General features: G+C 48.8%; 6 protein-coding genes across 6 annotated transcripts; 3 read left to right on the forward strand and 3 right to left on the reverse strand.

Annotated features, from left to right (window-relative positions):
- The first annotated feature begins 406 nt into the window (after positions 1-406).
- KIF18B (kinesin family member 18B) lies at positions 407-28181 on the forward strand. The gene is made up of 16 exons (XM_090044319.1): positions 407-500; positions 3369-3718; positions 7036-7193; positions 8220-8324; positions 9950-10060; positions 15442-15639; positions 15937-16113; positions 16678-16752; positions 17410-17522; positions 18035-18167; positions 18794-18900; positions 20528-20745; positions 22828-23401; positions 25068-25181; positions 26479-26576; positions 27344-28181. Exons 2-16 carry the CDS (start codon positions 3397-3399, stop codon positions 27460-27462), a joined length of 2622 nt encoding a protein of 873 aa, XP_089900445.1. The 5' UTR covers positions 407-500; positions 3369-3396; the 3' UTR covers positions 27463-28181.
- A 25513-nt stretch (positions 28182-53694) lies between these two features.
- GFAP (glial fibrillary acidic protein) lies at positions 53695-65807 on the forward strand. The gene is made up of 9 exons (XM_090044320.1): positions 53695-54268; positions 57862-57922; positions 58899-58994; positions 60340-60501; positions 61123-61248; positions 61820-62040; positions 62762-62805; positions 63226-63311; positions 65731-65807. The coding sequence occupies exons 1-9, from the start codon at positions 53757-53759 to the stop codon at positions 65764-65766; spliced, it is 1344 nt and encodes a 447-aa protein (XP_089900446.1). The 5' UTR covers positions 53695-53756; the 3' UTR covers positions 65767-65807.
- A 6169-nt stretch (positions 65808-71976) lies between these two features.
- FAM187A (family with sequence similarity 187 member A) lies at positions 71977-73863 on the reverse strand. The gene has a single exon (XM_090044321.1). It carries the CDS (start codon positions 73753-73755, stop codon positions 72517-72519), a length of 1239 nt encoding a protein of 412 aa, XP_089900447.1. The 5' UTR covers positions 73756-73863; the 3' UTR covers positions 71977-72516.
- A 2005-nt stretch (positions 73864-75868) lies between these two features.
- On the reverse strand, positions 75869-83008 carry DNAAF19 (dynein axonemal assembly factor 19). Its single transcript, XM_090041180.1, has 4 exons — positions 82892-83008; positions 80794-80945; positions 79557-79689; positions 75869-78582 (listed from the first exon to the last, which is right to left on the reverse strand). The coding sequence occupies exons 2-4, from the start codon at positions 80934-80936 to the stop codon at positions 78082-78084; spliced, it is 777 nt and encodes a 258-aa protein (XP_089897306.1). The 5' UTR covers positions 80937-80945; positions 82892-83008; the 3' UTR covers positions 75869-78081.
- Positions 83009-83125: 117 nt separating this feature from the next.
- Positions 83126-114761, forward strand: EFTUD2 (elongation factor Tu GTP binding domain containing 2). Its single transcript, XM_090044322.1, has 27 exons — positions 83126-83373; positions 84520-84685; positions 85320-85398; positions 90372-90447; positions 91438-91503; positions 91772-91807; positions 92779-92869; positions 95574-95656; positions 96397-96563; positions 97869-97993; positions 99891-99954; positions 100482-100572; positions 101079-101214; positions 101523-101650; positions 102754-102947; positions 103494-103605; positions 104998-105138; positions 105744-105845; positions 106981-107063; positions 108247-108333; positions 109825-109951; positions 110418-110505; positions 111269-111387; positions 112006-112100; positions 112764-112917; positions 113149-113256; positions 113919-114761. The coding sequence occupies exons 1-27, from the start codon at positions 83269-83271 to the stop codon at positions 114012-114014; spliced, it is 2919 nt and encodes a 972-aa protein (XP_089900448.1). The 5' UTR covers positions 83126-83268; the 3' UTR covers positions 114015-114761.
- A 5469-nt stretch (positions 114762-120230) lies between these two features.
- HIGD1B (HIG1 hypoxia inducible domain family member 1B) lies at positions 120231-123988 on the reverse strand. The gene is made up of 4 exons (XM_090041181.1): positions 123864-123988; positions 122049-122152; positions 121368-121502; positions 120231-120419 (listed from the first exon to the last, which is right to left on the reverse strand). The coding sequence occupies exons 2-4, from the start codon at positions 122143-122145 to the stop codon at positions 120355-120357; spliced, it is 297 nt and encodes a 98-aa protein (XP_089897307.1). The 5' UTR covers positions 122146-122152; positions 123864-123988; the 3' UTR covers positions 120231-120354.
- Positions 123989-140540: the final 16552 nt, after the last annotated feature.

The following is a 140540-nucleotide window of genomic DNA, read 5'->3' on the forward strand; positions in this document are numbered from 1 at the left end:
GAAAAACTAGGGGCAAAGCATCCCCCTGCCAGACTTGTGTCCTGGGAAAGCCTGGAGGGGCCCCCTACGCTAAGTGCACCCCAATCCTCATGCCCACCCTTTGGGCACATGTGTAGCACTTTCTCGGACTGTCTCCAAAAACTTTGCACCTCGTGCCCTGATAGTGCCCTGTGAACCTAAGGGCTTTGTTCCCATTTGACAGATGGTAAAACTGAGGCCGAAAGCGAGAGCAGGGGGTGTGGGGAAGCTGCAAAAAGAACCCCGCGCCCGCCCTCGCGCGACATCACGCGCCAGCCCCGGAAAACGGCCACCTTGCCGTTCAAAGAACTACAGCTCCCAGCATGCCCCACGGCGCATGCGCACCCTGCCTCCCTATGGATTGGGAGACAGAGCCAGCCCGGCTTAGAGCTGGGCCAATCAGGGAAGGGGGCAGGCGAACCAATGGGAAGAGCCGCCGGTGGATTTGAACGAGGCTCGGAAAGAGGGAGACCTGCGCTCAGGTAGGAGGCGATCGTGCGGCCGTTAGTGGCTCCCGCGGCTGAGGGGGGGCCGTGGAGCCCCGTGGGGGCGGGGGAAGTGCAGCCCGCTTTACTGTGCCGGGGCCCCGCGCTCCGTGGGGGCTGAGAGCGGCTGGCCGGACTGGCCTGTTTCCGGCGAGACCGTGCCTGGCTCGGCTCGGCTCGGCCCGCCCCAGACGTGGAGTCGTGAGACGCTCCGCCCGCCGGCAGGGCACGGCCTCGCGGGAAGCACAGGCCACCGGAGCGGGGGTGGAGGGTATATGCATGTCCCCACACACATCTTTTCTATCCAGGTGGTCTGTTCAGTGCGTCTGTGCCAAGCCTGTGGGCTGAGCAACTCACAACTCCGTGTTATACACACACTTACATGTGTGCGCATATTTGTATACATGCACATATGTAGAGAGAAACACCCCCTCATGTAATTAGTCAATAAAGGTGACTATCTACCCTATATACACATGTGCATGCACAACACACACATCCACACACCCTGCCTTAGTCTATATAGGGTATGTCTGCACCTTTTATAGACTAAATAAGAGGGTGCATGTATGTGTATGTATATGTACAAGCAAGGTTCTTTGGGTAGCTGTGATATCTTTTATTAGACCAACTAAATAGTTGGGGGGGAAAGTTTGTTGCAAGCTTTTGGGCACAAACACCCTTCTTCAGGCGTAAGGAGAATCTGCTGATGATATGAGTCCTCCAAGGCAGAAAAAAAAGCTAAAGTAAACAAGTCTGGAAATGAGCGGAAGTTTAGAAAACGGGGCACAGTGTGCCTGTGTGTGTGGGTGTGGGTGTATGTGTATATATATATACATACACACACCCACACACAAATACATGTGCACTTTTTTGCATATATGTATGTGTATGTATATGTATGTGTGTGCATGCATGCATGTGTGGGTGTGTATGCATCTATATGTATGTGCATAGAGTAAATATGCATCATAGACTAAGCTGTGTAATTTTATGTATATGCACACGTGTGTGTATAAAAATTTAAGAATATCAGATGTGTGTGAAATTTTATTTATATACATATACATGTATATACATTTTATATATAGAGAGAGACTAAATAAGGTGTGTGTATATTAATAATTATAATACATTTTATATATATATTTCACACACATCTCTTTAGTTGGGGGGGTGTATATATATATAGAGAGAGAGAGAGTTAATATATAAAGAGGGAGCCCACAAGCTTTCATGAATGCAAGTTCACTTTATTAGATGCTGTGAAAGGACTTGCTGAGAACAGTTTACAACACTGGTTCCCAATCTTTTTTTTCCGCGCCCCACTGCTGGGAGCAGTGTGGCAGCAGCCTGGGGGCAGGGGAGCTCCCAGCACACAGTGTGGCTCATCTTTTCTGTGCAGTGGTGCTGCTGGCATTACCTTCGCAACCCTCCTTTGGGTCGCGACCTGGGGTTGAGAACCGCAGTTTATAAGATGGAGAGAGAAATCAATATGCAAGATAAAGTGGGAGGAAAGAAGGGGAGGGCAGGGGTGCTAGGAGAGAAAAGCAAAGGAGCAGTAAATTCATAGGAACAAAGTGAGGGGTCACAAAAGCAAATCCAAGTAATGAGATGGGTTTTCACAGTCCCTGTTTAAACCATACTTAACCTGATCTAGTTCATGAATGATTTCTTGTTTCACCATTTCCTGTGCAAACTGGTTGTTAGTTTGTTTCTTGCCTGAGAATAGCAATCCTGAAGTCAGTGATGCAGTGTCCAGGAGAGTTCTGCCACAGACTTTTTTGTTTTTCTGCACCTGATGTCCCAGTCAGGTATGGGAAAGTGTTGTGAAAGATCCCTTCCGATATACTGTTACATGCAAGAGGCTGTGTAGCCTTAACTCTCAGCTCATGTTGGCAGTGACCAGCAAGTGTTTTTCATGTTTTGTGCCCTGAGCTGATGAGATCTCAGTTTAATTTCTGATGGATGAGTGGCCCAATAAATCAGTGCTTCTCAGATTTGTAGACTCCTGGCATCCCTCTATAATGCTTATGAACTGAGCAGCACCCCAATTCAGGAAATAATTTTTTTGCAACACTTGACTCCTGAGGGGGAGAGGAGTGAGCATTTAGTTCCTTGCAGAGCAAGAGGAGGCAGGGATCATCATGAACTTACTGTCTTGCACTGGAGTCAAGCACAGGAGACTGTTTAGCTCCTTGAACAGGGGGAAGAAATAGGGTAGAGGAGTGAGCACATATCTCCTCTCACAGAGGCAGGCATGGACAAGTGAAAACTTACTTCCTTGCACTGGAGCCAGGCAGAGATGAGTCTGTGCTTACCTCCTTGCTTAGGGACCAGTCAAGGAAGAGTGAGTGCTTATCTCCTTGCACCCCACAGCACCTTCAGAAGGCAATCATGGCAACCCTGTTGAGAACCGCTGCAATAAAAAATACCACTGCTGTGAGTGGCACTGACTTTCTTATATTAATAGGCACAGCAGAAAGGCTGTGATCTGAATGCCTTTCCTCCAGGGGTGCCTGAGCCTGCCTTACTAACAGGGGATGCAGGCTCTGCTTCCATAGATTAACAGAGGACTTCAGATTCCAGTGCTTGGTATTTAGAGCACGTGTTAAGACGCAAGTGGGCTTTAATTAAGACCATGTAGAGACAAACAGCAGTCCAGTAATTTTAAGTAGGAGTATGCCCCAAGAAAATAAAGGCCTTTCACTGCATGATCGCTTAATCCATCCTTTATCTTGCTAGTCCCTCTTGAAGGAAAATGTAGTAAATTTGGGTTGTTAAGTCTGTGAAACTGGTGATTACTTAGTCATGGGAGTTAAGTGCCTTGTTCTTGACTGGCTTTCATTCTTTCTTTGGACACAGTGCTAACTGTACCTGAGGGGCTGTAATCATGGCATCAGTCCCGCCCCCTGAAGAGGGCAGCGTGACAGTGGTGGTGCGGGTACGGCCACAGAACCAACGGGAGCAGGAAGGGAACCAGCACAGCACAGTGCGGGTGGTTGATGACAGAATACTAGTGTTTGACCCCGAGGAGCCCTGCCTCCCGGGGGTCTTCATGGGATTCCGGGGACACGATGCCCCCAAACGGAAAGGCAAGGACCTCAAGTTCATGTTTGATCGAGTGTTTAGCGAGCATGCTACGCAGGAGGAGGTGTTCCAGCACACAACGAAGGAGATCCTTGATGGAGTGCTGAACGGGTACAACTGCTCTGGTAAGGAGCCTTGAAGTAGTGTTCCATGGTACAGACTTACCAGAATGTATTGCAGAGTTAAATATTCAGTTTGTCATTGTTCAGAGCACGAGCTGACTGCTTACAGAGGTAAAAGGAATTTTTCTGTTACATCCAACACTTACCTGCAGGGAACTGCTGCCTTTTGAAGATGGGTCTTTTCAGCATGTTTTTTTTTTAATTCATCTGACTCCACCCAGCAGAAACCCATCCCCCACCATTTAGTCTGCATGATTAAGCTTAAATGATCTATTTGATGCTTTAGGCAGGATCCTGGATGAGATTGGCTCAAAAGAGGATCAGGCCTAGCTAGTTTTATGTTCCTGTAGAACACAGTATGCTGTTTTGCCAATAAGCAGAGTGTAAGACTTGCAAAAATTACTAACGTAGCCTGTCAGGTGCTTCTCTCCTCCCTGCCTCTCCCAACCATTCTGCTCCTGGAATTTCTGTGGTCCAGTACAAAAACGTAGCTCTAGCAGTTTAGAAATTAGGAGGATCCTGATGATGTAGAGCAGGGCTGTCCATCTTCTAAGTGACTGGGGGCCAAAGGCCCCAGAGGTGGTACCAACAAGGGCCACACCCCAGGGCAAGCTGTGGGTCTCCGAGACACATGCTGCATGGAGGCTGCATGCCTGCATTTCTCCCCGCCAACATACACACCCATGGCCCCCCCACGCCCAACTGCTGCACTAAGCACATGCACCTCTTCCCCACCCCCAACACACTACCGCATCATGGAGCCCCAGGCACACCCTCAGTTCCCCACAGCTGCTGCATTGCCCTGCCCACCGCCAACCAGTGTCAGACAGCAAAAGCAGAGCAGCAAGGAAAGCAGCCTGGCAGCAGTCCGGGGTCTGCGATTCAACCCTTGGTGTGGCCACCAGTTGGACAGCTCTGGAATACAGTGTATCCTGATAATTAGAGGTGCATTGATACATCGGTTCATATCCCTTCAGCACTGATATACAGAAAATTGGCTGTATTGGAAATCAGCCTAATGTGGCTGATAAACGGCCCATGCATGTGCACAGCTGCAGCACAGCATGTAGGTGGTGAGCTGGCAGCTTGGAGAGCTGCCTGCAGCTAGTAAGTCTGTGGTGGACAGGGAGTGGGGACGGAAGGGGCATGGTGGGACAGATCAAGGCCCCCACGGGAGGGAGGGAGTGGGGCTGGGGCTGGGGCTGGGGCAGGCGCTGCCCAGCCAGGGCAGGTCAGGACATGAGACAGAGCTGCAAGTGGCTGGGAGGAGGGGTGGGCACGGCTCCCGCAGCTGTGTCCCAGCTGTGCACCCCTGGAGGGCACAGAGGGTCGTGTGTCTCTGGATCTGCGTGGGGCAGGGCAGGGCAGGCTGTGGGCCAGGACTGCTGCTGTGCCAGGCTCTTTCTGGCAGGGCGGGCATTGGTCTAGGCTGTGTTTAGGGCGGGTGGTAGAAGGAGGGATTGGGGCTACAGTGAATTTTGGGGTGGCTGCAGCCCCGCCATGTAGCTCCCCTCCCAGCGCTGCTGCCACCCACCCTGAGCGCAGCCTGGCCCAGCCCAGCCCAGCACAGCCCAGCACAGCAGCTACCCCACCCCATGCAGATCCAGGACCCTCCCCATTATGAGGGCCCCCACTTGCCCCCCCATGCCTTCCTGGGGTTTGTGCAGCAGTAGGAGCTGCTCCTGCACCCCCCCAGACAAGCTGTGGCTCTGTCCCATGCCCTGCTCTGCCCCAGCTGGGCAGAACCTGCCCCAGCCCCACTCCCTCCCTTACTGCAGGGGCCTTAATCTGCCCCCAAATGCCCCATGACTCCCCCCTCCCTTTGCACCACAAAACACTTACCAGCTGCATGCAGCTCTCCATGCTGTATCAGAAATTGGATGGTTATCGGCCGATATGCCCCCTTAAAAATCAGCTATTGGTATTGGCCAAAAAAACTCTATCATTGCACCCCTACTTATAATACTTGCAGATGACATCAGATGAGAAGGGTTGCAAGCACTTTGGACCCAAATTCATGATTTGACAAATTAGAGTAAATGACCTGAAATCAGTAATATGAAATTTACTAAAGAGAAGTGCAAAGTACTATGCTTAGGAAGGAGAAATCAAATACACAAATACAAGCTGGGGAACATCTGGTTAGACAGCAGTATGATGGCAAAGGATTTGGGGACCACAAACCAAACGATTCAAGAGTTAGATGCTGCTGCAGAAAGGCAAGCATCTTTCTAGGAGTTCTTAGCAGGAGTGTCAAAATTAGACACAGAAAGTTATTGTTCTGCTCTACTCAAGGCTGTCAAGGACTTAGTAAACACTGGGCGCGTCTACACAAGATTCTAGAAGTGCGCTAGACTAATTCTACTGTGTGTTAGCACATCACAGCGAAAGCCATGCTAATGCACGAATGTGCAGTAGAATTAGTCTAGTGCACGTTAGCGTCACGTAAAAAAAGTGCACCAGCACTACTGTGCAGTAGCACCGATTACAGTGCATTAAGTTTAGCACCTGTTATTACAGGTGATAAACTTAAAGCGCTGTAATTACGGTTCATTAATGAACGTGTTAACATGTCCACCAAGTCCTTTTTTGAGCTCTGAGGAAGTCTAAAAGGACTATGAAACTATGACTGAGTTTTTCCTCTGGCACATACTGGGCTTTGTCAGTTTATCCATCTTGCAAAGGATAGTGTGAGGCTTTGTGTGTAAAGTTTTGAGATGGTATCAAAGTACAAAGTGTTGCTAATGGGGAGAAATAGCAAATTCAGTCTAATACCATGCCCTTTCTGGTGTCAGTGCTTCAAAGAAGATATTGAAAAATTGGAAAGGGTTCAAAGAATGGCTTGAGATCTGGAAAGTTGCAGCCTAGTGACAGACTTGGGGAAACTCTGTCTACTTCACTTTTTAAAGAGAAGGTTAACACAACAGCTTGAGCATGATCACAAGTGTCCACATGGGAAGACCTGAGAGCAGAAGGCTTTTTGATCTAGCAGACAAAGCCTGAATGATACCAAATGATTGAAAGCTAATACTAGATAAAATTGGAGAACAGGTGCACATTTTTAGCTGTGAGGGCAACTAATCACTGATATACTTTCTCTAAGGCTTCAACTGGCTCTCTGTCACTTCCAGTTTAAATCAAGATTGGATTTTTTTACATATAAAAATAAAAGGCCCTGGCTCAAGTACTATCTTGGTGCAGGCATTAATGGGTGAAATTCTCTGGCCTGCATGCACAATGTCAGACTAAATTGTAATGGTTCTTAACGGCCTTAAAAGCAAAGGCTGAATTTCAGGTATATCCTATGTTTCCCTTTCCAGTGTTTGCCTATGGTGCAACAGGGGCAGGGAAAACCTACACTATGTTGGGATCTGAGAAGAGCCCCGGTATTATGTACCTCACCATGGTGGAGCTGTATAAGAGGATTGAAGCCAGGAAGGATGAAAAATACTGTGAGGTGCTCATTTCCTATCAGGAGGTACAGTATTCTGACATTGCCATCTGCTACCATCTTACAGGCTGAGGGATTGCAATACTTGGGGACATGGGGCTCTGTCCCCACAAAAGGTATACAATGCAGGCATGACATTGGGATTTCTTAATGCTGTATTATTGATCAACTCATTTGGTATTGAAATACTGCTTTTCCCTTGGAGGGGAAGAAGTGTGTCTCCTTCTCCACTTGCTTTTTGACTTCTATACACTGCTCCTCAGACCCCAGAAGCCCTCCTATACCTGTCCTTGTGCATTAGGGAGGGAAATGTTTGCTCTTGCCACCTCAGTGCCTTTGTACTCCTGTATAGCAACAGCAGCAATTTTCTCTAAATCAGCGGTTCTCAAACTCTGACAGATTACACACCACCAATTTAAAACAATACAACCTTTAAGTACCACCAGCAAATTTTTGTCATATAAAGTAATTATAGTAAATCTGTCAACATGTACCACTGACAGGTTGTCTGCATACCACTGGTGGTACACGTACCACAGTTTGGGAACTGCTGCTATAAACCTTTGGGACAAATTCTCCCAAGATCTACAGAACCAGCAGGCAACTGGTAACAAAATCAGTGTGGTGTTCCTCATTCTGCAACTGACTGGAGGTGTGAACTTGTATGAATTGCTTAATTTCTTATAAGTCTCTTCTTCCTCATAGGGATGATAAGTTGCACACATTTTAAGGCTTAGTGTTTGCACAACTTTCTAAGATTCCTGGGTAATGGGCTCTTCAAGGGAATGATAGTAGTGAATTGAAGATAAAATTTTTGTAATGATGGAATGCCCTCCTTAGGACCAAGTACATGAGGATAGGGTGCTGTATCATGATTTTCTCCATGGCAGAATTTAGGTAAAAATATCGTTTCAGGAAATCAGTACATGGGGGTACATACCTCACTGGTCTAAGCCCAACTCTTTCACTCCACTCAAAGACCTGCCCCTGGTTCCCTGAACCCAGCTATCAAAGATGCTCTTTAAAATTCTTACCTTTGGTCCCTTGTTCTAGGTGTACAATGAGCAGATTCATGACCTACTGGAACCAAAGGGACCTCTGGCAATCCGGGAGGACCCAGAGAAAGGGGTAGTGGTGCAGGGTCTCTCCTTCCACCAGGTAGGTGTAAAGTCTCCCTACAGCAAACTGCATGGACTAGTCATCTCTGCAAGTCTAACTGGTCTTCAATGAAAGGGAACAGAAGGGAATTCATTCTGCTTTGAGCCTTCTCATTTCTTCTGAAGAGCTGAGGTGTGGGTTTCATAGATTTCATAGACATCAGGGCTGGAAGGGACCTCAGGAGATCATCTAGTCCAGCCCCCTGCCCAAAGGGCAGGAAGTCAGCTGGGGTCATAGGATCCCAGCAAGATAAGCAAGGGTTATGATTGGGTGAGGAACAGCCAAGGAGCTAGGCTTATGAAATCCAAAATGGGTTATGGAAATTCCTCCACAAGGGCTTTGTGTTCAGATCCAGACCAGTTCAGTAGGCCTGTCTGAAGCGGCTAGTATTTGCTTCGGATTTGGCTGATTCGGGGGACAGTGATTCAAATTATGGTCCTGATTTGATTTGGCTGAATCTGATTTGGAGATTTGGCTGCTGCCAAATCTCCGAGTCAGCCAGGCCTATCCCCTGCCTGCTCTCCCAGCCCAGCAATGGCTGCCCTGCCCACCCCAGCTCCTGGCATTAAAAAAAAAAAAATTAAAAAGAAAAGACCCAACTTAGCAGGTGTGGAGGGGGGCGATCCTCACTGCCCCACACTGCATGGGGGGCTCTGCACAGGCCCCTTCACACCCCATGGCTGCCATGCCTGCCGCAGCTCCAGCCCTTTAAGAAAAAAAAAAAAAAGAAAACCCCCTGGACTCACCATTCCTGCCAGTGGGTGGGTGATCCCCACTGCCCCACGCCATGTGGGGAGCTGGGAGGGGCTGGGAGAACAGGGAGGGGATGGGGCCTGGCAGGGGTCCCCCCATGGTCCCCTCCCCCAGCCCCCCCCTCCACCACCCCCTACTTACCAGCTCCAAATCCAGCTGCAGCTCCCTGCTGCAGCCACCAGGGACTGTCCAAATTATCAAAGCTCTCTGAATCTTTTAGGAAGATTCAGAGAGCTTTGAATCGATTCGGACCTTTTAATTGGTTTGAAGCTCTCCGAATCTTCCGGAGAGCTTTCATTTGGATTCAGAGATTCGGCCACTGAATCGGGCCAAATCTCTTCTGAATCAAATCATCACCCAAAGCTTTGCTTAGCCCTACAGTTCTGTAGTAGCTGACATCTGTTGCAGTAGCTGACATTACCATCTGTTGATGTCTGTGTATAAAATCAACTAGTTCTTGTTGGACAGATGTCTTTATTGTGGTTGATTTGCATGTTGTCCAGTGAATAAATTAACTTTGAAACGTTTATGTTTCATAACAAAGACAGTCCTTCATGTTTAGGGCTAAGGTGCTGCATCAGATCTGCACAGAGGAATCCTGTCCTGCTGTATCCCATGTTTGTACCTGTCTTGTGTGTAGATGACTTCAGCTCCGCCTGCCTGGCATGTTTACCTGGCACCTTTCCCCAGCTCAAAATTCACCCTCCTCATAAAGTTTCCTTGTACTGAGAAGGACAGTAGTTTATGTGGGTACCTTTGGCTGTTACCCTTGGGAGAAAGCTGTGCAGCTTCCCTATTTAGATTTGAGCTACAAAAACCTTCCTTTTGAAGCAATGTTTTGGTACTAACTTTTTTCTCTGTGTTCCTTTCAGCCAAAGTCAGCTAGGCAGCTTCTGGAAATGTTGGCTAATGGAAACAAAAACCGCACACAGCACCCCACAGATGTCAATGCCACTTCTTCACGCTCACATGCTGTCTTCCAGGTGAGGGGCAGCACCAACTTCTGTTAGGATGTCATGGGGCTTTTCACTTCAGGTATGGGTGCCCAAATTGACCCAGGTGAAGATGGGAATCAAAATCTTGTGAGGCCTGGCATTTAAGGGTTCCTTATGATTTTTTATTAAGTGTATTGTGAAGAAAGGTTATGATTTCTTCTGAAGCATCTGACAGAAGCTACTGTCAGACAGGACTTGGGCTGGGTCTGGCTGCCAGTATGTTCTTATAGCTAGGAAACACCTATTGCTGTAAATTCTGACCAAAGTGCAGGATTCTTTCTGCAGTGCATTCAGAATAGTTTTAAGTGTCCCAAATGCTTGAGCTGCCCTTCCAGCTGTCAGGAAGCTTTTTTTAACTTGGCTTATGTTTTCCCTTGTTCATTCCTGTGCTCCTGTGTATTTATTACATTCAACCTACAGGGGTCGGCAACCTACAGCTTGCAGCAGCCTGCAAAGAGATGTGAATTCAGCCCACTGCAGGGGAGAGTACCTCCACTGCCCTGTGCTATGTATTGCTCTGTCATGTGCCACTTCCCTCCGCAGTATCCAGCAGATGTCTGTTCTGTTCTGTTTTGAGGGCTGTTTTGTAGCCTTCACTTACCCTCACTGTCAGTCCCTTTTCCCAGTTGCTGCTGAGGATAGAAATCTGAAGCACTTGGGTAAATGGAGGCTTCACTGGGGTGGAAGGGGCAAGGGAGTGGCCAGTGGCACACAGCAGGAAAGGCTGGGGTGCTGCAGAGAAGGAATCTGCAGCCTTGTTGCAAGTGACAGCCTTCAGTTCTTAAAGACTGCCAACCCCTACATTAAATATTTAGACTCCTTCCATGGTAACTTATAAATAGGTGTTTTTTTCCATACCATCCTATTCAGCATTTCCCTAGCTTTACTGATTTGGCTGTCAATACCCTGTCCAGCCTACTGATTATTTGTTCTCTTCTCGGAAATCTTCCAATGTATCTTTATAATGTAACATTCAGTTGAAAAAAGCGGTCACACCCGGCCTGTGCAGAGAGACCCTGAGACCTCTGATTGCAAGCTCGTTTCTAGTGTGCTGCCTTTCATCCCAAATCCTCTCTTGCATTCTGCACACACTAAGCTTGTATGACTGGAATGATTTTCCCCTGAGTCAGGAACCTCAGACTTCTTGAAGTCCCAACTGAAGCACCAGTCAGCAAGTGCCTCCCTCCTCCCCCAGCTTTGCTGGGGACATTGTTGACTGCTTCAGAGGAAGGTGGAAACCACCCCATAAGCCAGTAGCATTCATGAAGGTGCCTGTATTGAGGGGGTGGGGGAGGGCTTCCTTCCTGGTCCCTGCAGATAACCGACAAAAGTGCGTGGTATTGTCAGGCATTTACCACACTGCAATAGAGCTACTGTATTTACTCCCACACCACGTGCAACCTTTTTTCCAAAATTTGGAGGGGATGTGTCTTAAGTGAGAGCTGATTTTTCTTCACTGGAATAAAGTATGGCAAAATAGAAGCACGGAGATGTTGTGCTATAATGGCTGCCAACATCCAACATTGCTATCACTTCCTTCTGGCCCAGCAGGCAGAAGGGAGTGGAGTTCAGTTATAACCTTCTCACACCTGCCCAGGAATTTGCAGTAGCTATTGGCTGAACACTGTAGATTGTGCCTGAAGGAGCCACTAGGCTGGCTCAGGGCAAGTAAACTGCTGTATGCAGTCTGTAGTAACTTGAGGTTTGTTGTTTGGAAACATTACATGAGTCCCTGTAAATTAATACTATAATAAGAAGAAGAACCTTCTAGAAGACCTTACTGGGCACATTTACACATACAATTAATGTGACTGAATAAACTCTGTTGCGATTTGAGCTGGAGTAAACTAATCCCACTGTCACCATCTGCACATGCATTTAAGCCAGTTGTTTTCAAACTGTGGGGAGCAATTCCCCCCAACGGGGGGGCATGAAGGAATGCTGGAGGGGCACAGGCAAGAAGGTTGCAAGGAGCTGGCACCGCTGCAGCCTTATGGGGGGAATGCAGGGGTGGGGAGCCCTGTGCAGGCTCCGCCAGTGGGTTGCACTGCTTCTCTGAGGGGCGGGGGTGGGGCGTGAACAAAATTGTAACTCAGAAGGGCTCAGCTCAAAGAGTTTGAAAACCACTAGTTTAATAAGTGCAGTGATTTACTCCACATTGGATACTACCTGTGTCTGACAGGACTATCCTGTTCCAAAAGTTAATTAACCTAATGTGCCATAATTGCAGTGTACATAATCAGTGATGCTTTCCTGCACAGTAAATTAGTCTACTGCGCAGTGAAGCGCACTTGTAGACTCATCCACTGTGTTGCACAGTCCGCTATGATTCTGAAACAGTGTTTTTTCCCTATATTTTGCCTTCCAAAAAGGATGTGCATATATTATTTAGGGGTGTATGATATGTGAAAAAATACAGTGACTCCATGTCCCAATTTGGGGATGCAAATACTTGATTACACGTATGACACATGATTGAACCAAGAGCTCCGACTCCTATTATACTCTCCCTTTTCAGAAACTTACTGAGTTTGATCATAAACTCATTCTTGCCTCCATTAGTTTGCTCAGAAGACCTTTCAAACCTTCAACACTTCTGATAGTTAATCTAGTTTCCAATCCAAATTTATTCATAACTAGTTGTGACCACTTGATCTTATGCTCTTGAGTTTTGCCTTAACCAAAAAAACCCCATCTTCTTCTCCCCTAAAATTCATCCCATGAAATATATATATATTAAAAAGGTAATCATGTTCTCTCTCAATCTTTATTTTATAAAGTTTAAACCAGCAGTCAGCACTGTTTTCCAGCAGCGGGCTATAATGGCTCAGTGTGGGCTCAAGGACTGTGACCAGCACTAGGATCCTGGCTCCACCGCTGCTTCTTCCTGCTGTGTGGCTGCAATGCAGCACAGGCAAAGCTCCCCAGTACCCAGAAATGGCATGGGCAATGCTCTCACAGCTAAACACTGAAGCTCCCACTCTGGGCCAGATCTGGTCCAAAAGCTGTAGGTTGCTAGTATTTTAACCAAGTCAAGTATTTGCATCCCCAAATTGGGACATGGAGTCACTGTATTTTTTCACATATCATACACCCCTAAATAATATATGTACATCCTTTTTGGAAGGCAAAATGTAGGGAAAAAACACTTTTTCAGAATCATGGCGGATTGTGCAACACAGTAGGTGCGTGTAGTATTTTAAAGGAGTCTTGTATTGTGGCGCTAGTACTTGGATGTCCCTACTGCAGTGATTCACAACCAGGATACTGTGAGATCCTTTCAAGGATGCCCTGGGGTGCCATACAATATTAGTACTGTTAGGTGTGCCTGCAAAATTCACAAGATAAACCCACAGATTTCCAATAGGAATCCACAGTTTTAAAAGCGTTATGACTTGTTGTGGTCTTTCTGAGTTCTTTGCAACAGCATTGCTTTACTTTTTACTGTAGTCAGAAAACAATTGAGAACTAATCTGGCATGTTCTAAGGGGTGCCTTGATTCCAAGCAGATTAAGAACCACTGTTCTAGATTTTCTAAATGTCTTCCCAAACTTAGCATAAGTCATCCTTTATCCTGGTCAAAGGGTATTTGACCATATCTTTTCTTCCTATAGAGGAACAAGGATTCTTGCCTGCTTCCATGAGAATCCTCTTCATCCTCAAATCTGTGTTTTGGATCTTTATTCCTGGTAGACAGCATTCTCTCCTAATGTTTCCAGTAATCCTTTGTGACCCATCCATCTGTTGTTAAAAGTAAATAGTGATTACTGTTTAATTCTTCAGATATTGACAGTTCAAACAAAGGACACAGATTCTGCAAAGGAATTTCTTAAACAATCACATTTTACTCATCGGTAATACATGTGAAAGAGGGAGCTACAAAAAACAATGAACTACTACACACAAAATTTTTCTTTCAGTGTCCTCAGTATGCCAGATCAGTTCTGGGCTTTTGGTCAACCCTTCCAGGGTCCTGTATTTCTCCGCTTCTGGCCAGCCTTGCCCCTTTTTCTGATCAGTGAGATAGAGCCCCTGGTAAGAGCAGAACTGGTTCTTCTGTAAAGGTCCAACTCCTTCCCCCACTCAGCAACTTAAAGTTCTTCATCAGGTAATTGGTTCTAACTAGTAACCTAGCAACTAAACTACAAACTAGTTCTCCTCAGCTGCTACCAGCTTTTTTTTCCTACGGTGCTTATAGTTGAATATAAAACCATCGATTACTCTACATTGTTATGAGTATAAGGCAAAAGTGAAGGTATAGTGCAGTGATTCTCAATGAGGATACCTTGAAGACCTTAGAGAGGTGTTATGGAGTGCAACATAATGTTAGCACTGTTAGGTGTGCAAACATGATTCACAGGAGAAACCTGTGTTTTCAAATAAGAATCCATAGTCATAAACACATTCTGACCTGTTGTGATCTTTAAGTTCTGTGCAGCAAAAGAATTGCTCTAGAATTTTATAAAGAGTGAAAACTAAGATCTGGCATTTTTCCAAGAGGTGTCTCAACTAATGTATTTACTGTCTCTCACAAGACAAGAACTAGGGGTCACAAAATGAAACTAGTAGCTAGTAAGTTTAAAACTAACAAAAGGAAGTTTTTCACATGGTGTGTAATTAAAGTGTAGAAATCATTGCTAGCAGATGTTGTGGAAGCTGACAGTTTAGCCAGATTCAAAAAGGGACTGGACAAATTCTTGAAGGAAAGGGGCATCAGTACCTATTGAGCATGGAAGTTAAGGATACAGCCTCTGAATCAGAACCTCCTAGACCTTAAATACTGGAGGCTGCAAGTGGGAAGAAACAGTGGAGGGAAAAATACCCTGGTCATACCCAGTTCACTCTCCCTTTGAACATTCACTTTATGACATTATGTGACACAGGATACTGGACAAGATGGACCTATGGTCTGACCCAGTAGATGGCGGTTATTATGTTAGGTGGCAGGTATTACCTCTACCAAGGAGTGTCTTGAATCTTTGGAGGGATGCCTCCAGTCTAAAAAGACTGAGAACCACTGTTATCATGTGAGTTACAATCAAAATGGAATTTGCAGGCTGTAGGCCCAGACATGCACTTATCTGTTGCATCTTGTAGCTGTTATCAGTTCTCTCCATGCAAACCCAGACAGGTAAGATCCAGCCTTAGAGTTTTTAAGCCACTAGCATTAGCCTGTGCTTTGTCCCTTCTGATCTCCCAGCAGTGGGTAGGCTTGGCAAAGTGGCACAGTAAAAGAGGAAAATACTGTCCATAGAGGTCTACCTTCTAAACTATCAAAGAGTCTCTGTGGGGTTCTGTGCTATCTCTCAAGCCTGTTGACTTTGTCAAGCAGCTTGTATCTTCCCCTCACTACTCTTCCCCTTTCACAGATCTATGTGAAGCAGCAGGACCGTGTTGTTGGCATCGCTCAGGACCTGCAGGTAGCAAAAATGAGCCTGATTGACCTGGCTGGCTCAGAGCGAGCTTCAGCTGCCAACACCAAGGGTGAGCGGCTCCGGGAGGGCGCCAACATCAATCGCTCACTGCTGGCCCTGATCAACGTCATCAATGCCCTGGCAGATACAAAGGTAACACTCCTCCATGGATCACTCCCTCGTGTTCCTACTGCCCAAAGGGCAACAAAGCAAAGACAGTATGGCTAATACAAGGCTCTCCCTGCAAATGTCATCAGCTCCATACTCTTAGTAGGAAATAGCTCTGGTAAAACAAGGACTAGTAGTGGGTAGGCTAACTTTCGTTTTCTAACTTTCCCTGGCTTCTTAACCTAAGGCAATGAGAATAAGTGAGCACTTGTACTTGCCAGTGCTAGGCTCCTTAGAGATATCAGAGAGCTGAGGTGAGTCCCCTGATCTCTCTCACTACAGAGCAAAAAGCCCCACATCCCATATAGAGACAGTAAGCTCACCCGCCTGCTGAAGGATTCTATTGGGGGCAACTGTCGGACTGTCATGATTGCTGCCATCACCCCATGTACACTGGCCTATGAGGACACCTACAACACACTGAAATATGCCAGTCGAGCCAAGGAGATCAAAATGTCGGTGGGTACCAAACATCTCTAAGCAAAACTGTAATTGTATAGTACCATTGTATTAAGGGAGACCAGGGGTGAATAGGCTGTGAAGGAGCTGGTTTAGTGGGTTTCATAACGTCCTATCTAACTAAAGGGATCAAGGTGTACTTACTGGTAGACACTTAGTTACAGTCTCCCACGTGTCTTGTCCTTGTATTTGTGCCCTGTAGACTGTACTCCAGGACCAGCCGCTATCAGTGGTGCTGATGGTGCTGAGTGCTAGATTAAGCTATACTAGCAATTCTATTAATGCTGCTTGGAGCTTAGAATTTCTCTATAGGCTACTATCCATGACCCTTACAGAATTGTCCCTGAAAAGTGCTCTCCAAATGATGCGGGTATCCAAGCATGTTGGCTTAAACTACAGCACAGAATCTATCCATGAACTCCTGAGATTGTTGTTGAATTCTGTTGCAGTGTTAGTTCTCTCCCAACAATCCACGGTAAAAGGGCTGTCCTGCATCTGATGGTCTGTTTGTTTAACCCAGTCTCTTCCTTTTCTATGCTTCCTCTTCCCATTTCTATCCTGTAGTTGAAGAGTAACATGCTCAGCCTGGACTGCCACTTCAGTAATTACGCAGTTATCTGTGAGCAGCTGAAAGCAGAGGTAACGTGCCTTACATACAGGAGGTCTGGTGGGTGGTTTTGTTTTAGTCATTGCCAGACGCCAGCACCTCTCTGGGACTGTGAGTACTCTCATGAGATCTTTGTGATACTACTTAACTCACTCTGCAGGCAGCGTTTTGTGATGTTAAGGAGTAGTAGACTTGAATAGGTACTTCTGGAGCAGCAGTCAGTTCTACTGCTGGATGTCTCCTGGGTCCTGTGTTATTCTGTCACCCTTTGGCACTTGTTCTAGAACTTAAGATCTTACCTTCCAAAAAACAAATTTCTGCCCCTTACTTGTAAAGTGAGCATCCCTCATGAGAACTGAGTAAAACTGATGGAGTACTGCCTGCTTACATCTATAGAAAGAAAGCCAGAAATGATAGCAGCATGATACCAATCCCTGAAATTGAGAGCAATGACTCATGAGCAGGTGGGTTTCTTGCTTGGTGACCCATATGTGGTGTCTCTTGCTACTTAGGGTCCCATGAAAGGTCAACAGAAAGTAGGGACAGAGCAGCCCACCCAAGTGTCCAGTTCTCTCCTGCACAGTGTAGGCTGCTGTTCTCAAAAGAAATGCATTGCTCTAGAGTTTTTTGGCAAACATTGTGAGTGGTAGGGAGAAATCTGATCTAAATGGGCAGAATTTCCCTTACAGGTGGCAGTTCTGCGAGCAAAGCTCCAAACTTACGAGAGAGATGCACAAGTTGCAGACCAACAGGTGCCAGCTTCTCTGGCACACGGTAGCCCTCACCAAGCCGAACTGCTCAGGTAACATTTTACCTACCTTCAGTCTCCTTCCAAGTGGGACAAAGAGCGAACAGTGCTGCATGCTGCACCCCTTCTCCCAGGAAACCTCAGATCAAGATGCTTTAGGCCCATTTATACTCTTGATTAGAGCCCAAATTATATGTCTGAGAGCAGAGCTGACTCAAAGGCAGACAAACATGTTAGCTACCCAAGTGCATCTTTCCTTCATTCAGGCACTTCTGGTGCTAATAAAACCAGGCTGTTAATCACCAGTGCTTGCCAGAGCCTGGACCTAGTGTGGAATGAAGTGGTAAGGAGTGTGGAGAAAGGTGGTTTGCAAAGACCTGTCAAAATGAGTACAGGATAAACCTTGCACAATCTGACTATAAAACTAAGTTCTCCACAAGGACCTATTTCTGTTCAAGCTCAAGCAAACACCTCAGCTTTGTATCTGGATCTTCTTTGGCTTGGGAGCTGTTTCTTCTCAAGAGCTTTTTCAGGCTTTGATTGCTGCTTCCTCTGGCTTGCTGTAGGTCAGATGAGGCGGCCCAGGAGGTATGCTCAAATGATGAAGCCTTTTGTAAGGGGGCTCAGGAAATGGTGACACAGCAACAGGAACTGAACATAAAACCATCTTTTCAGCAGCAGGAGCTGGGAACAGAAGAGGTAAGAGAAGGGCTGGTAACTAGAAGAACAGTTGTACAGGTATGGCATCCTGGAGTAACCATAACAGGTGTGCAATAGGGGCACTGCTGAATGGATAAAGGTGTCTCAGAGGTAGTGGGACACTGCTAAGGAGTAGCACAGCTTATACTATAACTGATGGAAGGGTGAGCAGCAGGGTTAGTAGAGAATCTGGGAACTGTCTTTGGGGATAAAATAAACATTAGCATGGGAAAAGGGTAAGGCTGTTCTGAGGCTATACTCAGCTCTTGGATCTCTAGGGAATGCTTTTGATGGTGCACAGAAAGATGCCTTCTTGGATTTGCTTTAAGGCAAGACTCCAGCTGAAGAGCTGTCCCCTTCATAATGCAGTATAAGCTTCCCTACTTAATGAGCAGGACATCTGTGTGCTGCAGCCTCTGTTTACTCAGGCTACTGAGATGCTAGTAAATGGTAAGAAAACCCCCACATACACTGCAAATATGACTTGAGGATGAAGGAGTCAGTTATGGTTTGGTATGTGAGTGCACCCCTCTACTGTTTGTGTGCCAGATAAGATTACTGTATAGTTTTGCTACCTCCTGGCAAAGTAATCAGAAGTTAAGATGCTCTCCTTACAACCAATTCAGGCTTCAGAGAAGAAACTTCACAGCTGCGTAGAGTTCCAAAGCACAGATGCCCAGCAGAAAACCCAAGGAGCAAGCCCTCTCTTACAGGGGCTCACCCAGACAGAAAGGTGAGTGCTCCCTGTTGTATGTGTACACATGAAGGAACCCGTGCCTTAGCCTGCTGGGAAAAATTGGTGTATAGTTTCAGCACTATGACTGTGTTCAGGCTCAAAGAGCCATATTGGGGACAGTCTACCTCAGGGGCAGGCAATTATTTTGGGCAGAGGGCCGCTTACTGAGTTTTGGCAAGCCATTGAGAGCCGCATGACAGGCAGCCCAGGGCAGATTAATATTAATTTTCTAAAATTTTTAGGGGCCCCACAGGCCAGATAGAATGGCCTGCTAGGCCACATCCAGCCCCCGGGCCGCATTTTGCCCACCCCGGTCTACCTGGTGCTTGTGTGCCTTATGGTAATTCTGAAGCAGAGAATATTTAAGGATATGGAGCTTGTGCTTTTAAACAATTACTAAACCTATACAATGGCCCACATAAAATTGATCAAATGGGTTTCTGCTACATGATTGGGGGATACTGTGCTCTGTATGATGCCATCAAAATTGGGACTAGCTCTCAGAGTCCTAAGAACAATAATGGCCTAGTCTAAGGAACTGATATATTAAGGTACTCTTGGCGCCAAAACAAGGGCATGGGAAAACAGACCAATTAAGTTAAAAAGGGGGAAAGAAGATTGGCCCTGCATCAGCTGTTCTGTGGTAATTCCTGTGTGTCTGCTCCTATTATACAGTAAACTGGGGCAGTTTAACCCTGTTTTTATTCGGGGATGAGTTGCTATGGTTTTAGCTTTCACTTAATACAGGAAAGAAAACACTTTTTTTTTTTTTTAACTGTCAGCTGTTCCATGATAGAATGCTGTGTCCTTTGCCTTTTCTACTCAGTGTATTTTCTGTCCATACTTTAAAATACTTTGTGTCAGTGATACAGATTCCACTAGCAGAGTAGAGGTAGAATTCTAAACACAGCAAATGTGCGAGTCTGAATTTCAGACTTCAAGGATTCACCACTCAGTTACCTCTCAAGTGCTCATTATATACTAGGCTTCTACAGGTTTTGCACTGGCACGGTACTCAGGGCCAAGGCTGCTGGTGTCTTTGCCCCACGTGTCCCACCAGAATGGCTCCCTTTAAAATGTAACTTGTAAGCAGGATGCTGGCTTGGCTTTGTGTGTGTATAACTTGAATTTAAAATACACAAAGGCTGACTAGAGCCTGTTTGGCCAGAAGTGTGTGAAGCCTTGCCTTGAGCCCCCTGCTGTCTGCTCTGTAGTCATACCGTGTGCCCACAGTTGATAACTTACTTTCTGTTGTTCATGAACTCTTCAAGCAGCAAGTCTTTCCCTGCTACTGATGTGTTAGAGAAGTCTGAGCAGATCTTATCACCTTGCCTTTGACTTAACTGACAGATCTATTTAACAGTTTAGCTGCAGCCTTTGAACTCCCAGCAAGCTGCATTCTACACTTGTGCTAAGCTTGCCCACCCCTTACAATACAGCACACTTAGCAGAAACCTAAGGTGAAGCCAGAAGTGAACAGGCACATGTACAGAGGTGGTGATTTGAGGTGATGCGCTGCTTGCTGTGATCCTGGACCTCCACCCAGCGCAGGAGGCATGCTACACTGAAAAACTGTTGGGGCTGGCGTTTTTCCTATCTACTGCCATATTCTTTTCTGTTTCAGGCTGGTAACCACTATATTGCATGTTGCCCAAAAGCAGTTCTCTCTGCTGAAGGCTGCCAACCTCCTAACCCCTGACATGATCTCTGAGTTTGAAGAACTGGAACACCTGGTACATGGGAAGACCAGTAGACATCAAGAGCAAGTTAGAAACCTAGACAGGTCCAAGGTGACCAATGAGACCAGCTCAGCCCAAGAAGCAGGACAGCACTCAGACAATGGTGAGCTCATGGTGTGTGATATTTGGAGCTGCTCTACCTGATCACCACCTTCCTGGCTTCATCTCAGGGTTAAAGTGTACATTATGACAGCTCTGAAGAGACTGAATGGCTTAGAGCAGGGGTGTCAAACTTGCCTGCCCCCCAGAGCTTCTCATCTGTATTCAGATGTGGCAGTGGCCATGGGGGTTAATGAAGTTGTTAATTTCCGCGCCCCCCCCATGTTGTAAATGGGGCTCCATGTCTCAGATTTCAGTAGCAGACCCCACCCCTGAATTGCTGCCCTCTCTATAGTAGGCTGCAAGTTTGACACCCCTGGCTTAGAGCAGTGGTTCATAGCTACAGACACAGTGCTGGAACTTGAGGTTCTCTTAGCCTCTTGACTGTGTAGTGGTCCCTGCTGTGCTACACTGCTTTCCTTCCTCTCAGAGGCAGTGGCTGCTGGCTTCAGAGCCAGTAGTGCTCCAGGCTAGCTCTCCATACACTGGAAACTCTATTTACCTAAAGCACCTCTGATTGAGAAGCATACAGCTGCTGGGTTCATGGAGTAATAATTTGGCATGTGTGACCTTCTTAAATGCATGCTGAGGTCCCCAGTAAAGCAAATATGAATGAGTGAATGTTGTGCCTGAGGCACTGGGCTGGGTGCCATAGCAGTGCTTGGAAAGAGAACAGACATCTTCCTGGGGGCAGAATTATTATCACGGTCCTGGGATTGCTTTGATTGTGGCTTCTCTGCACTCTGCCAGCTGCCAAAATGCCAAAGAGTTTACCTGCTTCTTGCAGTCTGCTGCCAAAGAGAACTTCTAGACAGAGAATAATCTATTCTTCTTTCCTCCTGGCTCACCCCAGCACTTAACAGGCACATTCTCATCCCATCACAGTGTTTTGCCTCTACAAACAGCTATGATGTAGGATCACACTGTTGATTGGTCTAAAATGATCAAGTTAACATTGGCAATAGGTGTTAGAACTAACACCTCACTTGATACAATGGAGTTTGTCACTGTTGGTCTGATTGCGAGTTTGTCTCCACAGCCTTCTGCATGGATGCGACTGCACCTGTTTAAAATAACACATCTAGTTCAATCTCTGACTGTAGCTGAGTGCGAGTTTGCAGAGAGTTTCTATAGTGTCCATGTTTGAAAGTCGCTGGAACCACTAAGAGCCAGAGGGGATTTTTGGTTTTAAAAAATCCCAGATTTCTCTTAAGATTACCACAGTGGAATTACAAATAGATTTTCACAACTAAGGGGCCATGCATAGCAATCTAACCACATCTCCAGAAACTTGGGAAGCATGACCCTATACACTGTCTCCTAGCACCTTAAAGCTGAGGCTCTAAAGGGCTTCGCTGTGAGGTGGGCACTTTCTGATCTTTCAGCTTAACTAACTGAAGCACAAAGTTTCAAGGGCTTATTTTATTTTATGTATTTGGCCTTAGGTGGTCTGGGTGCAAGTGTGGAACTCAACCAAATGACAGCAAAGAGTTCTCTGGGCTGTTAGCTGTAGAAGCTTATCCTTCACTGAAACTTAAGGAAACAATGCAGAGGAGACCTCAAGCTTACCTATCTAAGATTTTATACAGTTTGCAAAACCAATCACAAAATTCTTAGGATGCTTTGCAGACTCTTTAAGACCTCCCCCTTCTTGAGGAGTAAATTCTGTAAGCTTTATGATTTGATACCGTTTTAGACTCTTAACTCAGTGTTCTAAGGTTGACTTTGTTCCAAGGTAACTTTTCTGAGGTGGCTAGGTTAGAAAGGGGTGTCGGACAGAGCTAGTGCCAATGCCAAATATCCCTCCCTAAGCACAGCCTGCTTGCAAGCTGAAGCACTCTGCTTGTTGATATGTGTCTTATACTCACAGGTACATGGGCCAGAGTCTTGCAGACCTGCTTCTTAGATCCTGGCAAGGCCTTTGTTACCTGTCCTAGGGCAAGTACGGCTAAAAGAGAGCTCCTACTATAGTACTGCTTAGTGAAAACCCCAGCGTTTGCAATGGATGGGATGGTGCTTAGAGGCCAGTGTAGGAAGTAATGTAGTGATGCCCTTTTAATATTCTATTTACCTGCACTTCTACTAGTGCCCTCAGGACAATATGCATCTGTCACAGAACATTCTGCCCCAGTGACAAGGTCTGCTGCACGGCAGTTGCAGGAGCTGATGCTGCTTCCCAACCCCTCACTCAAGACTTTCAGTGTGCCAACGAAGAAGAGGAGGAGGTCAGAAATGAGCAGCCCCTCCAAGCCAGGAACACCTCCCACCCTGAAAAGGCAGGCGAAACGCCAACGGAAATCATCCCTTTCTGGCCTGAACAGCAGCTCCATAGAGCAAGTGGCTCTTCCTACAGAAATTCGCAGCCATAGCACCCCTCTTCCAAAGGAAGCCAAGCCATCTCTGTTCCCTGATGATCACATCCCCAAATGCTGCCCATCAACAGTCATCAAAAGACGGGTGCCCTTGGCAGTATCTGCTGCCCAGAACTGCTGCAGTCCATCGGCAGTGACCATCAGAGACCTGAACATGACCTTTGACCTTTCTGAGGATAGCTGTTCATCAGGCTTGACTAAACCAACAAAGTTCAGTGCACCAGAGTTCCCTGGCTGGGAGAATGTCCAGTGCCTCATAAACAAGCCAGATGACCCTTTAATGTCCAGGTTAGTGCTGCTGATCTCTTGTACATAGGAAATTCTTCCCCAGGTGGCCAAGAGAAGCAGCTGGCTGTCAGTCTGCTTACTTGGCAGCTCAGGGTTTGCACAGGGAAGCCAGGCTGGTGATTTTCAGTTTGGCTTCTAGTCAGCCTCACTGTGTAGTTCATCCATGCTTTTGTGACTTGGTCCCAATGCTGTGAGAGAATTCTTTTTGAGACTCGCAGGCATCCAAAGAGCCCGTTCAACCTAATGGGTTGGCAAACACCAGTCCAAAAATTCATGTGAATTACTTACAAAGAAATTGGAGGTTTGAGAGCTGTCTACGTCTCTCCTTTTGAAGCCTGAGATGATCAGCTATCACACATGTTAGAGCCTGTGTGTCCAGTGGCTCCTCCCTGCCACCTCCACCAGCACCCAGCAGCAGCTGAGCACACAGCCCCAACCTCAGCCCACCCTGTACCCGCTCTGGACTCGCCCTGGCTGGAGCTGACTAGCTGGAACCTATGCACATACCCCCAACCCTGGGCCACCCCACACCTGCTCCAGACACACCCACCCATGCTGAGCAGTGGTGCCGCTGGGCTCAGGAAAAACGGCCCCTATACCCTTGCCACTGCTGGGCCCTGCTTGCTATAGCTACCCAGAGCCTGTGCCCAGGCTGTGCCGCAGCTCCTCTCCACTTCTGGGTGGCCAGGAGGTGGTGCTGCTGGCAGTGGTGACAGTGACGGAGAGAAGCCACAGGTCAGCCTGGGCAGCAGTTAGGGGGTGGCAGCCATTTTTCCCCAGGGCATCCTGGGGTCGGGGCTATGCGTGTAGGTCCTGGCTGGTCTGGAGCTGTTCTGTTCCTGCTGGGGCAAGTCTGGGCTGGGCCAAGACTAGGGCCATAGCTATTCTATGTGCGTGGGTCCCTATCAGTCTCCATAGGGGTGGGGCCAGAGGCAGCAGCAGCCAGAAAGTACTACCGCCTGGGCTGCCTAGTACTGGAGTCCAGCTGCGGAGCTGCCCCAGGTCCACTGTATACACAGGGGCAGCAGGACCAGCCATGGGCCCAACAGCACCTAGGCCCAGCAAGACTGAGGGACCCACTGCAGGCTGGACAAAGTCTTTCCATGGGCTGGATCTAGCCTGCAGGCCGTATTTTGCTTGCCTCTGAGGTGTAGACTCTATTGTGTCCAAAGCACTCCTCAAATGAGGATTAAGAGTATACATTGCAACTATCTGTGACTTCTGCCTGCACTTCAGAAATATAACCTGTCTTTGTGCTGAGTTGTGTAAATGCGAAGTGTGGTAATCTAAGTGGTGCCTATGAATATCCATGGTAACAACAGGCCACCCTTCCTAAAACATAATGGGGAAGTGAACAGAGGGGCAGTGTTTTGCTCACAGTCACTATGCAAGTTAGTACTAGAGCCATCAATAGAACCAAGGAGGCCTGAACTCAAATGTCTGCCCAAATCTGACTACTACAACTCTTAGAATTATATCATAAAGCTTTGCACATCACTTAGCTTGTATGTAGAGCAGCAATTCCCTGAATATTTGTGGAGTTGCCTCCTAAATAGTCTTGGTGTAATGTGGCCTGGGACATTAAAGGACAGACAAAAGTAAAAGGGCCTGAGATTCTATCTATAGGAGAGGGTCTCTAGTGTAGTCTCAACTTTGTTTTATTCAGGCCTTCTGTACCAGTGTTCATCATGAAGGGTTCTTCTATCCCCCGTGGGAGCATCACAAAGCCATCCTCATCAGTCTCTAAGGTGTCTGGACAAAAGAGAAGGCGTTCTGTGAGGTAAGAGCTTGTCTGGAGTAGCCAACCACAGACAAGACTATTTGCTGGTCAACTGTAAACTCCCTCTCTTATCTGGAGAAGCCCTGCAGAAAGTCTCCTGTCTGAGGGACCAAGAGAGTATGAAGTGTTCTACTGGTTACTCTTATGCTTCTCTTATGACTTGACTGACAAAGCCCCCAGCTTGCTGTCTCCCACTGAGTGAAATGATGTGGCTGAAAGATAGGCCTGTGCAAAGCGGTTAGTATTTGATTCGGATTCGGCTGACTGGGGGGGCAGTGATTCGATTCGGTGATTTGAATCACTGTCCTGATTCAATTTGGCCAAATCTGATTTGGAGATTTGGCAGCAGCCGAATCTCCAAATCAGCCAGTCCAGGCCCATCCCCTGCCCCTCTCCCAGCCCAGCAATGGCTGCCCTGCTTGCTCCAGCTTCCAGCACTTAGGCGGGAAAAGCCTCAGCTCAGCAGGTGCTGCCAAGTGAGGGGTGATCCCCACTGCCCCATGCTGTGTGGGGGGCACCGCACGAGCCCCCATCCCCCAGCACCCTCATGCCCCGCACAGGCCAGCTCCAGCCCTTTAAGGAAAAAGGAACCTAAAGAAACCCCGGGACTCACCACTGCTGCCGACAGGAGGTGATCCCCGCTGCCCCGTGTCAGGCTGGGGGCTCTGCAGGAGCCCCCGAAGCCCCAAGGCTGCAACAGGAGCGGTGAGTCCCGGGGCTTTTCTCGGCTTTTTTTTCTTAAAGACAGGGCAGGCATGGGGGATCATGGGTGGGGGGCGTCGAAGGGGCTTGTGCAGAGCTCACTATGCAATGTGGGGCAGTGGGGGGCAACAGGGATCACCCCCCACACCTGGCAGCACCCAGTGAGCACCAGGGCTTTTCTTTAAAGTACCAGGAGCTGGGGCAGGTGGGGGCAGCAATGGGGGGACTGACAGTGGTCCCCCCCATGGTCCCCTCCCCCAGCCCCTCTTCCCTGCCTCTAGTACTTACCAGCTCGGAGTGGCTACAGCTCCCTGCTGCATCTACTGGAGACTGCCCAAATCATCAAAGCTCTTGGAATCTTTGCCAAAGATTCGGAGAGCTTTGAATTGATTCAGACCTTTAAATTGGTCCCCTGATTTGATTCGGATTCGGAGATTCAGTCACCAAATTGGGCCGAATTTCCTCCAAATCGAATCACCACACGAAGCTTTGCACAGCCCTACTGAAAGGTGGAATCACATCCCAGCCAGACATGATCCTGTTCAGAATGGCCTTTCTGTGTCATAAGTAATTCTCATTCCTGACTCTGTTTCAGCACTGCCTCTCGCTCCCTGGGTGGTCTGCAAAGCCAAAGCCGAATTGCCCGACTCCAGAGCAACACCAGGAAGTCCTTGCAGACCCCAAGTGTCCCAGGTAATCATGTTTCTCCTCAGTGCTTAGTCAGACTGGCAGGGAAGGAAGCCCCTTGGCCTGCTATCTTCCTAAATGGTAGTGGGCTGTAGGAGCAATCCCTGTTGTCAGATGAGCACAGAGCCTGGCATTGCTGGGTACAGGTTCCAATCAAACTCATCCACACAGTTCAAGTAGCACTTCTATCCACACAAAGGAAAGGTTTAGAGAACAACTGTACCCCAATGCTAACTTGGCATTGTTAAAGTAGCATCAGCAAATTTGAGTTTTATGAACCAAGAAAACATAAGCAGATCTTTAGGTTCCTGTTGTATCCAGATTCCCATTTTGGGTGTGCATGTACTCATCCCCAGTGGACCAGCCATTGCTCCCAAGGGCATGCTCAATAACTGAGTGCCAGCACGCCTTGCAGTACTTTTGTTAGAGCAGCACTGCTAGAATCCTGATAGAACATTTTCCCTAGATCTTTCCTGCCTGCACAGCATATGGGGAGGGGAAGAAGGAACTTTCTCTTGTCATTTTAACGAGACTAAAGACTGGCGTGAAATTAACTGACTACAGCCAATAGAATCTGCAGGGACTAGCAGACAGTGGCAGTGCCTTGGATCCATCCGGAGGGAGTAACTTCATGAATTGCTGATTGCCCAGGGGCTTCCTCTCTCTTGCTGAAACACTTGGAGGTGCTGAGTTCTCAGTAGTTCCATCGAGGAGCCTCAGGCCCTGGCTCAACTTCTACATTTGTCTTTCTGACTTGCATCTTTTCCCCCCAGAACATCCCTCCTGCAGCTTTGCCTGGAGAGGCAGCAAGACGAGCAAAAAAGAGCTGATACCAGTGAGTGGAAATGTGCTGGCAGGGCCCAGGTCCCAGGCCATGAAGCTCCTCTACTAAAGCATCCTCAGACCAGTGCTGTCAAGTGAAGAGCCAAATAAGGCCATGGACCGAACACTGAGGAAGTTGTACCCAGCAGAATTGAAGCATGGATTTCCACTCATGTACAGCTTTGAATTAGTGCCTCACCGCCCAGTAACAGAGTTCTCTGAGCAAGCGGCCTATCCCTCCCCTTATCCTCTGTCCTGCATATGGTCTGCACCTGGATTGGTTACCAAACTTTGCTTTCCTGTTGCTTATGTTTGTTGATTATCAGTGGTGCAGTCCCATATGGCTAAACGCAGTGTTGTTCCAGCCTCACCTGGAGATGTAAGGTGAAACTGGAGCCTTTTCTGCAGGAGGTTCTTCCACAACTCAGATCCTACCAGCTAGCCAGAAGGAGCAATGCGCACTTCTGTTCCCTACACATGTTTGCAGGACAGGCTCTCTGAAAGGTAAGTATCAAGTGTCCTGCCCTGGCTGCTTTCTATGGCTTGGGCAGCACATCCAGGGCCATAGAGTTTAGTCCCCTGTTATTGCAGGCAACCACATCATATAATCCCTTTCATAGAATTCTTCCCTAATCGAACATTACACACACACACACACATATATATATATATATTTTTTTTTTAATACCAGATGGATTATTGCTATTCTGTCTTAGTCCCTGTGTAATCTCCTCTGTGGTGTCGAGTGATAACAGATGGGCAATGCCTATTTTTATTAAAACTCTTAGTTTAACAAAGTGGGTGTGGATATTTCCTCTTTGCCTTTCCACATACAATCTAGCATGGATCTGTTGGTGTGTTCCCTGCTGCCCCTGAACCATTCCCTGTGGTTTGCAGCCAAGACTCGGGTAATGGGTTGAATCCCCAACCTGAACCCTATAAAAGGCCTTTGGGACAGGCTGAAGATGTCCCACACTGGTGCAGAAGATCACGGGCTGTGAAAACCTGAGGTGATCTCTGCCACCTGGCTTATCAAATGCTTCGGCCTCGACAGCTGAAGCCTACCCAGTTGTGTGGTGCAAGTTACACTTAAAAGTGGGCTTGAGCCTGAGGGTGGATATTCCATGTGGGCTCCTGTACTGAAAAGGGGAAGAGACAGAAAAGAATTGCATCTGCCTGACGTGTCTATGTGATGGTGGTTCAACAAGGACTAGGAACTGCTGGTCCATGTCTTCCCTGTAAACTCTGCTTCAGGTCAGCTTGGCTGGGGATTGCGTTTCTCTCAAGGCACCTCCTGCTTTCTTGTCCATCTGTCCAGTTCAAAAAAGGAAGTGGGAGCATGGAATAGCCATCCCTCAACTGCCATGAAAGCAATATTTTGAGATGCCTGCTCTTTTACTTCCTGTTGGCACCAGGCCAACTCCAGCAGCAGACCTGGTTTCCTATCACTACATTCTGTGTTGCCCCAGGAGGAAAAAGTTATTGTCCCCTAAAGCAGTCTCTGTTCCCCAACCTATAGAGCTTGAAGTCAGGACCCTGCCCAAAGCACCAACTCAGATTAAATGCCACAGCCTAGCAGAGCCATTGGCTTTCCTTGTGCTCCTAGTGGCTTGTATATAACACATGCACACAAAATGTATAAGCCTTTTGTACTGCAAAGTGTTCTAGTGTTATGTTGTTGTAAAATATTGTTTTAGTTTGAATATGACCAGATTTAATATGTGTTTGCTCTGCTATATCTCTTCTGTTTCTTAATCTGAAAAGAAAGGTGCCAGCACTTAGGCAGAAAAACTTTTGTTAGAGACCTTTTGTCTAGAACCCACCCTTCTGTTTACTATACACCAGAAAACCTGGCTTCTTCTCACATAAGCAGGGGGAAAGCAGACCCCTGGCCTAAGTAGCTAACTGGGCAGTGCTCTTTCTTTTCAAATTAATTGGTTAAGAGAAAAAAAAAAACCTAGAAGCTTGGTGACCTATTATTACATAATTGGGGTGATGTCACCCCTGGTACATAGGACAAAGAGGCTGGGGAGAACCCCATGGAGGGCCCCAGTCAAAGAAACCGCTGTGGAAGGGAACTCCCAAAGTTTGCCTGCACTTAAATTAGGTGCACTTGGAGCTCTGCTCGGAATCTGATTTATCATTTTCCATTATTACAAGTCAATCCAGTTTGGTACTCAGCTGTTCCCTTCACCAGCTGGGGCTCTCCCTGGGGTTCCCCCCAGCTCTTTCTTCTCTTCCTATGTACCTGGGGTGACATCACTCCAAGTATCAATCAGGGGTGGCCAGGCTTCTAATTTTTTTCTCAACCAATTGATTTGAAAAAAAAGAACACTGCCCAGTTAGCCACTTAGGCTAAGGGTCTGATCCCCAAAAGCCAGGTTGTTTGTTTAAAGTAAACACCAGAAAGTTTCTGAGACATAAGACCTGAACAAAAGAGCTTTCTCTGTCTTGCATATCTGCCTAGTGCAGTTTCTCCTCAGATTAACCAAGCAGGGGAGAAGAGACAAGATACTTAAATACAGAAAACATGATTAGGGTACATGGTGTACAAATCAGACACATGCAAACAAAAGAAAAAACCATAATCATATTTAAAGTAAAACAAAGCACTTGGCAACATGAAAACTAGAACACACTTTGTAGTAAAAAGTGGCTGGTACATTTTGTGTGGGTTTTTGGGTTGGTTTTTTTCTTTGGGGAGGGGGGAGGTGTATCCAAGGCCACATTAGCCAAAACTAATTCCAAATCCAAAAGTCTAGAACCATAAGTGGTCCTACTACCAGCAAACATCCTCCACGCGCACCCGGGGCTTCAGATGTTTCCAAATCCTTTGGTGGGCATCCTACCTGCAGACCCAATTATGGAGGCTTGGGGTTCAGATGCCCCTGAGTTTTGCTTGTCCCTAGCCATAAGGCACTCAGAGCAAGCAGCGTAGGTTACACTTGGATATCCCTAGTATCTGCTCTGCTTCCATTTGCCTCGGTCCTCATATGGCCTGATATTTAACACTCTTGTAGACCCTACCTGCTCAGCTCAGCCTGTCAGAAGTGCCACACACCCCATGCCTTTTCAGTTTGTAGTGCCCTTCACAAAACTTCCAAGCTGCTTTACTTCTCCCCAGTAAATAGATTATTATTTCCTGGTGCTGCCAATCCTAGCCAAGCTCCACTGCTTAGTGGCTGCTTGATGTGACGGACATGGAGGAAACCTTGGCACCTGACAGTGTTCTTGGTGCTTGTGTGCAAAAGCCTGTCACAAAGCTGAGCCACATGGCAGTACTTTTCTCCTGAATGGTCTAGAGGCAGGAGTTAGGGTCTCCACTTGAAAGCCCACAGCCACGGTCTGAGGAGAGGGCTCCAATCTGCCCTTTCTGCACCTGCATCCCAGGCAGCTAGTGGGAGTCTTGAGTGAAGCAGACCATAATCATCTGCCCTTGTGAGGCCTGGCTGGCTGGTAAAGAAAAACTGGAATCCTTGAGGAAGCTGCTGTTTTTAGTCTGGGGGCTGTTTTCCTGGGCTAAGTCTGTTAATGTAGGGAGGGGCTTGGGTCATGTCCCTTGCAGAGCCTGCCATTACACTTCTAGTCTGGGCTGCAACCTCCTTGCTCTCCCAGCCTGCACATCAGCCCTGAGCTGCCCATGCTTTGGGCCCTCTGCATAGTTGCCAGTCTAGCTGTCACCTCAGCTATGCCTGTTCACCTTCATCCTGGCGTTGGGTCCCCATTGCTATGCTATCCAAGGGTGTAACCAGAGCTCTGCCAGTGCATCTCAGAACCAGCCTTGAGTAGTTTTTCTGCCTCTCCTGTGAGGGTGCTGATACCTACATAAACCTCTCCAGGGCCCTGTCTTTTGCTACTACTTAAGTGCTAGCACAAGGGGCTCTTAGGCACTCAACCATGTGCAGGTTTACCATAGGTCTGGGCGTTCCCAGACATGTCCTCTTTTTGTATCCCCCACCTTTGTCTGGGTGGGTTTTTGAAATCTGAACAAATGTCAGGGATTTTGCTCCGCTCCACTGGTGGGAGTGTGGAGAAGATGATGGGTGATTAGAGGCAGGGAGCACTCGTGCATCTACATCCCTTCAGAGGCAATGGGAAGCTGTGGGGCCAGGCTAGTGACACTGTGGGCTGGTGTCCGTGCTTGCGACACCTGGGAGATGCTGCCTGGGGAGTGAGCATGGCCAGGCTGCCTGGCACAGTGCAGGAGCCCCAGCACTGGGTGGGGGATGCTACAAGCGTCCCCTCCTCCCTCCAGCCTGAGCCGGAGCCACCAAAGCTGCCACATTCCAGCCCAGTCAGGATGACAGCAGCTGGGAGCCCTCCAGCAGGGCTGGGGAGAGCAAGGGGCTGCAGGTTGGGAGCAAGGGGTACTGGCAGAGCTGGAGGGGGTTGTGGGTGGAATGAGGGATAGTGGGGGGCTGGGGGCCAGAAGTGTGGGACACTGAGCAGCAGGGGGCTGTGGTTTGGGAGTGAGGGGCATTGGCAGGGTCAGGGGGCTGTGGGTTGGGAGTGAAGTGTCCACCCGATAGGTGCCCTCTTTTCTGGAACTGGAAATATGGTAACCCTACCCATATGGGTTCTCAGAAGCCTCTGGTACTGGTACATGTCGAGGTGACGCAGCTCCTTGTTCAGTGGAGATGACTTTCTTACAGAAAAGTTTGAAGCTAGGCAAACTCCCCAGTGGAAGATGTGCAAAAAGGTCACAACCCAGTGAAGGGGGTACAGGAGAAACACAAGGATATTAAACATGGCGATCTACTTAGTAAGGCTACCCCAGGCTGATTCCTCAATTAGCTATCCCCTTGGCTCCTGGCACAACCCCTTCTGACAGCCTGGTGCCTGCCTCTCAGCCCTGGGTTTGCTTGCAGATCCACTGCTTCTGAGCTCTTCACTCTGGGGAGTGGGGTTACAGACTTCTGACCTAGTTATCTTAGCCCCTTTCTACCATGAAGCCAGAGAGCTGAATCGCAGAGGCAGATGCTCACGTGCACGCAACTTTGTATTGGAGTCTGGCAGATCATAATTAAAACTTCCAGCTTCTTCTAAAGTTAGTTTCTCTCATTAAAAGGAAGATTGGAGAAGGGGGAGAGCCCAGCTTTGCCTCCCTGCAGCTGGAGTGACTGGCATTTCTCACAAGAGATGTTAACACTTTGATCCTGTCTGCGTGGGAGCTGGGGAAAAAAACAAATATCTGGGGAGATTAGCTGAGACTTTCAGTTCACCCCAAAGACCTTCCCTTCCCACCCCCCATCCACTCCTGCTACTGCTCTCTCTCCCACTGTTCTTCCCACTTGCACAAAAAGCCACTGACTTGAAGATAACAAGCTTGTGGAGCAAAGCAGACAAACGTGGCTCCTGGCTGGCATGCTGCCTTCCCTCCTCAGCAAGGTGAGATAGACAAGCAATTAAGAAGCCTTATAGTGGGTCAGAACAGCCTGTTTATAAGGAGTGGGATGCTGCTTAGGACTGCCAGCCTGGGAATGGGGCTGTAGGTGTGGCCAGATGCTGCAGCCCCTTCTCACCTGTACTTTGCATTAAGGGAGGAGCTGTGTGGTCTGGGATCTGGTTTGTAACACTCAAGCGACTGGAGGAGCAAAGCTAGAGCAACTCACCTAGTGTGGTGCTGTGGAAGGCAGGGGGTGAACTAAGCAGAGCAAAGAGATGTGTTCTCCGCCCAGCGTGACTCAGGGCTGGTCACACCATTATTTTGCAGCTATGGTTTGCAAATGGCCTTTGGCTGATGTCTCTGTTCTGTGAAATAGGATAGCTCATGACCCTGCCCCCAGACCATTTCCTGTCATATGATTGCAGACTGGAGCCCCAGGTAGGGATCCAGCAATGTGCAAAGAGAGTTGACCATCTTTCCAATTGTTATGCCCTCCTAGCAGAAGCTTTTTTGCCCCTGAGACTGTTAACACACAGTGATGCCATAATAGGGACATAGGCAAAGGATTAAGTCAATCTCCCTGGGCAGAAAGGGAGACTAGCCATGTCGTGTCCAGTAAGGTAACCCCATTCATCTCACTTGGATGTTCAGGATGATCAGCCAAAAAGAAGCCATTGCTGAATGCACCAAGCAACTAGAAGGCTTAGTACTGAGACTCTAAGTTGTGAGGAAGAAGACATTGCCCAGAAAAGTGTATGCAAAAAGGATTTGGCTTTAAGAGGATCAGCATTGGTCCTACAGATTTTTAAGAGCTGATATAAAATGGCATGGGCACATATGTCACAGATGTAGAGGCCAGGCTCAAATGAGTCAAGGAGTGTATCTACTAGCTACGTATGGATACTAATAGCATACAGGGGCCATGCAAGTCATGCAAAGTGTAGAGATAAATGATATGAGACACTACAGTTTCAGGCACTACAGGTTGACCCTGGGACAAGATCAGGACTTATCCATTCCCTTCCAGTGGTAGGAGCTCTATGGGCACACCAGGTTACTGCTCCAGCTGAGGTGGGCGATCTGGGGGATGCTCAAGCAAGAGCCGTGATGCAGAAATTGAAGGTGCATTTCTCAAAGTGTGGCAGAGATGTGGCTCAGACAACTGACCACTGCCACCATGCTCTCTCTTACCCTGGTGTGACTGGGAGCTAAGCCACAGTAGCTTAGTTCTCAGTGACAAAGGAGTAAATTAATGCAGATTGTGGGACTTATCTTCCAAAGGACCCAGCTGATATCAAGAGCCCTTGTGCCAGGTGATCTACAGAAACACAGGGAGAGCCCCTGCTTCAGAGATCTCACAAACTAAGGTAAGGCATGTAACAAGAGGGGGTAACAAACAACTGATTAGCCTGGGGCAGGGAGGGGAGGGCCAGCCCTGGGCAGACAGGGCAGAAGTGCAGTGGATGTTCTCATCCTCACACCCAGGCTTGAGGACAGAGCTCAGTGTTCACTGACTCCCATTGTCTCTGTTACATCTTCCTTTATTTTTCAGAAAACTGCTTGCCTGTATCACGTAGCAACCCCATGTGGGCACCCTCATAGCTCAAGCCAGATGGACGCCCACAACAGAGGCAATGGAGGGAGACATCCTGCACTTCTCCACATCACCTCTCATGGGCACCTTTCAGTGATGGCTGTCTCAGGGGTTTTCTGATCCTGTGGGTGCCACTGCCATGCTCTGCTAAGCAACCCTATTCTCTGCCTTGCAGCCTGTCTCTGCCTGGGCATGCATTTTTCAGTAGATGCAGTTCAGGTCTTTCTGTTGATTATTAATATTTCCATTTGGGAAGCAGAGTTTTCATTGGCCCTACAAACAGCCCTGCTCCTTTGCCATGTCAGGCCCATTTCTCACAATAACCTTGTTTCAACCTGCTTAGCTGCTGTGCTACAAGTAATTGGGTCTCTAAGTAGTGCTTCTGTCACCTGTTCATATTCACATGTGTTGGCTTTATTACAGAGCTCTGTGGCTTAATGGTCAGTGGTCTCACCTGGCACTTGATTTCTTGTAAAGAAAATGTGCAGTTCCCAAATGAGCAGTATTGCTGGGGGAATAATTTGATTTCTTTTCTTTTTAAGCTGGCTGGCTAAAAGGAACAACCAGAAAGGCAATTCTTTGCAAGTGAACCCAAAACAAACCAACCCAAGAATTTTAGCTAATCAAAAAGTATTCCTCTGGGCAGGTTGCAGTGTGGTGTTCCACCCGAAATAAAACTTCAATTTCAGGCATTTTTAGTAAATGCAAAGGCAATCTTGGAAATAAAGAGCCAGTCTCACAAGGGGGCTTAGAGCCACCCTCCATGCTCCAACGGTTAAGGCCTTTCCCACTGCAATGCAGGAATCTGGGGTCCAGTCTCTCTGCCTGAGTCAGATAGTTAAAATAGTTATTTTATTTTAAATTCTGTGTCTCGAGCCAAATCAGTTCTGAATACTAACAGCTAAGCATAGCTCAATCATTTGAGTCTGCATAGCACTACCACCGACAAATATCCTACCTCCCAGACTCTTTAGTCTGGGGCTTCAGATATTCCCAAATCCATGGCAGGGATCCTACATACAAGCCCCAAGCCCAGAGGCCTTGAAGTTCAGATGCCCCCTTGTCTCACTTGCCTCTAGCCAAAAGGCCGAAGAAGCAAGCTAGAGGAAAATGTCAAGAGCGATCGTATGAACAGTTACTTATGCAGAGCAAGAGTGCAGCTGAATCTCTAGTCCATTTGGGGGAGAGGGGAACACCACCAGGCATTCCAGTCCCTGCTCCAGTGAATCCTCAATTATTTATACCAAGTGGAACAGTTTCAATAGGAGAGATTAAGATGAGCCCACCCTGGAAAAGCCGGCAGGTAAGGTCCTCTCCTGGGGACTGGAAGAGTCTTATTCAACTGTTGGTCTGAACTGGGCAGGAGGAGGCATAATCTCAGGTCTCTCACCCCATAGAGTGCTGCCTTAACCCCTGGGCTGGGGGTACAAGGGCTTCTTCCCTCTGAGTCTGTGAACCGCCTGGTGAATCCATCTTGAAAATCAGAATGATTCAAACAGATCTACTTGGATGTTTCTGATGGTTTCAGGTGTGTGCCGGGGAGAGGGGGGAGGGACTATGCCAAATTCAACCCAGATTTGTGAATCGTCTTGGCTGCCCCCACCCCAGAATGATTTTTCAAAAGAAAAATCTCTGCCAGGCCTTGGAAAAGGAACCTTCCCCCGTCCCCCACGCTCTCTGTCAGTTCTAGCTGGACTGAATTAAGCACAGTGCCTTGACATTTACTTTTAATAATAACATCTGAAGATTCTCGTGTTGTCTGAAACAAATACTGCTCTGCTGAGATCAGGAGAGGCCAAGCAGAGCTCTCCCAGCCAAGAGCTCTCAGCTCCATCACTGCCTCTCTCCCGGTGCTCTCCGTGCCTCAGTTTCCCCATCCATAAAACAGGTTGTGCTACTCTAAGGAGATAGGAAGATTGACTGTTCAAGATTCAGGCCCAAGTGACACAGCTCTGCCATCTGTGCAGAGCGGGAGTTTCTCAGGCAGTTGTCATTATGCAGGAGAGATCACAGGAATGTTTATCAGGTGATGAATTCAGTACTGAAGAACACAAAGCCAGACATGCCCCAGGGAAAGGTATCAGCTACTCATCCACCATACAGGGCTCTGAATTGGCTGTGGCACCTCAGGAAAGGGACCTGCATGTCAGTGTAAGCAAAGGAATTGGAGAGCTCTGCTCACTGTGCAACTGCTCTCATAAGAGCTAACCAGGGCTGAGGGCACCTGAGGGACTGGAGAACACCAGGGAAAATATTCTAATGCCTCTATATAAACCAGTGGTGTTGCTGCTTTTGGATCCAGGTGCAGACTGCTCTCCTGCTTCACACAGGATGCTACAGAACTACAGGGGGTGAAAAGAAACTGATGCCAGTGATCACAAGCCCAGGAACTTGCAAAGGGAAAAAAAAGGAAAAGGCTGGGTGGTTCCCTTAGCAAGGAGTTGGAAAGGGGTGTAACCAAGGGCTGGAGATGGAGGTGTGAGCCAGAGCTTCTGACCTGGCTGTGGCACTGCAGGCCTGCAACAAAGAAAGGAAATCATCTTCCACACAATGTCATCCAGCTGGTAGAGCTCACTGCCACTGGTCGTGGTTGAAGCCAGAAGCATGGCCAAATCCAAACAAGGATTGGATGTCGCTGTGATTAACCTGAACAAAGTTCTGGTGGGATCCTAACCTCTGTGCTTCTGACCCATGACAGCCTCTTGAAGACCAGGATGGGACCTGCCAGGGCAGCAAGCATGACTGTGAAGCTTTTACACTGTCCTCTGAAGCAGCTGGTGCAGGTCAGCACTGGAGATCTCCAGGTTGAGCCAGTCTGGCAATGCCTGTGTTCGTAATAAAGCCTCTAGTTGAGCTGGGGGTGTTCCCAAGGGCTGTGTGTGTTCCCAGCTGTCCTGTGACAGTGGCAAAGCATCACAGACAACACTGCTTCCGATACTGAAAGTGGAGCTTAACAGGAATAAGAAAGCCAGTGTTATCCTAGAACCACACTGTCTCTGTTCACTGACCACTCTACCAGGAGCTTTCCCCAGGCCTCCTTGTGCCTGGATTAAAAAAAAAAAAATTAGCACATCCCTTCTCCAACCCTGTCCTCGACCTGTGGCCTCATGGGCTGCGTGGGAAACAGACATGGAGCCAGGCTCTTGGTGGGACCATCTCAAGCCACTGCTGGCAGAAGCAGCTCCTAGTGCAGCTGCCCTGAGCTGCAGCTCGCTGGAGAAGATCGCGCACTTGCTGTTTTCAGGGTTAATCATCGAGCTGTCATCCGAACAACGGGCCTCTCGCTGGAGTGGAAGTAATTCCTAAGCGATGTACAGTACACTGATAGAGGCAATTAAGTGCTCTAACGATGTCAAGGCTCAGCAAACAAATCAATGGAGTTTTTTTCTTACCCAGAATGAGCGAACAAGCTATCTGCGGACCATGCAGGTAAAGTCTGAGCAGAGCAGCCATTATGAAAGCCACACTGACTCCTGTTCTAGATGGCAATTACCCTGTAAGTTATTCCATAGCGTGCCTCACTGTGACCTCCTCTACAAATGGAGCAGCAGGGGCAGGAAGAGCATCTCTGTCATTACACAGTCCTGGGCCCTGGTCTCACCAAAGAATTTCCAACAGCTTTACAAGGCCAAGCATTTCTGCTTTGTTGGCCTCTGTTAGCAGGAGGGTTTGCAGGCAGATCAGAGGAAGAGATTGGGGGTGAGGACTCATGGGCTCTGCCTACCAGCTGACACATCAAGTGATTCTAAGCAGGTCTCCATCCCTTGCTGTGCCTCAGTTTCCCCATCTGTTCACTTGGAGAATGACAGGCCTGCCACGATCACATTAACACACTTCTCACTGCTTCACCTGTCATGATTGCCATCTCAGTGCACAGAGGGATTTGACCTCCGCTGGATCTGGCAGTGGTCACCTTGATCAAAACACAGCCATGACCTTAGAAGTTGGGCAGGCATGCCACTCCCTCCCTGGCTCTCAGAGTCCGGGGACCTCTTCAGGGTTTTTGTAGTTAGAATTGTAAGAGCCCTTTGTCTTTTCCTGGGGGATTGCAAAGCTACTGTTGCAGATATGATGAATGAACCCTCTCAATGTGTCCACACTCTTTATACAAAGCCAGGGGAGAGTTAGGGACAGAACCCAGGAGTCCTGGCTCTTTTCCTTGTCTATAACCTAGAGACCCCTTTCCCACTCTGCCAGACTGCTGGGGAGACCCATCACTGCTTCCTGCTCAACCCCAGCATCCCCTGGTCATCATTGACACCCACTCCTGAGAGCTCCTAGTGTCTGAGCTCTGAGCCACAGGGGCCATACCAGGACCCTGGGCAGCAGGGGCCCTCTGTGCTCTACTGCAGCCCAGATAATTAATAATACAGTAAATGGAGGCAGCCAGTTCAGGGAAGCTTCACTGGCAGGATAGCCATGGCCAACATATAGAGAGAGGTCACAGGCCCCTAGGGCAGGGTCACAGCTTTGTGCCAGTGTCTATCTGTTCTTCCCTGATCAGTGGTAGTTCGCTGCAAAGCAGAGCTGTCCGCTTCCCTGGCCAGGCCTTGCTCATCTGTGTTGGTGAGTGCCCTGCAGGAGACATCTGCGGGCTGTCTTGGCTTCCTGCTGCACTCCGTCCTCTGATCAGTTCAGGAGCAGTCCAGCTAGGCCAGAGGTTTTGCCTCCCTATGCTCAGCCTAGCTAAGGGCACTCTAGGACAGAAGAGCCTGGTGTGCCACTTCTCTAGCTAGCCACTGCCATCTAGCTGTCAACTCTGTCTCTGCTGAGCATGGCACACACCCGCCAGCCTTGCTCACAGCAGAGTACAGCACAGCACCAGCCCTAGGCCCCGTGGAGTCTGTTTCTGCCACTGACTCACTTGCTGACTATGAGTGAGCCCCTTCCCTGCAGTGCCTCATTCTCCCCTCTGTACTGCAAGGCTAATGTTTGCCTCCACCTCCCCTGTGCTGAGAGGCTGTTAGTCCATGGATGGCTATAAAATGCTCTAGATGACTGTAAAGACCCTCAGCTGATGGGTGCTAGAGCCAAGGGAGAGAGGGACAGGGAGACTGAATTAGATGGGCTTTTGCTTTGGGATTTGTGTTGGGCTCTCTCTGTAGAGTCCTGGCACAGAGATCAGCCAACAGTGCCTCTTGGATTTGAGTCTGCTTCTGCCAAAGGGAGTGCTGGGATGACTGTAGACGAGGTCTGTCCAGCTGGCCATCTGTAGGCCACATGCAGCCTCCAAGGGATTGCTTTTTGGCCCCCAGGCTCCCAACAGCTGTTCTTCCCTCCATTGTTCTAGCTGCAGCAGCAGCAGCATCTGAGGGCTCCAGGCTCCCTCGCCCTCTCTGGCTTGTGTTTCCTGCCATGCAACTCCAAGAGAGTCCATGGTCTAGGGTGCCAACAGCTGGGGAGGTGAGGATACAGGCCAGGAAGCTGCCTGCATGCATGGTTCAGTGTCCGTGGGTGGGGGCACCTACACACTGTGCACCTTGGGGGGCTTGTGGCTCACATGGCATGTGGCCCCTGGCTGCTTAGAGGTTGGACAGGCCTACTGTAGTGTAGACTAACTTCTCACCTGCACCCTCCATGCGTTTGGGCCTGCCTTGCTGTGCAAAGTCCAACAGACTGGGCATCTTGTCCAATAAATAGTGAAACAAGCTCCTAGGGAAACATGGCCATTTCCTGGCCCCAGCAGCAACAAATGGGACCAGGGCAAGGAGCTAGCTGTTCGCTTCCTGGGCCAGGTGAAGTAGCCTTACCGTCCCTGTGTCTGGTAGCAATGCCCAGGCTTTGGGGGTTCATTACCAACTTGTAAGAGGGATCCAAAGGTTCCTGTTAATTTAAGAAAGAAACCACAGCAGATATGTCTACAGGCAGGTGCAGGCAGTTGAACATGAGCTAGCTGCTGGAGAGTAGGCAGCCAGGGATGTATAAGGTTGCAAGTGCCTACTGCACGGCTACCTGCCTAGCAATAGGACATTATGGCAGAGAAACATCTGACCAGAAGAGGAGGCACTCAGGCAATATAAGCCTGGGTTCCTAAGGCAGAGGGACCAGTGTGGCCTTGAACCCTGCAAGGAGGAGAGCTCCTGCCATCTCCAGCTGGAAAGGGGCGGAAGTTGCAGGACAAGTTGGGTATTCCCAGGGCTAAGAGAGCCAGCAAGTGGGAAGGTGGCTTTGGCATCAGGATAGTGACCCAGAGGGGCCTATGGGTGTTTTGTTGGAAGCAGGTTGCTTACGTTTTTGTTTCATTTAAAACCGGAGGACTGGCTTGTGGCTGTAGGGGTAGTTAGGAGGCCATACAAGAGTGCCTGAAAGGCCCTGCCAGGGGCAAGGGTATGATGAAAAGCAAGAAGCAATCAAAAGGGCCAGAGGCTGATCCTGAGAGTGAAACAGAGACAGGCTGAGGCTTAAAGAGCCAGAACCTGGGCCAAAAGGAGGTGATGTAGGCAGACTGAGACTGAGAAGCCAGGAGGGAGCATGTATGCCTAGGCTAGACATCTACTGACAGAGCAACAGGTGAGCTAAAGCCAAGAGAGCAGAGGCCTGTACAGGAAGGTATGTGATAACAGTGACACCCGCAAGGCATAGGCATGGCTATGGGGAAGGCCATGATCAAGTCTCTAAGGCTTAATCAGGGTCAGTAGGGTCATAGGTGGTGACCACAGGCTCAAAGTGGTGCCAGCCAGACATAAGTACTGAATTCTTTCAAAAAACAGCTGGATTTATTTCTTGCTGGGATCACCTATAGTGGGGGGGCTGGACCCAAGGATCTCTAATGTCTAATGTCTATGTCTAATGTCTGAATAGGTCCACCTTGGCATGACAGATGCCCACAGAGGACAGAGAAGATTTGGTTTGTGGGAGGAGGGCCCAGAGACCAAGAGAGTTCAGTTAAGTTGGTTAGACACGCCAGGACTCAGGGACAACCTCCCAACTGATACTGAAAAAATGTCAAAGCTTGGCAGTAGGAAAGAAAGGGGGTAGGAAAAATATGGCCCACCAAGCCATTCTCTCTGGCCTGCGGAGCCCCTCCAAAAAAACAATTATTCCCAGCCTGTGGCTGTCCCTCTGTGGCTCTTGGGAGGTGCAGGCTTTCAGAGGTCACGTGCCATTGGATCAGGCAGGCTATGTACCTCCACCTCCATGGGACTCCCAGCTCTCCAGCTGGGAACTCCATGAGGAGGCACTGAGCGTAATGGCGTTTGACTGGACAGCTGGTGAGTGGGGTGGAGAGCTCCCGCCTGTAGTGCCAGGAGCTGCGCGTGGCAGCATGGAGCTCGGCTGGTCTGATGGCTTGCGTGTGTGTGGATGGGTCTGGGGAATGTGTGTGGGTGCGTGTGGGGCTTGAACGTAGGTGTGCCCCCCCCCTCCTTATGGCACAAAGCTCCCACCGTCAGTGAGCAGCAGCAGCAGGCCCCACAGTGGTATATGGATCTGTCTGAGTCTTGGGGACTGCACGTGGCAGCACAGATTTTTAGTGTATGATTTGTCTTTTTTTCTGGTTCCAAGATGACAAACTCCCCCTCCCAAAAAGAGTACTTCTGGGGACAATGGCAGGGACTTTCAGTGGCAAAGCACAGGGGTTAGGGGTGGGACTTCCAGTCCCCAGATGGAGACTAGGGGGTAAGGCACCTGTCAAGGAGCAGGGCTACCCTTGTGGCCCTCGACAGCTCACCAAAAGTTGTTAAGTGGTCCTCCAGCTGAAATATTTGCCCATCCCCAGTGTATAGAGTTATACAGAGGACCCGGATTATAGGCAGAGTTAGGGTGGCACCTAGGGGGAAGCCCTTGGGACTTGTTTTGTCATGTCCTAGCCCTGGTCCTAGCTGCAGAGCTGCAATGTGCCATCCCTGGGCTGAATTATTGATCTGGAAATGGGCACTGCTTCCCAGGATTTCCAGGCAGCTTGAATCCTGAGCCTTATAGAAAACCCAGGAATGCAGGATCCCATGCACAGAGCCCATAGAGGTCTGCACTGTCCCCTGCCTTTTGCTGCTCCAGGGCCAGCCTGCTATAATGAACCATCACTGCATCCTGAGGCTGCCTGGAGCAAGGTCATCCCAGGAAACTCATCATGCCTTGCCTAAAGGTACCAGAAGTCCATTTCTAAATCCAGGGTGACTGTCAGGTCAGGTCAGGTCAGGACAGAGGGCAGGCTCATCTTCTGTAGACAGCTTTGCTCAGTGCCGCTCTGTTGGCACGTTCTGAGAGACAGCTCTAATCCTGTTAAAGGGGTGTAGGTTGTAGCCGTGTTGGTCTAAGGACATAGACTAAGGACATTTGCACTGAGGAGAATACCTGGGATTGCCACCTCCCCAAATTAAAAAGGCTTTCACCCAACAAGGACACTGCTCCAGAGAGAGAGATTGCACGTTTGAAAGAGCCACCCAGATACCACGGGAAGAACTGCTGCAGCACAGAAGAAAAACCCTCACAAATCGCGCACTGCTGGTTATGACATATCACCCCTCCCTCGAACCCATGTGGAAAATCCTCAAACAACTGCAACCCATACTAGAAAGAGACACTATTCTTAAAGAGATCTTCCCAGAGCCACCCATTCTAGCCTTCAAACAAGCACCAAACCTCGCTAACCTCATTACCAGAAGCAAACTTCCTCAAGCCAGAACACACCAAATGGATCTAGACCATGCCATGACAAGAAATGCAAAACCTGCCAACACACTTCCACCACCCCCACGATTACTACACCCCACAACAGAGCCATCAGCATTCCCGGATCTTGCAGCTACTCCTCCAGAAATGTAATACATCTCATCCAATGCACCAAATGCCCTGATGGAAAATACATAGGAGAGACCAAACAACAACTGCGCACCAGAATGAATGCACACCAGAAACCTATCAAAGACAGAAATACCCAGTTACCTGTGGGGGCACATTTCTCACAAGACAAGAAACCCACTCTCTCTCTCCGTCCTGATCCTCAAAGGGAACTTACAAAACACTTCCCAGAGATGAGCCTATGAACTCCACTTAATCAACCTCCTGGACACTAAAAAATCATGGACTAAATATAGACATTGGATTTATGACACATTATAACCTGCCTGACAGCTGACTCCCCAGGTACCTCTTCACTATCCATCCCCCTTCTCTCTCTCTCTCTCTCTCTCTCTCTCTCTCTCTCCCTGCACCCCTCCCCAGCCTGTCTCTCACCCATTGACTCCTCAACTTACATCTTCCCTGACTGCCTGTCTTGTATGCAGCCCAGCCCAGCCTCTGGCTTCTTTACTTTTCATTTCATCCAGCAAGAAGTTGGTGCACACACCAACTGCAGAAGCTTCCTCAGGCTGACGAAGGGTTTTTGAACCTGAAAGCTTGCTTAATAATTGTTATCCAACTATTTAAGTCGGTCTAAAAAAGATATCAGATTCACCCAGAGAACCTTGTCTGCCTGATCCTGTTAAGACATTGTTCAAGTGGACCCCCGTGCGGTGCATATCTGAAGAATTTCAGTGAAAGGCTGGTGGCATGGGGGGCAGCCAGCTTACTCCTATGGTTGAAATCATGATGTGTCTACTACCAGGCTCTGTCTGAGGTGAGAGCACCTGGTCTCCACCCAGAATCAGCTATGGCGTAGGCCCCTGCTCAACAAGACCAAAGCTGGTGGAGGACTTTCTTGGGTAGCTGATGCACTTGCTGCTGTCTGTGGCACAAAACACAAACATGAGAGCATCTTCTGCAGGGAATGATCAGGGTTGAAGGACTCTTCTCCAGAGTTCCTGTCTTTAATGAGCCCATCACCCTGTTTTTCACAGCCTCTAATAAGTCTTGAACTGTGCCACTTGCCCTATATTTGCCAGGACAGGGATGCTTCCTGCTGCTCCTCAGCACTTGCAGCCACCACCACGCTTCTTCCTTTGCCTTGGCCACTGTCCTTTGCAGCTTTGAGTGGCAGCTGGAGGCTGGTAAGCCAGGGGATGCCCAAAGTAGGCTGCAGGCTCAGGGGCCCAGGCACCTCAGGGAGTCAGTAGCTATGGAGCAGCGATCTGCCCACGAGGGCAGGCTGCTGCGGGAAGAGGCAAGTGTGTGGAGGGGAGCTGCCAATGGGGAACTCACATCTGGCTGTACCCAGCCCCATACAGCCTCCTCTGTCACCCCTGACCCTCCTCCCTGTCTCTGGCACCATTCCTTGGTTTTGCTAAGTGTCGGAGACCACAGCTGAGTGATGGGTTGCCCCACTGCAGGCAGCCTCCATGGCTGAGGTGCACTCCCCAGACCCAGCAGTGAGGTGCAGCCCTGCCCAGCCCTCAGTGAGCCAGTCCTGCAAGACTGGGTGCTTGGATACCAATCAGCTGCACAACAATGGCCCCTTTTCCTTCATGCCCTGGCTAAAGGGTCTTGCCTCGAGCCAAATGGCTGTGACTCAGGAGACTCTTGACAAGGCCATGGTGCGGTGCGTTCCCATGTCCATTCAGGAACCATGAATGGCTGCTCTGTTCAGCCAGGGTCAGAAAGACAGGGCCCTGCACAGGGGAGGAAGGCGGTGGGAACAACCTGCTGGGGCCAGAGGGGCAGGGAGGCCTTTCTCCAGCATCTGTTCCCTTAATGAGCCCTGTAGCTCAGAATATAAATCCTATCGGCTCAGGAGAATAGAAAACCCATCATCTCCCTTGGTTACTAATGGGCCATGGGCTGGGCAGGGCTCAACAGCTGTCCCCAGAGGAACAGCTTCACAGCTTGTCCTGGTAGTCCAGAGGTCCCCCACCTCATCATAGTGTGGTGGCTGTGTGGGCTGAGCTGTTCATAAGAGAGGAGAGTGTGTACTGGAAGAGCCTGGGGGGTGTGAGGGTTGTGGAAAGGTAGTGTATATATGAAATGTGTAGGAAGGAGGTCAGTGAACACAGAGGATGTGTGTGTGTGTTGTGGGGTGGGGGTGAATAGGAGGGGGAAAGCAGGAGCTTGACCCCAAATCTCTCCTCCCCTCCCAGTCCCAGGGTTCATCAGCCAGACCAAGTTTCTTTTTCCGCTAGTATCACTGTCCCACACAGCCAGCCAGGGGTGCTCCCACTGTGCCATCACCATCACTAGGCTGCACAGTTTTGGGGGGAGCTCATCTGCCATGTGTTTGTTTCATTGCTTCTCCCCCAGGCCCTGGTTGCTCACCCAGCACAGAGCTTGCAGGGGCAAGGCACCATGTGTGTCACTGTCCTGCAGAGCCTGTGTACATCCATGTGCTGTTTCACCCAAATGGCCTCATGCAGATGATCCCAGTGAGGGGCCTGGCCTGGATGTGGCTCATTCATCTCAGTCAGACCCTTATGCTTTGAGGGATGTCACCCCCCACCCCTCATTCCCTTCCAGAAGGGAGCGCTTGCTATAGCCTCCCTTGCTTTGTGATGGGTGTCAAAGAGCAGCAGCAGGGACTGGAAATCCCTGTGATCCACCTTGTTTGTCACTCTTTTCAGCTGCACTATTCCCAGAACCAAGTGGCGCTGAATCAAGGAGCCGGATAACACACACTTCTTTTCCTGACATGCCAACTCAATGAAAGCTCAGGGATAAAGGCAGCCTCATTGCTATGCATAGACAGCCAGTTTCTTTCCCGCACCCCCCATTCATGGGGAGCAGATCATCACCCGGCAGCCGCACCACGACAACAATGTTCCTTTCATAGTGCTCCAATAGACGACATGCTTTAAGACTCCAGAACTGGCAGGGAGCCAGGCGCTCCGGATGGGAGCTTAGCCATGGACCTAGGGGTCTGCCAGGCCCCTCCTTGTGTTTTTGTGGCTGTAAAAGGCACCTCTGGGGGTCAGGGAGGTGCATGCATCTGTGTCTGCATTGGCCCACGTGTGGGCATTTGTGAGCATATGTTTAGTTGGGAGTGTGTCCATGTGAATGTGTGTGTCCATGCCAGTTTATGCCTGCATTGCGGTGTCCACCTGGAACAAAATGAGTCTCTGGTAAAGTGTGTGTTTGGGAACCACATGCCCTCCTATGAAAGCAAGTGCCTAGATGGGGGAGTGTGTCCCCCTGTAGGAGAGTAGGCATCTTGGCTGAGGTGTGACCTTGGACGTGCCCATCTCCACAGGAGGAAGGGAATCCCAGTGGCAGAGTACATGTCCCCATGAACCAGTGCCTGTCTGTGCTGGGGCGTATCCTTATTCCCAGCACTGTTAGCAGGTTCCCTTCACTTCCCTCCACATGCCCTACACAGGCATTCAGGAGCACGGGAGTAACTCAGGGAAAGAGGGTGCTTCCCTGCAGGGTAAGGCTCAGAGGGGTGTGCTCTGCATTGGCTCTAGGGATCCAGGTCATACAGGAAAGCACAGCGCACACTCTACTGTGGGCTACTCCAGCTTCTGAGAACCTGTTACTCAAATCGCCAATTGTTCAAATCACAAGCAAGACTTTATAAAGGTGGATAAGGCAAGGTGCCACATTTATTGATTACATAAATTAGACATAGAGGTTTGGACACACCATTCATACAAACACACACAAATCATCATACACATCATTACACACAGGCATGCACGTACTCAAAACAACTATTCCATCCACACATACACCAGATATAGTTACCAGCAATAGTTGCTCAATATCAGCCTAGGGTGTCCAGCCCAGGCTTATTGAGTAGATAATAATGATCTGAAGACAGCAGATTTGAAGATACCAGCTAGAGTGGGGTGAACAGATGCATCTGTGCTCTGATGAAACAGCAGTAGAGAAAGAGACTCACCCAACCTGGCATTTTCAAAGTGTTCTTTTATAGGGATTGGCATCCTTTGTTTCAGTGTTTGGGGTTTTTTTATACCCAGCTTTTGTTTTTGTGGTTGTTCTTCTTTTATCTTCAGCTTACCTCAGCCTTGAAGTGTTCTTGCTGCCCGTCTGGCAGGATGGGTGCATTCCTTCTCCTCATTATCTTCCTTGTGCCCTAGGTCTAAAAGCGATTCTTCAGCCATTCATTAATAGTTTACTGACTGGTAATTTACATTTGGTGCCTTTTTGCTTACATAAACAGTTAAATCTTCTCCTGTCTCTATGCCATTCTCTCGCTATTTACTCTTTTACACACACTCATACATAAAGGCTACACAGAATTCATTCACTTATGTTAAGCAGAAGGATACAAAATGGAGTTTTTAAGTTGCTTGCAGGACAAGACTAACATGGTTATATTTCATTATTATTACACTCTGTGTTAACATAAGCTACACTAGTTCAGTTCATGCTACAAACCCACACAGACACTGGGCATCAGGGCTAAGTAAAGACAGTCAAAAAGCCTGAGGCTGAATCAATTCACTCTTTTCAGGTTAGTCTAAGCTTCAAAGATTAAATTGAAACAGACATGAACAGACATTTACCTTTGATCCAGGAAATGCAGCCACATGCCTGCAGTGACTCAGGCCAGAAGCCAGGGAGCATTAGCGCACAGCTCTCTGGCTATGAGTTCACTTCCTTTTCCTCTTCCTGCTGCACCTGAGGTTTTCGGGATTTGCAGTCCAGACTCGCACCAACAGGACTCTACAGGGTTGTTCATCACTTCCTCTTCCAGCTTCCAGGTGCTTCTGGGATTTGTAGTCCACAGTTGCAACTGGAAGTAAATTTGAGTGGAGCAAGGGGTGTTTAACACCCCTCCCTGGCCCCAGACTCCAACCAGGGTTTGCCTGGGGGGCAGCCCCCTCTCCCTTCCCCATAGACTGGGCTGCATCCCCAGTCAGGCTTGTCCCCCCACACTCCTTTGTCAACCAGCCCTCACTGCTCCAGCTAGGGAACAGAGGGATGGGGCTGGAGCAGAAGCAGACAGCCCAGCCCAGCCTAGTCCAGAGCTGGAAAGCATGCTGGGATGCTGGGGGACTGTGATTTAACTTGAAACAAGAAGGGGTCTCAGACAGAAGTTTCATAAAACAGTTTGACCCAAATCAGTTAAGTCTGATACTACATTCAGCCAGGTTTATCTTAAACCACTTTCAGCCATTTTGAAACTGGTTTATGTGCACTGAGCTTCTGTTCTGTTACAGGTTTAAACCAGTTTCTGATCACTTAAATCAGTTTATGTGTAACTTCTGTCCCTAGCCCAGGAGACCTGCTCACTTCTACCCCTAGCTGTGGAAGTATATTTTAGTGTAGTAGTTACAGAACATGCAGACAATTTGAGCAGGAGCCTAGGGGCCCCTGGGTGTTAAAGCCTAAGTCTCTAACCTTCAAATCATGGAGCCAGACCACACAGCCTGGCCCCAGCAGCATCATAAACTCATCTGTGGTCCAGCTAGTGGAGAGGGAGAGCAAGCCATGTTGGAGGCCCAATCCCTGGCTCTGCTTGTAATACTACATGGGCAGGCTCCCAACTATTCAACCTGGGGGGACAGGGGCTGTCACCCAAGGAAGGCAGTGGGACCCTGGCACCTCACAAGGCTCAGTACACAGAAGGATTAACAGCTGTTGGGAGCAGAGCACATCTTTCACTATCCTATCCTAATGGCATGGCATTCCTGAGTGGGAGTAGCCCTCCTGCTGGGCTCTGCTCAGGGCATCACGGGCAGACTAGGGAGTGGTGTCTGCTGCTACAGCTGTTGCACCGAAGGCAGTGCTGAGCTATAAAGCCTCCAGGCACTGCAGCTTCACAGATGAAGTACAACTAGAACAGTGCATTTCCTCTGGTGGAGGCAGGAGGAAGTAGGGAGAGCAGAGATAGCACACCAGGTACGGGGATGAGGGCGACTGGGTCTTTACTTGGGGGTGGCAGACATACCTCTTCCTGGCAGGGCACAGACTGAGTTCCTGACCCCTTGTTTTCCAGATTGCAGCCTCCACTTGTGGCCCAAGGTTTGGGCTGGGAGGGGGCAGGAGAAGCAGGGGGAGACCCATGTGCTCTGGAGCTGAGCCATTTGCTGTGGTTCTCACAGCCCCTCAGCCTGTCTCCCAGAACAGCAGACTTAACAAGGGGCTTCCTTGGTAATTTTCTTCCTATAGGCAGAACCTCAGTCCCCCAGCTGCCGGGGACAGTGAGTTCCTATGGTGGGACTGGGCCCCCAACAGGGGTAGCCAGCAGGAATCAATCCTCCTGCAATGATCATTGCCTGGACAGTACCTTGGGACAGACATCATAGCACAGGGTATCTTCTGTGCCAGCCCCACGGCGGGATTCATGCCATGGCCTCAACCCCATTCATAAGGCCTTTGTGGAGCTGTCGGCTTCTGGCTCCAGGAACATGGGACAGATCGGCAGGGCTGTACCGTGGCAGGGCATAGCTAAGCCTGTGTGAGCCTCTCCATAGCAAGGCCCCGAGGTTGCTGGGAGCCTGGGAACGCAGCGCTGCCTTGGGGATGGGCAGTGGGAGCACTGCCAGGACCAGCCCCACCTAGACTGCGGCAGCCTATGAGTCCTGCCCTCTGCACTAGTCCATAGGCCACGCTCTTCATCATCCCTTCACTGTGAATACCCCTTCTCCTGCTTTTCCCCCAGGGTGGGGACCGTACCTACTTCTGCATCAGGACAGTATTCAGCACTATGAGGCTCTGGTTTAGCTGGGGTCTCCTGCCTCTGCCCCTGTAAACATAATTAATAACAACAAGGATGCTGGGCCCATCTGGAACAGCCTCACTTGATCCCAATGCACCCCAGGCTGGAGGCTGATCCAAGCCAGGACCCCTCTCCATCCCCCAGAGAATTAATTCCGGGTTTCCCACCAGGACTACATGAAGCAGGTAGAAGCCATGAAATGAGTCTCATGTTGGGTCAGTCAGGCTTCACCGGGTTCCTCTCTCCCCTGCTGTATGACAAGCCACCTGCACTTAAGCTACACTGGCTGAAGGGAGGACAATCCCACTGCATAATGACTCTGGAGCTGCCACATCTGCATTGGCGTTGGACACGCTCATATGTGGCACCAACAGCTGTGGGGGTACGTCTTGCTACTCATAGCACTCTTAGCTCCATGAGTTCTTTCCCAGTGAATGAGGAGAGAGCTTGTTGCTCCTTCCTGGGCCAAAGAGGGAACTGTGGGAAGGCACAGGAGGAGTAGCAGCACCTGAGTGGTACTAGCCTGTACCTGCACAGCACAGTGGTTGTGCTGGCAGCTGAAGCATTATGCTCCCTCAAGCATAAGTTGGTTCCCACTATGGGGCAGCTATGCTATGCTAAAGTGCCACTGGGTCTGAGTTAGGGACTTCGTGTGCAGATGGGGTTCAGGTTGTAACTCAGTCAATCCTGCAGTGAAGGAAAGCCCCCATTTTCATCCTCTCTCTGGTGTGTCAGGGCTTCAAGGAGCTCCCCATCACCTAGGCCTCACCAGTGATTACTTATGGCCAGACACCCTTACGTCATGTCTTTGTTAAGCCTTGAGCTGGGAGTGCCATTTCTGGGTGCTCCTTGGCCATGGCTGTAACGAGCCTGGGCCCAGTCATCCCTTGGGCTATACCAAGGGAGCCCCATCCACTCAGGGCTATATAAACCCAGAACAGATGGGTTCAAGCTGTTTGGCCTTGAGGGGACTTAGTTGGGCTGGCTTGGCTTCTTGCCTGGTTGGAAGGCCTGGCTCAGGCCTGGTTCCTGCCTTGCCTCCTGGGCTCCTGAGGTCTTCCGTCCTAATTCCAGCTCTTTGACTCCTTGGCTTTGGACTCCTGCCCTAGGGGGCTTTGGCTCCTAGCCTTGACCTTCAGCTTAGGACCCTGGTCTTGGCTCCTGGACTCTACCCTGCCTTGGGAGGCAGTCATGCTGATGTTGATCAGTGGATGGTTCAAACAGCATATCCCTTAGGAGCTTGGAGAGCTGGAGATGTGGGGAGCACGCAGTCCTGCAAACAGCAGATGTTCTGCATGCCCCACCATGGATTCATTCTTAACAACCAGAGGCCTTCCAAGCTGTGATATCAAGAGTTGAGGGGGAAGGAGCCCCATCTGAGAAGTGAGTGACAAGCTCAGAATCAGCATGGCCATGTGGCAATAGATACCAAGAGTCCTGGGCCCCTCACAGGAAACTGATCTTGCTACAAGATGGTATTATTTCCCCCAACCCAGGAATCTTCACTCCCAGACCTTTGCTCTAGCTCCTTAGGTAACACTCTTCTAGACTTGGGAATAGGACCCAGGAGTCCTGAGTTACTCTTTTTAATAGCTAGGCTACACAGGGTCAGGAGTCTTACTCTCAAGCATCCTGCTCTAATGACTATATCCCATCCTCTTGCCAGAACCCAGGAGTCCTGAATTCCAGCCCAGGGCTGGACACAGTGGCATTAGAAACTTCAGGCTGCAAAACTCCCACAATAACAAATAGAAAATTACTTGGAAGTTTCCACTGCTTCTATAGAACCACTGGAGTGGAAACCAAGTTCAGGGGTTTCAAACAGATACTCAATTTAAGTCTTTCTTAATTAGCTTCTCAGCTGTCTGCCTAAACTGGCCTCTTAAAAAAGGAGTCTCCATCCAAGAGAAATCAAAGTCTTGTCATCCAGATAATTTTGACAGTAACAAGGTGGGATGTCCAGGAATACAGTTGGCCATCTAATGCTCTTGTGTGGAGAGCAGAGAACAAGGTTTGACTGGGCTCTAACATGTATGTTTGAAGTCTGATGTGTGTATGTGTGTTTTGCTAAATATGGTCTGTAGTGCGGATGTGGAGCCCTGAGCACTAGCTGCCCCCAGATCACGAGAGAATGCCTGACAGAACTACACATGTATTTTTAGACCCTAAAGGTTTGTTCTTCCAAAGTTTCCATAATGGAGGGCCGAGGACAGGTGTGAAAGGATGCTGGAAGAGTGTTTTGTGACTATTATGTTTTTAAGGAGAACCTCATGCTTGAGTTTATAATGTGTGAAAGTATGAAGTTAAGTGCTCATGGGGGGCACAGAGAAGTCCTACAGGACTAGTTTCAGATAAGCGAAGTTGGTTGTTATTAAAATGATCACCCATTATCACAGTGAGCACCAAGCAGGCCCACTACACCTTGCTCTGTAAGTATGCATAGTATGAGATGGTCCCCCACATGGTGGGTCATAATCCTCAAACTGCAGCAGAGAAAATTTAGGTTCGAGATTAGGAAAAATGCTCTGACTCTGAGGGCGATCAAGCATTAGAAAAGGCTACCTAGAGAAGCTGTGGATTCTCCAACCCTGGAAGTTTTCAAGACCAGGTTAGACAGAGACTTGGCTGGGGTGTTTTAGTCACAATGATCCTGGCTTGAGCAGCAACTGGATTAGATAACCTCATGAAGTCCGTTCCAGCCCCACTTTCTTATGATCCTATATGCAAGTCAGATAAAGGGGAGGAGGAAAAATGAGGCGCAAAGGTAGGTGGTGACTTGACCACAGTCACCCAGCAGAGCAGTGGCAGAGCAGGAAAGAGAACCCAGGTGTCTGGAGTGCCAGCTGATATTTGTAAGTAATACAGAGATTTTAAAAAATGTGCAAAACAATACAAACTTATCCTCTCCCCACTCTGGGCCTAATTGTAGACATGCCAATGCTGTAATTTGTATGTACAAAAGCACATCTAAGTTAGGAAGAATGGTCGGCTGGGTTTTCAGTGTCCTAACAACATGCTTTAATGCATATGTTGATGGGGCCTGAGGTATTTTAAATATATTATGAGACCGTGTTTCCAGGGGTACAGTGCGGAAGAGAACTCAGTGTACAATGGAGCCTGGACTTTACCAAAGAGTGGACATACATAAAGGCAGGAAGATTTCTTTCCCTTGTGAGTAAATAAGTAATGTAAGCTCAAAGCAAGATCCCTTCTGTCTGTGTGTGCCTACACACATACATTCACACACATACATGCATGTGTACACACCTAGTCACCCCTTGCACGCACCCCCTCATGCACTGCTTGAACAGAACTCTTCTTCCCCTGGGAAGTCCCTGCTCCATCCCTCTAACAAACTGGAGACTTACTCTGACAAGCTTGCCCCCCTCCCCACCATGCCTCTGAGACTCCAGAACATGTTGGCTCGTCCTAGTCTCCAGGACTCTGGGAAAAAGGGCATGTACAGAACAGGGTGTCCTTTGCCACAGCCACCTCCCAGGAGCACACAGCCATGACACGAGTTTGTGGGATGCTGATGCCCACCCACCAGGGGGACAAGGGGCCCTGGAAGCTGTGGCCCACGCGTTCCCCACGTAGCACGTCAGCTGGTATTCACTCTCCTTTGCCCAGGACAATGACTGAGGGTTTCTGCTTCATTTGTCAGTCTTTGTTCTTCTGCCAAGGACTGGGCAGTTGGCACGGTACGTGGCAGCTTCTAGGACCAGGCACACAATACCCACCCCCTTCAGGCTCCCCCCTCCTTTAGCTTCTCACACACACACCCTGTCTGGGGAGGGCCAGTCCTCTGCATAAAACCCATTGCAGAGCAGCCAGCATCCTGTCGGAGCTTTGCCACTGCCCAGAGGACAAGGCCTGGCCCAAAGGAGCAGGAGCATGAGTGTGAGCATGGAGGGCCAGAGGCTGTCTTCTTATGGGAGGCGATTTGGCTCCCAAGCCACCATCCACCAGTCCCTGAGGTACTCTCCTGGCCGCAGGCTCCTGTCCTCCAGCCCTACCTCCCGGGTCTCCGTGACCAAAATGAAGACCTCCAGCCTGAGCTTCCGCACCAGCCCCCGCTTCAGCCAAGACAAGGTGGACTTTTCCCTGGCTGATGCCCTCAACGCTGAGTTCAAGGAGACACGCACCAATGAGAAGGTGGAGATGATGGAGCTGAATGACCGCTTTGCCAGCTACATTGAGAAGGTTCGTTTCCTAGAGCAGCAGAACAAGGTCCTGGTGGCAGAACTAAACCAGATCAGAGACAAGGAGCCCACCAAGCTGGCCGACATCTACCAGGAGGAGCTACGGGAGCTGCGGCGGCAGGTGGACCAGCTGTCTAACTCCAAGGCCAGGCTGGAGATCGAGAGGGACAACCTGCTGGAGGACGTCAGCATCCTCCGGCAAAAGTAAGGCACTGTCACGGAGCAGGGGAGCAGCTGCTGTCCCTAGTGGTGTCAGTGCAGTGAAAGCATGGCACAGAGCCGAAGGCATAGAGGCAGACAAGTCACGCCAGGAAAGAGAGAGTAGTCACTTGCCTTGGCTGAGTAGCTGGAGATTCAGTACACTTTACAAGTTTTCCTTATGCTTTAAACTGATGGGGAGTAGGGCAGTGCCCTCCGCCCCCGCCTTGCCTGCGGCAGGTTAGGTTGTTCCTAGCATCCTTGGGCTACATGCCTGGTAGTTAGTTATGTGGCAGGTTGTTTGTGGGGGCTTAGGAATACGTTAGACAAATACCTGTCTGGGATAGTTTGGATATAGGGATGATCCTGCCTCAAGCAGGGGGTTGGACTGGGTGATCTCCGGAGGTCCCTGCCAGCCTTGCTTTCCCATGATGCTTTGATATGATTCTGTAAGGGTGGAGGGAGGGGAAGATGAAAAGACAGATGGATAGACAGTGGTAGGACCCAGGGACTCATCTGCTGGTATGGTTCCCAATGCTGCTGCTGGCCTGCTGGGTGACATCAGTCAGCTCACTCTCCCCTTCTCTGACTAATGTTCACTGCCTGTAAGGAGAGCTGGGGGAGGGAGCTGTGAACGCAAGGGGAACCAAGTGTTATCCACGGCCAGATTTTCCGGTGACCTCACACTAGCCTCCCATATTGCACTGGGAAAAAAAGCAACTATGCAGCAAAGTGTGGGCTTGTACTCCTGCATTTTCAAACCCTGATCTGAGAGCTAGGTGCCCAGCTACCCAGTGTACCCATGCTGACCCCCACCTGATCCCCCAGAGCTGCTGTACACCCTGGTGGGCAGGCATGAAGGCACATGTACCCAAGTGGTTTAACCAGCACAGGGCAGCAGTAAATGCATGTAGCAGAGGGACCTGCTCTCCCTGCCTCCCTCACTGCAGCCCTCTGTGACAAACAGCATGCTGGAACAAGGCTCAGGAGAAAAGACTTAGGTCTGTGAGCCAAATTGCTTGCACACTGCACATGTAACAAAAGCTCTGCTCTGCTGAAGCTCTGAGGGCAGGACAGAAGGAGGAGGGGGAAGGGCTACCAGCCTCATTAGAGAAGGGCTTGCCCCTGTGCTGGCTGCACGGTTGTGCTGGCCATACACCAGCACACTTTGTTTTTTGGAGGAAGTGTGCTCTAACAGTTTGGGTAGACAACTAGACACCCAAAGTGGCATGTCCCAGTCCAGGCTGGAAGAAGTATGCTCTAGCACCAGGTTCCCAGTCTGTCCCCTGCTTTGAGACTGAGATGCCATGTTAGCATGGGTACAAGGGTTTGAGAGTCAGGACTCCTGGGTTCCAGCCATTTGAGCAAGATGTTGACTCTACTGTGTCTGAGGGAGGGCTCTGCTCACCCACAGGCCTTGTGAAACGTAGGCCCCCGACAGACGTGCAAGTAAAGGTGCAATGGGGTCTGATGCAGGATCCCCACAATTGTGCTTCCATGTGCATGACAGGAGGTATGATTGTGGGATTCTGCATCAGATCCCAGCGCACCTTATTGTCAGCACAGGAGTGTTCCTGGGTTCCCCCTGCACTGAAAGTAGCAAGCTCCCATGTCTGGGAGACCCCTCAATTGAAGGGGCTCCCAGCCACTGGGGGACACGATGCACTCCCAGGGCTGGGAGCTGTCAGCTGATGTGGCACCCAGCCACTGGAGTGCATCATGTCTAGGAGCCCTGTCAGCTGATCCAGGCTCCCACCTGCAGGTTGCGTCCCCCAGCTAGGAGCCTGGATCAGCTAATAGAGCTCCCATGCCACTGGCAGCACCATCAGCCAACAAGGCACCCAGCCAGGCTCACCCAGGCCACACATTCAATTGATGACATGACAGCAACCAGCCACAAAGTTATTCAGCATTTTTGTATAATAGTTTTGTGACTTATTCCTTGTTTTATGACACCATTAATTGCATTAATGTGTGGCTGAGTGACAACTTAAGACATGATGAACTGGTCAACCACATCTTAAATGTAACGTATGCCAGGAGCTGGCATTAGAGCAAGGACCCAGGATTATTGCTACTGGTTGAAGGCTGTTAGCAGCAGGTCTACCCATGTCCCAGTCAAACACAGATGCAACATGCTGCATCCTACAGTGCACACACACAACAGACCACCCAACACACTGCACTCCACAGTGCATGTGCGCACACACACAGACACATGCACACACGCGTGCACAACAAACACAAGCCAATGCACTGTGTGCCACTGGGCCCACTGCACACTCCACACCCACAGCATGCACACAGCAAACACAACCCCTGTATGCTCAGCCTCCTAACCTCCCTACCCCATGGCCTGCAAACTGCAGCCCACCTAGATACCTAGGCCATCAACACAGTCCAAGGTGCTTCCTGCTGGTACCCACCACAGCCTGTCAGCATGTGCAACCCAAGCCAGCCAGCTCCATGTCAGTGCAGATTTCTGCCAACATCTGCCGCCTCCCTGGGTAGGTTCTGCTGCTTCCAGCTGACCATGACACCCTCCTTGACCACAGGAACCTTGACAGTCAGGACACGCTGGGCTCTACAGCCAAACCCTTGAGGCAGGTATTCTCACGCATCCGCTAGCTATCTGCCTTCTCAGCACTTGGAGCTCCTGCCCCCACATGCTTCTCCCTGCCACCACCCTCCCTTTGGCTTTCCTTGTCATTACCTTCTTGGGCTCTAGCCAGCATACTCCCCTGTGCCCTCATGGCTGGCAGTCTGAAAGGATGCTCTCTGCAGACCATCTTTGGCTTGTACCAGATCCTGAAGGCCAGGCAGCTGCCAGGGGAAGCAGCATGTGAGTCCCCCCATGGCCCTGCAAGAGCCTACATCTTTCAGGAAACCTGCTTTTCACTCTAGGCACATTGCAGGGTTTACCCCAATGCCCTTCCCAACCCACCATGCCCTGGCACCTGATTTTGCCCCTGGGCCTCACCTGAGAGGTGCTGTGTAGCTGCTCTGCAGTGTGGGACTAGGCAGTATTGGGAATAGTTTCCATGAAACTTGGCACCTCTGTGTCCCTGGGCCCACTCTTGCCTTTCCCAGAACAATGCTGTAAGGGAAATGTGCTTGCTGGTGTCTAATGCTGCACCTGGGATGGGAACAAGTGCACTGATGGAGGAGGGGGCTGGGGTGTGCATCATGAGGCTTTGTGGAGGTGGGGGGCAGATAGTGTGTATATGTGGTTGAGGACAGGAAGATGCCTGGAGATTGTATGCCTGATGGTGATTGTCTGTGGGTGTCCATGTGAAGGAAGGTGTATATTAGGAGTCTTGGGTGAGGGCAATCGTGTCTGTGTGAGATGGAGATAAATTCTGGGTGTGTGGGTGAGGAGGATGGTGCATGTGAGGGTTGGAAGATGAGGAGGATTGTGTATGCAAAGAGGTGTGTGTGTGCGCGTGCATTAATGAAAGGGAATTATATGGGGTCTGTATGCTGTGTGGTTGTTTTGACCTTGAGGGTTTGTTTGTTTGGATTTAGCTGTTTGAAAGAAACAGAAAAGCCAATAATTAGATTAAAACTGTGCCGACTTCCCTGTTTGTTTCTTGTTTAAGGTTGCAGGATGAGATTAATCTGCGGCTGGAAGCTGAAAACAATTTGTCTTCCTACAGACAGGTGAGGGGAGCATTGCCTCCTGCCAGACAGGCCCAAAACTGGGTGCTGTGGGGCCCCACACATTGCAGGATTGGACCCTTAACCCTAGAGACCGGAGTGTCTTGGCTGGAGAAGCCTGGGCCTGGGTGGCACTCAGAGTTGGGTCAGGACCGGGACTCAAGATGGCAGGCAGGTTCAAGGGACAGGCAAGCCCAGCATCCAAAAGTATGACTCCACCTGCTGAGCTCCTTCCTCCCAGGAGGGCAACTAACTTGGTCTGAAATCCCCCCACCCAACATCTTTGTCACTCAAAGGCAGTATCACACCACCTTGGAACGAGGGGGCAGCCTCCACGGTTGTATGCACAACAGAAGCGACGTACTTGGGCTCCTGAGACAAGGTGCCACTCTGTCCCACTCAGTCAACAGTTCCAGCCAGAGGGGAGGCCACTAATGCCCTGTTCATCTGACCTCTAGCACTATGAGAATAGCAGAGAAGCCAGGAAAATGCAGGCATACAGCACAGCCAGGCTTGGCCAGCTGATGTCCTATCTGTGTCACTGGACTTAGAAGGAACAAGGTCATCTGCAGCTCCCCCCACATGCAGTCCAGCACTTCAGGGACACAGCGTTTGGCCCTGCAGGAGAGCAGGAACTCTTTTGGCTGTCTCCTCATGCCCTTCCAGAGAAGGTAGCTGTACTGTGGGAGCTGGGTTCAGTAATGCCAGGCCACTGAACCTGGGCATGCCCTGCTGGGCCACTGTTCCTCTAGGTTTTGGAAGCAGGTAAGATTCAGACCAGGAGGCAAAGAGCTAACTTTTATTGGTGACTAGCTTGGTGGATTCAGACCCAAGTAAGCAGGGTAAAGATATTTGCTGTCACATGTAACTGAACTGATGTGGCCTATAAAGAAGTGCAAAAGAAAGACTGGACCTTGCTTGATGCTGGTTGAACCAGATGGTGTCTGTCCCTTCACCTCCCCTGCTTCTCTCCTGCCAGGATGTTGATGATGCTGCATTAGCTCGCTTGGACCTGGAGCGGAAAGTTGAGTCCCTGCAGGAGGAGATTAACTTCCTGAGGAAAGTCCATGATGAGGTAACATGGTAGATCTGCTTTCCCAGCCTGCACAGCTCCTGGGCATAGAGTGGGCCTACACACATCTGTCCTTGCTCACTGCAAGTGGTCTGGGGGGGGTGGGGACGGGCTCTTCACTTTCCTTGTATTCTGGGAGCTCTGCCTCTCACCAGGGGCAGATCTTGGGTGGGGTGCAGTTGTGCGGTTCACTCCACCCAAACTTTAAAACCAACTGCCTGGGAATGGCACCAGCATTTCTATTCAGGCAGTGCTGAGAAAGTCAGCTGACTTCATGACTCACTATCATCTCCCTGATTCCTGCTACTCTCTTTTTACTCCACAGGTGTTAATAACCCTCTCCCCTTTTTACTGATCTTGATGTTCCACTATTCGAACTATCCTTTCTTCTGCAATTCTGCTGTCTGTTAGCCATTTCTGGTAATATCTCTCTTCTTTTTCACAGCCCTGCCAACCATTTTTAGCTCAAGCTGAAAACCTAACTCAGGTGTGGTAAAATTAACACTGGTGTAGAAATGACTGATGGTGGAATACTGCAGGTGCTGTTAAGATACTCAGGAAGGCTAGATTTTGTTTTATGAATCTGAATAAGAGACATACATTTAACTATAATGACTACAGGACTAATGATGCAATGTCTTTTGACTATTTTGACTATAGTTCGTTGTGTTATTTAAACTTTATGTATAAAATGTATTGTGTATATGCAATGATGCACCACATCACCTGCACCTTCATTTTCAAAATCCTAGATCTGTCCATGCCTTTCACCCACTTCCTCCCTTGGCTCCTTCTGTGCCGGCTGTGTTCCACCATGGCCTGTTTATTCTGACAGGGAGAGTAAGAAGTAGAAGAAAATCTTTGACCCAGAGGTGACATGTCAATTTTGCATTAGCGAACAGTTGTCACAGAGCCTAAGTCAATATTACTTACACACCAACAGCCCCCAGGGAGGCAAATGTTCATACAAGGAGACCCTATGACATATATCCCTTCCTTTTAGAATGAGCAATACCAACACTTATCTTAAAACCAGGCACTGCTGGTTGACTTCTGTTGTCTTATACAAGTACCATAAACAGAGGGTTGAATGGATAGTCTTCTGAAGAAGCCCCAGAAACAGTGTCATACCTTACAGTGACCAACGGAGCATGTTGCAGAAGAGCTGTGACTGGAAACCTCTTCCCTACAGGCAGCTCCTTCCACCCCGTGGCCACTAAGGCAGTAGCAATACCCTCACCCCATGTAGGAGCATCTCAGTGCAGGTCTCTTTGCCCATCTGCCAGCCATATGAGTATGGCCAAGCCCTGTTCCTCACCTCCAACCTTCATTGCTTGTATCTTTTTAGGAGCTGCGAGAGCTCCATGAGCAGCTGGCCCAGCACCAGGTGCACATTGAGATGGACATGACAAAGCCGGACCTGACTGCTGCACTGCGGGAGATTCGCATTCAGTATGAGTCCATGGCCACCAACAACATGCACGAGACAGAGGAGTGGTACAAGTCCAAGGTAACATTGCCCAAGGTGAAGGCCATCTGATCTCAGGGGTTGCTTGGGAAGCATTGGTGAGCTGTGTTTGCACAGGATGCTGATGACATCTGTTTGTTCCCCGTTCTGCAACCAGCCAACCACTATCCACCTGGCAGGCGCTGCATTGCAGATGCTTCCAGGCTGGTGCCATCTTTGCCACATGCTGCCAGACAAGTCACCAGACAGGCTGGACAGGAGATGAACACTGACAGTGCTGGACAGTGTTAGCTATGCAGCAGGCCTTTTCTAGCAGGGTCTTAAAGGCCTCCACCAGCTCACAGCAGTGTTCCATGGCTGTCTCTGCCCCTCCTGTCTCCAGGATTGCTGTGCCCTTTTTACAGGCAGGGAAGGTGAGGAGCAGCAGATAGGTGGAGGCAGGATGGGAATAGAGCCCCAGAGTCCTGGCTCCCCATCTTGCATGTCCTTCCCAGGGCTAGGACTGGAACCCAGGGTTGCAGGTTGTCTGTGTTCAAACATTCCACTTCCCCAGCTCCTCTCTTGCTCCTCGCTCCCACAGCACCAAGCCCCTTCACATACTCACTTCCCCAGGAGGCAGTCCTCTAGCTTTTGGTGCCATATGTGCTAACACCTCTCTCCCAGTTTGCAGACCTGACAGATGCTGCTGCTCGCAACATCGAAGCACTACGCCTGGCCAAGCAAGAAGCAAACGAGTACCGGCGCCAGCTTCAGGCCCTCACCTGCGACCTGGAGTCCCTGCGGGGGTCGGTAGGTGAAGGTGTTGTGGAGGGGGAGGTGGCAGTGAGATAGGGCTCTGGACCCTTGCTTGGGGCAGGTTTACTTGTGCTGCCAATGGAGGTGCCTTCCATTAGCATCTCCCCATAGTGAACAACAACTGTCACATAACCCAGTTCTGGGTTATGGTTATCAATTCTCTTTAGTTTCAAGTGAACCCAATCACATTAACTTTCTCTTCCACTGTGGGCTATGATGGCTCCATCCCAGGCAGGCGCAGAGGGGAGGGAGAACCCAGCAGAAGTCAAATAACATTGTGCTTCATTGTGGCCCTGTCACCTGCAGAGAGGGAGGCTGCCAAGCCAGAGGCCCAGGGCTCCACTCCAGGAGGTTGGAGGCAAGAGGGTTCCAGCATTAGTGCATGGACATAAGGTGTGGGACTGGACTAGATGGACCAGTGGCCTAAGCCAGCCTCTCAGTAACAGCACTGCAGTTTGACAATATCCCTGGGGATCCTGTAACCCTAGTGGGCCTGGTCCATGACACCATGATTTCTAGAGAGTGAAGGGGTTAGTATCTCCTTGCTTTCCCCTTCACCTCTCAGAATGAATCCCTGGAGAGGCAGCTGCGGGAGATGGAGGACCGCTATGCCATTGAGACAGCCAGTTACCAGGACACAGTCATTCGGCTGGAGGAAGACATCCGGAGCCTCAAGGAGGAGATGGCCCGGCACCTCCAGGAGTACCAGGACCTGCTCAATGTCAAGCTGGCCTTGGACATTGAAATTGCCACCTACCGCAGGCTCCTGGAGGGAGAGGAGAGCAGGTGAGCCTCCCCAGATGGATGGAAAGAGGAGCATGAGGCCCTGGAAGGGCTGTGCCTCCTCATGGTGCTGATTGATAGTCCTATTCCCAGCACCTCCCACCCCTAAGGATGCCAGAGCCCTTCTCTGGGTGTCCACAGATGCCATTTTCCCTCAGTGTGGGGGGTCTCTCCAAGGTTTCCCACACTGGCAGGGTAGGGCAGGGATATTCATTCTTTCCTTTTGGGGAAGGGGTGTTCCATCTGCTGCCCATGTTCAGCCTGTTCTTTGTATACACAGCCAGCCTCTGCCTTCCCCACACTGTGACCAGCCCTAAAACATGTCAGTCAACAGGTGCTGCAGTTCATGGCAGCAATGAGGACCAGGCATGAGATGCTTTGCCCCCAAAACCAGGGGCCAAACTCCTGTCAAGTTTGAGGAAAGTCCAGATTTGGAGCCAAACATGGCACCTGGGACTCACTGAGGCCAACTGATCCATGCAATAGGCACTGAATGAGCCCAAATCTGCTCTCAGCTACACCCACGCAGTCCCACTGACTCCCACAGGGTGAGTGAGAGCAGAGGGTTAGTCATGGGACCGAAGCATATCTCCAGCCACCCTGCTGTCCCAGAGCTCACTGAAGCCTTGGATTTCCATGGGGGGTACCCTGCAAGGGCTGCTGTCATGAAAACCTGTCTTGAGACCCATCTGACACCCCGCGCCCCTCCATTTTGTCTCCACAGGATCACAATCCCCGTGCAGACTTTCTCCAACTTGCAGATCCGAGGTCAGGACACTGTATGTCTCCTTTGGGGAAGGGGGTGTGTGGGCTGGTGAGATGTGACACCTTTCCCATATTGCTACGAAGCCCAGTGGCCTTGAAGGTTTATCCTAATAGGAAGGTGCAGCACTGGCGTGAGCAGACATTGACCATCAGCCTGGAGACAGCAGACTGGGAGTGTGGGGGGAGCTGGGTAACTGATGTCTTACAACTAGTGGCATTTGTAGCTCTGGACACTATGATGGAAACCATCAAGATTTCTTTGTCATCTGTCAGGGAAACAGATGTTCTGGGGGAGCCTGGCTTTTTCCCTTGTACCAAAAGTTGGTGCTTGGGTCAGGAGCTGGCTTATGGTGGAGGTCAGGAGCGGGGTGTTTGGCCTGCTCTGTGTGGCAAGCCGTGACTAAACTCTGTGCTAACCCCCAGAGACTAGCCTGGATACCAAGTCCATGTCTGAGGCTCAACTGAAGAGGAACATCATGGTCAAAACTGTGGAGACCAGAGATGGAGAGGTAAGGAGATGGCCTCACCTCCCTGCCGTCATCCATCTGCTTCCCTTCCTGCTGGAGCTCCCTGATTCTGCCGCACTCCACTCCACTGCTGTTGGGACTTAGAAATGTTCACCTCTCCCAAGCAATAGGTCTTACTGGGGGACAGGTCCTGAGGAGGCAACTGAATGCTGTGACATGCAGCTATGCATTCCTCAGGGTGGGGAATTCTCCACAGAGAGGAGCAGCCACCTTTGGTTCTGCTGGTACAACTCACCACTTGCCAGCTGTACTGGCTCTGGGACTAGCCCCTCATGTGCACCGGGAGCCCAGAAAGGCCAGTGTCCCACAGGGAAGGCACTGAGGAGGGAGAACTTTGTGGGAGAACAGCAGATGAGGAATGTTTTGGAGGGCTGGGCACAGAATATAGGCAGTTTCAATGGAACATGTCAGTGCTAGTGAAACTTCCCAGCAGGAAGAAGTAAAACCGGATAATGCCAATTCCCCATGCCATTTTGACTCTGTGTACCATGGTTAGTTCTTTAATCTAATCAAAAAACTTAAACAGAATGAATCCAGACAAGAAAAGTGATACTACCTGCTTTAGTATTACCAAACCAAAATGATCCAACAGCAATGACCTTACCCACCTGTATGGGTCTGACTCTAGATGCCTGAGAATTCCCGTTTCATGGGAAATTTTACTTTTTCTTTCAATCTGGAAATCATCTTTTCTTTTTTTAATATCCAGCTTGCCCACTGGGCAGACATTCTAGCTCCCAGCTGGCTCTGCGTTGGGGTGATGGCCCCAGCATAGGGATCAGGGGGGTCTGGGTTCTGGGCTAGTCAGTGAACTTGTTTGTGTCTGTCTTTGGCCTTGAACTTTCCATCTGTAAACCAGAGTGAATGAGCCTGTCTCCCTTCTCCATCCCCATGACAGTGCAGTGCTGACGGTATAACTGCACCTGCCCCAAGGGCCTTTGGTGGTACCACCTTGTCAGCAGATGAACCTGCCTCATCCCAGCCCTGACCATCAGGTGGTACCTGCAGGTGGCAGCTGTGTAGGGCTGGGGTTGTGAGCCCCACAAGACAGGTCTCTGACTATATGCTCATGTACCAGCCTGGGAACACAGGAAGAGGAGATAATGGTATTGAATCTGGAAAGACAGACAGAGTTGGGAGGTTCTGGGAAAAGTCCCACAGAGATTTTAGTTCCTACGTGCTGATCAAGACAATAAACCATCTTCTTCCCAGTGCTGCATCTTAGAAGAGTAAAGAGTTCCCTATTTTGGGTCCCACTTTGAGGCGGCCTGTGGAGATGGGCAATGCCTGGCTGGTGCATGGGCAGAGTTGGGGGGTTGGAGAGCCAGGGCTGGAAGGGCAGGACAGGACCAAAGTGTTTTGTGGCCCAAACTGGTGAGTCAGCGGGAGGTGTTTTGGCAGAGCAACATGGGAGATGCTTGCACAGCACCTGTGAGCTCTATTCCTGGCCATCGGCCCCTCACTCTGGCTTGCACACTGAGGGAGGGAGATTCACAGTATCCCGCTGAAACCAGGCACCTGTCAGGAGGTTTTGTTAATTATGCACACACAAAGGATCCCAGTGGGAGCTCTGCTGAGTGACTACACAGTGCCCTCTGCGGGGCTGAGCACAACACACCATGCTGCCGTATTCTTTCTTCATGCTCATGACGGCTGCTGACAGCCTGATCACTGGTCCCTGAATATGACAGGGACTTTCAATGTTGGGCTGATGACTCTGCAGGACTCTCTTGTGACACCTTTCTAAAGCCTGCAGCAGGGGGATGAAGTAAAGCAGCTGTTTGCCAACACTGGTCCAGCTCTGGGGACATGAGCTGCCCAGATCCTCCCAGCTTTCTCCAGCGGGAGTGTCTTGGATCTGGAAGACTCCTGTCCTGCAGACTGGGACTGCACTTTGTGTCACAGACACCCTGTGCTGCGGGGCAGATAGGCTCCTGCCCTGAGCTGTCCCCACCACTGGCCTGTGGGGACTGTGAGGCTGGGGTGAGGACCCTGGTACTGAATTTTTCAAGCCCAGGGGCTATTTCAGGACAGGCTAGAACACAGTGAGCATGTAAAGAGGTATGGATGGGCAGCGCTGTAGCTGAATAACTTTTGCTTGCTTCTAGCTTCATAGGGCAGTCATGGGCACAAATTAAGGCTGCTAGAGCCTGGGAGTTGCCAGACAGAGGAAGCCTGAGCTCCTCCAGCCTGTCTGGGTGCCAGTCTTCACCCCACATGGGCTAACCCCTGGCCCCCCACCCCTGGCAGCAGTGTGCCTCTGGTAGGGACCTGTCCCTACAGGGGAGCATGGGTATCCTCAGCCAGCCCTGACCCCCAAGAGAGCCTTATCCCTCTGAGGAGGACAGCAGTGGGACTGGCACAAGAGGTCACTGTCCTTCTCTTCTCTATCTGCCTCCAGGTGATCAAGGAGTCCACCCAGGAGCACAAGGAGTGAGGCAGGCGGAGCTGGAGGGTGACACGAACAGCAGAAGCTTGTAGCTGTAGATCCTAGCAGCAATAGACCCTAGCTGGTACTCCATCCTTCCAGTGTGGCAATGTGAGGGCATGGCTGCTCCAGCCACCCCTGAAGCCCACAGCTGGCTCGGCCACCACATGGAGGAGCAGGTGTCACCAACTGGAAGAGCTACAGCAACCAATTCCCATCCCCCCAATTAGACCTGCTGCTGACGGTCACTGTGCAGGTAGACTAGTGCTTCGGCCTGTGTGGGAACAAGTGATGTCCATCATCCCCTTCCCTCCCAGTTCTCACCCTCAGCTTCATTCTATTATTCTGCCCCATCAGAGTTAGCTGCCCACAAGATGCTGTGTCCCCACCAGGTAGGGTAGGTCCAGCTGGCAGTCCCCTAGCCATAGGGCTGCGCTATGTTCCCTTGCCCTAAATCCACTAATATGATAGTTCTCTTATTGCAGTAGCTTTGCAGGAGGCTGCTGGGGAGGGGAGAGGAGGGGAGAACAGGGGGAGGCAGAGCAACCAAACATCCCAATCCTGCCCAGAGGGAAAGGCCAAAATCTGTGGCCTGGTGACTGCAGAATCCGCCCCTGGGGTTGAAAGGGGTTTGGCTATATGCTCTGTGCAGAAGAGGATAACCCAGTATCTGGCCCTCCTGATTGCCTGGGAGACTCCCACAGGTCTAGAAGCGGGGTGGTGCTGGGGAGAGCAGCTCTCTTGTAGCTCAGCCTGCAACCCTTGCACACACCCGCAGCTATCCCTACTCCACTGCTGTCTGGCCATCTGCAGGTCAGACAGAAAGGCTTCACTGGAGGGGGATGCTGCTGCCCCTCCTGCAGTGCCCCACGGCCCAAAGGTGTAGGGCTTCTGTTCCTGGCACCTTGGAGTAGGGTTCTGGCACCTTGGAGTAGGGTCAGTATGGCCCTGTGAAGCAGGCTCTGTCCCCTCCTTTCCCTGCCAGTGCACAAGAGGCAGGATGGGAATAGTCTACCGAGTTACACCCCCTTCTGCAAAGGCAGCAGTACTGTACTCAGTGCTGTGGTCCACTTAGGAGCCTGGGCTATGCTCTTGCCCAGTAGAATAGAACTGGTGAGTCTGGAAACAGGAGAGCAGGGGCCCTGGAGCCCTAGTGAGGTTCGTCTGCATGCCCATGTCCATCTTGTTGGTCTGCCAGATATATGTGCCTTGGAGATCCAATTTACCCTGGGGAGAGGGGAGGACAGAGCCTCACAGGCACCTTTCTGCTGCTGTCAAGATATCATGAGGCCCCAGCAAGGACATCAGGGTAATGATCACAGAGGGAGGGCACGCAGCTGCCTTCCTGTACTGGGGGTTTGCCAGAGGAGGATGCAAGCATGAGTGTGAGCAGCAGGGCCCCAAGGGGAGGGGTTGTGCATAGTATCTCCTCTGTCTCGTGGTCAGGGTTCCCAGTACCCCTCACTGAAGTAGCACTGAGTAGCGCTTGCTGTCAGGGCCCTTAGAGTAGTGCAGCTCAGTGCCCAGGCTGCAAGTTGGGTGATCTGTATTCTGCCCCCTGCTGTGCTGCAAGCCATGGGCCACATCTGTGTCCTGCTCTTGCTGGAGTTGGTGGGAGTCTCCCTATGAAAGCAGGTCCTTAATTCTCTGTGCCTCAGTTTCTCCCTTGCATTGGAGTGACATTTCCCTCCTGTGCAAGTGTGCTGGGTGGCTGAGCTCATTCATATTGAGGGCGGGGTGGGGAGCCTCTGGGCACTTTGGAGGGACAGTTTTAGCTGATTCTCTCTGGGAGGGAAAACTCAGGGTTCTGCACTGAACCCGACTGCAGATCCAAGGAGCATCTGAGATCCTGGAACCCAGAGGGTCCCATTGCCCTCAAAGGAGCTGCGAAATAGGCCTATCCTAGAGGAGTATGGGCAGCAGAATCCAGTCTTGCACCAAGCAGCCCTCTCTGGGGTTTGCACTGGAGCAAAGCTGCTTGTCTCTGCTTGCCCTGAAGTTCAAGGCAGTAGTGTGTGCTGCTACACAGGCTGCTGCATTCTGCCTAGGAGGTGGCTGGATGGCAGCATTGGGTGGACAGAGTGTAGTAATGCTAGGCACGTGCTGTGGTTCTTAGGGTTGTGGAGTCAAGTAGTCAGCTGATCAGGAACCAGTGCTTTTTCCCTCAGCTGGATGGTGTCTAACGCAAGTGAAAATGAAGAAGGTGGAGAGAAAGGGAATGAAGGGCCAAGAGTGAAGGAGGATGGGGCTGGCCCCATCTGGGAGCCTGATCATGTAATCAGGTGCACAAGAGGCCTCCTTGAGACCAAGCTATGCTTGGGAAGAAAGAGACCTCCATTATTAGAACAGGAGCCATGAGGGTGGTTCCCTGGCTTGGTGTCCTGGCACACAGGTGTTACCATCCCAGCTGGGGAGCCATGTCCCTTGGAACCTACCCTAGGCCTGTCATCTAGGTGCAGATATTGTGCCCATCTCCATGCTGTCCCAGTCTCAGGTAGGGATGAGCAGGGGGATAGGGCAACCTGATCCTGGGCAGTATGAAGTTGCCTGTGTTCCCAGTGACTTTGGTGCACTTGGCACCTTGGCAGGAGCAAGCTCAGAGCAAGCTCACGGTCTATGTATGTTGAATTATGAAGGGGAGATTTGGCCTGAGCCCATTGCTACTGGGCCTCTGCAGCATATGCTAGAGCATGCAGGCTCAGACCAAAGCCTTGGCTAGGGTGGCCAGCCTTGCTCCACAAGTGTGCTTGGTACTTCAGAGTCAGACTTGGCTGTAACTTATCAAATTGGCACAGGGCGCTCTCTTTGCTCCATCTGTTGGAGTGTGTCTGCCCTCTCATGGCCCTGAGTTTTTCTGTCTGCCAAGCTGCTGGGGATCCCAGCCCTGCCCCTGCCCTGAGCACTGTTTTCTTTAGGAGTCAGAAGGCAGTGACCGCTTGTCTCAAGGTTTTCTTTGAGCAGTCAGTGACAAGGTAGCGTGACGCCCATGCACACTGCACCTGTAGCTCGCTCATCCTGGGGCTGACATGTGTTTTATGGTCTTGCAGCCTCCTTGGCAGGCAGGTGAGTGTTTTTATCCCCTCCTTATCATGGGAGAAACTGAGGGACAGAATTGCCCAACAGCATGCAGCAAGATGTCAGCAGGTGGTAACAGAATCTAGCTCTCCTGGCTCCCAAGCCCATGCTTTGAATCCCAAGCAATTTGTCCCTTTGGAGTTCACCAAAAGGGAATTCCAAGGGGTGTTCCTTGTGTGCCTAGATGGGACATCCTGGTCTGGAGCCCTTGCCTTCAGGATGGTACATTTAAATCATGACTCTCATCCTATTATTGGAAGGAGAGGGAGAGACCAGAAGCAATGAGCTGCAGAGCTTGGCAGCCCTGGCTGTTTCCCTGATGCCTGAGGTCTGCTTAGGGCCTGGGTTAAGGGACAACATTGGTAGAGAGGGCTTGCTGGTGGCCATCTGTGGTGCACCTTGTTTGCACAAAGCTCTCCCTAGTCTCTGGGAAGATTCAGGTTTGCTACTGAGCAGTCTCCTGCTGGAGTGTTTGCAGCACATGTCACTCCTGAATTAATACATTAATGTCAGCAGCCAAAGCGTGAGAAAAGAAATAAAGCTAAAGCAAGCGCCCTGGTCTCACTGGTCATATGACTGCAACCTGCACCTCAGTTGGGATCTGGAGGAGAGCCCTTGTCAGGGCTCTCAAAAAGCAGGGGGTAGTTGGCCTACAAGGCCCTTCCATGGGCAACCCTTGGACAGGTTCCACTTGCCAGTGCCCCTCAGTCCCAGCTGACATCCCCCAGCTGTTCCATGGCCCCCGAACTAGGCAAATGCCTCTGATTTCCACCCCAGAATCACACTGCTACTTCAGTCCTAGGAGCCCACACAGGGCTAGGGTCAGTATTGGGATTCCTACAGCTCCTACCACTAGTTCTGGGGCTCTCCAGGTTATGGTTAAGATTCAGACTGGTGAGTCTTTTGGGAAAAGGGTACAGGCAGAGGCTGATAGGGCTAGGGTTGGGCTGGTCAGGATCCTCCCTTGCAAATCCAGCAGCTGGTAAAGAACGAAGGATGGCAAAGGGCTCTTGCATCACCCAGTGCAAGGTCCCTGCACCATGTTGCTGTGATCCTGTCTAGGCAGTGCTTCCATCCCAACCAACAAGCACTGCTGTGTTAGTAAAAGGTAGTTGTGCAAAAATGGCACTGAGGGCCCCCACCAGGATCAGAGCCCTGTGTGAAAATCACTGGACATAGGAGGAGAGTGAGAGCACAACAGCCCTGCCATGGGCAGCAAACTGCCTGAACAGACCTGTCAGACACATATCAGAGATGTGGGGATTTACCCATGGCTGCAGTGGCAGCTGGGCCAGCACCCAGGGCACCCAATGCCCAGCCAGATGAATTGTGCTATCTTACACCCTAGACAATGGCCTAGATGGAAAGATTCAACCACAACAAAAGTCCTTCTGGCAGCTGATAGCTCATAATCCAGGTGTCGAGCTTGCCTCTGCAGTTTCTCCCCCTGCTTCCTCCCCATCACCTCCTACAAAGGACAGTAGCCTGAAAACTACACAAGATAGAGTGCCACAACTCATGGCCACCAACTGCTTCTTCCTTTCCTTGAGTCACCTCAGGCTACAGTCCAAAGGGTTTACACCCTGTTCCCAGGGTGAACCTCCTCTTCCCAATGCCCCAGCTTTCCAATCACAGCTAGGGTGGTGTATTGTGCTGCTGGCTATTCATACCCTGACCTCCATTACCAGAGCTTACCTTTGCAGGGGCTGCACTGCAGTGCCAAAGACTGCGCCTTTCAGCTTCTGGGCCTGGAAGCAATCTGAGATAGAGGACCACCCTGAAGCTCATCACATACTTCTTCTTTTCCATGGAGCTTCAGTGCTGGGGTACCAGGTCCCTCTGCACAAAGATGTAACGTCATGTGTCAGGCAGAACCCCTCTGCACTGAGTCCCTAGAGGCTATGAGGCTTGCACAGCACCAAGATGGCAGCCTCAGCTTCTTAGCTCATGTTTTTAGCTCTGGGAGGGTTGCAGGTCCTCTGCAATAGTAGCTGTCAATGCTCTCTGCCTCAGCCCTTACAGAGGAAGGAGGGACGGGACTGTTCTCTGGGGCAGGGTTTAAAGGGGATGGGGAAGGCGCCAGTGGACACAAGTATAGACAAGGCCACTTGCCATTGCCTCAGCTCCCCTGGGCTTTATCTGTGTGCTAAAGCAGGTGAAAGTTGCACTGCTCTGCCTCTGCCAAATGACATTAGCCAGTGTGCTAACCACAGCCCTTTAAAACTCATGAAGGTGCCACCCAAAAGGCTGACACAGAGCCTCCTCCTCACATGAGCCACCAGAAAATCTCTTGGAAGGCCCCTGGACTGCTACACAGACACCCACTGGTGGTTTAAAAAAAGGTTCAAGGGAAGTCTATGATAGAGGATGTGTTTAACTAAATATATAGAGATATAAATATATTTTAATTAAAAAAAATGTTCCTTGGATAGGGTGACTCAGAATGCACTGCACACTCCAAAAAAAGAAGGAAGTGGCCCGGGGCTCTAGGCAGAGTGGGTTTTCTCAGCACCCAGCCCATAGGAGCTGGGAGAGGCAAGGCACTTCACCTTGTTTCATTCCACTCCTGGGAGAGGTCTGAGTTAAAAATTGTCCCTATAATGTACCTAGGAACTTGGGGGATGAATGTGGGGTGGGGGGAACCAGCCAATGGTAGCATCTTATGAACAGAGGCAACTGAATAGCATAGCATGGAAGAGGAGCTTGCAAGCAGGTGTTCTAAAGAAAGGCTGAATTGATCGGCTGCTGGATAAGGCCAGACTTTCCAAGGGCCCAGTGTCTTTCCTCCTTTTTCTGTGGAGCTGCCAAACTCAGCCCTACTGCATGCACCAGGGTAAGTGCATGGCCTTTCAGAACAGCCAATTGGCACTTTCACTCCTAAGCCTGCCCCTATGTGCCTCAGCATCCAAACCTTATAAACAGAGATGTGAATCAATGCTGGTTTAGGATTTTCAGCTGAAACCTCCCCCCCCCATGCCACCCCACCCCAGAAAGAAGATTCACTGCAAACCTGTGCTGATATTGGAGAAACCTGTGCTACTATCAGTGACTTGTTTCAGCTGCAAAAACACCTCAATAAAAAAAAGAAACAATGGACAGGTTTTGTTTTGAAATATGTTTCTTTTTTTTTTTAATTAAAAAAACTTAAAAGGGAAAAAATAAAGTTTAATTTTAAGTTGATCCCAAACTGATATTTCTCAGTTTTTTGAGTAAAGCAGATTCGGGGGGGGCGGGGGGTTGGGGGGATCTGATTATTTGTTCAGCTGTAAGAAACCTACTAATATGATATTTAGTTATTCTGGAAAAGTGCTTTAAGACCCCTGACCAGAACACACAATGTAAATGTAAAGTATTGTTTGAGAAATGAATAAGCAGCAAGGCTTGCCCAAAGTCAGGGGATAAGCAGGGCCTAGACCAGGACTCCTTATTCACAGACTCTGTCCCCAACAAGCTATGGCAGTAATATTCTGAATGCAATTATCTTTCCAGTTCAGCTCCCTCTTTTTCATGCTCCACAATGAAAGGAAACAAGCAAGCATGTACCGGTAGCTTTTTGCTTGTCATTATTTCTAACAGGCATTAGGAAAATTCTCAACAGCCCAAGGGAAAAGATTCCAAATGAGCATAACAAGTGGATGAGATAAATAATTCCCTTGGCCTGTGGCCAAGCACTTATTCAAAAGGCTACCCCACGAAAGTGCCTCTGAACGCATAAAAGCAGCAGCGGCCGAGATGGATGCCAATGAAAACTATGGTGATAAAGACATAACTTGTGAGGATGGCCTTGATGGCGTGTCTTGTCTCAGGATCGTTAAGCGTCCGCTTGCGCTGACTTTGAAACCCCACAGAGAGCCGGAAACCAGCAATCATTTGACTCTCTCGCCAGCAGTAATAAGTGCCCCTGTCATTCAGCTGGGCAAATCGAATGTGCAGGTGATTGCCATGGTCAATGAAGACCCTCATGCTCTTGTTGACTCCCTTGAGGAAGTGGGTACGGTACAGTGGAGCTAAGTCTTTGTCCCAAGCCACTGCATGCTCTGGCCTGGCTCCAGGGCATGAGATAATCAGACTGCTTCCTATCTGCTGCTTGTGGAACTGAATGGGAACTTTGGGCACCCAGGGTTTTTCACCCAGCTTTGCAATAAGGTTGGCAATGGCAAGCACTCCTTCCTTGGGGGCTTTTTTCTTTGGACAAGGTGTCATGCAACTTCGGATGATGACCTCAGGCTTCCTGAGCTGAATGGTGCTGTGGAGGCGCCTGGGGACAGATCTTGAACCACAGGACACGACATCTGCCAAGGTGGTACGGTACCTGGGGTTGAGGTAGGTGCTGTTCATGTAGCAGAGACCAATTCTCCGTTGCTCACCTCGTACCCCGCAGCGGTCACATTTGGTCCAGTCCCAAAAGGTGGTGAACAGGCTGAACAGCTTTTCAATGTGATCCTTTTGTGGGTGCTGACCTATGTCTTTGAAGGCCACAGTGATGTACTTGGATGGCTGCACATCCACGTCATAGCCGTAGTAAAAGTCCCCTTGCTTTGTGCCGCAGAGATAGTGGCCCGAATCCTCTACTTGGGCCCGAAAGACAATGAGACTAAACATCCTAATGCTGAAACGCTTCAGTATGTCACTACCCACCCGGATGTGGCCTGAGTCCACAACCATAGTGCCATCAAAGTCTGTTAAAACCTTGGTCTCCCGGCTGCCTGGGCTGTTCTGGAAGTACCACACAACTGAGGTGATCTCTTCTGGCTTGCAGTTGCAAGGGAGCTCAAAACTCATATCAGCCAAATAGGCAGCATTGTCAAACATCAGGAAGGCTGGACAGGGTGTTTTCTTGAATATGTCTTCCTTCTCCATAATTGCAAAAGCATGGAGAAGGTCTATCATCCAAAGAAGAAAGGTCATTCCAACCAGCCTCATGGTCACCAGTCAGACTAGACTGTCTCCAAGGAGTATAAGTCAAACTGGCATCCACATCCAACAGTAAGTAAGTGTTGTGAGATCCTTATTGATCTCCTAGTCACCAAGGTTAACAGTAGGATGTTGGTGGTGGGTTAGGGAGTGCTTTATGAAGATAGAGTTTGTAGGTAAGTTTTTAACAATAGAATCTCCCCTCTGCACTAGTTGGTAGATGGGAGAGGTTGAACAGGAGTCATCAGAAATATGTCAGCTCAGCCTAATAATCGCTGGGGAGGCTACTGTAAGAAATCAGTCTATTGTGTCAAAGACTGCACTGAAAGGTCAAGGCTTTCCATTGGGGCCTCAGAGACATTCATTCTAGAACCTTTCCCTTTCTTCCTCACGTCTGTTCTAGAACACGAGTGCAGCGCTGAGACGGTCAGATTCAGAATACGCACAGCCCTATTCAGCTCTGAACATGCTGCAGACAATAACCACATAGCTTCACTGAAACACAGCTGCCCCTGGGGCTGGAGGCCATGACCAGGTAAATTTATGCATACATAGCACAACAGTGAGAAGAACGAAATTCTGACCCAAATGCAGATGGGAACAACAGTGCAGTGCATGGTGCAGAGGCCTCCACTGTTTAAGGTTTGCCTAAAGGACTTGAGCAGTAGCTGCAGAGAATTGCTCTTGGAGAGACAAATGGGGAGAGGGACCCACACTCTCTGCATCTCACCCTGTGCGTCTAGGGACTTTAAACCTAATATTTAGGCCATGTCAGCTTCCCAAACGGTTGGTCTAGGGTGCTGGATTCCATTGATATAAGGAAGTCTTGAGATGCCTCCAGCTCTTCAAATAACATAGTAGATCTTTTTGGCCACATCACCTTCTCCTCAAGAGTTCTCAGCTTAGTGGTAGGATTATGAGTGCATAAGGCTGGCACAGGAGATCTTGGTTCTATTTCCTGCTCTGACACTGACCCACTGCATAACTTTGGGCAAATCACTGCCCCTCTCTGGCCCTGATTCCCTTCTTGCCCTTTTCCTATTGTTGAGAATATTATCAAAAATGAATTTTAAATGAATGCGTGAGTGAGTGAATGAATATGGTTTCAAGCATACCCAGTCTACTGAGAAAGAAGCTTTGAGAACAGGAAGATAAGAAGAATAAATAAACCATCTACAAGAAGATAAGAACAAAAGCAGACTCCCTGTCTCAGAAGGTTATAAAACAAGCAATTCCTTACCATCCATCCTTCTGCATACCTAAGCCATGATGTATGTAACCAAAAGACTGAGTTTTGATGAAGTCAACTCAGCAACTCAACTCAACAGCAATAATGTGATTGGCTTAGTAGGTTGTCAGAGGCACCATAGCAGTGTGTCTAGATAAAAAGGCAGTGAAGACCAGGCCCCAGCCACGTTGTATCCCATCCACATCAACTCGGGAGAAAATTACTGGCGTCCCTCCCATAAGATCATTGTGTCTAGAGGCACCGCAATTGTCCATCATGACTGAACCTGAGCACCAGTGGATTGGCCTGTGTGTGTGAGTATGAATGGTTTTAGATAAAGCATTGCTTTTCCCCATTGGTCTTTCATCCAACACTATCTACCTTGTAAGTTCTTTGGGGCAGAGCCTGTTTCTCAGTACAGTGATTAATACAGTGGATCCTGCTTTTGGTTGTATTCAAGTAATACCTTACATGTGATTGTAACAGAATGTAGGAATGCTATCTAGACATATAAACATGGGGTTATCTCCATCTTATCTGTTGCCCCTTGAGTAGATGTTCAGGGACAGAACTAAACTGGTTGCCTCTGTCTCATTCCTGTCAATGCAGGACTGGATTGAATCCTGGGCTGCTCCTATCCTCTCCCTATGTGAATATGCTCTGATCTTTCTCAGAGGAAGACTACATCTGACTTCTGCTGAGTCATTCTATCTGCTTTTAATGTCAGATTGTTTTCAGTTCCTGTTAGATAGGAGGTTCTTCTTCACTTCCTGTCCTATGCATTGCTTGCTGTGCTTGTTCAAACCCATGGTACTCTACCCTTCTGCAGCCCCTAGGATTTGCACAGTAACCTCAGGTGTATATTCCATGGAAAAGCAGTATTTTGTAGCTTTGCAAAAATAATTCCAGAAAGCTCCAAACGTACCACCAGCATCAATGCATTCCCAGGTAGCCTAACTTAAAATAAAGCAGCGTGTGTAGAACCCAGAGATCCTGAGGGACTGTACAAGAACAAACCTCTATGTGTATCATGTAAAAAAAGGAGAAAATATGTAAGGGGAAGAGACTTCAGATTCAAGCTTCCAAGATGAAAGACTTTCATTTTGATATGTTGAGAAGCCCTCTGTTCATTTCAGCCAAATAACCTCTCTTTAACCCAGCATTTCCCAAAACATGCCCAGTGTCTCCTATGGGTTGCTGAAGATTTGCCAGGAGGCACAGAACAGACCTCTTAGCTGCACTCCAGATCTCAGCTTTCATTAAAAAAACAAGTCCCTATCTGCTATGATTGCAAAAAATCCCTTCAAACCATGACCCTAGTGCAACAAGATTATCCATCAATTAGCAGAGGCTCTGAGGTGTGAACTGCACCATTCATTTCAAGGAAGCCAACACTAATGCCTCTGAGGAGCCTTCAGATGTCCATATGGTTAACTACTTCACTGCTCATCAAACCTGTGGGAAGGGAGGAAGGATCTTTAGGAGGAGACATATCTGCATTTCCAGGAGGGAGGTCACAGGATTAGCCACAAGGTATACGTGGGCATGTGCATGGAGATGTACACCTGAAGGCAGGTAGTTAGTTAACAACACCTGGTGAGGCTTGCAGGAGGATGTGATTTGTTTTACTTTACTACTGGGGGAGGACAGGACTCATCTTTCCAGAGCTGGGTATAATCTGACAGCTATTGATTATGTTTGAATGGCCTTTCAGGATAAAGACCCAGAAGGACAGAATTTGTACTCTGTGAGTTTCATCCAGTTTAATTACACAAACTTCATGGCTTAGTCTTTTTTGTGACCTACACATGGTTTTACTTCTGACGCCTAGGGCTGAGAAACATCCAGTTTCCCATCTCTGTTTCCCTCTGCATCACTCCCTAAACCTAGTTCTCCTTTCAAAGGCAGTGGCCAGAGTTCTACCTTGCCACCCATGATTATCTTCACTCCAATGCAATCTGCTTTCTCGTTCATGTCCCAATCCTTCTGCATCCCCACTGCTAGCCAGTCTGCAGCTTTCTACACTACAGTTCCCGTCTGTCCAGACTCACTTCCTCTAATAATCTAAATAAAATGCTAATTAGGGTGGAGTGGCCTGCAGCAAGGTCATGTCTTGGAGATTATTGCTAATCTTTGGTGCATGACCATGACACCTCAAGATCTGCACTGTAATAATTCTGGTCCTGTTCAAGAAAGTGATCACTCAACTCATTCCCAAATTTTAAACTCATGGAGGCTTGTACATGAACATCTTCCAAATGTAGCTCTGTTTAAACATGGCAATATAACTGATTGTTTCTCAAAAATGCCCTCTAGGCAAGAAATATATAAAAGGGCAGATTTGGTTAGCCTATAAGGTGCAAATCTACCCTGTCTCCTATCTGACTTCAGCTTAACATGGCTAAATGTCTCTCTGCTCAGGGAACATATACACAAAGAACAAAAAGAGGTGAGGAATTGATTTTGATTTTATTTTTTACCCTACTAATACCAGAAAGACTCCCTTGGAGCTTTGTCCTCAGATAATCTGCTGATTATTACCTATTTATAGCAAGGATTCCTTTCTGTGCATGGCACTTTCCCAATTCCTGCAATACCATTCTTTCTGTAACTAACATTTATTTGTACTGGGGAAAGCAACTAAGCTAGGTACTAAGACAGATACAGAGAGGATTAGATCGGCAACACTCTACAGAGAGGAACTCAGGGTATGTCTACACCAGGTCCCTTGCATGTTCAGGGAAGGATACCCCCAAGCATTCCTTACCCCACACAGACCCACTCACATGCACTGGCCACAGAAATGCGGTAGTGCAGCTGCTTGGAGATGTCTACTCACATGGCCACTCTCAAGACCTTGGTCTTTGGGGTGCTTGACAATGGCTGCGTGGAAATCCCTTAAAGCAGCTTCACCATTGTGTTTCCAGGCCCAGTGAATGTAAGTAACGGTTGGGTGGACTGTATTTGGAACCATTCCTCTTTGGACATGCCAGGGACAAGGTGTCATGTACCCTAAGAGTCCTGTGATCTTTGATCGGAGAGCAGAGCTGAAGGATCCCTACTCTGGACTCTGCTCCCACACACCCTTGCAGTGAGCCTGTGCTCCTTCACATGACTTGATAACATTTCATCAGCTCCATCAACCTCCTCTCATCTGCCTCCTTCCCCAGGCCACACCCCTGGAGATGCATTTCCCTCTCAGCTTCTCTTGGTTCTTCCCCTAGAACTTCTGATCCTGCCTTGGCTTTGCCAGCAGAAAGCCCATGAGTGCTACAATTTCTGTTCATGCTCTTCAGTTTCTCAAACAAGTCCATACTGCTCTCCTTTTCCACCTGGCTCAGGAGATCCACATTGAGCCCAAAGCGCTTAGTCTCTGAAAGGCTCTGTAAGATCTGCAGGGTGGCTTCTCTGTCTTCACCACAGACATTCTCTGCCAACACCCTGAGGAACTCACCCAGGAGGCCAAAGCCGAGATCCGCTTGAAAGATTCTGCCCAAGCCTGTGCCTCCGAGCTGCAGTAGGAACTGGTATTTTTCTTGCCCACTTTTTAAGCATCTGCGCCAATCTCTGTAGAATTCTGCAGAGGTTTCAGGTAATCGGTCCAACCCCTGGAAAGAAAAGACCAACAGCAATAAGTGAGCAGCAGGCTTCTCCTGTTTCCTTTCCTTTCTACTTCTGAAATCCCTCTCATTAGTCTGTATACACTAATGACTGTCTGAATGCATGTGTGTGTAAGGAGGTATGGGATCCTAAGTAAACTGGCAAAACTCCCATTGACTTCAATGGGGCTGGGATTTCATTACAAGGAAAGAATGGATGGTGGTCACACAGAACAGGTCACCTGTGGTAACTGAATAGTCACAGGGAGAAAGGTAAAATAGTACTATGGCTCAGAAACCAGTGAAGAGACAGCAAACAAAGTTCAGGAGTAAAAGGCTAGTTTTCACCCTGGCAATAAGGGAACAGAGGCAGAGACAGGATGTAGGACTAAATGGAGATCTGATCTACTCAAGAGATTCCAATATTTGGGATTTGTTTAGGGTTTGTTCACCTATGGAACTGCTATTTCTTCTGAGTGGTCTTTCCTCAGGTTGGGGGAGGCCTGCTTTTTCAAATCCTCATTCTGCACAACCTAACATCCATTGCTTTATCTACTGAATGGCTTCTGGTTTGTTTTGAATTTCACACACTATCTTGTTCTGCAATAACTTTCAGATGTCGACAAACCAATAGTGATGGGAAGATGTAGGGTTGGAAGGGACGTTGTAGATCTTCTAGTCTGACCCCCTGCCCTGGGCAGCAGAGAAAACTGGGCTCAAATTACCCCAGCCAGGTAAATGTTGAGCCTCCTCTTAAACACCCCCAGGGTAGGAACCATCACCACTTCCCTTGGAAGTTTGTTCCAGGTCCTAGCCAGCCTGACTGTGAAGTAGTGACTTCTAATGTCTAGTTTAAACCTATTCTCTAGCAACCTATAGCCGTTATTCCTTGCTACTCCAGGAGGCGCTCGGGGGGAACAAGGTCTCTCCCAAACCCCGCTGGTACCCCTCCAGCAAGTTTATAGATGGGTTTTTTTCCTCACCTGGGCTATTTCCACCTCGCTGTTCTGCTGGCACTTAGCTTGGGTTGCACAGGAATTCCACAGTAGATTTTTCTTTTTTCCAAATTTATCCTTTTTCTCCAGGGGCTTCAGGTGTGATGCCCGCACAATATCCCTGTAAGCAAAATCCTGTGAGAGCAAATACCCTCCACTTCAACACCAATGCAGTCCTGCAGGGAAAGGAGGTTGACTGGGCCCTGCAAGGGAAGGGATTGTGGCCAGGCCCCAACCCAACTCTAGGGTGGTGGTAGCCTGGCCCCAAGGGGGTGGAAGAGGGTGGCCCAGCTTCAATAATCCAAAAACAGGGTGGGAGGAGAGGGGTGCTCTAACCAGCTGCACAGGGCTTGAGGTTTTGGCAGCGGGGAGGATGGCTGTATTAATGTTCACTGCTCCCCCACCATCACATTTCTGGATCTGTGGGGAGCCCCATGGGCCAAATGAATTGGCTCCATGGGCCACTATTAGCCTGTGGGCCAGAGGTTGAACACCCCAATCTAGAAATAAATGTTTTTCCAGCCAAATGATATTAGTTAAGGGTATGGTTTTTGTTCTCTCAGTTTTCTAGCAGATGCAGTTAAATGAAAATATAGATGTCTTACACCAAAATATAGCCTGTACTAGTTCCCAAATCAAACTAATACAAGCTGTTTTTATACCAGTATAACTACATCCACATTAGAGGGGTTTGCCACTTATGCTGGCAATGTGTGTAAGGTCTGTGCTGTGAAGCCCAGTTCCATTTATGAGAAATGTTATAGTATGGATGCTAAGTAAACCTTTCCTTTCTTTTTAATTCCATTCATCTTTGTTTTTAACACATCTTGTTTTCATTCAGATTCCTAGGGTCTGAGTAATTTCCGTACAGAGAGGAAAATCTCACGACTTTTCTGAGAAGCTGAAGGATAGAACTTCTGGAGTTACACATCCCTTACCCAGCAAGCTGGCCTAGACAAAGAGCTCCTATTACAAGGAACTGTGTTGCCATTGAGTTTTGGCTGAAATACATGGAGCTGGTCACATACACACTCCTCATTGCTTCAGACACTCTCACAGATTCAGTCCTTCTCAGCCAGGAGGGAGGATATGACAATACAACTTCTGAGCAGAAAGTGTCACTACATGACACTCGGTAATACAAACTTTCATCCTGATGAAAGAAACACTGGATTGTTCTATTCCCAACTCCAGACTCGCCATATGAAACAAGTTGCCTGCAAACCTAAATTCTTCATAGGACGCCACCTTCTGGTGAACAGCTCGGAATTTGGCATCATTTTCTCTCCGGTACTTTTCATCAGCAGCAACAGCAGCCTGTAGTTCTCTCTCCAAAGCACAGAAATCTATTGCTCCAGATTTGTCCATGATGATAACCTGAGAGCAAAACATAATTAATAGCATGCACAGATCAAACAATTATACCAGTTTACTGTGACTCATGCTGAACCAACATAACTATTTCATCTGTCCACTCCAGTATCAGTGTAACTTTACACCTGTTTCATTCAGTTTAATTCTATTTATGCTGGGATGAGAATTAACAGATGAAGCGGTTATAAGTGGTAAGTCCCTTTATATACTATTTTAATATAGTGTATAACTGCATCTCTGATTTAGTTACTTTATAATGTCTGGCCTGTGCGCTGGATCCACCCCATCAAACTGTTCCATCTGGCTTGCTGGTAGTCCAGCAGGCTACCAGATGTTGGCAGTATAGCTAGGAGGTGTGGTGTGCACACAGGCCTTGCTTGCCTCATGCTCATCCCTGGACCCATGCTGTCACCAGCCCCCAAACCAACTTGCCTCATCCCCTGCAATACACACTGTTGGCTCTGCAGATCCAGCCCCAAGAGACCTTAGGGCCTAAATCTGGCCTAAGGTGCAGGGTGAGTTTGACACCGCTTATCTACAAGGTGAAATTCTACCCTGCCTTCTGAGTGACTTCAGACTAACATGACTAATGACCTCTATCTGTCCACAAGCCAGAGTTACTTGGGGTGCATGAGCACCATGCAAGGAGAATATTCCTTGCTCTTTCACATCCTGTTCATTACTTGAACTCTTGTTAGACTCGCTGCAAGTATCTAAGTATTAGAGGTGCACCAATACATTTGTCCCATATTGGATCAGCACCAATATAAGGCAAATTGAGTGTATCGGCTTTTTTTGGCTGATATGGCCAATAAATGCCCGGTGCATGCACAAAGTTGTAGCACAGCATGCAGGCAGCAAGGAGTGCAGCCTGGCAGCGTGGAGAGTAGACAGGTCTGGCTGGTAAATCTATTGTGGGGGTGTGGGGGGGCAGATCGAGGCCCCCGTGGTGAGGGAGGGAGTGGGGCTAGGGCAGAGGCAGGCTGTGCCCAGCAGAGGCGGGGTGCAGGACTGAGCCACGCCCAGGGAAAGGGGGTGGCTCCTGCTGCTGCGTGCACCCCCAGGGGAGACATGGGGGGGGGTGCCCCTGGATCTGCGCGCAGGCCAAGGACAGGCTGCCACTGCGGGCTGGGGCCGAGGCAACACTACGCTCTTCCCAGGTAGTGGGGGCCGGGGCGGGGCAGGGCAGGGCTGGGCCGGGCTGTACTTGGGGTGGGTGGCGGCAGTGCTGGGAGGGGAGGTTGGGAGGGCTATGGCAAATTTTGGGGTGGCTGAAGCCCCACCCCTAGCCCCACTGCCCACCCTGAGCACAGCCCAGCCCAGCCCAGCCCCCCTGCCTGGAAGAGCTCAGTACACCCCTGGACTCAGCCTGCCCTAGCCCTGCACGCACATCTGGGGGCATATGCCCCCCACTGCTCCCCCAGGAGTATGCACAGCGGTGGTAGCCACACCCCCCTCTCCCCAAATGAGCCACTCATGACTCCGTCCTGGGGCCCCCAGCCCCACTCCCTCCCTCAGCACGGGGGCCTCAATCTCCACCCTCCACGGCCCTTAACAGACTTATCAGCGGGACACTGCTCTCCACACTGCCCAGCTGCACATCAGCAATCGGATCGGTATCGGCTGATACAGCTTGTTAAAAATCGGCCATTGATATTGGCCAAAAAAAATTTCTATCAGTGCACCCCTGTTAATTATACAGTGAATAATCAAACCCCAATCTGAAATGATGACTGAAATTGGGCCCAAATGTCTAGGGCACTTGTGTTCAAGCTCAGCTGAGATAAGTCTCAGAAGAAGACAAAAACTGCCTTTTACTGGCTTAGACCATAGGTCCATCTTGTCCAGTCTCCTGTGTCACGCAGCACTTCGGACCCTGAGGTGCTCCCCACACCCCGGGCCCAATTCTGCCCCCAGGGCTGTCCCGGACACCTGGCTCTCCGCCTCACCTCCCGTCTCCGTAGCAACAGCGGGACGCGCCGCCGAGGCCCCTTCCAGTCGGGGCTGCCCCACCCAGCGCCTGCTCGAAACCAAGACACTTCTCCCCTCAAAACTCAGCCCGGTCGCTCCCCACCCAGCCCCCGAGCTCTTCCCACTGCAGCTGCCTGGTGGAGGGGCACTGAAGTGACCAGCCCCTCAGGCGGGCGGCTTAGCCAACCCCCACGCGGGAAGGGGGTCCTTCCACGCTAGAGTCGCAGCGACGGTGGCGCGCGGGAGGGCAGGCGTGCGGCAGTGAAGACGGGTGCGTGTCGGGGATCCGTCTCGGGAGGGGAAGGGGAGGAGAAGAAGAAGAAGAAGACCGGCCTCGTTTTCGCCCCGCGGCGCCATGGACACGGACCTGTACGATGAGTTCGGCAACTACATCGGGCCCGAGCTCGACTCGGACGACGACGACGACGAGCTGGGCCGGGAGGCCAAGGACCTGGACGAGGTGCGGTCCTTTCTCGCGGGGGACAGGAGGCTGCCGGGGGACGGGGCCGTCTAGACTCTCTCCCGTCCTCTTCGTTCGAGGGAAACTGGCTTTTGCAGGCAAAGGTCCAACCTGCAAGGGGTTGCTTGGGCCCCCCTGCCCCACACACTGGGGGGCTGGGGCATGCGGGTAGGAGGCAGCAGGTCAGGAGTGAGGGGTCAGGATTGGCTACTGATGTTTACAAGTTGGTTCTGGTGCAAAAAAGGTTGAGAACCGCTGCACTAGATCAGATGGATAGTGGGGGAGAGAGAGCGAGTTTTCATGAGCTGACGCTTGCTTCACTGATGAAGTGAGCATGAAAGCTTGCACATGCTCACTCTTTCTTTATGTGCATGTGTGTGCATCTTAGTTACTCCCTAAAGGAGCATATCGGCCTTGCTTCCTGATGTAATGGAGAGACAGAAGTAGTGTTTATAACCCTAGAGCAAAGGTGTGGTCAATTGGACATGTTGCGTGGTGAAAGGGGCTGCACCTGATGACCCAGAACAATGTTCCTAATGGTGTGGTGGTTCAGTGTTGTTTACAGGCACATGAAAAATAGTCACCAGTTTACCACTCAGATTCTTATACAGTTAGTTTCATGCACTGTATTTTGCAACTGTGCTTTGATGTGGAGGGTAGCCTGGCTTGCTGCTTGCTTGGCAAAACTTTGGTAGCCTGTGTACATGTACAGAAGGCAACATCTTGTGGTTGCATAGAATCGCAAGGTTGGGAGGGACTTCAGGGCACCTTCTGGTCCAACCACCTGCATGAATGTAGGAATGATGCTCCTAAATCAGTCCCATCCAGTGAATTTAGCAGTCGCCTCTGGAATGGATTTAAGGTGTGGAAAATGGTCGTCAAAAATTGGGGGAGATTGTCAGCACTCCTGTCTGGACCTGTTTCTGATCTGTGCTAGAGATATTCAGTCCCAGAGCAGGTCCCAATCTTGGTGTAAGTCAGTATGGCTTCCACCTGTGGTCATGATTTGATATGTGACCAAAAGCGTTTTTCTATCCTAAAATGGGGTTCAGAATACAAACCTTAGAAGGGGTTTTGTGGATTTTAACATCTAAAAAGCGCTTTGAGATTGTTGGGTGTATAAAGTATTTCTGTTGTCGGTTTCAGCTTGATGATGATGACGATGATGACGATATGGGAGACCATGATGAAGATCACCCTGGAATGGAGGTGGTACTGCATGAGGATAAGAAATATTATCCCACTGCAGAAGAGGTCTATGGGCCTGAGGTAGAGACTATAGTGCAGGAAGAAGATACACAGCCTCTCACTGGTAAGTAATTATGGTCAGTAAATCAGATCAGGAAAGGTTTCTGTTGGCAATCATGGAAGGAAGAAAGGCTCTGAAATCCTGCTGGTGGTGGTATTACTTGCATCTTCTCAGACGGTCTGTTTTGTCTTTGGCACTTTAATAGAAATTCTACTAAGAGTATTAACAGAGAAGAATTTAATTAATAAATTAAAAGAACCAAATCTCTTCTTAAAGGAAAAAAAGTGATAATGGAAATTGAATTGAGCTGCAAATGAGCTAAATATTTGGCTGCTTACCAGTTTTAATTTGCCTTTATAAAAATTCTTTTCAACCTCCGAACTCCCAAGACTCTTTCCACTTTGTTAAAGATGCCCACAGGCATCTCTGCACTGTCGCAAATGCCAGAGGAGTTATGTTGTGAGATGTGCAGAGCACACACTAACTGTGGCTGAAAAGATCTTAAAAGAAGGCAAATGAAAATCTGTTTCAGTTGCGTCTGATCTTCCCCAAATAAAGCAGTTAAAGTGGTGTCATCAACCTTAAATATCACTTTTTCTGGTCTAGCAATGTGCTTAGTATTGTCTCTGTTAATGTCTCCAAACATCAGCATTTTAAGAACATTTTTTTTCACTGTAAAATTTTATTTTGCTTTCAGAGCCAATAATTAAACCTGTGAAAACCAAAAAATTCTCCCTGATGGAGCAGACATTACCTGTCACTGTATATGAGATGGAGTGAGTACTGTATAGTTTTTTGGCTTTGTTTTTTAAGTGCACATCTGGTTTAGCTCTCCTGTATTTTTTTGCTCTTTCACTTTCCACCCAGGTTTGCCACTGGAGGGAAGGAAAGTCAAGGTGTGTGGGGGTTACTTTGAGGAGAAAGCTGCTGCAAATTGAAGGTGCAGTCAATGTGCCTTTTAGTAGTATTGGAATCCTATTAATGTAACTGCCAAGGCAGTAACTTTCTGGTTATGTTTCTGTTCTCTACACAGGTTGCTCCTTAGTCATCTTGTTCTCACTCTTTCTTTCTTTCTTTCTTTCTTTCTTTCTTTTTATGCTGTACAGATTGATCTTGTGCCCCTATTAGGCATGTTTTCAGCTTTCTCATGACTTTTCTTTGAACTCTTCTCATGTTTTTAATATCATTCTTGAAGTGCATACATCAGCACAGGACACACTACCCTCACAATGCTTTGTAAAGTTACTGGTAAATACTAGAGGTGCATTATCAGTGAATTTACTGGTAAATTCTATGCCCCATAAACAAATCCGGGGCTCACATGCCCCCTGTGTGTCCCCTGGCGGTGCGCACAGTGGTGGGGAGCCGTTCCCCGCCCCCGGCCAAGATGCCTGCAGGGTCTCATTCACTGCCCTGGCTGGGCAACACCTGCCCCATCCCACTCCATCCCTTACCATGGGGAGCTTTGATCTGCCCCACCACCCCACCTCCCTTTCCTTTCCCCACACAGACTTACTGGCCAGATGCTGCTCGCTACGCTGCCGGACTGCATTCCTGTAAATCATCTATCGGATCAGTATCAGCCGATATGACTGGTTAATAATCGGCTATCAGTATCAGCCAAAAACATCTGTATCGGTTCATCCCTAGTAAATACAGGGGGAACGTAGCTTCTACTTGAAATTTATTAGTTATGCATCTAAGGATTATGCTGAGTGCATCTACACATCACCCTGTGACAATGTAGCAAAGTTCTATGTCACTGTATGGCGTGCTATGGCGACGTAGCAATCATGCAGGTCTACATGTGATCGCTAGCTACGTTAATGTAGCGGGAAAATTTAAGTATGCGACGTAACAGGGAAATTTAACAGCTCATATGGGAGGTTACCACACTACGTTTCAGTACCTCCTTAAGGAAGTACAATGCAGTAACAACGTCGCTGTATGGCGAAGTGTAGACGCAGCCACTGATGCTTTTAGCTATCACCCTGGGCTCTCAAAGTCAACTGCTTATCCATCACAATCCCCCAGTCACTTTCCCAGGAGAGAGTTCGCCAGATGGCTTGTACTCTTTGTTCCTAGATGTCCTAGATGTCTGTGACTTTGCATTGGCTGTATTAAATAAATATTGTTTCTTTGAGCCCAGCATGTCAGGAGCTCAGATTGCCCTAAATCAATGGCCTGTCCACTTTGTTACTTGCCCCTCCCCAGATCCTTTTGTCATCTGTAAACTTTTACAGGAATGAGTTTATATTTTCTTCCTGCTCATAGATACAAATCTTACATATGGCATGAACATGCGTAACACTTGGCATGGTTTAAATGTGGTTTAAACCTGTTAAACCATTCCAGGCAGATTTAAACAGGCTTAAAAGTGTACTTGGAAAATAAAGTGCTATTTTAAACCAATTCACTGTGAACTAGTTCAGTGTTATGTATGGACACCAGGCATTCGGTGACATGGATTTGGTCAGTCCTCAAGGTGTTTCATTGTTCCTCACCCTCTCCTCTCTACCGCTGCTGTATGTGGCAGCTCTGGTACACTGCCAGATCTCTACTGCCCCTTTTTACCTTTTTTCCCCATGCAACTTAAGCATGCGTTTCTGTGCAGGATGCATGGCTCTGAGTTCTTGATTCAGTCCATGATATGCTATTTCTACTGTTCCTGCTTTTCCATCTCCTTATAAGGTTTCAGAGTACTGAGATCCTTGCAGCAGACTTCCTCCATTTGGGGCAGTCCTGGGTGATTGTCTCCCACAAGTTGATGTTGATGTTGTATTTTTTCAAGTTGGTCTTGATGACATTCTTGAAGCGCTTTTTCTGTCCTCCTCTTGAGCATATGCCTTGACTGAGCTGGGAGAATAAAACTTGTTTCAGGAGTCTGAAGTCAGACATCTGGCTGATGTGGCTGGCCCAGCAAGCCTGATGTCAAATGATCATTGCCTTGATGCTTGTGGCGTTTGCTTGTGAGAAGATACTAATGTTGAGGTGTCTGTTTTCCACTGGATTCAAAGGATCTTCTGTAGGCAGCGTTGATGGTACTTTTCCAACAAATTGAAATGTCTCCTGTACATTGTCCACATCCTCAGCTCTGTACAGTAAGGTAGGGATCACAGCTGTTTCATAAGCCATGACTTGGTTTCTGATGTTGTGATCTTGAAACACCCATTTCCTCAGGCATCCAAAAACTGCACTTGCACATTTGATGCAATGTTGGATTTCTTCATCAAGGTCAACATTCTGTGAGAGATGGCTTCCAAGTTATAGGAAGTACTCAGTGTTCTCCAGAGTTTCACTGTGGATCTGAATCGGAGGAGCTGGGGACTCCTCATTAAGAGCTTGTTGATGGAGGACCTTAGTCTTCTGAATGTTAAGCATCATTCCCGTTTTCCCATATGCCTTGGTAAAGATGTTGACAATTGCCTGAAGGTCTACTTCCGAATTGAGCGCGCACTAGAGCATCATCAGCGTACTGGAACTTAGTAATTGAGGTTGGGGTGATTTTGGTTTTGACTTGGAGTCAGCTGAGATTAAACGGCTTACCATCCTTCGGTAGGTTAGCTCCACTCTGACTGACTGGAAGCTTGTTGGTGGTCAGATGTAGCATCATAGTAAAGAATATCAAAAAGAGTGTTGGAATGATGATGTAGCCTTGCTCAACTCCCATCTTAACCTCGAAGGGATCTGTGATAGATCCATTAGTGAGAACCGCTGCTCACATTCCATCACAGAGCCAACAAAGAATGTTGATGAATTGCAGTGGGCATCCATACTTTGGAAGGATCCTCCACAGCACTTCTCAACAACAGAGTCGAAGTCTTTCATGAGGTCAAAGAAAGCCATGTAGAGAGGTTTATGTTGTTCACTGCTCACCGGCTGCAGGAAAAATGCCACGAAGACCATGTCAGTTGTGCCACTTGATGTCCAAAACTCGCACTGAGATTCCAGGAAAAGCTCTTCAGCAAGTGGAAGGAGACAGTTCAGGAGGTTTCTTGCAGTGATCTTTCCTGTGGTGGACATCAAGGCGAACTTCTGTAATTTCCACATTCAGACTTATCTCCTTTCTTGAAGATGGTTACAATCATGATATCCCTGAGGTCATCTGGGATCCCAAATCCTTAAGATGAGGGCATGGAGCTGTGATGTAAGCTCCTCTCCCCCCTGCTTGAAGATTTTAGCAGGGATTCCATCAACTCCAAATGTCTTGTCACTCTTCATCTGCTTGATGGCTTTCCTTACCTCAGCAAGGGCTGGAGAGATTCTGAGATCATTTCTGACTGGGTATTGCAGGATGGAGTTGAGGGGACTCTTATGAACAACAGTCTTGATCAAGAAGGTTTCAAAATGGTCCTTCCAGCAGGCATTGATGGCGCTCCTTTCCTTGATCAGGTTTCCTCCATCCTTAGGTGTCAAGGGGGTTAATCCCTGAGTACTCAGATTATTGATGGCTTTCTGTGGCATTGAAAAAACCACACACATTGTCGATGTCAGTAAGATGTTGAATCTTCTTTGCCTTGTCTTCTCACTATCTGTTCTTCATATCGTTGGGCCCCTGTGGACCTCTGCCTTTGCTTTTTGGTAATTCAGTTTCTTTTGCTTAGAGTTAGTGTCATTCTGCCAAGCACGAAAGGCCTTGCACTTACAGTTGATCAGCTCTCAGATCTCCTGGTCATTCTCATCAAACCAGTCTTGATGTTTCCTGATAGAGAATCCAAGTGTCTCTTTGCAGGTGCTGATGATGGTAGATTTGAAGGTACCCCAAGCACTGTCGACATTCATCTCTTGTTGATTGAAATTCACCAGTTTTTCATTGAGGCAGTAGTGTAAGAGGTCTTGCTTGTTTGGGTCCTTGAGTTGTTCAACTCTAGATAATGATACCCAGTCAAACGGCTTATAGAATTAAGCAAAATATTATGTCTATATTATCTTTATCAGTTGAACTCTTAATCTTGTAAACAAATGATGCTGTGGCTAGACTTATGTTCCATATACCTGTGTTGATTGGAATCAGTTATGTAATCCTCTTTTAATTATTTGGTCATCAAACTTTGTATCAACTATTCCATTATTTTTCTGAGGGCTGATGTTAGGCTGTCAGGTCTATAACTACTGAGGTCAACTTGTTTACTGTTTTAGAATATTGGCACCACTTTAGTTTTCTTCCTGTCCTTGAGAGCTTCCCCATTAAGATTTACTAAAAGTAGTTTTAATTGTCCAGAGCACTCCCGCTCTTTTAAAACTGTTGGATGCAATGTATTCACAAATGCTGATTTAAAAATAACTAATTTCAGTAGCAGCTATTGCTGAGTGAAAAGGGTATCATTGTCATGTGCTATAAATATGCAACAGGGAAACAGACTAATTTGAAATACTTCTTATTGAGCAATTAGTTTTCCTTCATTATTGACAATTCTGCCTTGCCCCTCTCCTCATAATAAATATAGTTGGTCCAGTCTGTGTGCCTCAGTTTCCATATTCTTAAAGTGAGATGATTTTCCTGCCCAACAGGGAGCTGGAAGAAGGAAAAAATGTTGCAGCACTTACTGGAACTGCCTCTCCCTTCCTGAGACTGGCCTTAGCCTAGGCAGTCCTGCATTTGGGACAGTAGCTGGCTCTCCTGTTGAGGAACCTTTCAAGTTAGGGACATTGGGTGAAGGGTACAACTAAAGTATCAGCTGCTACTTGGGCATCTGGTAATAAGGGCAGAATGGAAGCGGGTAACTCTTTTTGTTTCTTGTTTCTTCAGTTTCCTGGCAGATCTGATGGACAACTCGGAGCTGATTCGCAATGTGACTTTGTGTGGGCACCTCCACCATGGCAAGGTAAACCAAAGCTGAGTCTCTGCCTGACAGAAGTTGGAGCACTTTCTATGTTAATGAATCAGCTACTTTTTTTTTGGAAGGATGACAGCTGTCTTTTACTGTAACGCATTTTGCTAAGAGTGCCTATTTATCCAGCTCACTACCTCACAGTGATTAGCAAGCAAGCCTCATTCAGTCTCCCATTGATGAAGCTAGTAAACCAGAAACCAATTTCCATGTTAATCTTTTTGTTTTCCAGCTGGTGTTTGCTGGTACATAACCCTTTGGGTTAAGTAGGGAAGTGTACATCCATCAGCTTTGAAAGTGTTTGGAAGCACTTATCAGTAAGGGCCTGGATTAACTTAATGAAAGGAGGAGAGAGTCCCATTACCATTACCACCTTAAAGTTTTTTCCACAAGCATGCCTGTCCCCCCACCCCCACCCTGCCCCCAGAATTCTTGTTCTGCTGCGGGAGGGTATTAGCTATGATAGTCTCCCTCTCCTCCCACCACCCCTGTTCTCTTTCTAACACACCCATTTCACCTTTCTCCTCATCCTAATTTTAAAAAAATCCACAGATGTAGCCAGCAAAGCTGAAGCACTGCTACACCATGTGCTTGTACGTTGTGTCCCCAGCCTATATGCTCCACCTTTTGTGTGCTTTATTTTGGAGCCTGCTGGAGCTCAGATTCTCTTACCTATGAAGGTGAATTAACCACCAAAGGAGGGGCCCCATTGTGATTCTGTCTTTTTGTGGCACAGTCATCTGTCAGCTTCTTACCTTAATGCTCTCACAGTTGTAGTTTCTTGAGGGAGAAACTTGCAGAAAGATACTATTTGCTAACATGCAGCTAGCTTTGTACCTTTTGGTCCAGTTCAGTGGAAATAGAATCCCACCAGTTCTGTTCCATGCTGCTTCAGGTAGAGGTACAGGATATTTAATGGTACATCTGTCTTTGGTTTTTAAAATTAAGGTCACTTTGCTTTCTTTTGCTTTCTATGACTTTCAGACTTGTTTTGTGGATTGCTTGATAGAGCAGACGCACCCAGAAATAAGGAAGCGCTATGATCAGGATGTAAGTATACTTTTAGTTTGTTCTAAGCCTTTTTTGTGATAGGACAGAGGTGGTGTTCATGCTTACATGGACAAAGAGATCACTGCATAGAGGTTAGAGGGGGCTCTGGTAGTTAGACAGACATTTGGGTTTTATTTCTACTCTTCTCATTTACTTGCTATGTTAATCACATGTCAGTAGTCATCGTTTTGTGCCTCAGACTTCAATATGTTCAGTTTAAATGTCCTGTTTAGTGATCTGTCCTGAGGATTGTGCTCTCTTTTTGCAGCTTTGCTACACTGATATACTGTTCACCGAGCAAGAGGTAAGTCCTCCTTGTAAAATGGGCAGTTATTATGACAAGCTGCCTTCTGCCTACAGAAAGTCATGGAGGAGAAGAAAAAGCTCTGAATCATGTTCTATAATATTTCCCTTCAAGAACTGCATTTTCTCCAGTGGGAAGAAAGTTGATTCACATTCTGCACTGAGTAGTAAACCAGCAATCTTATTACTTCAAGCAGCGATTAGCAGATCAAACTTAACTTTCTTTTCATATTCCATATCCCCAATCTCTGCCTAAAGTTTTAACGGATACATTTTATTGAATTAAACTTGGCAACGGTTATTAAGTTAACGTATAGTTGTCCAGTTTATCTTGGTGGATACGTGGGGTCACTCTGGAAAAGGAAAGAGTAATGGGCTCATTCACTGTTCTTGTAGGTGAGGAAAATTCTGAGATCAAAATAAATTAGATCAGAATAAATGGATTTGGTTTCCTGAATCTGGATCTTCACCTGGGTTTTCTCGTTATATGTAGAAGACCACTTAATTTGTCCTACAGACTAAATGCTTTTGCAGGGTCATGCCTGGGATGCTTCTGTCAATTCTTTCTCTCCCTGTCTCCTCACTGTTTCATTATGCTGGGTATGATCAGATCTCATGCTTCTGGGTGTAACCTGGTAGCAAGAGGAGCAGAAAGATTTTATTCTTCCGTGTGCAACATAGGATAATTAGCACTGTTCTGAGCAGGTTTCACCTTCCTCAACTGAGCTAGGTATTAGTTGCTGCTAGACAGGGGTGGATGCATCAACAGCTTAGTCCAGTCGGATTGAAGGTGGGAGAAACTTGGCTGATTTGTGACAGTGGAGCAAGTCTGTCAGGCAGGAGCTAGGAAACTGGGCTGGCTGGGTAACTTTCTATTGTCCTACTTCTCTGATTTAATTCTCTGGGTGCTTGCTGCATTATTATCTTGCTCAGTAACATTTTTTCTTCTACAATTGCTTTCCTTTTTTTCAGAGGGGTGTTGGAATCAAGAGTACTCCAGTGACTATCGTTTTACCAGACACCAAAGGGAAATCTTTTCTCTTCAACGTTATGGATACTCCTGGTGCGTTGAGCTCATTCAGGCACTAACAAACTTGGGACCTTAATGAAACGATTGAATAATAGTTTGGCAGACAAGGTTCTGCCTGTGTCCTTAGACCAACACCACTACAGCCTATACCCCTAAATAACAGTCGTACACTCTTAGGGCGTTTATGCACATACTTTTTTTCCTGCAATGGGCTGCTTCAGAGATCTGCTGCTTTGGACCAGATTACTCGAGTCTGCTCTACATGCAAGCTGAGGCAAACTACGCTGCGGCACGTGCAGTTGTATAAGCGGCAAAATGTGTCAGCACACAGAAAATGGTGGTGGTGCACTTTTGAACTAAAGCACCTCTGAGGTGCTTAAGAGAGTCTAGAGGAGAGCCACACGCATGATAAGAGGTCAGGAAAACCAACCTTACGATGAGAGGCTGAGAAATATGGGACTCTTCAGCCTGGAAAAGCGCAGGCTCGAGTGATCTGGTGGCCACCTATAAGTTTATCGGGGTGCTCATCAGGATCTGGGGGAACATCTGTTCACCAGAACACCCCACAGGAAGACAACATCGAATGGTCGCAAACTCTTCCGTGACCGTTTCAGGCTGGACATAATGAAGAACTTCTTTATTCCAAACCTTGGGGGCTCAGACAGTAGACTGCTGCCGGAGGTAGTTCAGACACCTACCTTGAATGCCTTCAAGAGACATTTGGAAGTCTATCTTGCTGGCATCCTATGACCCCTGCTGACTTCCTGCCCTTTGGGCAGGGGGCTGGACTCAATGATCTTCCAAGGTCCCTTCCAGCCCTAATGTCTATGAAATCTATGAAGTCGAAGTGCACAGCTGCCATTTTCTCAGCACTGACATGCATTTTGCCATTTATACAACTGCAAGCATTGTAGCACCAGGCTCTTTTATGTATAAACATGCCCTTAGCTTCTTACTGAACAATGCCTATGAAATGGATTATGTATTAGAAAGATGATTGAAGGAGGGGATTTGGGGAAGGAGTATATGGACTTTTGCAACAAACCAGTTTACATTTTTTCTTTAAAAAAAGAAATCCCTGTCTTAGTCTCTCAAATCAGTTGCTGTGTTTTAGACTTTTTAGAGTAATATGCTTTTTATAAAGCTTCCCTTTAAAGACGAGTTTGTGGGTTTTCATGTTTGTTCCTGGGGATTCTGACTAGCCTTCACATGTGAGCTTAGTTCTGGGTTCCTTCCACCTCTGAAATCATTTCCAGCCTCAGGGATTCAGCAGTTGATATTTTGCTGGTACAATCTAAACCCTGTACAGTGGGCTTGTTTGGTAGCCAGGAAATTGGCTGATACCTATAGTAGTAGGTTAAACCTGCAGCCCCCTACAAGTTAATGCCTGACAGTGAAATAACCCCCATATCACTAATCCACAAAATGAGCCATGGTTATGGTTTGAAAACCTTTCATCAATCAGTGCTTGAAATCAGGCTGTAGCTACTAGAAACTGTATGTTCCTTCAGCCAGGTGCTGGGTGGCAGCAGAAGACTTACTGTGGATAATAGAGGGGAGGGCTCTGCTCCCACAGGGGGAGCCTTGACTGGATAGGCACTCACAGTTCTGCTGGCAACACTTTGCTGTGTATGGCAGGGTCTGTCTAATCTATTGCACAGACACAGGTTGTTAAATGGCTTAAATAGAGCCAAGCAATGTGCCAGTGACTGCTCGGTTTCTGCAGGGCTCCATGTAACTGTAGCCAGCCTTGACGGGACTAACACTGTGTCCGCCATGTTCCAGCATGTAATAATAGACTGGCTTAATTTTCTTTAAGCGCTGTTGTTATGTAGACATCAGTAGGATTTGGCGAATGGCTTGTTCCACTCCATTTACACATTGTAAAGGGCTGCACGTGTTACAGTGTCTTACATCACTTTTTATTATGGTTTTGTTTCTGATGTACAAGGCAGAATATACTGCAGCTTATAGGCCCTTTGCTGGATTGATTTCTGCAGCGATAACCGGACTGAAAGCTAGTGTATCAGATGGTTTAGCAAGTTTTGATTTTAAATTTATACAAAGCAGAGATCATCAAGATCTCCCATAATGGGGACCACATGTTTGCCATAGATTTCCCACTGTGAGAGTCAGGTTTTGAGACTTAGGTGCCTCCCATACTAAGCTCTCTTAGAAACACAGCCCACATTGGGCAAGAAAATGGAACTTAACCCTCACTGGTCTGACCAAACCCACACTTCCACGTAGGGGTTTAATTACAAAACAAGATAAGATGCAGCACTTCACAAATGACCATGCTTGGTACACCCCAAACAATTTGCAACCTAAAGCAAAGGATGGTAAAACATGAAACACCAGAAAGAAGGTCATTGAGAGAGATTTATTGTTTCTGCGTGTCACTTCCTTAAGAGCAGAACCATGCAGCATGTCCTTTTCAGATCACTGAACTTAATTAATTGCTATCTCTTCTCAAGCATTTGCACAAAGCTAAGTCTGTTAATTTAAAACAACATTACTGTCATGCTGTAGTTTGAGAGAACAGCCTTAGAAAGTGAGAAGGGTCCACATACACAATGCTGGCAGTAGCTTCTTTGACTTAACTGATGTACCATCTTGGTGGTGAATGGATAACATCTTTTTTTGCCTGCTAGAAGCTTGCAACTCAGAACATGTCAGTGCGGCCACGGGACAGCTGTGAGGTGTACTCACCATGGTCTTTGGTTTTGTTTTGAAGGCCACGTGAACTTTTCTGATGAAGTTACAGCTGGCCTTCGTATTTCGGATGGAGTTGTGCTTTTCATTGATGCAGCTGAGGGGGTAAGCGTTTCCTGCGGGTGTTTTGGAAGCTCCTTGATCCTGACTTTACCACAAGATGAGCTTACATATTATCTGTGGTAGAACATCCTTGGAGGGGTGATCATTAGAACTGGAAGTATGTTCTAGTAATGGAGGTGGGGAGTCATGGAATCTGGGTTCTATTTCCAGGCTTGACTGGCTAAACTAGCTGTTTTTGTTCCCTGCTGCCCTCCTAAATTTGCATTCCTGCAGAACAGCTTTCTAAAGACTGACTTTTTTTCATACCTGAGGAATTTCTAACCATCTTTCATATCGCTCACCATTTTTAATTTCTTTTTTTGTGCCTGAGGAAGGACATGTGTGTCCAAAAGCTTGCAAATAACATTTTTGCAACTATTTAGTTGGTCTAATAAAAGATATTGCCTTTGCCCAGAGACTTTGCCAGGCTTGACATGATGCGCTCTGACTGTGAACTAGTATTAGTGGCATATCTTCTTTTAACTCCCATTTCCCTAACTTCTAAAACTGAGATGGCTATTTAGGTTGGAATGTTTGACGAACTGCCTTTTGAGGGATACCATTGGGTTAAGCCTCTGCTTCTAAAATTCAAATTATTAGCTGGTCACTGATGGCTGAGTTTAGACTTTTTCTACAGGCTGCTGGCCCTGTGAATAAGGATCACTGCTTTATCTGTCATGCCCCACATAGCACATTATCAAGGGCTTTAGTTCTTCACATTTGCTACTCTTTGTTTCCCACAGGTTATGTTGAATACAGAGAGGCTGATCAAGCATGCAGTGCAGGAGAGGCTGGCAGTGACTGTGTGCATTAATAAGATAGATCGCCTGATCCTAGAACTGAAGCTTCCCCCAACTGATGCCTATTACAAACTTCGACATATTGTGGATGAGGTCAATGGCTTGATCAGGTACAGAGCTGTGTAGGGAGCAGTCATGGAGCATGCTGTCCATATACTACTTAATTCATCTTGAACATTATTCTTGGGACTCACAAGTATATGTATTTACACTTGCATGTTCTCTGTGGAATCTGTTAACACCCATAGAAAGTTTTCAGCCTGCACATGTAAATAGACATGGATTTTTTCCCATCAGAGAGGATTTAATTTGACTCCTATGTATGTGTGTTTATATTAATTGGGTGGGGCCATGTAAGCAGGTCTGACTGCTCTGTGACCAGCATCCTTAAAAGTGCTGAGAAACTCTGGGCAGTTCCTCAGAGCAAATCTGTGGGAGAGGGAAATGGGCTCAATTTGAAACAGATATTTTGCTGTTTATCGTTACTTCTGTAGAGATGCATCCCGCATGACTGCCCCCACTAGGTAAATCATTGTTCAAGCAAGCCATCCTTTCTCTGTGGGTACATCTGCACAACAGACACAGGTGTGACTGCAGTAGTATGTAAAAATACTCATGCTACTTGTAAGCTAGCTGGCTTGGGTACCAGTAGCAGTCTAGCTGCACTAATTTACCCTATCTGGCATGTTTCCAAAATCATGAGAACATGTCATTTGCATTCCATTCCTGCCCTGGTTACCTTGCATCAGTTTCTTCCTCAGTTGTTTGACAGTTCCCCCCACCCTTATTCTCTTGAAATGTAGGGAAGTTCTTATTTAAAAAAGAAATACAAAATACTTGCAGCTTTAGCTGATTTAGCTGCAAGTATTGCTGGGGGAGGGGGTTGTTTGTTTGGGTTTTTTTAAGTAGGGTCAGAGTGGTGGTGTAGCCATGATGGACCAGGAAGTATACAAGAGGCAAGGATGTGTAGCGATATTTTTTTTTATCGAGCCAGCTGTGTAGCTGGGAGAACTGTAGAACAAACTTTGGGGCTTCATCAGGTCTAACCTATCTCTTCTTTTGGAGCCTGACTTAAGGAAGGGCATCTGATGCCCAAAAGCTTATCCAGATGGTTCAATAAAAAAATATCACAACAAATCCCTACCTTGTTTTGTTTTTAAGAATGTTGGGGCATATTAGTTACCATTGGAAGTTTGGTGCAGCTAAGGTCAACGTTCACGTATTGCTCTGTCCCTGTGTGTTAAACATGCTGGAGCCATCTGCTGAGGCTGCAGGTAGCAGTGCAAAGTTATGTGATCTTATTTCTGACCTGTGGATATGCTTGGTTACAGCATCTTCCTCTGTTCATGGCACTTAAGGTCTCCTCCACTGCTCTGTAGAGTTATGCAGTATGTAACATTCCCTCTCTCTTTCAGCATGTATTCTACTGATGAGAACCTCATCCTCTCCCCTCTTCTGGGAAATGTCTGCTTTTCTAGCTCCCAGTACAGCATCTGTTTCACACTGGGATCATTTGCAAAGATTTATGCAGACACATATGGTAAGGATCAGCCAAAAACGTTTCATGTGTCAACATCGCAGCTCCTCATTATTTCGCACGGCCTTTTCAGATTTAGTACAGCATTTCAGACTTCCACAGTCTCATGCACATATACGGCTTGCAAACCCATTCTTAAACATCTGGAGACCTGGGAGCTCAGTCTGGGCCTTTTTAACACCACCTGGCCACTTTCTAGTTGTTAAAGAAACAGGAATTCCAATAAAAAACACTTTCTGGATATTGTTCTGCTATAGTTCCTTTACTTTGTAAACTTTTGAGTCTTTTGAAGCTTCTGTAATAGTGTATACGCTGATAATGTCGAAACCTACGGCTGCTGTTTTAACTAAAAGGTGGTATGAGCAGTGCTCTTGGCATGAAAAGCAAGGGTGTTCAGAGGCAGAAGGGTTAAGCATGTCAGTATTTCTACGAATAAGTCCTGTCCTCAGGAGCCTGAGACTCAGCTGGCTGTAGACTGAAGCTTGGCCCAAGAGACTTTGCATTCTCGTAGGCCCGAGATCTTTTTTAAGTAACCATGTCTCTCTTCTGACTGTGGTTTGATTCTCCAATCCCCAGGTGCCAGCTCCAGGCAATCTGTCTTTCTTTAAAAAGCAATCTGTAAAAGAACTGTGTTTTGCTTGTGGGAACAAGCCAGTTGTGTCCCCCCCAGGACTTGTGAGTTTTTTGTGTTAAGAATTTTCTGAGGGATGTAACTAGTGAAGTTAGGGCATGAGAGATGCTGCAAAGCATCTGTCCTAGCTTTACAGTAGAATAAAGCAGCCTTGAGTGGAGCTGACATAGCAGTACCATTATTCATGCCATCTTACATCTAGAGCAGTGGTGTTCAACCTTTTGGTCCCGTAGGCTGAATCAGCCTCATACTGCCAGTGCCACCTCCACTGAACCCAACATGCCTAATCTAGCTGTACAGACCGTGGGGTTCCACACATGTCCAGAAATTTGGCAGCAAGGCAGTGGTAATCAGTGCAGTCACCACTCCCCCCACCACCACTACATTTTTGGATTCTTGGGAGCCCTGTGGCCAGATGACATGGCTCTGCAGGCTGGATCTGGCCCATGGGCCAGAGGCTGAGCACCCTTGGTCTAGAGGAATGAATGGGCATCTTCTGTGCATTGTAACTATCCCATGGTGCCTGGCATGAGGATTTCCCAGCTTGCAGGGGCTAATTTAACATGTGGGCAGCAGTTGTAAGGGATGTAGTGACAGCCTTCCACTGGCTCCTGCTATAAACTTGTACTGTTGTCTTACCTCTGGTAAATCTGCTGCAACTTGAAGACTAGAATCATGTTCCAGTCTATTCCTCAAGTATTTTGGAATAGACTGAATACAGTAGCTGAGAGAGTGGGGGCACTAAAATACACTTCTGACTTCCGTCTGTCATGGTTTTGGATGGAAGCTGTAAGTGCTTCTGTGCCGACTGCACTCCAGCGCTCAGGCTAAAGTGTCAAGTTTTCAGAAGGCAACATGGGTGTAAGCTGGCTGGTGAAGTGAATGAGTTTGCGAGGTCAGTTCTCACTTCATTGACAATTTTGGTGGCACTGTGGCAGTTCTGATGGCCCCCTGAAGTAACTAGTTAATTCTTTACCCTGCCTGACCTTAGTCAGCAGTGAAGGTCATCGAGACACCTCCCCCTCCCCCCATTGCCACTGGCTCCTCCAGATGCTTCTTCCAGGTCAAGGCTGAAGTGCTTTGACAAGGACCAGTATGAGAGAAGCTTGCTGTGTAGCCATCTGAGTTCCCATATCGAGCACTCTCACGTGGCCCCTCCCCAGCCCTAAACTTCTTATTTAAATAGAAATACAGACCCTCCCAGTATAGAGGGGCAAAACTCCCTCTGATCACAATATCACAATAAATTGTATTTCTTCCCCCTTTTAGGAGATATCAATTACCAAGAGTTTGCGAAGCGGCTTTGGGGTGACATCTATTTCAACCCCAAGACGTAAGGAGCATTTTTAATCTCTTTTGTCAAGTTCTGCTGCTATCGGTGTCTTGCTTGCTCTTTGTCCTGTAGAAGCAAAGAGTGGTTAGAGGGAGCTGAGTTGAGGCCTCAGCTTTTGTTGTGAATCTGCATTGTTGTCTTGTAGAGCAAGTGCAGTATTGCTCCGCTTGGTGTGGCTGTGTCGTTTTTAATCTTTACGTGTGGAATAAGTGTATCCCCTCTGCATTATTTGTGTAGCAAGGGATGTTGCTTCCTGTTCCTCTGAGGATTTTGGTATTTTGAAGGGTTGCAGGTTCAGTTCCTTTAAAGGCACACTGTTGTCATGTGTGTTTAATTAGCCAGGTGTAGAGCTCCACAACCCTTTATAGAACTAGTCAAGTCCATTTGCCTGCTCAGGAGAGAACTGGGGCAGGGAATAAGATTGTCTGGTCTCATGGGGAGCTGGCATATATGACACCTGTGAGACAGCACTGCCACATTGCACAGGACTTGCCATTCACATCCTTCCTCCTGACTCCCTCCCACAGGCGAAAATTCACTAAAAAAGCCCCAACCAACAGTTCACAGCGCAGCTTTGTAGAGTTCGTCCTAGAGCCTCTGTACAAGATCCTGGCTCAGGTAGGTGCCTGCTCTCTCCTTTCCTTCCCTTTTTTTGAAGCTCTGGATACAAGTAGCCCCAAACACTGAGGAGTTACAATCCTTCCAAACCACAAGCATTTAAGCACTGAACACTAGATGGTTCTGCATGTCTGATGTCCTTTTGGAAATTCAATGATCACAGATGCCTGCATATAAGAAGGCTGAGAAGTTTGGCAGCTCCTTTCCTTCCCTTCCTGCTCCTTATTCCCAATACCATAATGCACCCGAAACTCTGCTTACCAGAATACACATTAAGTGCTTTGTTTTTAAGAAACTTCTACCACTTAGTAACTTAGAACCAGATGGTTCCCTGGCAGTTGCAAAACCAGTCTAAGCCCAGCTCTACAGAGGTGAAAAAGGAATGTATTAACCTGCAGGCTGGATGTAGGTTTTATGCTATCCCAGTGATACTTTAAGAGGCATCATTGACTGCAACCAGGAGTTAGTGGCATGGAGTTGGCACAATAACTTGTATACTCTTACAGGTGGTCGGCGATGTAGACACCACACTCCCCAGGACTTTGGATGAGCTAGGCATTCACCTGACCAAGGAGGAGCTGAAACTGAACATTCGACCCCTGCTACGACTGGTCTGCAAAAAATTCTTTGGGGAGTTCACGGGTAAGGCTCTGTAGTATGAGCCAGACATTCAGATCTGTGGTGCCACAGAGGCAAGTTTGACTTTCCAAAACTGATGCTCCCAGACTGTACTTCTTGGCTGGGGCTGCCAGGAGTTTGCACTTCATTTGAACTGTCAGTATATAAACTGTACTCCAGAGAGAGCTAAGGCCATTACTTTCATTTCACTTGTGACCTTTAGAATGCATGCAGTCCTTGAAGGTGAAGGCTTTGTGTGTTCAAGCAGCCTCACTTTCTGTACTTTCAGTTCATCCAAATAGCAACATTCTCATGTAGCTTTGCTCTCCTAGGATTTGTGGACATGTGTGTACAGCACATTCCTTCCCCAAAGGTGGGAGCCAAGACCAAAATTGAGCACACCTACACTGGAGGCATCGACTCGGACCTGGGAGAGGCCATGAGCGAGTGTGACCCTGATGTAAGGAAACTTTTCTACCCCTCTCTAAATCTTCCATAGCACAGCTCTAGCAAATATCATCCTCACCACAGTGAGAGGCTTCTGAATAGATTTGACTTGCAGCATTTCAAAATCTCTCATCCGGTACTGAAACAAGTCTCTTCACTTGGAGAAATGTTAGCAGCCTGCCAGGGCAGCCCGAGAGAGAGAGAGGGAGGGATGTGAGGAAAGGCAGAGACTAGGTCAGAACTTCACAGCTGCTGGGTATTGCAGTGTGGTGATTAGTTGTTCATGGCCTTGTGCTGATCTTTTTTGCTATTTTCAGTGAAGGCTGATTCTCTCACAAAATTCTTAACTGGAAAAGCTGGCTGGAACTAGGTGGAATAGAATCTTGCATTTGTCTGCCAATGTAGCTTTGCCTGGGATGGAATTCAGCAACTGTTTGTCAGTACCACCAAAGCTAGACAGCTGTTTAGAAGGGGAAATGAAGTGGAATGAGTTCTGAATAGCAAAGCAGTGGTCACCTTAAACTGCTGAAGTGGATAGTATCTCATCCGATTCGGTTTGTATTTGAAGTACAGTTTCCTTGGTAGGATTTTATGAAGGCAGATATGGTCATGAGATCTTCCACAGGTGTGTACAACCTGGCTTCTGTTTGAAAGATGGGACCTCCAACAGCCCTGGCTTGCTTGCAGTGGACAGGGGCTTAGGTTTCTTGCTGAATTGGCAGGTCAGCAGGTCACTCTCATCTCTTCAACCTCACCTTCAAGGTATTCTGTCCAGGTAGGGGCAGCCTTCTCCAAATTGTTTCGCTTGCAGTCCCATCAGACTTTGCACCGTGAACTAAGCCAGCTGCTGGCTACATTGGTAGTGCCATGTAGGGATGGCAACTGCTAGACTTGGTTTTCACTTGAGAGACATCATGCCATTAGCACAGGCAGGAGGATTCATAATTCCAAGCAGTGAAGCAAACTGAGGATCCAAAATATGTTTCTTGTGAGTTCCAGGAAACAAACCCTAATTATTGCATTCACAATGATTCCTCTAGGTCTAATCTCTGCTTTGGGAGTGTATGCATATCTTGGAATTGACTTATTTTGCTTTCTTCTTTTTTTGGGGGAAAGGGTCCATTAATGTGTCACACCACAAAAATGTACAGCACGGATGATGGGGTGCAGTTCCATGCCTTTGGCAGGGTACTGAGTGGGACCATCCATGCAGGGCAGCCTGTCAAGGTCCTTGGAGAAAACTACACCCTGGAGGACGAGGAGGATTCCCAGATCTGCACTGTGGGGCGCCTCTGGATTTCAGTTGCAAGGTATAGTAGTGTCAGTGGAGAGTTTGTTCCTCTGGAAGAAAAATCACAGATAATCGTTATCTTACACTTCAATGAGAGGAAGGAAACTCAAGAGCTGAGAGAGTGATTTACTGCTAGTATGTGGCCCCTTGTCTGACAGTTAAGACTGAGATTTGGCTGTAACCCTATCCCAAGACTTTTGTGTGAGCAAAGGGAACAGTGATGTATAGAGGAGAGAGAAAGAAAAACAGTTTATATAGGTGTTATCTCATTACATTATCTTGCCTTTAGATGTAAATTAAACACCAGGTGTTCCTGTCATCATTGTACTGTCTGCATCTCTCAGTGAAAGAGAGGTTAGAATGGGTGTAGGGCATCAACTCTAGTTGGCAGAGCTGTGGTTTCCAGGCACTGGGCTGCTTGGAGAAAAGTTCAGACATCTTTGTGTGAAAACTGAGGTATGAGGGGTCTGTGATTTCAGAAAAGTGAAGGATTGTGTCAGGCAGCACCATGAAGGACCTCACAGCACTGATTGTACTCAGTACACTCTCATTTTGTGTATTGTAGGTACCACATAGAGGTGAACCGAGTACCTGCTGGCAACTGGGTTCTGATTGAAGGAGTGGACCAGCCCATTGTGAAGACTGCAACCATCACAGAACCCAGAGGCAATGAGGAGGTACTGTGTGAGACAGCACTGCTCCTAGTTGCTTGCAGAGTGGTAGCCCCAGAGAGTGATAGTTGATTGAACCAAGTCAACATGGCACATGGTAACCAGCGGTGTCCCCCAGGGCTCAATACTCAGACGAGTACTCTTTAATATATTCATAAATGATCTAGATTGGGATGTCAGAAGCGGACTAGTTAAGTTTGCAGATGACACCAAATTATGGGGAAGTGTGGTTATGCTAGAGGATAGGCTGGGAACTCAGTCTGACTTGTACAGGCTCAGAAGATAGGCGGATCAAAACCAGAGGACATTCAATATGGAGAAATGTAAGGTGCTCCACCTCAGGAGAAAAAACCCACATCATACCTGTAGGCTTGGTAGTGCTACACTCACTAGCACCACGACTGAAAGAGACTTGGGGGTCCTGATTGACCACAAGATGAACATGAGCCAGTAATGCGATGCCACAACCGGCAAAGCAAATAAAACTCTGGCTTGCATCTACCGATGCATCTCAAGCAAGACCCAAGAAGTCATCCTCCCACTGTACTCGACCTTGGTGAGGCCGCAGCTGGAGTACTGCACCCAATTCTGGGCTCCACGCTTTAGAAAGTCCAGAGGAGAGCCACACGCATGAATAGAGGTCAAGAGAACAGGCCTTATAAGGAGAAGCTGAGAGGCATGGGACTTTTCAGCCTGGAGAAGCAATGGTTCAAGGGTGACTTTGTGGCAGCCTATAAGTATATGAGGGATGTGCATCAGGAACTGGGAGAACATCAGCTCACCAGGGCATCCCAAGGTCTAACTGTCACAAACTGCTGGAAAACTGTTTTAGATGGGACATAAGGAAAACTTATTTACCACCTGAGTCTACCAGGTTCTGGAATAGACTCCCCCCAGAAGTGGTGCAAGCATCAGTACCTTTAAGAAATGCTTGGATGCTTATCTTGCTGAGGTGATCTGACCACAGCTGACTTCCTGTCCCTTGGGCAGGGGGCTGAACCCAATGATTTTGCCAGGTCCCTTCCACCCTTAATGTCTATGATATCTAGTTAGAGCAGTGCCATTGTTGTGATGGATATGACAGCTGCTCAGTGACCAATGTCCTTTCAAGCACTAGTGACTTCCCTGCCCTGCCCCCTACATACACAAAACCATTGCTTTCTGTTATGAGCAAGGTAGCCCCAGTAAGTGATCAGTTTTAAGGGTACTGAGAGATGCCTATTACTACCAGGAATGGAGGGAGAATTGAAGAAGCACTCTGCCTTGGTGGAGGCTTTTTCTCAACTGTACAGCCTCCATGATATGGTCCCACATGCTTTTTCTCACTCAAGGCTCCAACTGTAGCCAGTTTACAAAGTGGTGAGTAGGAATCTTACTATTTTGAGTTTTTTGTTTCAGGCTCAAATCTTTCGTCCTTTGAAGTTCAACACCACGTCTGTCATCAAAATAGCTGTGGAGCCAGTCAACCCTTCGGAGCTCCCTAAGATGTTGGATGGTCTGCGGAAAGTCAACAAAAGTTATCCATCGCTCACCACCAAGGTGTGTGCCAGGGCAAGGCTGATCCTCATGCCCCTAGCCCTTTCGCTCCCAGGCCATGTCCAACTCTTTGGCCCACAAAAATGCTGCCAGTCTGAGTTCTTTCACATGTTTAAAAATAGTTCATTATTCACTTCATCTTTTTATCTCCATATTCATGACAGTCTGCTTCCAAGCTCTTTTCTGTATTGGTTTTCAGAGGGATTAACCCAGCCAGGACACCTGTGTGATTCCTGGAGATACCTTCTGATGGAAGAAGGTGGTGAAGATACCTTTTTTCCCACAATACATTTTAGCACACTCTACCAGAAGAGGCTGGGCATGGAGTTCTTCTGAGCTGGGTCATACCCAAACAGTCCTGCACCACTTCCCAAGAAACTCAGGCTGGGGTTCCTCTTTCTCCTCTCCCTCTATTGCCTGCCAGAAGTTATCTTTGCTTACCTTGTTCATTGGACTCAGGTGCCAGGAGCTTCTCCGTTTAGGTCTGGTACAGACACCTTTATTCCTGGTTAATGTTGCCCTGGGCTGGAAGGGAATAGGCCAGAAGGAATGCAGCACATTGTGTCTGTCAGGGTGTAACTTAAGTCCATCTGTTCTTCATGTTTCAGGTGGAAGAATCTGGAGAGCATGTGATCTTGGGTACAGGGGAGCTCTACTTGGACTGTGTGATGCATGATTTAAGGAAGATGTACTCAGAGATTGACATCAAAGTGAGAGAGATTTTTGTTCTTGCCATTTTTACTGAGGAAAGTTGGGAACTCTACATAAGAAGTATCTCTGGGTGTGGAAATTGGTTGGTGAAGGGGATTTGTTGCATTTGTTGCCACAACCTCCATTGCTCCACAGTGTATTAGGGCCATTCTTTATGTCTTCAGGTTCACAAGATGTAGGGAAACTGTTTTCTAGTCAAACAGATGTTAAGGCAAATCCCTTTGGGATACAAGTGCTAGGCAGTTTCTACCTCTGCCTTAAAGAAATACCAAGCTTCTTCCACAGTCAAATGCCAGAGCCCCTCAGTCTGGTTGATTTCACAGTCTAATTTTGTTAATTTCACAGCATTTACCCTTGAAGTTGAAAACCTGAAGTGTAGACCTGGTTTTTAATTGTTCTATGTACTTTAGACTCATGATTAGACAATAGCTCTGAATTTACTACAGTCTGCTCTTCTAGCAGGTTCTTGCTACTTGTCAAACGAAATCCATCTCATCTCACTGGTTCAGTCACTATTTATTTGGGTAAAGAAATTTATTGGCCATAGAGACAGACATGCAGCTGGGGCTACACTTGTTCCACTGGCAGCCACCAATGTTGGACGATTGAGAGAAACCACTATAAACTTCTCTTCGTGATATACACATACACATGGGTTAAAGACATTGAGAGCTGGCTGTCCATGCAACATTGCAATGGCTGAGCCCTGTAGAGCAGAACCACTTCAATACAGTAGAAAAACTCAATCAGAAATGGTAATTCCTAGAAATTAACTTCTGATGGATTGTACATCAGTGACCGCTTCCAACTCAAAATTCCAATCCACATGCCTTTGGGGAGGAGAAGGAGGTATGTGAATCGGTATTTTGTGCAGAGGCAATATATTACCATTATCAAAGAATTTGGTGGGGTTTTCTGTAGTCTATGTTCCTGTTGTGCTGTGGAGCCTAGAGTATAAGTTATGGGCCAAAGCTACAACCTACGCAATCACTAATTGAATCACTTTTTGTCTTGATGATCTCAGGAGATGCTAGTAACTATCAGAGGTTTAAAGATTTCAAATAGTCTTGAGTGTTACGGTAAAGTTGATCAATGTAAAGAAGTGACAAACCACTGGTGCTGCTGTTTTTGAAGGTTGCTGATCCAGTTGTGACATTTTGTGAGACCGTGGTGGAAACATCCTCCCTGAAGTGTTTTGCAGAGACACCCAATAAGAAGTAAGACTTGGTCACCTGATAATGTGGTACTCGGGGCATTTAGTAGGGCATTTGGTGTGTCCATTAGATCAGGCACTGCAAGAGATCAGGCCTCCTTTCACTGTAGACTTAAGTATTACCAACTCCCAGCTCAGTATCCAAAGAGTCTGCTGTAATTTGTTGCTGTCTGGAAAAGCCGTGTATTTAAGTAGCTCATACTCACTGTGTAGTTCATGCCCTTATACATCAGTTGCTCTTGTTCATTACTCCAGTGTACATCTCCGCTAATTTGAAAGGCATCTCCATGTCCCCTTGTGCCATCTGCTGGTGCAGACAGAAAGGGCACCTCCACAGTCTTCCCCATAACAAAGCAGCTGAGAAGTTTCCACCTTCCTTTCTTTCAGTTGTAATCTTCAATTCCCAGTTCCTCTTCAGAGCATCTGTTGTCTGGAATCCCAGAGACCCAGTAATGTATTTCTGGGGTCCCAGAGGAGACAAACCCAGGAGCCTTACTCTGCCCCCAAGAGCTGCCATGCACAAGAGCACAATTCCAGCTTCTAAGCTTTTAGTAACCCATAATAGTTTTGCTGCCTTCCATAATGCAGTGAAGCCTTTCAGTCTGATGGTCCCTTTTACCTTCTGAGGTAGTGTAAGAAGAGTATTTAAAAGAAGTAAAGCCTAGGGAGGAAGAGGGACTGTTTGATGGGCTATCAAAGGGGGAGGTATAACTAGGAGGTGTATGGTGGCTTGAAAAGGAAGTGTAGGCAGAATACCAAGGAAAATTTGCTGAAGGGTGAAATCTGGAAACATCAGACTGGATGGAACTTCCTTGGTTATCACATCCAGTCCCCTGCCACCACAGGCAACTATAAACCACTCAGGGAATGCCATTAATGCATTCATCAAACTCCAGCTTGAAACTAGATTGTGGTGGGGTTTTTGGGTCCTTTAGCTTAAATAGTTCTTCTCCCTCCAAGTTCAGCTCTGAAATGGTCTCCCCAGGGTGATAGTGGAAGTGCCTTCCCCTGGGAAACTGCGTGCTCTAAGACTTAACAGTCTCACTAGCCACATACTGCACAATGTACCTGTCTCTTGGTTCCTCCCAGCCTGCTCCACTTCACTGCAGCCTTCTAAAGCTAAATCTTTTCTCTCAAAAGACTTCTATCTCTTCTACCAGCTAATGGGCATTGCTTTTTTTGCTCAGGAACAAGATCACCATGATTGCGGAGCCACTGGAGAAGGGGCTTGCTGAGGACATTGAGAATGAGGTGGTCCAGATCACATGGAACAGGTATGGCTGGTTTGAAGTATGGCTGACTTCCTCCACCCCTCTGGATGAGCTGCCCATGGCTCCATCCTGTTTCTGCCCCAGGTCTGGGGTCCCATTCACCACCTTGGCTGGGCAGTGCCCCCTGCCTCTGCCCCACTCCCTCCCTTACCATGGGGGCCTCAATCTGATCTCCCATGCCCCTTCCCCTCCACAGACTTACCTGCAGGGCCCTGCTCTCCACATTGCCTGGCTGCATTCTTGTAAATCGGTTATCGGATCGGTATCGGTCAATATGCCTGGTGAATAATTGGCTATCAGTATTCACCAAGAAAATCTTTATCAGCGCACCCCTAATAAAAATAACCCAAACTATACCTACAGTATGATAGACTCTACATTAGCTGTTACCACACAAGAAAGAGAGCTGGGAGTCAGTGTGGACAGTTCACTTAAAAACATCAGCTCCGTGCTCAGCAGCTGTCAAAAAGGCAAACAAAATGCTAGGGATTATTAAGCAGGTAACTGTAAAGAAAACAAAGTATCATTATGCCCCTCTATAAATCTGTGGTGCACCCACACTTTGAATGCTGTGCTCAGTTCTGGTCCCCACACCTCAAAAAAGATACAGAGGAACTAAAGAAAGTACAGAGAAGGGCAACAGATATGACTAGTGATATGGAAGGACTTCCATATGAGAGACTAAAGAGGGTAGTCTTATTCAGTTTAGAAAAGAGATCCTGGAGTGGGGACTTGATGATGGTTTGCAAAATACTAAATGGTGAGGGAGCAGTAAATAGGGAGTTATTTACAATAATACAAGAACTAGGGGTCATAGAATGAAACTGGTAGGTAGTAAGTTTAAAACTAACATGAAGAAGTTCTTTTTCACACAGTTTGTAATTAAAGTGTGAAACTCCTTGCTACAGGAGGTTAAACTGTCTGCTTCCACAACCAAATTCAAAAAGAGATTGGACAGATTCTTGGAGGAAAAGTACATCAGTAGTTATTGAGCATAGGAATTGGGGATACAGCCTGAGAATCAGAACTTCCTATATCTTAAATGATGGAGGCTACAACTGGGAAAGAACAATGGAAAGAACCCATGCCATACCCAGTTCACCGTCCCTTTCAGCATGCAGTCTCAGCCTCCCTGTGTCACAGCAGACTAGGCAAGATGTAACATGGTGTGACCCAGTAAATGACTGTTCTTTTGAGGAAAGCAGAAGCTTTTGAAGGGTAGATAGCATGCAAGATCGAAGGGAAATGTGTGGACTTGGGAGCTGCACAACACCAAGTTACAGCCCCCATGGAATGGGAAACCAAAAGGAATTCAGGTCTAAACTGTCTACCTTCCTAGTTCATAAGCACTTATGGTCCAGCAGAGCAGTCATTTAAAGACTGGGGAGCTGTAAAACCCCTTTGTTCCAGCAAGGAAGGGGAGCAAGTCTCTAAACGATGAGTGGTAACTGGGTGCCCTAATGTTTTTCCCCTTTTTTGTTCCCTTTCCATCAGGAAAAAGCTAGGTGAGTTCTTCCAGACCAAATATGACTGGGATCTGCTGGCTGCCCGCTCCATCTGGGCCTTTGGACCTGATGCTACTGGCCCAAACATTTTGGTAGATGACACACTGCCGTCAGAGGTAAGCAGCAGATGGGAGCGGGTCATTTAGGTTAGGCTTCTGTGTGGTGTAGTCACACCAGAATGGCTGGAAGTAGCTTTGTCCACCCTGCAGTATGTAGAAGAAGCAGGGTCCCCCTGGAAAAGGTTCTGAACAAGTGCTGTCTGCTGATTAGGACAAGGGGAAACTCTTGGCTAGTCTCAGCTTTGCTGCTGATTTGCTGTGATTTTTGGCCCCAAAGTTTTCAGAATTGCCAAAGCAGCAGTCTGTCCTTTAGTGTTTCCTAGCACCTCAAAAAACCAAGTCACTTTTCTCCTTAGATTTGAATGCTTACCTCTGAAAATTATGGTCCTGAGATCTCTTTCTTTTCCTTCTTGTCTGGGAAAGGAGGATTGCTCAAACAGTGCTCTTAGAAACACGTGTCCTTCTCCGTCTCTGCCTCTGGATGTAGTATCTATTCTTAACATGCACGTTTGTTTCCTTCTAGGTGGATAAGTCACTGCTGGGCTCTGTGAAGGACAGCATCGTGCAGGGTTTCCAGTGGGGGACTAGGGAAGGGCCCCTCTGTGATGAGTGTAAGTAATAGAGCTTAGAAGAGATGAAAATAAAGCAGAATAGTGAACTCGCTAGTCCTTAAGCATCTTGGTGGTCTCTTTCCCCTCCCCCCCACCTCTGAGCTGTGGTAAACAGGCTGTTGGACTAGGTCAGGGCTGTCCAGCAGGTGACCTGTGGGCCCCTTATAGCCCCCCAAAGGCTTAACAAACGGTTCACAGTCCAAGTACTGCTTTCCCCACTGCTCTGGCAGCTGTCGCTACCTGGGTCTCTGGGCTTTCCCTCCCTTCTCAGGATTCTGCTGTCTGAGCCCATCCCTCAGGGTGAGACCAAAGGAGTCTATGGTCAGATGACTGGGGGGGTGGGATCCAGAGACCCTATGTGGCACAGCCCAAGTTTCCCATTGCATGGCACAGTAGGAGGGATCCATGTGACACAATGTGCAGGGTGTGGGAGCATTGGGAAGGTACTGCAGGGGGGGCGCATGCAGTCATGGTGCAGTGGCTTGAGATGGGGCATGCAATGTATGGTGAGGCCTTTGGCCTGTGCAGCATGTAGTCAGGAGGTGTGGCCCAGGGCCCTGCAGCCCTGGATCAGGTGACTAATGGTCCCTTCTGGGTTGAAGCCTACAAGAATGTCCTTTGGCAGCCCTAGATTTCTGTTGGCACCTGGTCTCTTTGGAGTGGGTCAGGTAGTCCCAGGGAGGAGCAGTCCGCTGGGGTTTGTAGAATCCCTTTTGTCCCAGGAGGTCATTAACTGTCTTCTTTCCTTCTTTCTTGCTGCCAGTGATCCGCAATGTGAAGTTTAAGATCCTGGATGCAGTGATTGCTCAAGAGCCATTACACCGGGGAGGTGGGCAGATTATCCCGACAGCCAGGAGAGTTGTATACTCTGCTTTCCTTATGGTAAGAAGTGTGCTGTGCATAGAGGGGACGTGGGCTAATACTGCACCAGTCTCCTTCAGGATCTGTGAGGAGCCAGTTGGTTCTGTGAGCAGCAGTAGTGAGTGATGAGGAGGTGTGTAGCATTATACAGACACCAGCAAGTCCTTATCCCAGGGAGTTGAGTCTAAATCAGCGCATTCATTCATTAATCTTCCAAACACCCTGGGAGGTAGGCAGGCTGGCCTAGCAATAAGTGTTGTCAGCCTGTTTTACAAACTGCATAAACCCAGCCTGGCTGAGAAGGTGCCAGCATCTGTTCTGTCTCCAGTTCTGTTGATATGTTTGGTCTGCTGAGAAATTGGGGAGGGGGAGGGACCAGCTGAGATGCTTTGAGCCAAGACAAGGGTAGCTCCTTGTGTGGGTTTTCCCAAAGGAGCTTGTAAAATGGACAAGAAACCTGCAATAGCTTGACAGGAGCCTGCATGTCTGCAACAAGGCAGTTGTTCTGGAGACTGGCTGGGGTCAGGGATCAGGTACACAGCAGTAAATCCTTGTCTTCCCAACCAGTGCTGAAGGTACAGACAGGTTCATGCTACATTTGGTACATGCCTGGCAGTTCCTCTCCCTTTTTTTTTGTAGGCCACCCCACGTCTGATGGAGCCATACTACTTTGTGGAGGTTCAGGCCCCTGCTGACTGTGTATCTGCAGTCTACACTGTCCTGGCCAGGCGGAGGTAAGCTATACAAACTGGTTTGCCTGTTTGCATTCGCATCACATGCATGTTTGCAAGGCCATACCCCTTTACCCCAGAAGTCCTGTCCCCTTGCATCCCTGGGGAGTTGTAACATGCAGGAAACCAGCTAGAGTCCATCTTTATTGAAATGGAATCCATATTTACATAGAATTCATACCTGTGAAAGGTGCCTGACCTCATCAGGAGATCCCACCTGCCATGACAATGCTACTGTGCTTAGAGATTGGGGTGTAGGCTAATCAAGATTGGAATGATAAAGAGCAGGGGTGGGCAGTATTTTTGGGCAGAGTGCCAAAAACACCCACAACCTCAACTTGTAAGATGTTGATGTGCCAGGGGTGGATAGTGGGGAAGCCACAAGGGGCCCAATCCTTGTTATAGCAATGCAGCCCCGGCCCTTTCCCTGCTGTCTGCCTTGAAGCACACATGCCAAGCCTTTGTGTGCCATGTTATAACACATGTGTCAGGGTTTGCCTACCCTGATACAGAGTCTTAGAGCTCAAACCCAGCCTTTTGAGTATACTTGGCTCTGGTCTACAGTGCTGACTGGGAGGGTGAGCAAAGATAATGTGAGGGGTGGTTTTTGTCTAATGCCTCAGGACCAGATATAGGAAGGAGTAATCCTTTGTAACTCTTTGGCAGAGGTCATGTAACCCAGGACGCTCCTATCCCAGGTTCCCCTCTTTACACCATCAAAGCCTTCATCCCAGCTATTGATTCATTTGGGTTTGAAACCGACTTGAGGACACACACGCAGGGACAGGCCTTCTCACTCTCTGTCTTCCACCACTGGCAGGTGAGTTTCCATTGGCTAAGGCAATCAATTAGGGCATCCTGCCCCAGCCAGACTGGCACTGAAGACCTGTGTTGTGCTGACTTGACTCCCAATTTTTCTCTAGACTCATACCCTCAAGTACTTTCCAGTTTGCTCTAATTCAGGGTTGTTCATGAATATGAGTTTAAACCAGTGGCCCTCCATGGTGGAGTGATGGTTCTCTCCCAGGCTGACAATCTGATCCTGTTTTAGATCGTGCCTGGAGATCCCCTGGACAAGAGCATCATCATTCGACCCCTAGAGCCCCAGCCAGCACCTCACCTAGCGAGAGAGTTCATGATCAAGACCAGGCGCAGGAAGGTAAGGCCAGCAGCAGCCTCCAGGACTCATCTGGATTGTTCATGTTGGCACAGCATGCATCTTGCAGCCCAGGAGTGCCATGGGATCCACAACTCTGTCATCCCCTTGTGAAATGGCCTAGTGTTCTTGCAACCATAGAGACCACTGTGCCTTTCAGCAAGCCTGTAACTAAGTTCATGCTTTGGGGCAAGCCAGACTCAACAGCTTTAGTAAAGAGCATCATTAGCACAGTCTGTTAGAACATAGGTGCCAAATATGACCTTGCTCTGTTCTCTGGGGGAGGAGGATTACTTGGAGTGGGGTTGGGAGCATGCTGGACCTCAAGTGCAGAGGCTTGTGGGTCACTTGCCTCCTTCACATCTGGGGATGCTTTCCACTTATTAATGGATTGCCCTCATTTGGTAGCTGTCAGCATTTGTCCACCTATTTTAGAGCTCCTTCCTTAGCCAGTCAGATAGTAAAGGTGGCTGTGGCTCAGCTAGAGCTGAGGAGCCCCCAAAGCCTGCAGCAAGCCCTAGACACACATCTCTTGTGCTGTAGCATAATGGGTCTACTGCTGTACCTGTCAGTCCAGCTCTCTAACCAAGTGCCTGCCCTGGGGGGGAGTTGCTAGGGGCTACATGAAGTCTTCTAGCATCACATTGCTGCTTCTCATTCTGCAGGGCTTGAGCGAGGACGTCAGCATCAGCAAGTTCTTCGACGATCCCATGTTGCTAGAGCTGGCCAAGCAGGATGTTGTCCTGAACTACCCTATGTGAATATGCTCATCGGGCTCTCTGCAGCAGAGGCTAACCAGAGACTGCTCCAGTGTCCGCTGCCCAGGTTTCTGAGCCCCTCTCCTTATCGCATGTTTCAGGGTATCATCTCTGTCCCTCTGAGCCCTGCTGCTCTTGGACGGTACGTGGAATGCAGCAAACTGCATCCATAGTCCCTCTGCCAAGGCCACAGAAATATCTTGGTCCTTGAGCTTCTAAGCTCTATATGTTTGGTGCCAGCTAGAACAGTGATCTCTGTCCCTAATCAAACAGAGCATAGATGCCTGCTGCCTTTGTCAGGAGTTTATCTTTTTGTCACCAGCATTCTGTCATTTCAGTTGCTACAGACAAGTGAATCATCTAGTTGCACTTGGCAGTTCCAGGCACAAAGGGGTTATCCCCCACGTGTGCATTCCTTGGTTGTCAGCAGCAGTTTTGGATACAATGTTAAGGTTACTGGGGACATGTTTGAAAGTCCTGCCCTGCTGTCCAGCAGCTCTGCTAAACCCAGGAGCTGCCCCAAGTTCCTGCAGCCAGGGACACATCATATGCTTCACTTGCCGGACAGAGCATCTCCTGTGGTTGCCGAAGAAAGGCAGACGCTCCTTTTCTGTGTGGGGGCTTCCTAGTGACCTCCCCACTGCTGGCAGCAGGAGATGACCTGCTGGCAATCTTGCTTTTTAATTCTATTTTGTATGAGTTTTTATTTTGTTACCCTTGTGACAGTTGAATACAAACCCCTCACCTGGGGCTGTGTCTGTGTCCTCATTTGCCATCTGCTTTCCTGGAAGGGAGAGCCTCTTGGTTCAGAGCACACATAGTGAACCCTGGAGCCATGTAATTAGCACAGACCTCTTGTGCTGACTGTTCTTAAACCACACCACCCAGTGGTCACCAATGTTCCCATGCATCCCAATCCCTGTGCCCCTTGCTTTCTGGGGAGCATGTGCCAGGTAAGGCAGTAATATAAATGCAACTGACAGCAAAATGTGAATCACTCAGTCATGTGACATGGCAGGGTAAGTGCTCCCTTTTCTGGAGAGAGAGATTTGGAGCCCTTGGGTCCTAAGTCCAGGTGATTGGGGTCCTGCGTCAGTTGCTGTAGCTGCTTCTTTCTGTGCAGACACCTTATTCTTTCTAGAGCACTTATGGGCAGCTGTGGCAGGTTCATAGATAGCACTGAGTACTCATGCTCCGGACTTTACCTTTTCTGCTCATCTCTGTAAATCTTCTTGGCCCTTCTCACCTTAGCTCACAGCACTGTTCATGTCAAACACCTTATAGCCCATCTTTGCCTTGAGGGCAGCTTAGCACAGAGGGAGGCCAGACTCCTTCTCCTCTGCCTGCTGTTCAGTGGCTGTGCAGAAAGTGTGGGGTTTGCTTCACATACAGTTGTCGCAACGGCTGTCTCATTTTCTGTCAGCCTTTGAAGAGGAGCCAGTGACAAGGTGGCTGGTGGCACTGACCTCCCTCCCACACCTCTGCTGCTCGTCCCTTGCAGTTGGACAGGGCCAAAGTTTGCGAAGCCCCTGCTTGAGTCATACTTGGTATGAGCATAGATAGCAGACTACCTGCTTCTGTGCCTCTTCCCAGCCTTTTGCATTGGGGCTAACAGAGCTAATGTCCTGCTCTGGTTCTGAGACTTTCCAAACCTGTATGAATGCATGCTTCTTATGGACCTTACCCTATCCACACAGGGTGAGATGCCCCTTAGTAATTGCTTAAGCAAGGTCCCCCTCCCTCATGACCTCTTTCTGCATCTCCCAGCCATTCCTGTAGGCAGAGGGAAACCAGCAGAGGCTGGACACGCCTGCCCCTTTTTTTGTGGTTAATTCAGGTGTGCCTTGATGTCCATGCACAAGGTGAGGCTGAAAGTCCTGTGGGTGTCCAAGTACTGTCAACAGGGAATAAGCTCTAATGAGTCCTGAGTGCATGAACTGGTACTCTGGTCTGAGCACCCCATGCTCAGTGACAGGTAGCAAGGCACACAGCCCAAGGCCACACCTCCTGTCCTTATGGCAGGGAGGCAGAGGAGTGCATGGCTGAGGAGGTTGTAGGGATGGAGGGAGCTGGGCCCTATGGCAGAGCTTAGCTCCTCATCTTGTAAACCATATGTAGCTGCCTGTTATGGGTTCTAGAGAGTAGGCTGGGAGAAGGGAGGAATTGGCCTCTTGGAGGGGACTGGGACCACAGGGCCTGTTGCCAAGTGCCACTTGTCCCACTCTCCAAGTGCAGTAGCACAGGACAAGGGTACTAGAGATATAGTTTTACAGCAGCCTGAGCTACTGAGGCATCTGCCCTTGCTCTCTGGCTTGTCAGAGGCAGGGGGTAGGCTGTCCTATCCCTCAGACAGCTTGGAGGATTGATGTTCAAGGTATCACTCCCCAGAGCAAGACCCGCTTGTATCTGTTCCCCTGCCTCTTGCAGCAGGGTGGGAGAGCTCCTGAGCCCCCACTGTGATCTCCTTTTCCTTGGCAATAACTGTTTAACAAAAGGTTTAAGCTCCTGGGTAATGTAGAGGGGAGTTCTGGCTGACCCAGATGTGCACCTCTTCCTTGCCCTGCGCTGCATCCCCGTGGAGTTGGTGGATCTTTAAGCTGCAACAGTACCTGGAGACCATCCCTACACCACACACCTGAGGGCCAGATCTAATGAGGAGCTTGGGAGAATCCAGAGCACCACTTTGGTAAAAGCTATATCCGCTAGGCACCTCTGTAAGAGAGAGTCCAACTAGTAGGGTTTGAGAAAGAAGTGGCCCTACTGTGTTTTGTGAGGAGACCAGTCCAGTCAGCATGGGTTAGGCTTGCTCTGGCAGTCACTGGCTGGGGGTGGGGAGTCTCTCAAGCAGAGAAACACTTGATGCCTGGATCCTTGCTAGACTTAGGCAAGAGAGTTACTGAGCTTCTCAGACTAGCGCAGTCCTGGGCATGGGGGCAGGTTGGGTCACAGATGCATAGATTGTAAGGTCAGAAGGGCCCTTGGAAGATAATTGGGTCCACCCCCCTGCACCAAACAGGAAAGACAACTGGGGGTCAGGTGACCCCAGCAAGGTGACCGTCCAGTCTCCTCGAAGATTTCCAGGGTAGGTGATTGCAGCACCTCTGGAGGGAGCTTATTCCACAGTCTGGACACCCTGACTGTGAAGAAGTTTTTCCTAATGTTGAGTCTGAAATGGTCTTCCAGGAGTTTGTGGCCATTACTCCTGGTTTTCCCCTCGGGTGCCGTAGTGGACGGTTGTTCACCAAGCCCTTGCTGTACTCCCCTAGTGTAGCGGTAAGCTGCTACCAGGTCCCCTCTCAGCCTTCTTTCCCTCAGGCTGAAGAGTCCCAGATCCCTCAGCCTTTCCTTGTATGGCTTTGCTTTTAAGACTCTGATCATACAGGTGGCTCTTCTTTGGACTCTCTGAAGCTTGTCCATGTCCTTGTTAAAGTGGTGCCCAGGACTGGAGGCAGTACTCCAGCTGCAGTCTCACCATTGCTGACTACAGTGGAAGAATCACCTTGATTTTGCTGGAGATGCATCGATTGATGCATGCCAGAGTATTATTTGCCATACTGGCTGCTACAGCATCGCACAGCTGGCTCATATTCATACTGTGGTCCATTATTACCCCCAGGTCCCTTTCATTCATGGTGCTAGTCAGTTTGGTGCTGCCAAGCGTGTAACTGTGTTGGGAGTTGCTCATCCTGAGGTGGAGCACTTTGTTTCTCGACATTGAACTTCATCAGATTCCGATCCGCCCGACTTGCTAACCTGTCTAGATCTGCCTGTATCTGTTAGGGCTGTGTGAAGTTTTAGGTAGTGATTAGATTTGGAGGAGATTTGGTCCAATTTGGTGGCCGAATCTCTGAATCCAAATTGAATTGAATCAGGGCCAATTTAAAGGTCCGAATCAATTCAAAGCTCTCCAAATCTTCGGCAAAGATTCAGAGAGCTTTGATGATTCAGGCAGTCCCTGGCAAATGCAGCAGGGAGCTGCAGCCACTCCAAGCTGGTAAGTACTAGGGGTGGGGGAGGTGGGGCTGGGGGAGGGGACCATGAGGGGGAACCCTGCCAGCCCCCCATGGCTGCCCTGCCTGCCCCAGCTCCCGGTGCTTTAAAAAAAAAACAAAAACAAAAAAACTTTGGTGCTCACTGGGTGCTGCCAGGCAGGGGGTGATCCCCACTGCCCCACACTTCATGGGGGGACTCTGCATGAGCCCCCTTGACCCCGCTCCCCCCAGCATCCCCTTGGCTCTCCCACCTGCCAGGGCTCTGGCCTTTTAAGAAAAGAAAAAGTGGAGAAAAGCCCTGGGACTTGCTGCTCCTGGTGCAGCCTCGGGGGCTCCTGCAGAGCCCCCACGTGGCACGGGGCAGCAGGGATTGCCCCTCATCAGCAGCAGTGGAGAGTCCTGGGGTTTCTTCAGGTTTTTTTTAATTCTTAAAGGTCCGGAGCTGGCCCATGTGGGGTACCTATGAGGGGGTTGGGGGGGCAGAGTAGGGGCTCATGCAGAGCCCCCCCACACAGCATGGGGCAGTGGGGAGCAGCAGGGATTCCTCCCCACCCAGCAGCACCTGCTGAGCTGGGGCTCCCCCCACCCAGCGCTGGGAGCTGGGGCAGGCAAGGCAGCCATTGTCCGGCTGAGCAAGGGGCAGGAGATGGGCCTGGCCTGGCTGATTTGGAGATTCGACTGAATTGAATCAGGACAGTGATTCAAATCTCCGAATGGAATCACTGTACCCCAGATTGGCCAAATCCAAAGCAAATACTAGCTGCTTTGCACAGGCCTGTAACCCATCTTCAGGCTTCCCTATAACTTGGTGTCATCCACAAACTTGGCCAGGGAGCTCTTCACCCCCACATCCAAATCATTAATAAAGACATTGAAAAGTACTGGACCAAGCACCAACCTCTGCGGGACACTGCTGCCCACTTCTCGCCAGGATGACACAGATCTGTTCACTACAACTCTGGGTCCTGTCCTGCAGCCAGTTTCTCACCCACCTGACTGTCTCGGAGTTGAGCCCACAATCCTCCAATTTTCTTGCGGGGACATTGTGGGATACTAGATCAAAAGCTTTTTGGAAGTCAAGGTATATAATGTCAACCTGTTCTCTCGTCCAGGTGGCGAGTTACCTGGTCATAGAAGGACATGAGGTTGGTAAAGCAAGACCTGCCTATGATGAAGCTATGCTGGCTGTCATTCAGAATCTTACCTTTCACAAGCTTATCACAGAAAGAGTCCTTGAGGTTTTCTAGGATTTTCCCTAGGATGGAAGTTAGGCTGATTGGCTTATAGTTACCCAGATTCTCCCTCCTGCTCTTCTTGTGGGTGGGCACAGCACTGGCCATCTTCCAGTCCTCAGGAACTTCTCCAGAGCACCACCAGTTGTGGAAGTATTTCACCAGGGGTTCCACAATGACTGGCCAGCTCCTTCAGCACTCTTGGATGAAGATCATCCAGTCTCGCTGACTTGTATATGTCTAATTTTTTTAATAGGTTATATGCAATTCTATGGCAGTAGTAGGAAGGTGATTATTGCTACCGTGCTTATCCTGTACTCTACCTGGCATTGTTTTCCCCTTGGTCTGGTGAAAGACCAAGGTGAAGTAGTTATTTGGGAGTTCAGCTTTCTCCTGGGTACCAGTAACCAGCTCTCCTTGCAGTCCCAAGTACCATAAAGGTAAACGGAGACACCAATTGCATGTAAGCCTCTATGTCCAGGGTAAGACAGCTCCTGTGCAGGAGGGGGTTGGGTGATAGTTTTAATGGTGGGTAGCTCTGCTCTGTGTACATGCCTCTACAGGAGTCCAGTTCCTTATCCTGAGTATGCACCATGGACAAAGGGTGAGGAAGGACCTGGTTAAAAGAAGGAGATTGAATGTATGTCGCCTAGGTCATGGGCCTGGGCTTTAACCACAAGAGCATCTTTTCTCTTTTCCCTATTTAGCGCCACTTGTCCATGGTGCTCCCACACCCATTCCTACCTTGCTGAAGGCCATGGTCATTTTACCTACCTATTAGACACAGCATCCCTAGTACAAGTGAGAACCAAACCAAGCCCAAACCCCTCACCACATTCCCTCTGTGAGTTGCAGAAAGAGCCCAAGAGTCCCTACTCACAGCCCTGCACAGCCCAGTGGCAAGCACAGCCTCCCAGCAGCTTCCTTGACACCAACTCTGTGTGATCCTTCTTTTGCCTTTAGATGTGACTTTATGAAAAGTGAAAGCAGGGGTTGTTAGATGTACAGCAGAAAGGGTTTGACTGCAGGGGCCTTGGGTTCTGCAAGAGATTGCTGCTTATTGACCACAGGCACACCTCTGTGCACTCAAGTGGAAGAGACCATGCAGCTTCCTCTGGTTTATTTCTGGGCTCTGTCTGTGGATGGCTTCAGCATGTAGTCTTTGTACATGGTGTGGGTTGTGCCTGCAAGAGAGGAAGTGGTATCAGTGCAGGCCTCCAGAGGTGTGGGCAGGAATCAGCTACATCACTTGCACTGCTGTAGCATCATCCTTGTAACTGGGTTGCTTCCCCCACTGCTTCAAAGCAGAAGCAGACAGCACTGGAGTACAGAGCTGCTGCTGTTCAGTCATGCACTGTGGGGCACAAGGCAGGAGTCACTGGCTGAGGTTCTGGTCTGTGCAGAAGATCAAAGTGGATGCTGTCAATCAGGAGGTCTGATTCTCAGTTAAAATGTCTTGATGAAAGTGATACCCACTGGCCCAGTGACAAAGGGTGGTTGCTAAAGCAGGAACAGGGCTGGAGAGCAAGGATCCTGCACCCATCTACATCACAAAAGTGTGGGGAGAGCTTTCATGAGGGGCTGGACCTGGTGGAATTTGCTAACGGCATGTTCCACAGAGCATTTCTGCTGCTCTTGGAGTCCAGAAGTTTTACATACACCTCTTGCTTTGAGTGGTGTTTATCTTTGTAGTTCTCATGTATTTGGCCCCCAGCCCAGCCAGCCTGTCCATGCAGCATTCTCAGAGTGCAAGTGTCTGCTTAGTCTCAAATACTTGTCTAAGTCTCAAGAGGGGAAGAGAGAGGATGTTAGGCTTTTCTGCCCAGTCTGGATGAAAGGAGATGCTGTTCTCAGCCCCGTGAAAGTAACATGAAAGTTCCATGATTTACGTGTGCTTCTTTAAATTCAGCAGCAGCCTAGAGGTAGTGAAGAAAATGATCCCCTCCTATCCCTGGGTAGATCAGGAGCACTCTGGCCCTATTCTACAGTGCAAAAAAAGTATTGTCTTCTATTTAGAGCCAAATTCAAGTAGTACCAGGTGACTACATAGTGTTTAAGGACACACACGCACACACCCCCAACTCCCTGGTTTCCCACCACCCATTCAAAGGTTTTGCTCAGACATCACTCACCCAGGGTGATGGCCCCAACCGCACAGGCCTGGGCAGCCATCTGAGTGTGGATCAGGTGCAAAGACATCTTCATCTTCCCCCTACCCTTCAGGAGGTAGACTCCATAAGCTACCACCATGACAAAGCTTCCTAGACCTGTTAAAGAACACAGAGCACCTAGATTAACCAAGACATCTGCTGAGGCAGGCAGGAAGATTGGGTCTTGATGGGATGAAGGCTGTCCTAGCATTTGGGTTACATGCCTCTACTGTGCTCCCTATGGCAGCCTCTGTCCTTAGTGTGACCAAACTTGTGGGAGCTGGCCAGCACATGGACCTGATAGGAGTTGGATGGTGCTCTGGAGCTAACCTTTTCCCTTCCCCAGTCCCTGAGGTTGTACCCATTGCAGCTCCTTTGAGTGCTCTGTGCTGAGCTGCTGTAGGAAGTGCCTCGCTGGGCTGGGGAGGGGAGGAAGGTCTCTAAATGCATGTTGTCACTTGAAGCTCAAGGGAATGTATATAGGGAAAAGCACAGTGCAGGGCAGGTGCTGTGAAAGTGACCTCCTGGCATGTAGCTCTTCCAGTCCTGCCTCCACTTCTGTCTTCACTGGGCTTTGACCCAGCTGGGAGCACCCACCCACACCTGGGGCAGGTGGAGCAGCTCCTGGGGGGTCCCCTTGCTCACTTCTCTGCTCCTACTCACCAACAAGCATGAAGGGGGAGTTGTGCACCTTCTGCAGGAGCTTGGTGTAGGCTGTGTCTTCGTGCTCAGGGACCCACTGGCTTTTGCTTGTTGACATCCTTTCCCTGCACACAGATGGTGACAGCCAAGACCCCATGAACCCAACAATACCTGCCAGCCCTCTACCCTACGTACATCCTAGCTGGAGAGTTGCACACCACATGCCCCCAGCATGCCCTCGGTGCCTATGCCTTGTCTTCAAGTGACAGCTCCTGCACCTTTGTGCCTTCAGCATGTGCAGCACCAGCTGCAAGGCTCAAAGTCCTCTACAACATAAACCAGCCAAACCCTTGCCTGCCCCTTCTCTCCCTAGTGTAGATGTGGGAAAACCAGACCATCAGGAGTGCTGACTTCTGCAGAAAAAGGCTGCCCAGCCCAGCTCTGCTCTGCTACTGCTTGTGAATTCCCAGGTCCCTGTGCCAACTGCTGGGCTATTCTTCCTATTAACTATGAAGGGAGAGGAGGGCAGGTTCCCAGATGTCCCACTCCTTTCTCTTCTGTGCCCCACTCCCAGTTGTACCCTCATCTTGGGGCTGCATCAGGTTTTTGAGATGCCAGCTAGGCTCCAGCCTCTCTGACTTGCCTGCACCTAGTCATTGTGCTCTCACCCATTCTGCTAGCCAAACCTCAGCTGGCCTGAGCTGCTGCATCTTTGGTGCAAGTATGTGGGCATTGGCACTAGCTATTCTACGGCTAGAATATATCAAGGGGCCTGTATGATGCCAAAGTTCATGATCCCCAAATTTCATGACCATCTCCAGAAGTCCCTTCCAGCCCTACTTTCCTATGATTTCTTGAAGGGAAATAGCTGATATAAAACTCCATCAAGGTGCCTGAGGTGAAGAAGAAGGTAAGGTGTTACTGATTTGCTACAGTCTGGGGCTACACCATAGCCATAAGCAAAGCAACTGGGGGAAATGACACTGTGAGGGTCCACATTTGTCCTCTGTGCCACTGGGGTAAAATGGTCTTAAGGCTCAAGTAGGGAGTGGGAGTCAGGACTCCTGGTTCTAGTCCCACCAATAGTACAACCTCTGAGGCCTGGATATTGAACCCAGACAAAGTAGTATAAGGAGGGCTGGGAGAGCAGGGCATGGGCCCAAGATACCAATTTCGATGGAAGAGTGCCAAAATGGTGTCCTCCTGGGGAGCACGCACAATGGCAGCCATGGCTGGCATCAGATAAGGCCCTCCGGAGTTTGGCCCTCCTTCCCTTCCACCTCCCCCTCACTCCCATCTTCCAGCTCTCTGGCCCTTGGCACAACCCCTGTGTCTCACCCACACACACACATCTCTATCGAGGGTACACAAATCACTAGCTAAACCTCTGCCCAGGAGTCCTGCCTTCCCATCACTGCCTCTGCTCCCCAGAAAATGCTGCCTTTGTCTGGGTGGAACAAGCTGGCCTTGACTGCAAGAGGATGTCCATTGCTAATGCCCTGCAGCCATGATGAGCCATGGGGGCAATGCTTGCCATGTGACCAGGGCAAGGATTCCAGGAGGCTGTTACCTCCAAACCCATTTCCTTCCAAACTTCTCTGGTGACAAACCCACAGGCTATACCCAGGCAAACCTGTGCTCTCTAATGCTTGCAAGGCCTTGAGCTGAGACCCTGATCCTACATCTAGGTGACTTGTGAACTGGATTGCAAGAGTGCCCTGAAGTGCACTAGGCAGTAGCAGGGCTCTGCCCTGGTGGGGAGCAGCCCACACCCACCCTGCCCTCCAGAGCTGTCCAGTGCCATGTGCCAGCTGACACTGGGCTGCTAGTACTCACCTCCTTGCAGCATTCCTGGGTTAGGTCCGCAGCTGCCAGTGCAGGATCTCCACTCCATCTGGCCTTATAGGCGTGTTTGTGTGGAGTCTGCTGGGACATTTCCCATCCCATCACTTTGAGGTTACAGCAAAGTCACCAGCTTGGTTCTCTATGCATTTGATGTTAAAGGGAGGGGAGTGGGGAAAGGGAGTGGAGATGGGGCTGGCAAATTGGCATCCCTTACAGGGGCTTTAACTCTTTGTCTGCCAAACCCCAGCACCTCTTTCCAGGGTAGAGGATTTGCTGGGTACTGAGACTTCTGTGGATCCCACTTTTAGGCAGCTTGGGAACCAGGAGCTGGGTTTTCCACCTACCAAGTGCCTAAATGTCCCCTCCCACACCAGGTGCTCAGGGTTGCACTGCCTGTTGTGGGTCCAGTTCTTAGAGCGTGTTATTGGTGACTGTTAAAGCTTTGAGTGACACAGGGCAGGGGGAGCAGCAAGGAATGGAAATGATGGGTCACTCAGTAGGCTGGGTACAACCAAGCAATCAGTCTTTATATGTGGCTAAATGCAAAAATATAGATGTAGGAACAAAAGACGCAAGCTGTGTTAGCAGGATGAGAAAGAGTCAGGGTGGATAGTAGTTGGATGTGAGCTCCCAGGGTAATGCTGAGCTCACACAGGCTAAAGTGATCCATGAGGTGAAGGGGGGAGCTCATGCAGGAGTAAGGATGTAGTAGTATTGTTGTCCTCGGCATGGCAATGACTGCCACTGGAAGACTGTTCCCAGTGCTGGTGTCTGCAATACAAGGATGCTGTTAATATATTGGGAAAAGCTCAGAGAAGAGCCCTGGGAATAGTCAGAGGACTCCTTACAGCACGGGACACTGGGAGGTCAGTTGTTTTGGTTAACAAATATAAGGGTAAGAAGGTGAGTAGATCATAGCCTACGAGGGGTTTGATCCAAGAAAAAAGACATAGAGGTACAAAATAATAGACATTGCTACACCTAATTTTTAGGTACCTGGCTCCCAGCAGATTCCTGGCCCCTTTATTAGGCACTAATGTGCCCTTTACAAGGCATGGGAAGACCTGGCCACACCAGACCTGGATCTATCACTGCCTCAACAGAGAGCGCTAGGGCCAGGTCTGGCCAATAGGAACCCCACTGACAAAGGGTGTCTGAAATCCAGCCTCTAACACAGGGTATGGGAGGCACCTCAGACCTTTCTCTCAAAGAAATGGTTAATTCTCTCACTATTAAACTTTGCCCTTTATGTCTGGATTTGCCCAACGTGCAGCCCTCGACTCTTGTTTTGCCTTTGGTGGAGGGAGAGGCTCAAGCTGTGAGGGCAGTCCGTGGAGCAGGAGCTTCAATAAGCCCACATCCTCTGTGGGCCGAGCACCGCGGTAGGGGATAACACACTGTGGTCAGTGGGTTTAACTGACCGCCTCATGGTCTTTCCTCACACTCCCCTCAGGCGATGATGATGTTGACTGTAGAAAAGCTCTGCTGGGCATCCAGGCTCTGTCCTGCCAGCCCATTTTGAATGAGTGTGTGAAGGGAGGAAGTTCCTACAGCTTTCCACAAAGGACTCCAGCCTGACTGCCCCCACTCACCTTCCATATACCTCACTGTAGTGACCTAGTCCTGCCTCCCCCCTTCAGCACATGCCAGAGTACTCACAGCCAGGAATCCCATCTAGCATCCTGTAGCTCACATGCCTTGTCCCTCATAGGGACAGGCTGGATGTGAGGCACTTCCAGTGACTTCCCTGCTTCTGCTGTGCCCAAAGCAACAGTACACCCAAGTTCTGCGTTGGGGCAAAGGGAGAGGTTGAAAGCAATGTCTGGTGAGGAGACTGATTGCAACACACTAGTGTGACCCCATGTACTAGCTCAGCAGCAGAGCGCTTGCCTGGGACATTAGGGAGCTGGGTTTTCCTTCATCAGCTGCAATGACTTCATAAATAGGCCATGAAGTGTGAGCAGGGTGAGGGCAGCCCCTGGCTGTCTCCCAGAAAGATACCCTGTGAAAGAAGCAGTTCTATAAACAGACAGGGCTGAATGAACCATTAGCACGTATTCCCCAGAGGACAACACGTCCACACCCCAGCTAACATTCAAAATAGGTTCCTTTCTCCTGGGGCATGTGACTGTGTTGGGAAGCCCAGCTAAGATAACCAAATTGTAGCAATGGGAAGAAGCCAAGCAGAGGTCCTGCTTCACCAGGAGCTGGGACTTCCACCTCGCGTGTTCATCCAGAGGAGTCAGAGCATGGCACAGAAGAGGTTGGTGTCATTCCTCCCAATTTATAGAAAGGTAAACTGAGGCATAGAGCAGTTTGCTCAAGGCCATGCAGTACAGCCAGATGTCAATTCCAGCTTAGAGTAACCTGCAGGCCACAGGCAACTGGTAGGGGAGGCATGTGGGCAGGGGGAGCACATGCCCCCCCCCCAACAAGGCTGTCCCCACTACCGACGCAGCCAGCAGCACCTGCAGGTGCTCGCCAGCTCTGTCCCCACTGCCGATGCCACCGCTGGCTTCTGTGGGTGCTCCCCCAGACTCAGGAGGCACCAGTTGCCCATGCTGCAGGCCTCAGCCTTGTTCTAGATTCTCGCCTAGTGCCAGACACAAATGTCCCAGCCACACAGTCCCCAGCCCATTGGCATCAGTAGAAGGAGCAGAGTCACTGGCAAGCACCAGTGTGGCTGGGAGGGGGATGTGGCCCAGTAACTTCTGAATGAGCAGCATAAGGCCAGGAGCCTGACTGAGCCAATGGCGAGATGGGAGAGAACAGATGGAGAGCATGACACAGCCCAGTCCTCCCCACCACCCCCACCCGCCATTGTGATGTTCCCACCAGATGGGAGGAGGGAGCTGTTTTAGTCTCAGGCAGGATGTTTACTGGGGGCCTGGGGTCAGAAGTCCTGGCCAAAGCCAGCGACATTCCACTGTCCCAGCTCGCAGGGGAGCACGGCTGGAAAACGCTGACCTCTCATTAGTGCAGAGGGCTGGGAGCCGGGGCTGTCGGACCCTGGGAATTCCCAGGGGCAAGAGGGAAAGAGATAAACAGTAATTTCCCAAGCAGGCTGCGTGCTCTCTCGCATGCTCCCCCACGCCCCAACAGGGTGAAGCAGCCAGGCTGGCTTGACCCTCCTGCTTCCTCTCGCTAGGAGTTCACAGCAGGCCAGCCACTTTGTTCTCAGCACCTGGGCTCTTTATGGCCTCTGCAAGAACTTCTGTTCTGGGTGAGGCTGAGGGCACAGGAACACCCCACCTAGAAACACCCTCCCCCCGCAGAGCATGCTTCCACAGTCATATTATTTTCCTCACATCAACCCCCGCAGCCACTTCCCTCCAGCAGAGGTGCTTGGTGCCCACCTGCCACCTGGATGTGGATGGTGGGATGCCAAGAGGGAGGGTGATGCCTTGCAAACAATTCCCTTCCGAACTGTAACACTGAAATAACAACCTTAGGGCAAGCCAGTTGGGGATAGTCCAGTGGGATGGCTTTTCCGTGGAAAGTCTGCCTCATCAAAGCCACAGCTTTTCCTGGGCGTAGACATATCTGTTTCAGTTTGGGTGGAATTTTTTATATGGAAGAGAAACATACAACCCCGTCTCACTCCCAATAGCCTGGACTTTGGAGCGTGCAGCTGGGTTTGGAGAAACTAGAGTTCAACTCCCTCCTGGTGGGAGTCAGGGAAAGCTAACTCACGTGGGGTTGGGGAGGGTATCTTCCTTCTGCTTTGTCATTTTAAAAGCTCTTGGCTTCATTCTGATACAGAACAGGAGAATATTTGCACTCTCAAAGGCTTTTGTATGCCAGGAAACTCTTTCTCACCCAGCTTTGAACTCACTGTGAGAGACTTCGCTCCTTAGGTACTTAGGTCCCAGCTGGTTTGCAGCTGGAAGGAGCTGTGCCCTGAAGTCAAGGACTTCCGTGTTGCTGACTGAGTTGCAGCTTTACGGCAGATGGTGAAGGTGATGAGCTCGTGGTCATTGTCACCCAGCTTCCCATTGATCACTAGGTCGCCAATTAGGTCATCCCCAGTAGCCAGTACCAGGTCGAGCAGCGCTTTGCCTCTCGTTGGCCCGTAGACATCTTGAGTCTGGTACAGGTCATCCACGCACGAGAGGAAGCTTTGTGACTGCACGGATTCTGCTGACTGATCCTCCCACGAGATGTCCAGGTAACTGAAGTGACCCAGGACAACCAAGGTCCTGGAGCATGCGGCCTCATCCAGTTCCCGGGCGAACTTCTGGTCAAGCTCAGGACTTTGGGTGGGAGGTCTGTAGTAGACTCTCACGGTTGTGTCCCCTGTGGCATGTTCCCCACGGATTTTAACCCAGAGGGTCTCCAGTCATCCACCCTGGTCACCTATATCAGCTTGCAGGAATGCGTAGCTTTCCTTAACATAGAGAGCTACACCCCCGCCCCTTTTATCTACACAATCCCTCCTGTACAGGGTATAGCCATCTATACCCATGGTCCAGTCATGGATGGAGTCCCCCCAGGTCTCCGTTATCCCAGTGACATCATAGTTATTTGCATTGAGCAGGAGGACGAGCTCCTCCTGCTTATTCCCCAAGCTCCTGGCATTTGTGTACAGGCAGGCGAGCGTCCCCTTGGGGGCTCTTGCCTTGCCCACAGATTGTACCAGGGCTGGGGCAGGGGTGGGCTTCCTTAAGTGCCCTGGTCTGCTGGCTTTGCAAGGGTTGCTCAGCAGGCCAGCAGTGGTGGTAGTCCCCCCGTCCCTCAACGGGCTTAGTTTAAAGCCCAGTGGAGCAGGTCAGCTAGTCTGGGTGAGAAAAGCCTCCTCCCCAGGGGAGAGAGGTGGAGGCCATCTCTTCCCAGCAGCTCGCTGCCTCTCTCGCCAAAGAGCAGGCTGTGGTTGTGGAAGCCAAAGCCTTCCCGATGACACCAGTGCCGCAGTCTCTGGTTAACTATGTGGATCCTCCTCTGCCTCCTCAGCCCACAGCCCGAGACTGGGAGGATCGACCAGAACACCACCTGTGTCCCCAGACTCTTTAGCCTGCACCCAAATCCCTGTAGCACCTCATGACCCGGCTGGGAGCGCTCCGAGCCGTGTCGTTGGTGTCCATGTGAATAAGGAGCATGGGATAGTGGTCTGTGGGCTGGAGGAGCTTAGGGATCCCCTCCGCAATGTCCCCGATGTGGGCCCCCGGGAAGCAGCAGACTTCCCGGGCTAAGGGGTCGGGGTGGCAGATTGCCCCCTTAGTCCCCCTCAGGATGGCGTCTCCCACAACAAACACCTTACGTTTTGTCGGGGGGGGGGGGGGGGAGCGGTAGCTGCAGTTGAGCCTGTGTTGCCTGTGGGCGCTGGCAACTTGGCAGGCTCTGCTGGAGCAGTAAGAGGTGCGTACCTATTGCTAAGCTCCGGCGGGGCAGGGGCCTCGGTGCGGCGGGCCTTAGGGCCCTTGACCACCTTGGTCCATGCCCCTGACTGGACAGAGCGGGAGGTCCCGGTGTCCTCCTTTGTCCTGGAGGGACACGGTGGTCTACCCTCCGGCTCCCAGGGGAGAAGGGCCTGGCAGCAGGAGTCGATCTCCTGCTCATAGTCCCTGATGGCACGCAGTCTCTGGACTGTGGCCTGGAGCTCCTCCAGCTGGCGCGCCAGAGACCCAAAAAGGAAGCAGACCCCACACGGGGAGGTGGCCATGCTCCCGGGCCCCAGCGCCTGAAAAAGGGACAGGCAGCTGCTGCAGCCGAGAGCCAGGGGCTCTGTCTGCGTGGAGCCCAGAGCCATGGGCTCCATCTGGGTAGCCATCTCTGAGGTGCTGGGGGGGCCCACAGACCCCGAGGGATCCACCTCCTTTAGCTCCTTCCCACCAATCCTGGAGAATCTCTCTTGACTCTCTGCAGTCAGTATCATTCTGGTCCCTCTAAAAAATGACCCAGGATATCCCCATCCTTTTATGTCTAGCTGACCCTCCTGAAGTCTCTCAGCAAGTGACTCATTGCCTGGGTACCAGTCCACTTGGGAAATGAGTGTTCTTGGTTTGGTCATGCAGGCCGTGCATTCCCTAGGGAGACCTATTTGTGTGCCAGTGGGAGCATCTACATGTGCATATTAATGCAAAGCAACAAACTCCAGCACATATGACACCAGAATTAATTGCTCCTGGGTACCATGCCTACATGTGTGCCTGGGACCACAGCATGTTGAGCTGAGTCAGAGCAGCCCTAGCTGGTAGAGGATCCAGGGGTTCAGCCTGCCAGCTGGGGGCTGCTCCGATCCAGCTCAATGTGCTGTGGAAAGACTGGCTGGGGCACAAGGGTGTTCCAATACGGGGCTAGACGACAGGCAGCCCACACACTGAAGCACCCTCATGCCCCAGCCAGTCCCATCAGCATCTATACATACATTGCAGTGCACTAAATAATGCCACCGCAGGATACTACTTGTGTTTACAAGTACTAACCTATAACAGCATTTATTAGTTTTCTGTGGCCTAATAGGTCTGCACATGTAGATGCTGAAATGTTTATTGCACAGCTAATTAGGCAACTCCTCAGTAAATGTGTTGTGTAGATGTACCCAGTGAGATTTCACAGCCTATTCCCTACACCCAGACTGCACAAGCCCAGCGGCAGCATGTTCCTTTCTCCCAGCAAATGTCTGTGTAAAGAAGCCCTTGAGGCTGAGGAACAAGCAGCTTTTGATTAAACAGACAAACCAAGTCACACGCGACAGTAATACCGCCATCTCCCGTATCCTGCACAGCAGAGAATCTCCTGTGGAAAGGGAAACCCTGGAGCATTGCTAATCTGGCAGCATTATTCAGGGACCCCCATGGCAGTCTCAGGGACACTCTGGGGTTCTTTGAGCAAGATGCTTGAATGGGACAGTTTGGTGCAATTCCCCTACATTCCCCTAGGGCTTGCCCTCATTGTCCCTCTGCCCACAGTTGGTGAAGGGTGCTTATGCCAGGACAGTGAGATGGGAGAGAGGGGAGGAGGGAAGAGGCGCGTGGGAGCTTGTGATGTTCCACTTCATTAAACTAATTGGTCTTTTTGGACATTCAAGACCACACGCTGTTTTCCTGAGGGTTGTGTTATTTCCTCTGGAGCATGTTAAACCAGTCTGGTAAGTGCACACATGTGTCCTTTGTTTAACAGCTAGCAGGATGCTGGGAACACGGTGGGAAGGAGCAGGCTCCTGGTCTCCTGGCACAGCTGGGACTCAGGGCAGTGGATTCACAGGGACAGACCCTGAGCCACTTTTTGATTGCACACTGCACTGGCCTTGGTAATGCACGTGGCTGAAGCTTACAGCTGAGCCTAGTGAGTTCATTCCTCTAGCCAGCTTGTACCAGCATCACTAGAGAATTAGTGACTTAAACCCACAGGGCCCTGGTCACTCATACAACATCTTGCATGTAGCATTTCATGGGACCAACCAATAATTATTCTCCTGATTGATCTACAGCAGATAGAACCTAGATCAAGGCTCCCTATTCCAGGGGCTGCATAGACAAAGAGTGAGATACAAGCCCTCCCCAAAGAGTTCACAGTCTGACAAGAGGCAGGGCAGGAAGAAAGAAGCTTCCCTACCCTCGTTCTACTGATGGGAAACTGAGGCTCAGAGACATTAAATGACTTGCCAAGGTCTCACCAGGAGTCTGTGGCAGAGCCTAGAACAGCTCTTTACACTATTCCAGTGCCTTACCCACAAAGCCACCCTGCCTCATATAGGGTACCCTGCATATAGTAGCCAGGCTGTCTATAGCTTCACCCATCCTACTTTACAGGGGTAGACTGTACAGCCAGCACATCCTTTGAGTTACATGTGAGGCTGGGTGTGAGCCAGTCATGTGATAAATGGCATGGGCATTTGATAAAAGCATTTATTTTAGGGCTGTGACTGCATCTCTCCCTGGGACCTTTTCTACCTCCTAAGTCTGGGAGCAGCTATTTCCTCCTTCCCCTCAAAATGTGGCATTTCTTCCCCCCCCTTATCAGTTAACATGCCTTCCTGCCCAAGCTGGACATCAAAATATCTAACATTCAAGGGCCTGGTCTGGCCTTACCCCCACAGATGTGGCCAACTGACTTATTCATGGTCACAGAGCTTTATGCACCTTCACCTCTAACCCTGATAGGGTCTGAGCTTTCAACATTGCCCCATATTCAGGCCTATGAAAGCCATTTTAGTGATGGCCGCTTTTGAAAGTATCTTCTTTTGGGCACCCAAAGTCTTAGCTGCTTTGGAAAATCAGAACCTGTGTTTTTTTATGCGCTCAGATTTCATGATCGCAGAAGCCTGTGAGCACTAAGATGCAGAACTGCCTGTACATGGGATGTGCTGCACCCAGGGCACAACAACCTTGCAAAGAAACTGAAAGACCCTTAGATCAATGGAGCTATCGAAGACTGAAAGCAGCTCAGAAAGAGGCAGTGGGGGAATGTCTCAGCTGATGTGGCCAGCTGGCTGGATCTCTCTGAGAACTTATTATCCACACAGGGTATTGACAGCCTCACGGCTTTCTTGTAAGGGCTGGTCCCACAGGCCAAGCTGATGGATTCTGTATCCCTCTAACATGGTGATTAGGGAGGACAGCATGAGTTGGGGAGAGAGAATAACAGGAACACAGCTTGCTTTCCATTGCATGGTCTCAAAGCACTTTATAGAGAAGAATGTATTAAGCTTCAATATGTTCATCCTGCTTCAAGTAGGAAGACAAATATCATGATCACTCTTTTATGGTGATGGGGAAACAGAGGTGTTGTTAGGCAGGGACTTGGCTGAATTAGAAAAAACTACTCCCCTATCCTGCCTGCTTTCCAGAGGGGTGGAATAGAGTGATAAGCCTGGAAAGATGTGAATTTGAGACTGGGATTTTCCAAGTAATTTAATGAAGTTTCTAGGAGATTCATGGCCTGGAAGAGAAAGTTGGGTTCCTGAATTCTTTGGGGACAGGAGAAGGTCTGAGCCTTGGAGTCTGGTTCCCATTGGATGTGGTCAAGGGCAAGTGGCTGTAAGGAGACTTTGCAGCAGTGTAACCATTTCTGTGCACAATTCAAGGGCACCTCCAAAAATCCAGGTCATTGCAGCACCCATCCTCCTCTTCATCAGCAGAAGCTGCAGTGGAATATCTGCAAAGCATTTGCCATGTGTTAAAGGAGGCTGGAAGCTCACACCCAGCCCAGCACAGACTACCCTCGTCCCCAAACAGGCATTGACAATCCCTTAGCACTGAGAACAGTGAAGAGGAAGGAGTGAAACTTGGAACACTACCAGAGTGTCAGAAAGCTTTATCATTAACTGCCAAGTCTGGTGAGGACAAAGCATCAAGGGTGATGAGGGATAAGAGCTGAGACTGAACCCTAGGACACAGACCCATTGTTAGACTGGAGAAACCAAGCTTGGTGACATGTTGCTAATGAGGTACAAGAAGTGTTTGGCTCATCTAATAGGAAGGCTGCATTCATTACTAGTAATAAACCACCCTCAGAACTGGAAGACAGACACAATGAATAAAAAAGGCAAAACCAAGGAAACTATAAAGCCCTCCAGAGTCCCTAAAATGTCCTGACAGGGTGCTAATGAGGACCCTGGGACACTGAAGCTAACAGGAAGGGAGTGCTGAGCTGGTTCCATGATCTTCCCAAAACTGAGTTTAAATTCACTTTGAAACAGCCTCTCTCCTTGGTGCACATCAGTGCTGGCCCAGCTCTACAAGACTGGCTGCAAACACATGCCTGGTTTCTGAGCTACACTCATGCCCCCTCAGGGTTTAGCCTTTGTCAGTGTCTGTACTGACATGCCTTGGAAATTACTGCTCCAGATACCTCTCTCTGGCCGTGTCTACACGAGACACCAACTGTGCAGCAGCAGCTCATTACTACTGTGCAGTAGCATTGCATGGCAGGAAGTGTGACACAACACTACTGTGCAGTAGTAATGAGCTACTATAAGCAGTTCAGTGATGATGCTGTGCAGTAACTCTGATTACTGTGCAGTGATTTAGTACGTGTTTATACATCTTGTATAGACACGGCCCCTGAGCACTGACAAAAAGTATTTGGGAGGGATATGAAGGAGACCTTTAAAAGTTTCATTCATCCAGTCAGGGAGCAGAAAGGAGAGAAAGTGACAAATGACAGCCTGCAAAGAGACAAGAGTCTAAGTAACCTGCTTGAGAGGTGGAAATGGTTAGGTATCATCCAGAAAAGAGTCACAAAGAACAGGAATCCAGATAAGTTTGTGACCAGAAAAAGGGGCTGTGTCTCAGCAAAGACATCCAGCCTATCTAGCACTACCACAGACCCTAAGGGCCTACCCACAATAGGGTGTCTGTTCAGAGTTTATCCAAGTAGATGCTTGAATATTGATAATCCCAGTTACTAACTAAAAGGCCATTCTTCCTTCATATGCACTACAACTGCTCTGTTTTGTCAACATGGTTATTGCACAAATAGCCTCCTGGATCTTAAGGCCAAGAGTGGCCATTAAGTCATCCAGCCTGGCTTCCAGAAAGGTGCTAGGTCTGGATCTGAAGACGCCATGAGCTAGAGAATCCATCACTTTATTCCAGCTGGTTCCTAGTTCATTCCAGAGGTTAACGGTGGGCACCATGTCTAGCATCTATCTTGGTGCTTTGCTTGTGAATGTCCGTCTTCACTATGAGGGCTGCCACATCTTTCCCTTTGCTCAAGGCTACACAGCGACAGGGCTTGGATCATCTGACTCCCACTGTGAACTGGACGGTGTTGTCTCAAAAATGCAGAGAAAGGAGCAATTAGCAGATGGAGCAATACAGAGTAAATACAGAGGTTCCTACAGATGTCAGGGCTGGAATGCATAGTGTGCTAGAATGGGTTGCACCATGCTGTGAGAGACTGGGGTGGGTGACCCAAGTGATATAGAAGGAGGAATGGAGTGCCTGGAAGCAAAGGGACCAGGCACCTTAGCTGTAGCTGATGGTGGGAAGCTGGTAACAGTTTTACCCTAGTGTGGCATGAGGGCAAAACTTAGCTGGAGCCAGTGCCTTGGGTACTACATGACAAAGCAAACAGGAAGGATGGTCTCACAGCAGGAGATTAGACCTCTGGCCCAGGCTTCCTGTGCATTGTGGGTGAGTCTTCCTGTGCCCCACCTGTACAACAGAAATGTTGCCTACTGTATAGGGCTGTTGATTCAGCCTTAATGCATCAGTCCTGCCAAGGACTTGGAGACTCTAGAAGGGAGAGGGGTACAAAAGGGTAAACCACAGTTGTGGGGAAGCAGAAAAGCTGTTTAGGGAATCACAGTATCCTGAACCTTCCCACAAGGCTTCAGAAAGGAGAATTAGGGTTTCTGGAGTCCAGAACAAAAGCTTCTTAGCAAGAACAACACGACACCCAGCTAGCATAGTGGAACTCTCCTCCCAGGGTCCCAGTATGATATACCTTCTCTGGTATAGTACAGCAGTGCTTCCCTGGGACCAGGTCCTCCTATGGGGACGGGCACTGTGGGGTGCTGGGCAAAGGGCTCTGCTCAGGGGCGCTATCTACAGAAAGAAGAAAGGTTATTTAGGAGCTGTGGGGTGCCAGTGCTTTAGTGCAGCTAGGTCTGGATCAGAACATCCTTGGAGCCTCCATGAAACCTTCCTCAGGAAAGCAGCAAGGCCCTGGCACCTCTGCTTTGTCTCCTGCTCCACGTTATCACTCAGTCATGTTGCCCGAGCCCCCGTGGCTACAGCTTCCCAGCCCATGTCAGTTTTCTCACTGTCAGCCAGTGACATGTAAAAGCAAGAGATGCAATTGGCAGCTGGGAGCAGGCTAAGCCTTGTAGCAAGATGCTGGCATCCCAGGGATTTGATTTCTAACCTGTAGGTGAGGGACATGCAGACAATGTTTGCCTCAAAGAGGAAAGTGGGGCTGGAGGGCCGGGGGGGGCCTTCATGAGTCTCTCCCATTTCCTCAGCCTCACTGCACTTGGTTGCTCAGTGGTTAACAGCTGGAGTGCTGTGTTCATGGCAGAGAAGGACCTTGGGGCGGAGCATGTGCTATAGCACAGTGTTGGCTTCTTTTAGACTTCCCCCTCCCAGCCATACAGGATAGGATAAAAGAAGGCACAAATGCAAAAGAATATGCAATGAAGATACTGGTGCATCCTGACATGAGCCACTGAGGAGCATGAGCTGTGGGAACAGAATCCTGGGCCACCTCTCCAGTGGCCACATCTGGGCATAAACATGGAAAAGAAGAGCACCATCCTCTCCCCTCCCCAAAACCCTGCCTGCCACCAACCCCTCCTTCTCCCCCCTCCCCCCAAGTTAATTCTTTGCCTTTTGGTTTTGTTTTATTTGACAATCGGAGCTCTAGGTTGTGCCGTCAGCTGGTTGTGTTCATGGGTGACCCCTGTGTTCACAGCCTTGCTGGAGCAAGGGAAGCAGATCTGATAGCAGCCCCAAGCCCTCAGTGCAATCTGTGGAGCTGTGCTATATATAGGTCTCTTGGAAATCACAGCAGAGAAAGTAGAAAAAAAGAAAAGAAAAAAAGTGCTGCTTCAGTCTGTGTCATGGTGGCCAGCACCAGGCTTTTCCCAGTTGCTGAACCTCCATTGGCCTTCCTGACAGACCACTCTGAGCCTCACTCACTGCACAAAGGGGATGGGCATTCTTGACTGAAGGGAGTATACTTGAGAGGCAGACTGGAGGTTTGGGGATTTGGGTTATCATCGCAGTTTTTGTGAGGAAAGGGTGAGGTGGTCTAGTGGTTACAGCAGGGCCTGGGGCCCAGGACTCTTGGGTACTATTGCTAGGCTTTAGGAGTAAGGAGAGCAATGATGTGCTGCAGTTCGTGGAGTTGGGGAGCTGCATTTGGGTTTTGGTGGAAGAAATCTACTATGTGGATGCATTTGAAAGAAAGGTGGCTGTGTAAATGCATAGGTTTCTTGAATGAGCTGTGGAATGGCCTAGGCTGAGAGGCAAGGAGGAAGGAACGGCGTAATGAATCCATGTTCTGCCTCCATGATGGCCTCAGGTAAATGTCTGTAGGTGGCCTATTGCGGCATACAAAGGATTGGGCAGAGAGCTCCCAGACATCCCCTCATGGCACCCATGACAGAGGCCTGTGGAGAGATTTTCATCTTCTTGTGCAGCACTGATCTATTTGCAGGATCTATTTGAATCAGGTACTGGGATGAGCAGGCCTGCGTCTTGTAATTCCCATGTGGCTTTGGTGTATGCATTAACTTGTTTTCTTCCAGCCATCCACTGTGGTGAGCTCATGAGGGAGCTGCTCTTTCTTAATTGCTGCTGCTGCTAGTTACTCCAAGTCAGGGGCCTCATGGTAGGTTTCCTGGCTGAGAATGGGTATAAGACATGCGCCTACAACAGTTTTAGTAACAGGAACAAACATACCCAGGCCTAATTATTAGATAAAAGATGTTAAATTCCTTCCAATAAAACATCCAAAGTGAATAATTTCACAGCTTTGCTTTCATTACTTAGTCCAAGACACACCCTTTCTGCTAGAATTTCAACACTAGGGTGCAAGCCTGAACCATTAGTGATCTCCACCCTGCCCTCCTCCTGCAAGCACAGCTCCCCCTTGCAGCCTATGGGGTCCTCACCTGTACAGATTTGATTGTAGGACGGTGTCCTGCATTTGGATCCTCGGAGCCGTGCAAAGTCTGTGTCTGCTAAGGCTCCAGGTTGGTGCTAGGGTCTGCCCTGGTGGGTGGTTGTGGAATGAATGTATTGTAGCAAAGCAGGTTGTATTCAGTAATGTTTTTCACTGAACAGCTCAGAGAGGTGCTGGAGAAGCTTTTGGGCACAAAATGCTTTTCCTCAGATTTGGGAAAGCAACAAATACAGCCTAAGATAAGGTAGAACAATTATTTTTGTTTAACCCCATTATGAAATTAAAGTGATCACTTAAGAAGGGAAGTGGTCAGTAAACCTCTAAAGCAAAGAACAGTTAGCAGAAGTAGTCACAGACTAAGTAGAGATCTATTAGATAAGCTTAATTATTTCAAAGAATAAAACCACCCAAAAGGTAAGAGTGTCATTGTTACCTGTGGAGCTTAGAGATGCTAGCAGAAGGGACAGGTAAATCTTAAGGAGTCATAAAGCCATTGTCTGTGCTAAGCCCATGGCTTTTGTTCCCTAGACCATCTCCTCTGAAGGTATTGTATTAGTTTCCCTTGATAAGCTGGATGGTAAGGTCAGAAAAAGAGTGGTTGTCCTGTGACAAGTGTTCTCCCACTGGTGGGTGGGTGTTTCTGTCCTTTATCACACAAAAGGGAGGGCAGGGTGGCACCTTGGGGTACCTTTACATGAGCGTGTAATTACAGCATGTTGGAGAAGACACAATTCATCAAGTCTGCTGCAGTGTGGTAATTACCATGCTCCAGCAGACTCTTGTGTCTCATGTATCAGTGTCCCCATGCTTCAAAATGGCAGCAGGGAAGCTTGAACTAAAGCTTGTTGAACAAGTTTTAGTTCAAGCACCCCTGCCGTCATTTTTAAGACCGGGGATGCTGATACACAAGATGCTGTCGTGCTTTAATTAGAGTGGCTCTTGGAGCCGCTCTAATTAAAGCGCCACCCCTCCCAACACTGGCAGCATGTATAAGAGTGCCCTTGGAGGCTGATTTAGAGAGGCATGAGCTTTCATAGGCAACAATGTACTTCATCAGATGCTAGCATCTGTCTGACTTCAGGCTAATAATATGTCCTTTACCATTTTTTTTGAGAGTTTATTCTGGAGCACAGTGGTTGTTAATTTTCCATTAGGGTATTTGGTGCATTGGATGAGCCATATAACATTTTGTGAAAATCCGCAATCCATATGTATTGTGGAGGACATTTCATCAGCTGAGAGACTCCCTGGCAAAAGATTGCTCTCTTGTTCTTTGTTGAAAAGCATGGGGTGAGATTTTCACAAGGTCTCAGTGGTAACCTAACTGTGCTCTACTGAGTTCAATGCAAGTTTTGCCGTTTGTTTCACAAAGAGTAGACTCTGATCAGATCTGAGTGTTTGAAAATCCATGTATGGTAGCTGTTTGCTCTCTCTGCTTCTACAGCAGGCAGGAGGAATCTGAGTGAGTTCCACACGTGGAATGTGGCTAAAATGCAGCTCTTTTCAACGGCTGCGAACAAAAGTTTCTCCAGCTGCAAATAGGCTCTCGGATATATTCTCTCCTGCTCTGAGCTTCCACATGTTTCAATGGTAACCAAATGCAAGTGTTCTTTATACTTACAAAGGGGTGTTATATTAAACAAAAGTGATTTTTCTGGTTCAGTTACAAAGCAAGTTCCAGAACATCAGAACCTGAATTATTTCTTCCTCACCAACCAGGTAGCATTTTGAGGCATAAAATACTGCTTAAAAATATATTTTGCCTTGAAGGGGAAATGAAATGTTATACTGGAGAAACAATCCAGCCAGCCTAAATTTGCCTGCTGAAGGAGACTGGGAGATTTAAATTTCTCCAAGCATGCTGCTTTGCTGCACTAACATACGGTTTCCAGTGTATGATGTATCAATCACATTTAAATTGGAAAGAAGGTATACTTGAATCATTGGAACAGATGACCCAGGAAGCTGGTAGGCAGGTCTCACCATATGTGAGCTAACAAATAAATAGCTTATGTGCACTAATAAATAACTTGTGTGCAGTACCCTTCTGGGAGTGTGTACAGAAGCTGGGGTTTTTTCCACCATTTAAAGCGCTTTATTGCTATGACTTAACAGAGATGCACATCTTGAAAGCACTTTAAAAACAGGTACAGCATTTTAAATTAACCCTTGTTAAATGAGATATTAAATTTGAAGCGCAGTATTTTACAGCACTTTAGCAACCTACCGCGCTTTAAATAACTTTTGTACACCGGCCAAATTTCTGACCAGTGGAGAAGACCCAGGAGGCTGCAGAGTGCCCCCTGCTTTGTACCCCAGGAAATGCAAGGAGGCTGAGAGCTCTCCCCTCCCCCAACACTGTCCTTTTGTCATGTTTAAGAGCAATGTAACTTTATCATACTATGAAAGTGCTCTAAATTACCGTGCTGTAAAACATGCATGGGGCACTTCTGTACACACCCCTAGTGTGGACTACAGTAGGATGTAGCTTTTGCATATAGTAGCATGTCAAGGCAAATACTATGATGAGGGATTCTAAGGATGATCCTCACCAGCAAACATTTTCTCCTGGTGAAGAGGAGTCCTCAGTCACAATCACATCTCTCTTTCTCTCTCTCTAAAGAACATTCTCCAATTTGACCATCAGTTTTTGGGCTGAACCTTGGAGGCTCTCTAGCCTGCACTGGACATAAGGTCTAGCTGGATAATAATCACACATTCTCCAGACATTCATACTACTCCAGTTTGTCCCACCCCAGAGCTAGAGCCTGCTGCTGCTAGATAGGTCCTCCAAAGACAGAGGCTTGCAGTCTGTAAGTTAGAGCTCAGCATGCTGGATGTATATTAGGAACTGCTGAGAGCCAAGTAAAGTGATGGGAGCTGTTAAACCCCACATGTCCTCTTGCAGAAATAGTCAGCAGTCACAGCAGGCCAAAGACCATGGATCTGTCCTAGGATCCAGCCTTATGCAAAGATTAAGCAGTGCCTTGTGGTCACCCAGGCACAGGGTGGTAGGCAGAGCAATGCACCCAAGGTGTAGCACACAGGCAAAAACCTAGGCTGAATCTAACCCAACATGTCCAAACAACTCCCTTG

This window comes from Crocodylus siamensis, chromosome 4 (assembly GCF_052110815.1).
Source record: "Crocodylus siamensis isolate JL-2025a chromosome 4, ASM5211081v1, whole genome shotgun sequence".
NCBI lineage: Eukaryota > Metazoa > Chordata > Crocodylia > Crocodylidae > Crocodylus > Crocodylus siamensis.

Coding starts and splice junctions, on each gene's coding strand:
- GFAP (XM_090044320.1), top strand. CDS start 53,757: ATGAGTGTGAGCATGGAGGGCCAGAGGCTGTCTTCTTATGGGAGGCGA. Junction 62,041..62,761: donor CTGGAGGGAGAGGAGAGCAG/GTGAGCCTCCCC, acceptor TTGTCTCCACAG/GATCACAATCCCCGTGCAGA. Junction 62,806..63,225: donor CTCCAACTTGCAGATCCGAG/GTCAGGACACTG, acceptor GCTAACCCCCAG/AGACTAGCCTGGATACCAAG.
- FAM187A (XM_090044321.1), bottom strand. CDS start 73,755: ATGAGGCTGGTTGGAATGACCTTTCTTCTTTGGATGATAGACCTTCTC.
- HIGD1B (XM_090041181.1), bottom strand. CDS start 122,145: ATGTCAACAAGCAAAAGCCAGTGGGTCCCTGAGCACGAAGACACAGCC. Junction 121,503..122,048: donor CTCCCCCTTCATGCTTGTTG/GTGAGTAGGAGC, acceptor GTTCTTTAACAG/GTCTAGGAAGCTTTGTCATG. Junction 120,420..121,367: donor GGTTGGGGCCATCACCCTGG/GTGAGTGATGTC, acceptor CCTCTCTTGCAG/GCACAACCCACACCATGTAC.
- EFTUD2 (XM_090044322.1), top strand. CDS start 83,269: ATGGACACGGACCTGTACGATGAGTTCGGCAACTACATCGGGCCCGAG. Junction 103,606..104,997: donor AACCCAGAGGCAATGAGGAG/GTACTGTGTGAG, acceptor TTTTTGTTTCAG/GCTCAAATCTTTCGTCCTTT. Junction 113,257..113,918: donor TCAAGACCAGGCGCAGGAAG/GTAAGGCCAGCA, acceptor CTCATTCTGCAG/GGCTTGAGCGAGGACGTCAG.
- DNAAF19 (XM_090041180.1), bottom strand. CDS start 80,936: ATGGACAAATCTGGAGCAATAGATTTCTGTGCTTTGGAGAGAGAACTA. Junction 79,690..80,793: donor GCGTCCTATGAAGAATTTAG/GTTTGCAGGCAA, acceptor TTTTGCTTACAG/GGATATTGTGCGGGCATCAC. Junction 78,583..79,556: donor GCGAGGTGGAAATAGCCCAG/GTGAGGAAAAAA, acceptor TTTTCTTTCCAG/GGGTTGGACCGATTACCTGA.
- KIF18B (XM_090044319.1), top strand. CDS start 3,397: ATGGCATCAGTCCCGCCCCCTGAAGAGGGCAGCGTGACAGTGGTGGTG. Junction 18,168..18,793: donor AGGAGCTGGGAACAGAAGAG/GTAAGAGAAGGG, acceptor CAACCAATTCAG/GCTTCAGAGAAGAAACTTCA. Junction 25,182..26,478: donor AAGAGAAGGCGTTCTGTGAG/GTAAGAGCTTGT, acceptor ACTCTGTTTCAG/CACTGCCTCTCGCTCCCTGG.